Below are 116,173 nucleotides of genomic sequence, written 5' to 3'. Positions count from 1 at the left end.
TACAGCAACACCTTACCTTTAAGTCAACAACTATTTAACTCCTCTAAAAATAAGAACTCTTCCTTTAGCAAAAGACATAGCATGCTGCAATGCAGAGCCCCTCACTGCATGAGCAAAATACACAAATGAGGAAGCCCAGGGACTGGCTTTCTTACAGATGCAAAGTGATTTGGCTGCCTGCATCTTTGCTTTTCAATGTTGAGGTTTCTTTAAACTCATTATTAAAGACGACCTCCCCAGACTCCCAAAGCTTACGGATGGTTTTGGTTATTTGTTTTGCATTTTAATAACTTTCACATTCTTCTAAGGAATTCTTAAATTGCCGACTTGTACTCTAAAAGACCAACTACAAGTTATGCAAAGGCTTTGCTTCACCTTATCATTTTCATTAAAACTATATTAATATATTCTTGTCTGACTTTCATTGATGATGAAAAAATACAATGGATGAATTAAAGATATTGTTAATATATATAATAATATATTTATTATACCTTAGTAAAAAACCCCATTGTGTTCTAAAAATAGAGATCAGGAAAACCAGCGTACAAAAGTGAGAATATATGTATCTAAAGATAACAGAGAGCAGCTTTAGAAAGTTACTTACAGTAACTACCCCAGATCTTTGCTTGTACAAAATTTACGCTTTGGCAGTGCAGGTCCCTTTATCTCCACCCTTAAAAAATGATCCAAGAAAAGTTTCAGGAGTGTGTCTGGGTGGATTTTTTCCCCCTCTAGCTTGCTGGACCAACTAAGATGAGTGTGTTGGTTTTCTTTAACTGCACACGTGGTGCACTGCTTATCTACTTCCATCCATACTGACCTAGTTGAGCAGAAATATCTGAAAGTATGTTTAAAAAGCACAAATAATTGTCAGTTATGTTGGGGCAATGATGCACAACCTATTTCTCACAGTTCTATCTGTGCAGGCAATCTTAAAGCCACTTTATATCTGAAATCTTCTCTTTCATGTCTATATGCTTAAGTTTAAGCCTGTTTGTGTTATAAAAACCAAAAGCTAAATAATGGCATCAGTGGAAAGCCTGTTCTCTCCCTATTGTACTTCAGGAATTCTGACCCTGGTTTTGTTGCTATCTACGAAATTCTACAGGCTTTTTAGACCAGATGACTTGCACAGCTTCACCCTGTTCACCGGCAGCACATGATCTCTTTGGACCATAGTGCCATCTAGCTTCTCCTTTCCTGACCACAGTAATTCTGTGCGCTGAACACAGTTGTGTGATGTAGCCAAAGCAGGTCCAGGGAGCTACTGTTAATATAATTGTCAAGCTAGTCTTTAAGCTTTATCTAGACATACAGCTGAATAAGGGGAAGAAACTACTCACCAAGCTTCTCAATAAACTCTTTGGTCATCCATTCAAAAACGAGAGACAAAAGTATGCATTTTCCTTTGAAATAGGTCTTATTGCTTCCTTCCAAATGGAAAATCAAGATCCATGCTGATGCTTTAGGCAAGCTACCTATGCCTTTGCAAAAGCTCTGGTGCCATACCAGTACCAATACACACTTCACAGGACATCACAGGCAACCCAGCTAACTCCTCTCACACTGGTGAAGGCATTTGTCTCCTAAAAAAACCCCCCCGCTCTCAAAGGAGAAATATTTGAAAAGACTTGGAAGATTCCCTGAGGTACCAAGAAAGGAAAAAGGCTAGAGAAACATACTAAGATAATTCTCATTCACATGAGGGGTGGGGTGTCTCTTCCTTTAGTAACAAAGACTTTTTGATGAGAATAGCAGAGCAGACATGAAATGCTCACCACAGCTCCTTGGACAGGCTGTGTAACCCTTTTTGGGTAATGGATTTCCTTGTATACACCTGGAATCTGACACCCGCTCAAAGAAACCTGGGTTTCATTTGCTTTTGCAATATCTGCAGGACCTACCTATATGCAAGCACACACCAAATCCAGTCCCCTTAATGAAGGTGTAACCTCATAACAAAGGCTGAAGCAGAAGAGCAGATACAGTCTCTTCCACATCTGGGTCTGGCTCACATCCTCAACAGCTTCTGGTGAGCCAGGACTATACAAGATACAATCTAGTTTTCTTAATCTTTCCTTCTAATTCACTTGTGTGCTCTTTACTGGTAGGAGGGACATTTCCTGCTGTGTCTTATAAGGATGGTTCAAATCCATCAACTGGCATCGCTACATGATCTTGTCACTGTTAATGTCCAGTAGTAAACCAGCCAAGTCTTCAAACTCTCACTTCAGCCTCAATGGCAAGATAAATGGCAAGATAGGGCCTTAACCTCTAAATAATGAACAAACTAATTGACATTCCACTGCCCATATTCCTTTCCACATAAACCACTTCAAGTCATGACGATAGGAGGATAAATGTGCTACTGAGTATGTAAAGGTGGCACAAACACACAGCTGCTAGAGGGATGCAGCAGCTGTCACCTTTTGCAACTGGCTTGTCTGAGGGAGAGTAACTCACTCAGATCCCTGGCTGCCCACTGGAAAAGAGTACAAGAGTTCTTGTTCCTACAGAGCATTCAGACACAGCTCCCCTCACTGCCGACAGCATCCACTAGCATCAGGCACTCTGGTTGAATATCTACAGGCAAGCTTGTCATTACTGGATGTTTTAATGGGAATTTTTGGCAAGAGTTTGCTCAATGACTACCTGAATCGATGTATTTACATAACAGGGTCCCTATGCCAACCTAGGAATGGTTGGCACATAAACAGCTTTGCACACTTGTGCTTGGAACCAAATACTGATGTCAAATATTGCCAAAAATATATTACAACAACTCACCAACTTTGCTCCCAAAATCAATGAATAAAAAGCAGTATTTTGATATAGTACTGTGAAAGTGATGAGAATAGGAAACAAAACAACCCTGCAGTATTTCTACAGATCTCTCATTTAAAGACAAGAACTTGCATGTGCCATTCTATCCTGAGTATCCTGATCAGAACTATTTTCAAATTACAGACAAGATTAATATGTAATCAGTTATTTTATTCATGAGGTTAACATGATGTTTATAGTGTTCGATGTTACTAAATGAGAGAATGGTTACAAGGCCCTTAGTTTTACATGCAGGGGGTTTTCCTTTTGAACTATTTGCTTCTCGAGCCACATTCACACAGATTCCTCACTACGATTTCCCTACAACCTTTTTCCATTTGGGAAGAGAATTATTTCATACATTGTATACTTAGGAGACAATTTTTTTTTTCTCTAAAATTAAATGAACAATTGTCTCCCAAATCCGAAAGAAAACAGGCCAATGATAGCACTAAAATCTGAAGAAGATACCAGATAATGTCTTACATTGCTGGAGTTCTGCCCTTCTATTCTACAGAAATCACCTTGCTCTCTGAAGACACACATTTTATTCTCTGCCATCTTGCCATCCACTGCAGAAGGGTACGGGTTGGTCTACCACAAGGACACATGCTGCCAGACAAGCCTGCACGTGATTTCTTCCATCTCTGAGTAATAGCTGCATTTTTTAAACATTTTTAAATTCCCAAACTCAGACAAAGGGATGTTCAACAAGGGATAAGAAGTCCTGACGAGTTTTGTTTACCTCAAATGAAGTAAAGCCATAGCTCAAAGGCTATATACTTCTCAATTAAATACACACATATGTACATATAAGTCTATTTCCTTGAATGTTAATAAGTCAGAAACAAAACATTTTTCCCCTCAAACCTCTCAAAATGCATTCACTCATGTTTGGGCTGCTCCCAAGCATGGGGCACTACCATCTCAAAGCTCTGGTTTCTTAGCATAGTATGACTACATTGCAGAAGGGGCTATAATTATAATCTTGACATTACCATAACGACCGTGGTTGCTATCAGGTGACAGGTATAATATAGATACTCCGTAGACAGTACAAGAGCAATATTTAATGATGCATGAGATAGAAGAAAATTAATTAAGCTGAGAATTAATTCAGCTCAGAGCCACCCTTTGTTCTATTGTGTGACTCTCCTAATCCTGTTCTTACGTCCAGAACAGCTCGAACAAGCAAGGTACCTCCTGTGGAATCTGGAGAGCTTCATTTGCTCATCATATACAATGAATCACTTTCATGCTCCTATTTATCTCTTTTTGTTTTTAACATGAGAGATAGTTCTACTGTCTTAACACCACACACACACAAAAAAGCTGTTAGGTACAGCAAAACCTATGAAAAGTTCCTTTCTCTTGGAATCAAACAGAAGCAGTGGTGAGGCTGTTCTCATTTCTGCAGTCGACCAACTCTCTCATTTAATCAGCCTGAGAGAAATAATGCCACAATAATTACACCTAGAGCAAAGGCAGATGCTCTGTTGAATGGAAGAGGGACACCTGTGTTCAATGGAGGAGCTAACATCGCTGCACACCTCAAATCCTGCAGGATTTTATCACTACCTTTATCAAAACGATTGAGATTTTTTGACGGGAAAGGACACTCCTGCAATGAAGCTGTTCCTATATGTGTAGATAGCAACAGATGAAATGCAACAGAAGACAAAGGCTTAATACTCAAACGTAGATATGAAGAAGTACTACTCACACATCTTCACAAGATTCCTGGTTATTACCTCTGCTCAAACCTTGCTGCTCCTGTCTCCACAGCTACAGCACTGTACAGCCATTTCACTGAACCTTAGAATGAAATAGGGAAAGTTTATAAAGAATCACAGTAACAGTGTTTTATGCAATGACATCAAAGTCAGTGTCAGAGGCTCTAGGGTGAGAGGAAATCAGCTATCCCAGCACTGCGGTACACTGGGGCAAGGCAGAGAAAGGGGGCAGGAGAAAGCAAAGAGGGTGTTTCCCTGTGACATCTCGGTGGAACAAACATGAAGCAAAGTTTGTGCAATGCTTTGCTAAACTCTGGTACTGTTCAATTCATCACCTTGGCCTCTCAAGCTCTCTTTCATAGTTTTCTTGTGTTGCTAATGCTCACCTTGTTCCTTTCAGAGTGGCATCGCTCCTCCACCACATCATCGGCTTCGGGACAGATCAAGATGGATGCAGCTCTTGCCTAAAGCATATCTGCATTTTTAATTCTGCCTTGAGACTGTCACAGGACAGGTGGAGACTCCGGACAGCCTGAAGACATCTATGAACAAAACTCCATCTGAGATGGCAGAGTCCTGAAGCTATGAATAAAATAACAGGATATAAAAGGTATCTCCTCCAGGTACAGTAGTTGCTGCCATTTCTGCCCCCAGGACTGCACTTCTGCTTCCCTCACTCCGCTGTTCTCTGAATTCAGCTCTTTGGTCCTCGTACCTTGGTCCTTGCACCATGGGAGCTGGTTCCATCCAGCGACAATGAGAATTATTCTTTCTTCCACTGTGTTTCTTTAATGATTACAACTAAATATGTTTTCATCCACTGTCAATTCTAGAGCAGTAAGAAAAATTTGGAGCAGAGAATGATCCCAAAACAGTAAAGAAAAAAAAAAAAGGCACTGAAATAGTACTGAAAAGTTTTGTCAGACCCATTTTTGTTATTCATTATTTCAACCCATTGCCCCACAAAGGAATAGTTCAGCATGGTGAAGCCTAGGGTGCTACACAGCTCCCTGGTTTGGCTTGAGCTCGCCCTTGCACAGGCAGTTTGCTTTCCTTCTGAACACTTCTCAGAAGCTTGGCTCTATACCTATGGTGTGGGGTTGCAGGTGAGATATCCTATAGTTTGTCCTACACTCCAAATGGTTAACATTACTATGTTTCTTCAGAAACCCAAAGCTTCAGGCCAGAAAGCAGCCACAAGTGGGTTTTCTTCAGGATTATCTTGTTTCCAGTTCTTTAATTCCATGAACAATTCCATATTGGAATGTGGACTCCCTCCAGAAGGAAATGGGAGACCTGGTCACCTGGGACATGAAGAGGCCGAGGTACTGAATGACTTCTTTGCCTCAGTCTCCACCAGCAAGTGCTCCAGCCACAGCACACAAGTCACAGAAGGCAAAGGCTGGGACTGGGAGAATGAAGGACCACTCACTGTAGGAGATCAGGTTCAAGATCATTTAGTGAACCTGAAGGTGCACAAGCCCATGGGTCCTGAGGGAACTGGCAGATGAAGTGGTTAAGCTGCTATCCATCACATTTGAGAAGTTGGGGCAGGCCAGGGAAGTTCTCACTGGCTGGAAATCGGGAGATGTAACCCCCATTGTTAAAAAGGAAAGAGATGAATACCCGGGGCACCACAAGCCAGTCAGTCTCACCTTGGTGCCAGGCAAGATCATGGGACAGGTACTCCTGGAAGCTATGCTAACGCACATGGACAATAAGGAGATGATTGGTGACAGCCAACATGGCTTCGCTAAGGCCAAATCATTCCTAAGAGATTTAGTGTCCTCCTACAACAGGGTTACAGCATCGGTGGATAACGGAAGAGCAAATGACGTCTCCCTGGACTTGTGCAAAACATTGGGCACTGTCCCGCACAACATCCTTGTCTCTAAACTGGAGAGGCATGGACTTGATGGATGGACTATGTGGTGGATAAGGAATTGCCTGAGTGGTCGCACTCAACGAGTTGTGGTCAATGGCTTGATGTCCAAGTGGAGACCAAGTGACTAGTAGCGATCCTCATGGGTCAGTGTTGGGAGCAATCCTATTCAACACCTTTGTTGGCGACATGGACAGTGGGATTGAGGTGCCCTCAGCAAGTTTGTGATGGCACTGAGCTGTGTGGTGCAGTCAACACGCTGGAGGGAAGGGATGGGATCCAGAGGGACCTGGACACGCTGGAGAGGTGGCTGATGCCAACCTCATGAAGTTCAACCAAGCCAAGGGCAAGGTCCTGCCCCTGGGTAGGGGCAATCCCAGGCACAGCTACAGGTTGGGCAGAGAAGTGATTCAGAGCAGCCTGAGGAGGACTTGGGGGTGTTGGTTCTCAAGAAGCTCAATATGACCCAGCAGTGTGTGCGTGCAGCACAGAAAGTCAACTGTACCCTGGGCTGCATCACCAGCTGCGTGTGCAGCAGGTCGAGGAAGGGGATTCTGCCCCTCTACTCCACGCTGGTGAGACCCCATGTGGAGAACTGCATTCAGCTCTGGGGCCCCTAACGTTAGGAGGATGTGGACCTGTTGGAGTGAGTCCAGAAGAGGGCCATGAAGATGCTGCGAGGTCTGGAGCAGCTCTGCTCTGGAGCCAGGCTGGGAGAGCTGGGCTGGGTCAGTCTGGAGAAGAGAAGGCTCCTGAAGGGGAGACCTTAGAGCAGCTCCAGTGCCTAAAGGGGCTACAAGAAATGTGGAGAGGGGCTTTGGACAAGGGCCTGTAGGGACAGAACAAGGGGAATGGCTTTAACCTGCCAGAGGGGACATTGAGATGAGCTCTGAGGCAGAAGCTCTTCCCTGTGAGGGTGCTGAGGCGCTGGCACAGGGTGCCCAGAGAAGCTGTGGCTGCCCCATCCCTGGCAGTGTTCAAGGCCAGGTTGGACACAGGGGCTTGGAGTAACCTGCTCTAGTGGAAGGTGTCCCTGCCCACGGCAGGGGTTGGAGCTGGATGAGCTTTAAGGTCCCTTCCAACCCAAACCAGTCTGGGATTCTATGAAAAGTGCCTGGAATAGGTATAGGGCAGATGCACAGGAAGTCTTGCCATATTGAACTCAAAAATAAACAAAAGAGGTGGCCCACACGCTTATATCAGAGCTATTTTCCTTTAAAGTCATGTTTGCTAAGCCAGAAGAGATCATTAGATCACCTTTATGGTGGCAGATTGGGTCGGATACTTGCCTAAGAGCGTATATTTGGTAATGAGATCACTTTTGATAAGTTTTTTCTCCAGCCTCCAAACTACGTGTGACTTTTTTCTGTATTACCCCTGGTTTTTACACAGCCTTAATCAAATGCAAGCATCTGTGAATACAGACACAGCATTTGACCACTACTCTACACAGGGAAAAACCCACCTTGAAAACCTACTCAGTCTTAAGTAGAAATTTAAGTATGTGGGATTTGTCCCTCAGTTCTTTAGTCTCAGTTTACAATCATCTCCCCAGCCTGACACTGCTCAAGAAGTCACTCCCTGGTCAGCAGAATCAAGTACTTCTCTTTTAGTGAAGGAAATTACAGAAAATACTGAAGAAAAGGAAAAAGAAGGAAAGAAAATAGACTATTACCCTGGTACAACGATGACAGTGCATGGGAAGGATTGACATAAAAGAGCAAAAAAAAGGTAGCTTTCTTACAAGTTAAACAGTCACGAGAAAAGCTATTTTCGCTGCCATTTGGGAAAGGGACTTCTGAATTTAAAGAATACTGCAATAATCTGGTTATGTGATTTAAGATGAAATAGAAAGCTAAAGTATATGTTGTCACTTTTTTCTTTAATGAAATGCTACACTCAAACGTCTTCATTTGAAAATAATCTGTATGTGGGTTTTTTTAAAAATAGCATCAATTTGGTAGTTAGGAAAAAAGCAAGGTTCAGAGCGTGCTGCTGGCGGAGCGGGGAGGGTAGCTCAGGGGTAGCCTGCCTCCACGTCCAGCCATGCTGCTGCAACATCCACCTTTAGTCCTTTTGGATTCCAGAGGCTGAAGAAACATGCTGCTGTATGGAATGCTTTGATAAAAGAAGAACTTGAGAATACAATCACATGGGTTTGTTTATTAGGAAAAGCATAGAATTCTGTTTCCTCACATTTATAAAGAATCAAAGAATTGGGGATGGTGTATTTCATCATAATCCCAGGCCTCTTTTGGCTTTCAAACTTCTCTCTGTGTCGTTTCTCAGCATCCCACTGTCAGTGCCCCTGTCCTGCTATCTCTTTCTTGTCTGTTTCCAAGCTTCACTTTGCTGCCTGTACTTTTTTACGCACCTTTGTTAAGGCCAACGATTGCCCAGTTTTGGTGGAGGCTCATATTATTACAGCTACCTGATCCCACAAAGCAGCCCAATGGCTTTTTATGACTGTCTTAAATTAAGGTTAACTTCAAAAAGATTTAATCCAAATGATAGCTTCATGAAGCCCCTCTGCAAGCAATTCTCACAAGTAACCATATTTCTGCCTTAGGGTGTTATTCTGAGGCATCGCAATGTCACCCTTAAAAAGCAGGTCCCACACATGTTTCTGCACAGGCAAACCACAAACTGAGGGGTAGATTTACTTAGGCCATTATACACCAAATGGCTATTTTCAAGCCACATCAGTACAACTGGCCACAATTCAGCCTCTTACTAACTCCTAGCTGCTCTTGTTTCCAGAAGCCCTGAGAAAAAGGCAAAGGAATAGGCACCTATTGCACATGAACAACGTGGCTGATCTGCACCGCTGTATAATAAATCCAACACTTGAATGAGATCTAATGTATGTGAAGCCAGCTGAGCAGCCACTCTAGGCAGTGCAGCCTTAGACCGTGCCCAGACAACTCGCTTGGCACAACACCAAAGCGAAGGAGCAATTCAGTTCAAGCAAACCTCCCTGGAGTTGCTGACAGGTTTTCCCACCACCTTCATTTACACCTCTTGAAAAACTGGCTCAGGCATTTTGAAGGACAATTGGCAGCACAGCCCCTGCAGCTCTAAATCAGCTGTTTGAGCGTGACAGAAATTCATACTGAAGAAAAGTCACCATTAAACTAGCAGCGGACACATATGAGCCAGCTGTAAAAGTAAAGCACAGATGCCAAAAACTGGGTCAGATCAATTTTCTTAACCAAGAAGCAGTACCACAGAGCCAGGAGAAGTTGAGCTAAGCTGAGCTTCCATTGCAATTTACCATGGAGTATTTACAATGTGGAAATACAAAGAACATGGCTGTAGAACAAGGCATACAGGACTTTTCTGAGCAGTAATTTCTCTAAGAAACTGATCTTGAGACAATTACTCTTTTTTAATTACTTTAAAGTTCTTTTCTGCGTAATGCTATTTAGATCACCTGAGTATATTAAAACAGTCAAAGATTTACAGTCAGATGTAATTACATCAAACCTTCCAAGGGATTTCCAGCTGTTCTCTGGAATTAATGCATAGCAGAAGGATAGCTGACTTAGGTTTTTGTACATGAGAGCATTCTGTATACACGTTTGCGTTTAAAACGTAGTCTATATAAAATACAGGCATTTCACTTGCATGCTATTTTACATGGGAAGAAGCCCAGAAATTCCAGTTAGCTGATGTTTGGACACTGAATTCTGAAACAGGTTATTGCTTTAATTCCAGACTAACATGTTCCTTAGTCAAAACCAGGGGGACAACATCGTATGATTCTTTATTTTAAAGCTTGTTCTTCTGCTGCTGAGCCCAGTACTGAGCGCTGCCAAGTGTCTTCAGCTCCTTCAGACATGGTGGGAAGTGGTGATGTGCATCCTTTTGTTCCACACTGAACAAATGTTCCACAGTAGAACAGGGTCTTACCCCTTGGTGGCCCTGGGATTTGCTTTACTTCGGCAGTGATCCAGAGTATTTTCCAGAATTGGTATAGGTGTGGTTGGCACAGTTTTCCTTCTCCGTCTGCTGCACAAAGCTAGCAAAAGCACAGTCACTGAGATTAGGATGAGAGATTCCAACAAGGATATAGTGGCTCCTCCACTCTCCAAGATACGTGCACAGTGTTGATAAAAATAAACCTTGCATATCTTGTTGTTCGTGTTTTCCTGCTAGCCCTCCCCACCTTTCTGATGCTCTCACCCAGTGGCACACTGGCTCTCACGCTATCTCCAAGGTGGAGGAAGAAGCTCTCTGTAAGCCTCAGGCTCTGGGAAACAGGTCCTTGCAAGTGGCTAAAGCGATTTTCAAGATGTTGATACATTTTCAGGATGTCAAGATGACTTAATTTTCCTTTTGAGGCCTTGGTTCCTTGCCTTTGTCAAATCCTGATGTCAAGAAGAATCTTTTCTATGATGATGCCTCATGTTTTTATTTAGAAAAATAAGTTTGGGGATGGGGCTTTTAGATACAGCATTGTATCACAGTTGCCTAGCAGGTCTTAGACTTGGAAAAGAATTAAACTCTTCCCTTCCTCTTAAAGCAAACCCCATCAGGTAAGGCAAGCAAAGTGTGGAGCATTATAAAATATGGCCAGAGGGCCTTTTACGTTACACCCATCGTGCTTGTCTCTTCCTTCTTATTGTCCCATCATTCAGACACCCTCATGAGAGCTGCCAAGCTCGCATTAATACCTGTCACCCAACAAAACATATTCTTGTTGTGAAGAACCTTCCTATGTTCCCATGTGTCCATTCTTCTCAAGATAGCACAGGTCAGGTGATACTGCTTGTGGGTGCCCACGGACACAGAAAACAACTACCTTCTCCCAGTCTTTTGTGCCAAAAGGCAGAGTGCTAAGTATCACCACCAGAGAACAGGAGCAGTTGTGCTGGAGAAGAGAAAGGAGGTGGCCAAGCAACAGAGAAGGAAACACAAGGATTTTAGGTCCATTCCTGGGAGGCACAAGGCTCACCACCGCAGTCTGTTTCCCTCGCCACCTTTCCAAATGCCACGCAGAATCTGCCGGTTTACATTTAGCAGAGCCTGGGAAATCGCACTTGAGCAATAATGTATTTAACAGAAACAGAATAAGCTCTAACTGCACAGGTGACAAGGCCGGATGGACAACACTGCTCTCCATATTGCATTGTGTTTTATCAAGTGCAGAACCATAGGCAAAGAGAGGCCTTTGTCAAAAAAAGGCCTTATATAAAGAGCTTTCAAACTAAAATATCCAAAATATCACCACAAAGGTGTACGTGTTTTTAACAGTTTCCACAGACAGCGTCGTGTGGAGGTTTGCCAGGGAAAGCTGAAGGAGGGTCTTGCATGGAGCAGGGAGAGAGGTAACGGGGGAAAGGCAGCAGTTCCTGGTGGATTTATTACTTTGTGTGTGCAAAGAGACACTTGCCAGTCCTTCACAAGTGTGCTTTTTCAAATAATTACTTCAGAATCTGAACAGATTACACGGATTTTATAAAACCAAACTTGCAGCAAGTCTCAAAAAGAGCTGTCTAGGTGCCTGCCTCATATCGACATCTTTAAAGCATAACGACAGTTTAAAGCATAACAACAGTGACGTACGTTGCCATATTTACCAGTTATCCCAGCTTTCTAAATCCACCGCTTCTGGCTGGAGTCCTGGCCGGCACCCGGGAGCGGAGCTGAGGGGAGCGGGCGGGCGGGAAACCCGCACCTCAGCCCCGGAGCCTCGGGCTTCGTGCCAGCGCGGCCAAAAGGGAGAGGGGCCAGAAAGGAGCAACAGGAGAACGCACGAAGGACGGAGCGGTGCCGGGCTCCGGGCCCGGCGGGGGGCGCGGCGGGCGGCTCTCTCCCCGCCGTGAGGTGGCCGCGGGCGGGGAGCGGCCGCAGGGGACGCGGCTGTTCCCGCCCGGCGCTGCCCCTCAGCGCGGCGCGGCGCTGGCGCCGGCGCTGCCCCCCGTGCCCCGCCGCCTGGGCAGCTGCGGGCAGGGCGGTGCGGCGGCGGGGCCGGCGGCGGCCGCGGCGGGCCGCGGTGCGGCGGCGGGCCCGTCGGCGCGGGGCAGGACGGAGCGGGCCGCCCGGCGGAACTCCTCGCTGCGCCACGTGTAGAGCAGCGGGTTGAGGGCCGAGAGGGCGCAGAGCAGCAGCCAGCTGGCGGCCTGCAGCGCCGGCGGCGCCGGGCGCAGGAAGAAGCCCAGGAGGCTGACCCAGACCAGCGGCTGCGTGCCCAGCAGGAACACGCAGCACAGCAGCAGGACGGAGACGCTGCTGAGGCGGCGCTGGGCGCGGCGGGGCGGCGGCGGCGCGGCGGGGAAGGGCAGCTGGTGCAGGAGATGGAAGTTGAGGACGCTGACCCGCTTGGCGCTGCCCCGCACCCGCCGCACGATGCCGAGGTAGCAGTGCAGCAGCAGCGCGGTCTGGCCCAGCACGGCCAGGGCGAGGAGCAGCGCGGTGTAGCGGGAGCTGCCGTCCGTCTGCCGCAGCGGCGGCTGCTGGGCAGAGCCCGGCGTCCAGAGCCCGGGCAGCAGGGGGACCAGGAGCAGGGCGAGGGCCCAGGAGAGCCCGATCATGCAGCCCGTGTGCCTCCGCTGGTAGAGGGCCTGGTACACGCTGGGCAGCTTGGTGATGAGCACGTACCTGTTGAAGGCCACCAGCAGGTGAGAGGCGAGGGACACGGTGAGGCCGAGGCCCAGGAGCCCCCCTCGCAGCAGCCGGTACTCTGCGGAGCGAAGGGAGGAGGAGTTGGGCGGCAGCAGCCCCAGCACAGCCTCCTGGGGCATCCACAGGGCGCACACGCTCAGGTCTGCCGCGCAGCCGTTCACAATGAAGGCATTGCTGGTAGTCTGCAGCTTCTTGAAGGAGAACACCAAATAGATGACCATCACATTGGATAAAGTGCCTGAGATAGCCAAGACCGCGTAGAGCAGCGAGAGGAAGATGCGGGTCCCAGAGGAGTCCTCCCAGAGCAGCAGCAGAGGCGAGCTGGCACTCCAGGAAGAGGCGTTGGGCATCTCGCTGAATGCAGCTCAGTTTTGGCTTCTCCCTGTAAGTCCCATCCTGGTCTGGGTCAGAAGATCCTGCTGCAGGAGTCCCCCACCAAGCACAAGGGAGGATGTGCAGCTGAGGGACTCTTAAGGCATGTTCCAGTTGTACGAGCTGCAAGGTCCAGAAAACGCAGTTTGCAGTGAGACAGAACGGCAGTGTCCAAGGCAGGCAGTACTATGAGATCCCACACCGTGTAGGTAGCGAAGGTGGGTCCATAGGGAGCGGATGGCTGCGAGCAGACCGGAGCACGGCTGAGGATTCTGGAGCTGTGAAAATGCAAAGAGCAGCAGCACCTTGCAATCAGCAGCAGAAACGGTAGCAACTGATACAAAGCTTTGCAGTTTCTCCTGTGCCACACTACGTACACTGTATATCATTCCAGGAAGATTCAGCCCTTCCACTCTTCATGAATTATTCAGCAGATTTTCAACTTGTTAAATCAAGAAGGAAAAAAAAAAAAAAAAAGAAAAGAAAAAAACCCAAACCCTGTCATGCTCCAGAAATACTGCAACTACACAGTCTGACTCTTCTCTTTGCCTTACCAGTTTCCTGGTTCGAACCCATTTACACAACTTTCATTTGCAGCACGCTTTCAAACCAGTATCAGTCACTTCTGTCTGAAACACAATCCATTTACTGGAGAAAATCCTCTGCAAGATGCTTCCCTTAAACTGATTTTATTTCTGATCCTTTTTTAAGAGAAAGTGCACTAGGCTTCTGAAAGCTTAATTTTAGAACTGGTCTATAATAACAATATACTTTCCAAATGAAATAATTCAAACACAATAGATACACAGATCCTTGGTAAGACAGCATTCCTTATTTGAGGAAGCTGGCCCTCAGCCAAAATATTCAGTATTTCTTGATTAAACAGCCTGCTGTATCAGCCCACAGGCGATCCTGCATTGCCAGCCTGCTGGAGGTGCCGGTAAGAACACAGATAAAATGGAATCAGCACGGTGTTTGAAACAGTCTCACACCAGAACTGATTCAGAGCACAAGTTCCAGCAGAGGTGAATGGCAGGTGCTTCCATGGACTAAAAGCTGTGTGAAAAGCTGGACTTAACAGTTCTTTCCCAAATGGACAAGAGTTTGTAGCGGGATTCTCCCAGGAAGTCAACCGTGCTTTATTCAAACCGTTAACGGAATGTTAGCTGTCCTTACCCTGCACAAGACTTAGTGAGAAACCAAGTAAAAGAACTTAACATTTTCTGTCAAAAAAGCTTCCCAGAAGACGAGTGCTGCTTAATTTTGTGGTGACTGTAAGAGAAAAGCTGCTTTTACAGGTGGGTTATATGTAGGCTACAGAAATGAGCATTCCTGGCTCATAAGGTATGATCTGTACATTGACTAAAGGTATCTTTGTTAAACTCATGGTGCTAACAAATGACAACACTAAATAATATATTAGGAAATAATTATAGTTACAATATACATTCTTTAAGATACTGAAGTTAATTAGTGTGGGTTAATGGATTATTTTTTTGCAACACAGCACATCTTTCATTTGACAGAAAGGCTCATGTTTGCAATTTGACAGGACTATTGATCCAAATATGCATTTGTTACCAACAAGAATATCTATGTTCTTCTTTAATTAATTAGATTGCTCACGTACTCAAGGTTAAAGACATACCTGAGTGATTTACTTGATCAGGCCCTTAATTACCATATTTTTTGCCTGCTGCACTTTACAGTGTAGATCTAATCAAGTGTCAAACCTTTTGAGGCCTTTCATTGTTTAGCTGTCAGTAGAGAACAGTTATTATAGAAACTCAAATCCTCCTCTTTCTGCAGTACTGTAATTGAAAAATATTCTCTAAATCTGTAACAAGAAATCTCTCCCTAACCAAAAAGCTTCATAAAGCATACTTTAAAGAGATGATTAACAGTTTCATAAGGCCACGGAATCACAGGCCCAGCGAGACCTCTAGATCTATTTAACCCATCCTTGCCTGTTTATCAAACCTGTTTTAATGATCTCCTGTGCCTGCGCTCCCAGAACAAGAAGATACATTTATATATGAGGCAACAGAAATGGTAAAGGTCAAGGAGAAGTGAACAGAGGATAAACAGAGAAACAAATTCCAGGGTATTTCTTAAAAGCTACAAGGTTCTAAAGATCTCCCTGACCTTTCACTGTCCCCGGTTTTGTTGTTGTTGTTAGGAAGCCGATTACAACAGAATACTGGCTATAGTTATCTTTCATTTTTAAGGACAAAAAATATGTTGTATGTTAGCTGGCATTTATGTATTTTGTATAGGAAGTCCAGGAAAAAAGCTAGGGGAGAGGTTAATTCCTATGTACTGGAAACTTTTTATTTAGCTGCCTTCCTTTATATTTACTCTACACATCCAAACCACCATCCATTAATTTTCTGAATGTAGTGGCAGAAGCCTTTATTCTGCTTTTAGATTAGACTGTCACTAGAATTTGGGCAACTTCCAAAGCTCTGTTCTTGGCTTTGCCATTCCTTTAGAGTGGCTGTGTAACAGTTCCATACTGTCCACATCATCCACTGTGGTACAGACTTACCCGACAGGAATATTAAGTACCCTGGATAAATAATCATGCAACACACAAATGTGCTGATAATCAACAGCAGAGTTAAACGACATTAGCACCATTTGTGACTAGTTTTTAATTGAAAGGAAGGATAAGAAGCTAATGAAAGCATGATCTTTTCGGTTCTTACAGACAAAGACCCTGCTGTTCGTGAGACTAAGAAACCTGTTACATCTGCAAAAGACAAGGTATAGTACACTTTTAACAGGGGTCCTTGTCCAGGAAAAAAGAGCTTCCTCAATTCAGATACAGCTTTTAAGTTATGGTATTTTCAAATGCAACCTTTACATCATAGTATCAACACATTGATTAAATACTTGATGTTATACAAAGCAAGTACAAGGTTAGCTAGAGATGTTATAAAAGATATCCATCATACTAATGACTTTGCGCAATGTCACCTTACTTAAAAATACATTACACGCTTTAGAACGAGGAAGGTGATTTTGAAGAGCTGTTCTTCGATTAGAGATCTAATTTTATTAGTTAGCACCAAAATAGCTAACGTAAGAAAAGCCAAGAAACAAGGAGGCTGGATGATATAGGCATTTTATTATCAATTAGCTGTATGTATATATATATCTACATTTCAAAATTAAACAATATTTTATCAAGGAAAACTATTTATAACAAAGTACATGACAAAATTCTTTATAAGAGGTAGAATTACCTTACCATTAATCTATAATTAATATACAGTATATTGTATATATATGCACACACATATGCTACTTTGTGTGTGTATATGTTACATATACACAGTTGTGGAAAAAGTACAGTATTGCATGGAGATTTTATTCAGTGACTTATATAGCTGCTCTCAGTATTGCTTAGTAACACTTTCAGTACAACTTTCCATAGCAATTTGTGAGCTTATCTTTTAAATAAATAATGTGGCACTTTATCTTAACTTCAACTGTTGAGCAAATGCAGGGAATTCCTGATCTTCAGGAACAGACGGACAATTCAACCAAGTTTGATCTTTAAGTTTCCGTAGGTATCAGAAAAACTCCTAGGTAACAAAGCTGTTCTGGTTTTGTCTTCTGAACTAGTGGCAAATCAAGTCCTCACAGCTGGGTATTTTTTTTTGCTTACTGTGCACTTGTGGAGTTGTGAAAATTTCCCATGGGATCTCCAGTGCTTCACTGTGACACCGCTTCATTCCCAGCCTCCTTCCTAATAACACCTGATTAAACTAGACGTTAAAGAGCATCTTTACTACTGACAAAAACAGTCTGTGATACAGGAGCTTACATTAGCTATGTGTTTAACAGCAGTTTTCAAACTAAAAGGTTTATGAAACATCCAATTGATGTTATCCAATTGATAAGATATCCAAACTTACCCAATTGATAAGTGAAAATGTAATATACCTCCAACATCTTTGCTAATGAAAGTGTACACATACTGCCAAATGTAGGTTAAAACCATGTAAGTATGCAGCACTGCCCAACTCACTGTACATACACATTCTTACCAACTTCTGTCCGGCTTGCCTTCGTTTTTGCAGCATATATTGCATAGCAAAATGTAACATTCTACATTGAAAAGAAAGTGAAAACATTCCTTTAAGACAAATGGAAAGAAAGCGTTAATTCTAGAATTGAATCATCAGATAAATCACTTTCTCTTTGCAGCAGCAGATGTAAGTTCCATCTCAACCAAGATTTTCCCTTTATTTTTCTTTCACAGTGTTTCCTTATGAAACACTAGCAGCTGAAAGTGGGAAGAGACTGTGCATCAAGTGCTTTCAGTTGATAGTGCAGTAACTAGTCTCTCACTAGTTAGACTTCCACTAAGTTACCAGAAGACCAAGTAGTGAAAAAGTAATTACATTAGGCTCTCGGCAAGAATGGTGGACCCCTACACCAAGAAAAATTCTTGTTCATAAAAAAATTCCTATCTTTGATAAACATGTACAAATTCTTTAAAATACACATTTCTGTAGCAAAGTGGACACTAAATTAAAATATATTCTAATTTTTACATCATTTTTATATATATTGCTTACCAAAATATTCTCGAAATACATATTTTAACACTGTAAACAAGTTAATAAATGTCTTAATGAAACTCATTAGAAATATATTCAAGCTGTCTCAACATTAAAAATTTAAATCTGCATATAACACGGGGTAAGAACTTCGATAAATTTAACATCAGTGCAGCTGCAGTAGTCAGTAACAAGAAATTTCTGCCTGTTAAGAAGTCTCCTCTTCGTTAAGGGTTTAATATGTCCTGTGTATTGAAGATTCCTCCTCTGAGCAAGCAGTTTCCTTCCTGAAGTTCTTCTTCATGAAGGACTTGGATTTTAAGAGCTCAGCAGGTTTCACCAAAGCAGCAAGGCTTTAGTACTGAACATACTCAGACTGAAGGGACTGTGCAGAGAAGAAAAACTGATTAAAACTCACTGGGGAGGTTATATTGGTATATAATATGCATTTTGCACTTAAGGAGTAGAGAAAGGACAGGAAGGAGGAGTTAGAACAAGATTAGAGAAGCGTTACAAGTCCTTTCAAACAGCACCTTAAAACAATACCTTAAAAATGTGTTGGGAAAACAGATGATTGCAGTTACTCTAACTGAATTGTTTCCATTTATCCGGAATGAGAATCAAAGTGCTACTGTAAAAAATAAGCATAATTTAGACATTGATTCAGGGAATGAGAGGGAACAGACACGGTATAGCTACTTACTGAGAAAAAAACCTACAGCAGCACCGTTATGCACATGAATAAATTTATGTAGGATTACTAAAACCAGATGAAAATGAAGCACTGCAAATAGTTCATCTGGGATCAGCGAGCAGTCGTATCATGAAGAGGAGGAAAACATAAGCTGGTCTACTGTATTTATTTGCGTTTCTGGTTCTATTATAAAGTAGTTTAGAGAGCATCCAAATATTTAATTACCTCCTATACAGACGTGCTCAAGTTGTCACTGATGATTTTACAAGGGCCTGTAGGGACAGGACAAGGGGAATGGCTTTCACCTGCCAGAGGGGAGATTGAGATGGGCTCTTAGGCAGAAGCTCTTCCCTGTGAGGGTGCTGAGGCGCTGGCACAGGGTGCCCAGAGAAGCTGTGGCTGCCCCATCCCTGGCAGTGTTCAAGGCCAGGTTGGACACAGGGGCTTGGAGCAACCTGCTCTAGCGGAAGGTGTCCCTGTCCGTGGCAGGGGGCTGGAGCTGGAGGAGCTTTAAGGTCTCTTCCAACACAAACCAGCCTGGGATTCTGATGAATAAAAAAGTCTTATCTGAGAGAGCTTTTCACTGTACTAGTTATAAACAAATAGCAAATAAAAGCCCCAAATCATATCTTAAAACTGCATCAATTCATCAGAATGAGAGAGAACTACTGGAGAAGACAATGAATTCCAAGAAAGCTCAGAACCTTGGAGTCTTCCATTTTCCCACTATTCTTAACTACTCCCTATAGAAATGCTCTTTATTATACATAGTGAGAAGTGCATAACAGATATATAAACCTTTAGAGCTCTAACTAATATCACAAAACCACTTTTTTCTGTATCTTAGGTCTCGGTGTGTATTTCCAAAGTTGTCTTTTAAAGGCATTTTCACATCTTGAAGATCTGAGACCATCTGGATATTCTTTCCTAGGTTTAAAAAGTGCTGTCAGCATGTAAAGATTTGAATACCACTGACTAAAAAGGGTCTGTTTTTAGCACTGAATGGATTCAACATGAAGGGTATCATTTAGTAGAAAATACTTGACTGCAAAACTAAACAGAAATAACAAGTATTTTTTCATCATAGGCTCAGAATCACCGTGGAATCACCAAACACAATAATAGAAGCCTTTCCCCCCACTCCATTCTCTAATAATCCTTCTGGATTATTAGCTTTGGGGAGAGCACTTGTCAAGCTATTTATTATATGTGTAAGAGTGAGGCAGAAGGAACAGCCCTCAAAGCTCACTCGATTTCAGATGTGCATTTTAATCATCAGAAAGATTGCTACACTTAATCAGAGCAGCATTTGAGATGGATCCTTCAGAACTGAATTCCAAGGAAAGTTGATTAACAAACATTAAAAAATGCATGAAATTTAATTATACCCTCTCCTATGTTGTGCAGTACAGATTCATTTAAGCTTGGACAGATGAAAGATGACCAGAAAGCACTGTATGCTTCTGGTGAGCCTGGGAACAGCTAGCCATTAGTTGACAAAGAACTATGAACCCCAGGCCTTTACTTAGCAGGCAGTAGTAACCAAGAATTCTACATCAGGATTTAAGAAAACAAACAAGAAATCCATAAATTAAAGATTCTGAAGTGGAAACTTGGTTGGTTTGTTTGCTTTTGCAGTTATGTTAATTTGTGCCCTTAAATCTCTTCACATTGTCCAAAGAGATTGATGGCAATATTTCAAAGCTTGTAATTGTGATTTTTTTTCTTTTTCCTTTTTCAATCTTTTGAATTTTCTATTTTAAAACTTACATTCCTACCTCCTATTTGCAGGGACTCAAAGTATGTGTTGTGATTCTAAAAGCTTTATTCAAAACAAAAGACCCCAATCCACCTTTACAAGGCATATGCTGGTATTTAACAAAATCTCATTTAAAGCAGAGGTAAAAATAGAAGGAAAAAAACCAAAGGAAATTGCTGAACTGCAATGATGAGAGTATAAAAATCAGTTAATTGAGTAGAATTTTCAGTGTACCCCTACAGTGGTCCCATGCAATCTCAAGCTTGTCGTTTTATACCCAAGTATCAGATGTTTAAACAAAGAATTAGCTCCACTACAGTTAACCATATCTAATGAAGTTCATGCTGAAGCAACTGCTTAGATCACTACCCTTCTTCAACAGGGGGCACAGAAAGCCTCCTGGAAGAGAAAAGCCACAGATCCACCTGGGCACTAGAACCATGTTCACAAGCATTTAAGGTGAGGACCAAGTGAGCTGTGAGTCAGCTTTCAAGAGGGAACCCCTCGAGAGCATTTAGGACTATTTGTTAGCACCTGAACATGCACTTTTTCCAGAGAATTGCAGAAAGTAATGTAAGAGTTTTGAATTGAGCATCAACTCTCCTAAACCTCTGCTGCAACACTCTTGTTGCAGCAGGCAAGAACTACCCTGAATCCACAAGATCCACTAAAATAAATCTATGTTACAGAAAATGCGTAAGCACTTATAATCCTTTGTGTCTGCCAGCTTTCCAGATGAGAAAGATGCGCTGGTGTTTGTCTCTCTTTTTTGCAAAGGCTGTCCTATATTCATTAATGGGAAGCTTTTATTAAGAAAAACATATAAAGATGATGTATATAAATTTTAAAACACTGCTAACGCTTCACTTTTTTGAGCATTTTCCATCTTGCCAGTTTCCATGACAGCTATAGAAGCAAAAGGTGACTCATCCTAAAACTACCCAGTTACACTCTTCCATAAAAATACATTTTAAAGAGTGATATTTGGATTTATAACTACTGTAAGAACAAAGTCAAAGTCTTATTGTGGTACCTTAAAAGTGATTCTACTTGGTAAGAATATTTCTGCCAATTATAATTGCGAGAGATTCTGTTTGATCAAAACATCCCATTTGCAAATAAAACATTTCTTCTATTTGGCTAGAATGGCAAGTTGTCTATTCTGTGAAAATCAAGCTTTTTTTCTAGTTCATCAGCATACAACAGCAGAAGCATGATAAAAAGGAAATGGATTATGAGCTTACACTGATGAAGGACAAAAACCATTAGGAAAAAATAGATAGCTGACAACAACAGGAAGTGACAGTCATGTTTGGGATTTGTCTGTGGAACAACAGTATTCATAAATGTTTTTTAAAGATTTTCATTATAAACAGAAAAAAGAAGAGAGTATTGAATAACTTCTCCATACTGAAGAAACAAAAAAATATGTACTTGTGTTGCATAAAAATGAAGTTCCCAGTTTCCTCACTAATGAGATTGAAGAATTAGAACTGCAATTTTACTGTCCTAACCATCATAAAATGCTCGTGCACCACTTGTGCTGATAGTTAACAAACCTAGAATGATGATTTTCTAAAATCAGAGTACCTGTACAGTTACAGATGGATAGCTTGAGATCTAACTCAGTAAGGGAGATCCTGCTAGTAAAAAGAGGAGGAATAGAATTCATATCGTTCAAGAGTTCTTTGATGTGATAAATTAAATGAATAAACATCACCAGCAGTGTATGGAATAGGTTTCCGTCAGGTAGAGCATCTGATGTGCTCCAATTAGAAAGAAGTGCAATGTAATGCAAACTCTTCCAGCAACAAGACTAAGGGTTGGCTGTCAAGAGTTCCAAGTCATTTCAGCATCTAAAGCAGTCAAGTGGAAGTCACCAAATAGAAGTCTGCTTTTAACAGAGTTCTGCCAACCAGTACTGTTGGTATTAAGGCTTGATGCTATTCCATATTTTGCTCAGAGCTCAAGACCACCGATGAACATCACCAAAAGCAAAACAGCCGGATGTCAGTGCTTGCAGTGGTGAAACACAACATCGTCCGTGGCTGGTTAATGGGTCCTATTAAGAAGGGGGTGGGAGTGAGGGGGAAGATGCTGCTTTTCCACAGAGTTCCACGTAAAAAGTAAACAGGAATGCAGGACATTGGGCTAAAATACAAGTCAGTGTCTCTCATGAATTCCCAATGCATTACACAAGCTATGAATTTCTAAGCAGGACAGCACTGAGGAATAGCTTTCTAGACCTGAAAGATGAATTTAAAAGTGTTGCATCTACTTCTTGAGAAGGGATTTTCAACACCTGTAAAAGGATTTGAACACTTTCCTAAAGGATCTTTGAGCCAACTTAGCTTACTGGAAGACAATCAAGTTGAGATGACTAGCATGAAATACCTTCCTGACAAGAAAATAGTGTAATAAAGGACTATAACCGTGACACAATAAAGAGATATAAGTTTCAGACTGAAAGTGAAATGACTGTATTCGACCAGTGGGACTAATTACCAAGAAAAATGATACTGTCTTCAAAATAAACCAACATCAAGATGGATCTGTATCAGCCAGTAAGTCAGAGGCTCCCTACCAGACAGAAAGCATTCAGAGATTAAATGATCAAATAATCTACTCCTGTTGTACACACCATGACATCCCAGAAACTGCACTCAACTCAGTCGATTGTACTTAAAGCAGGTGCACTCCACTGCAATTGTGCCAGATGCACAAGGCCATGTGGTGTATTTAGCAGCACATGCAACATTCAGGACATAGTTGAAAAACATCTTCCAAGCAGGAAAGCAGTTTAACCACTGTTATTTTGAAATAAGGTTGCTTTGCAGGTAACTCAGAAACGCCCTGGTTACACACCATGTGTATTAGGTGCTTAAAGGCAGGAGACCGGCCACACTCGAAACCAGTAGCAGGTACTGGTTTTAGTACCTGCTTTAGAGTGAATGAATGAAACTTTAGAATGAAACAATTTATCAGTGATAAGGAAACAGGAGAGAAAGGTGTCATATTCTGAAGTTAACTTTATATGAAGACAGTTTAATTTCCAGGAGCTAAAATATACAACTCAGAAGTGTTGGTACTACTGAACAGAGGCTGACAGGTTCCATTAATTGTGGGCAATATATTCTATTAAAAATACAGCAGCTTATGATTAGTAGGATATCAAATCTTTTCGAACCAGATATTGTAAATTATTTGTAGATTTATAGTAGTAAATATGTTTATTTTTTCCCTAAAATACCTGAAGTTATCTCTTATTTCATAACTGAGTTACAAGTTTCTATAGTCTCTCTTTTCTGCATTTTCAAGTTGCATTAATTTCTCCACGCACCCTCTTTATACAGACTTTCACACAGAAAAAGGGCACAAAATAAGCCCAAAGCAGCACTGGCCCAGGCTGCCTAAGGAAGTGGTGAATGCCCCATCCCTGGCAGTGTTCAAGGCCAGGCTGGACAGAGCCTCGGGCAACATGGTCTAATGTGAGGTGTCCCCTGTCCATGCCGGGGGGTTGGAACTGGATGATCTTAAGGTCCTTTCCAACCCAAACCAGTCTGGGATTCTATGATTCTAAGTTGTCGAGGAATGAAAGCTAAAATAGTGAGACCATCAGAAATACCTTTCTCTAAAATACTTTTCCCATTTGGTATTAGAAAAGGACTAGGTTTCATGTCAAGTGGACTCATCTTTCACATGAACCCTATCTGTAAGAATGTTGTACTTCTAGTATGATACATACAAAGGCTTCTTTAACTCTGTTACTGCATGAAGATTAAGATACATAATAAACTTATAAACTATGTTATAGATAATTTGAAATTTAAAAAAATCTAAAGGGCAAGAAGGTCCATAAAAAAGATACCAGAAAAGGTGTTAGCTGAAGTTCGGGAGTGATTTATTTTCATGAACCTCCTTGATCTAGATGCTTGAAAGAGGTGGAAAAAAAGCAGATGAAATGAGAATTACTTTCAAAGGTAAGAGACAAAGTTGTTGTCCAGAAACATGAAAGGAAGTCAGAGAACCATGCTGGGATTGTTTTGCGACAGCTTTGCTCGCAGAAGCAAGGAAGATCAGCATTGCTCAGATGCCTGACAGTGCTGTTGTAACTATGAACTTACAGGAATTCATTGAATGTGGGATCGTGCTGGAGGAGTCGTAAGGCCCATAAAGGAAGGTTGATGCGTACTCATCTGTCACGGCGCTGGGAAAACTGGTTTGGCTGCTCAGGCTGCTGCCACTACTGCTGTTTCTGTTGTACAAGTTGTTGTTCAGTTCATGGTTATTGCTGTGAGGCAGCTGCAAGCTGCCATTGAAGTGGCTGGAGATATGGCTTACAGAAAAACCTGTCCTAGAGGACGATGATGTCAGTTTGCTCTCATCATCATCTGAAGCAGCGTACAGGTTCCCTAGAGAACTGGCTAGTCTGGAGTTTATGGAAACACTGAATAGAAAACACATACGGGGAAAAAAGAAAAATACACACAAGGTCTGTACAGATACATACAGAAAAAATAACAGACAACTCAGAAGACATTAAGTGAATAACACAGACCATTCTGAAATTATTTCCTTTCATCTTCTACCTCTCAACTAATGAAACCCAGAATTCTTTGTCAGGAGTTCCCAAACTTGGCTTATTCAAGCACTACCATGGCCAGCTTTCACCTCTGCCAAACTGTACGCCCATGAAGGAGGTTGTGTTAAAAGGTTTAGGCAGTGGCTGATCTACATGGAAGTATTTTGTGTACATGGAACAGTAAGAACTCCCCTTCTGTTTCTTGAAATCAGTAATAAAAGTCCTCAAGTAACCAAGAAGTAGTATGATAAAATTTGAGAATAAAAATAGGGTGCCCTGAAATACCTCTTTAGTTATTTTCTTCAAGTAAATATTTGTGCCCGGAAGTTACTAAAAATGCATCAATCATTCTAAATTTCACTTAACATCCATCACTACTTAGTACAACTAATAATGGGTTCATAAAATTAAAGATCACTCAGTATTCTTCTGTCATTAATAGTAAATAGACTCGTGGGAATACGTGATAAAATCCCACCAAAACTCTCATGCCAGCAGTGTAAGTTTTGGGGTTTTGTTTGTTTTTTTAAATCTGCAAGCAACTAAAGTTTGGCTGGTGGAACAGCAAATCACTCTGGAAGTAAATTTAACCCTTCTTACATCCAAGAACAGCAAGCCCTTCACAGACCGCACATGTGCTGAAAACCATTGTGTACCATTGTACCAAAATGAGAAGGAAAAAAACCCAAACCTTTTAAGGTTAGAGCCTGAGGATGTAGAAATTCTGCTTATTCTTTCAGCAGATGGTGAATTAACTGCCATCACTTTGGAGGCCTTCAGAGGAGACATGGATCCTTCTGTGCTACTCGAAGTATTGAGTCTAAAAAGAACACAGAGTTTTAGTGAGAAGCAAGGTTTTTATCATTAAAATATACATCTCAGAAACACATAGAGCCTTCTAGTATGGTATTTCAGACTGGTATTCTAAAAAGTGGGAATTCTCAGGTTTGAGTACTAAGAAGTCAACAGTGAAAACGCATCAGTTTGCCTGGTTTTAAATCTCTTTCTAATAAACTTTTCAAAGATCCCACTCACGTTTTTCCCCTGCTGTACCATATTGTGAAGCTATAGCTGGAAGTGTGGGGCACTGGACTGCTCAAAAATGTTAGCATTAGAGCTGGCCATATTCACTTACTAAAAGCTAGCAAACAAATAGCCTCACAGTAGAATGAAGTTCTCTCCATCTTTACACCAGGGGATATTACCATGATCAGCTCTTAAATGACGAAAAACCTTGGGTACAAGTCTCCAGCTACAAGCACAGAATGACGATGAGCAGAAATAGCTTTCATTCCACACCAAGAAAGGGTAAACAGACACCTCCAAGGCTGGACATCTGGAGTAATCTGTTTCCAAAATCCAGGTTGTCACAAAACTGAAGAGAACGTGTTCCTGTCAGTATTAATGCTTTCTAATGATGGATAGTTTATCTTACATGTTGTATTTTAGATGCAGTGGGGTAAAGGACACAATGAGACTCAATTCTGCCATTCCTATAACTCTTAAAAATTAAGTCAATTTTCACTCTACATTTTATTTTCTTTTGGGCAGCACGGTCAGCGCTCATTTGAGATCAGCACAGGTCATAAATGAACATTTAGAAAATGAGAAAAAACTAATGGCTTTATTGGCTCCGCAGGAAGTTCTGAGCAAAGCCTGTAGTAACGTATCCAGTGAGGACCCTGCATGAAAAGGTACTGAAACTCACTATTTATCTTCTAAAGAACAGCACTGGTTGTATCCACTAAGCAATACCTCTACTTCATCTACTAAACCACAAAGGACAAAAACTGTGGTATGCAGACAACAGGTAGCCAGTTTAAGCATTCGAGACAGGTAAGTTTACAGAGATAAAGTGGTTATGTGTTAACTGGTGGGCTGGTTTTGGCTGGGATAGAGTTAATTTTCTTCATAGCCTCTAGTATGGGGCTGTGGGTTTGGATTTGTGCTGCACACTGTTGATAACACAGGGACGTTTTAGTTTCCACTGAGCAAAGCTTACACAGAGTCGAGGCTGTTTCTGCCTCTCACCCCACCAGCGAGCAGGCTGGGGGTGCTCAAGGAGCTGGGAGGGGACACAGCTGATCCCAACGGACCAAAGGGATACTCCAGACCGTACGGAGTCATGCTTGGCATATAAAGCTGGGGGAAGGAGGAGGAAGTGGGGACGTTCAGAGTTACAGCATTTGTCTTCCCAAGTAACGTGTGATGGAGCCCTGCTGTCCTGGAGATGGCTGAAGCCTGACCATGGGAAGTGGTAAACGAATCCCTTGTTCTGCTCTGCTTGTGTGTGTGGCTTTTGCTTTCCCTGTTCAACTGCCTTTATTGCAACTCATGAGTTGTTTCCTCACTTTTACCCTTCCATCCCACTGAGAGGAGGTAAGCGGGAGGCTGTGGTGCTTAGCTGCCGCCTGGGGTTAAACCACCACTGTTACTCATCCTTCACTGCAGAACACCATCGATACTAGAAAACGTGACTGAGGAAATTACTTGTACGTGGTAATTATTTACTAAATAGAATTCAAGGTATCCCCGAAGCAGAGCTGTACCCCTCTGTCCCTTATATTCCCACAGCATTTGCAGGTGTTAAAGTCTGTTATCAGAAGTCTGAAATTGCTGATAAATTGGTGTGATAATTCAAAACATTGAAAATACAAGCCCTGAGTGGTACCCATTGAGAACTATAATGTGAAAGTTAATACCTGAAAGGTTGTGATCGTGACCTGGTGTGCAGTTTTGTGTCTTGAAGCCTAAAGAAACAAAAGCAGCAGTCTTTATCAAACCATAAAGAGCCTTTCCTCTCTCACAAAGCATACTCATGTCTCATACTGGCTTTAAAGTACAAGACTAACAAGAGTTAGGAATTATTGACAATCATTATTTTCATTTACAGTTAAACAACAGAGAAGTATTGCAGGTTTATTTTCACACTTCACATTTTTACTGGTTCTGAAAAGTTTAACATTTATATAGGGAGTACAGAAAATTATGGAAAGGTACAGAAAGTTCACTGAAGAATATTTTGTTTGAGACAAAAACTTTAAAGTAGTAGAGAGAAACCTGAAGGTTTTGAGGTATTTTTTTACTTTGTCTTTTACTGCTACATAGTAAGTAGGTAGCCTGAAAAGGGAGACAGAAAACCATCAAATCTGCAACTAACAGATATATATCTAGAAAGAGTTCCACTACAGAAGGTGGTACAACAACCAAGGCCATGTATTTGCCATAAAGATCTGATAGCACTGAGTGAATTTCAAATTGCAGCTTCCCTCAGAATTCATTAACACTTACCTCAGAGCTCCAGCTGTACTAGAACACGTCCGTCTCCGAGTCTTTAAGGCATTGAGCTTATCTCCCTGTGTCATGCCATCCTGGGCTTCCACACCTGCATTGTCTTCAAACTCATTCTGGGAAACATGAAGCATGCGAGCAAGGAAATCCATCAGATCCTTAGCAGTAGTTTCAAAGTACTGAACATCTCCTTTGCAAAGACTGTGATTTAAAAGGCTAATCCCTCTGCACGGACGGGGCACTGCTCTGGCCTTGCACAGTTCAGTAAACTCTGCCACTCACAAACACATTTCACAGAGGCTTTTTGCAGAACGTGACCTCAAAGTCAGTTCAGGATGCTTGAGTCTAGTGCCAGTATTTATTTACTTCAAAGAAGTGGGTTTTTACAGGACATCAAATTCAACTCCTTTCTCCAGGACTATTTTTAAAGTTATCATCAATGTGGAAGGGAAGCAGCAACAAACAACTTTGTGGTACACACAAGAGGAGGAAGAAATTTAGATAACGTTGTGTGTCCTGCAAGAGGAGCTAAAAATCCACTGTCCTAACCATCCTGTGTCCTGGCAACACTGTTTAAATGCCTATTTGTAATTCTGATTCAAAATAGACTTTTCTAAGACCCAGGTATTAAGCAGAGAACAGTTTCTTAAGTAGCAGAGAAATATGAAGCTACACAAAGCAAGGAGAGAACTGTAATTTTTTATTGCCAAATGAAAACAACTCATACCAGTTACGCCAGACTCACAGAACCATTAGTGTTGGAAGAGCCCCTGAAGATCACCCAGTCCAACCCGTGCCAAGGCAGGGCCACCCAGAGCAGGGCACACAGGAACGTGTCCAGGCGGGTTTGGGATGTCTCCAGAGAGGGAGACTCCACAACCCCCCTGGGCAGCCTGTGCCAGGGCTCTGATGCCCTCAGTGGACAAAAGTTCTTTCTCATGTTGAGGTGAAACTTGTTGTGTGTTAGTTTATGGCCATTATGCTTCATCTGACCTCAGACAAGTGTTTGTTTGCATTACTGCAGCTCCTATTGTGCTTAAGTGACCTTGCTGCTCTGCAGACAACAGAACAATCATGAGTGCTTTGTAAAATTTGCAATACCAATCTAGCCTGGATATAAGGCTGACGTTACAAATGACAGCAGATCCTTTGGGTTAAGCTGTATCTTCTCCTGTTTCCTTCTGCTTCTGTTCCCCTGAGTTTTTGTATTGTGGGCACACTACTTTCTATGTTAATTTGGATGAATGGACTTAGTGAGAGTAGCTGCAAGCCAGAAGAGCAAGAAGAGCAAAGATACATTCTGTTTTCATGACCAACACTCGCGACTTTACAAGGGCTGTAGTGACAGGACAAGGGGAATGGCTTTAACCTGACAGAGGGGAGACTGGGGTGAGCTCTTAGGCAGAAGCTCTTCCCTGTGAGGGTGCTGAGGCGCTGGCACAGGGTGCCCAGAGAAGCTGTGGCTGCCCCATCCCTGGCAGTGTTCAAGGCCAGGTTGGACACAGGGGCTTGGAGCAACCTGCTCTAGTGGAAGGTGTCCCTGCCCGTGGCAGGGGGCTGGAACTGGATGAGCTTTAAGGTCCCTTCCAACCAAAACCAGTCTGGGATTCTATTTAATAGTTTCTGCCATTAACCCAGAGAAAAGGTTTACAGAAGTAGTAAGACAATAAAAGTTAATCTAATCATGTGAAGGTCCAAGTGTTGCACTAATTATAGGACAACATAAACATTTTAGCTAGATTTCATTGAGGATTATCTGCTAGGCCACTGTTACCTCAATGCTGGTAAACTTTGTTTCACTGTCTTTCCCTGCCCAACAGTTACTGCATGTAGCTGTTCTGTCCTCTGATTCTGAGCCCTCATGCATTTGGGGGACTGGGAACATCAGTTTGGTTTGAGCTTCTAGAGAGCCCAGTATAATGAGGTTTTGAAAGATAATCAAATATCCAAAGAGATAAAGATGTAAGTTAAATGTTTTGAAATCTGAATATTAGGAACATTCGGAAACGTTTGAAATCTGAATATGACATCTGTAAAAAAATTAAATACATAGTACAGAGAGGTTTACAGTAGAAGAAAGTGGCACTGTGAATTTGTTTTGTGAACCTGTACATAAGCTGCTACAAAGTGTATAGGTAGCTGAGTTACCTGCAAGTAAGTTGCCTTGAATACTGGAAGCAGTATAGTTGTAGTAGTAGCTCAGATTTGAAAACATTTTTTACCCATACAGCTGTGTGCCAACTGTTTTCATTTGGTGTACAAGATCATCCCTACACAGTGTTATATTTCCAAGTTAGAAATCTAGGTATTTAACTTTCTATATCCCAAGCCACAAACTTTTTATCTTCCATAGTACCTTTACAGATGATGATAGATCATGTGACAGATGCCCAGGACATCCCTGGTCTTTTACATCAAGTTAAGGACTCTGTCAGCAATGTGAAAGCTCTTTAGTTATGGCAGAGCTAAGAGAGCATTAATCAAATGCATAGTTCCTCTAAACTGCTTCTTACAGATACTGTAGGAAACTACAATTCAAGAGTTTTCCTCACCCAGAACGCACAAGTATGATCACGTTCATTCACATCTCATGCCTGTGCTTCCAAGAAATAACTGTAAGGTCCTTACCCTAAATGTATATATCTCATCAGTAACCCATAACACTGTGATAAAGGGATGGCCATCTATATGCTCATGCATTATTAGCTAGGAATTTGGAATAAATACATTTTCAGGAAGAGAACTGATTTATTTTTTTTGCAACCAACAACTGAAACCCCTGAAAGAATGACTTGAAGTAATACAAGTTTTTTGAAGTTTGAAGAAATACCTACATTGGTTTAAACCAGAACATTTTAGTTGTGAAAAAGCAATTGAGTACTAATACAAGCCTAAAAAAATTAAACATTATCTAAAGCTAGTTATTAACAGATCAACTCCATCTCTGCTTATTTGAAATCTTCTCTACGAACTCCTACCTGCCTGTATTGATCCAAGTCTTGTACTTTAGTCAAGCTGTCACTGATTGAAATGTCCTTCAAGCCACAAAGAACTCTGTTAATGTTTCCATCAAGGACTCGCTGTTTGTGCTTTGATTGGATGACATCTCCCTCTAGCCATAACATTGCTTGCTTCCTTTGGGATACAAAACAAATCGATTCATATCAACAAAGGTGCAGACACATAAACCCAACAAGAAAGCATGCTGCTCTTACAGATTGCCAACATTTGGGTCTTCTGTACATCTTTATCTGGAAAGAAAAAAATCTGAATGTCTATCACAGAAAAAACAAAACCCCAACAAACCCAGAACATTTTCAGTGGTTAAAGATAACAACAAAACACCCCAGAATCACCAAACGAGTCTGTAGCCATCACAGAAATATTACAGGTAATGAAACTTGAACTTACAAACCCCGACTGGGTAAAGAGATGAACTAAAGAGGAATCTGCAATGGTATTTTAAAGGCTTTTAAAACACAACTTAAAGATTCATTTAAAATAATGCTTTTATGTAATGTGTAGAATGAATGATGACAGAGCACTTTCCAACTTGTTATTAGCATGAGATTTGTGTATGTAAAGACACTGTGCAGTAAAATCACAGCTGACCTGTACAGTGGAAGTGGTTACAGCCATTTAAAGTTGAATGGGACTTTAGTTCAGTTTGCAGAAAATAAAAGATCACGTCTTTCAGACATAAGGCTACAATGTGCATGGGCCAAGCAGGCTTTTGTTGATGTGACTGTGTTATTCCTGAATAAGGAATTTTGCTGGGTAGGTACCGTTCATGATAGTTCCATCCAAAAACTGAGACTCTACTACGTATTATTGCAACAAAATTAAAGTCTTACACTGAACAGAGGAAAAAAGAATAAGGAATTCAGTCAGAATATACTTGCACTGGAAACATTTTTTTGGTTGAAAGTATTACGGCAAAGCTCAAGGGCCAAGCAGTCTGAGCCAACTGCCTAAACCTGCTCAATAGCACAGGGAACGGTAAGCACTGCGAGGCAAATTTCACTACATTCCAAGAAAACAGCAAAAGAAGAGAGAAGGACGGGACAGAGGAAGAGGGAGCACCTCTTATTCCACCTAACAGAAGGAGCCTAGAAAACATGCTTGAATTTAAAGATCTTTGAAGTCTTCCAGGATTAACTGTACTCCCAGTAACAAACTGACTCAATAAATACTTGGGTGGGAGAGTCTCCACAAAAACCTTCTCAACCCCCCTGTTAAACCTCAAAGAACCTGGAGATGAAGCTCTGACATTTAGGAATGTTGGGAAATCCAAGCTACAGGATTTTCACTTTTTGTCAGATGCAATTTTGCAGCCCCAAAGGCAAGAGATTTTATATCAGAATGATGCCAACTGCTGTTGGCTCCCTCTTTCTCAATCCTATTTTGACACTATTGGTGACATTCCCTGGGTTTTGCCTGATTGCCACAACAGGTATCTATTGCCGTGAGGCCAATAGAAAACTCTTAATGAACAATACTACAGTATGAGTGAAAAAAACCTGAAGGAATTTTGCCCATCTATAAAATCAAACCAAGCATTTATATACCACTGCAGAAAAGACATGGGCCCTGCTTTTGATGTCTTTCAAGTAAACTGCACTTACTAATCACACTACCTACTATCTCTCCCAATTTTGCTCTATTATGGAAGTTATTTTTAAGAGTGCATCATCTAAGCATCAGCACAGTGTGGAGAAGTTCAATATGCCTTCAGTGAGCACTTGTGGTTTGTGAAAGCTTGTGATTCACAGTATTTTGGCAAATTGTAGGCCAAATGTCAGATAAGGGAGTGCCCATTCAGTTGCACTGGAAAAGAAATAGGAATCCTCATTCATGCTCAGTTTCTGTTATGAATTACAGTAATGCTGCTTCTCTCTGATATCTGTTGGATTTTAAGATGCTCTCTACAACTGCCTGACAGCAGGTTGCAGTGAGGCGGGGTCGGTCTCTGCTCCCAAGGGACAAGGGATGGGACAAGAGGAAACGGCCTCAAGCTGCACCAGGGGAGGTTTAGATGGAGCTGAGGAACAATTCCTTCCCCAGAGGGTGCTCAGGCATTGGAACAGGCTGCCCAGGGCAGGGCTGGAGTCACCGTCCCTGCAAGTGTTCACACCCCGTGTAGCCGAGGCCTCAGTGCCATGGGTTAGTGGTGGCCTTGGCAGTGCTGGGAATGGTTGGACTGGATGAGCTTAAAGGTCTTTTCCAACCCAGTGGATTCTCTGATTCTGTGCAGTGTATGTTTTACTGTATTTACACAGTATCTAGCAGAGCTCTTGGTTTTTTCCCAAAACGAGACAAATTGTCTTGGTTTCAGGTGTGATAATTCTCTCCCTTAGGAGCTGGTGCAGTGTTGTGGTTTGGCATTAGTCTGAGAATACCGCTGGTGGCACACTGATGTTTCAGTTGTTGCTCAGCAGCACTTACCCCAATCAAGGACTTTTCAGTCTCATGCTCTGCCAGTGAGGAGGGGCACGGGAAGCCAGGAGGGAGCAGAGACAGGACACCTGACCCAAACTAGCCAAAGGGGTATTCCATACCACAGCACGTCATGCCCAGTATAGAAACTGGGGGGACTTGGCCAGAAAGGGGCTGATCACTACTCAGGGGTGGGCTGGGCATCAGCCAGTGGGTGGTGAGCAACTGTATAGAGAAACACGTGAGTTTTGCTTTTTTGGTTTTTCTTTTTCTCAAGGGTGTAAGGGGGGAAGAGAGGTGGGTGAGGGGTGGTAGTGTTATTCCTTCCTCTCTATTTCCTTTCATCATCATCATTATTATTAATTAAAATTACATTTTACTCTTATTTCAGCTATTAAGTTGTTCTTACCTCAACCTACAGGGCTTTACCTTTTCTCTGACCCTCCTCCCCACCGCAGTGGGGAGTGGGGAGCAGTGGGTGAGCGGCTGCGTGGTGCTGAGCTGCTGCTGGGCTTAAACCACCACACTAATTTGTGGTGGATTTTTTCAAAATGTTCTTTCTCCTAACAGCGAAAATGCCTCCAACTAAATATCATCATGGTATCAAATAAAAAATACCAGCATAAGTATTGTAATAGTAAATGCACAATGTAGAAACCACCATGAAATTAAACTTAACGTCTACATCTCCGAAGCCAGTGCAATTTTGTCTTTCAGTTCCAGTCAGGATCAAACCTTGAATCACCCGTTCAAATTATCTGCACATGAAATGTTCTCAACCCAAAGTATACAGCCCATTTTGAGAAAAGCTGTATTAAAACCATACCTTTATTTTGCTAACGACCATTAGCTCCGAATCAGAAACACTTCATACATTATGCTAGGAATCTGAAAGAGGTCAGGAGCTGTCCACTACATTCTTAATCGTTAGTTACAACAAAGAAAAACCCATAGCAGTTATACTATTGTGAGATTAATTTTAAGTGTCATCATAGGCTATATATGAACACAAACATGCAGATCTCGAGACTCTCTGCCCCTTAAGGTGACAAAAGGCACAGCACCCCAGAAAAGACGACTGTTAGTAAGTTTGAGTTCAATCCCAAGTTGACTAACCTTAAATATACTGCAACAGGCAGTAACATACGATGTCAGTAGACAGAAAGCAGATCCTATAAAAAGTGCAAGATGGAGAAGGATGTAGAGAAGCAGTTCATTCTTAGTAGCAAAGAAGGTATACATACTCTTCCAAGAAGTGTTGCTGGGGTCCTATAATAGAGCCTGGTCGACATATTCTTATCCAAGCAATGGCTTCAGCATGTGTGAACTTGTAGTGTTTCATTATATAGCAGGCAATCAGTGTTCCTGTTCTCCCCAGGCCAGCTACAGAAACACAAGTATCAACATTCACAAACAAAGTCATGAGCATTTCCTAAGTATGCGATTAAAGTAGGATAGGAGAAGACTTCTTTACAATGTTATTCACCATCTTAATATTTGAAGAAAGAACTTCTGTTCAGTATCCCATTTATCACATAACTAGATTTCAATGCTGCAGATATAAGAACAAACATATCATGCTTATAAGAAGCTAAGAGGGTTCAAGAACGCGTGGAACGGTGATCACTCTTGGTATTTGCACAATTCTACTTCTAAGTTGGTTGTTTGGGTTTTTTTTAAAGGCTGATATTATAAAAAAGGCAATTACCAAGCCATTGATATATAAAATTATACACTGGTCAAAATTCTTGCTGTTTCTACAGATAGCAGTGAGCAGTTTTATAGCTTGGTTTCACAATAGAACTTATTCAAAAAGAAAAAGACACTGGCTGAGGAGGCACGTGCTGCTCTCTGCTGTGATGTGCACATGTATTTGCATGTATTTGAAGCTTGATTTGTAAAGTATGTGTGTTAGCCCTCTCAAAGGTACTTTGATTTTGGTTTTTACTGGTTTTATAAATAGGAAGTTTAGCAAGTGCATATCTAATATACTAGAATATACCTAATAATAATATATATATAGATATATATATGTAATATACTAGAAAAGTATATTATATTCCTTCAGCAACTAAGCCTGGAGAATAGCAATCTGCTCCTGCTGATCACTAGTTTGTACTCTCACTCAGTAAGCAGATGTCCAGCTTATTAATGCCAGAATTGCAGAGTTCTAGCCACAGCAACAACTTGTTAGCAAATAAACTTACTTATCTTAGATACACATGCTTATTGTTCATGGAAAAATTATGAATAGCACTGTTCTTGTTTCAGACCAGCAAGACATTTGTCTCCACAATGTCCTTACACAACTCCAAACATAAATCAAGCCAAACCCTTCAAAACCTTTGTTAATCATCGTGATTAAGCATGTTTTGTGGCTGTTTTGCTGAAATAAGCAGGTTTGAAATGCTGGCATCGCAATAACTCACATTAACTTGAAATGAGAAAGTCATGCTCCACAGAAAAATGGACAACAGTCCAAAAGCACAAAGAAAACCTTTCAGTCTTTTGCATTTCCTAACCAATGATCATAATGCTGTGAAAGCATAATGCAAAAGAGAAATCAACTCAAACTCATGCCTTCTAGTGATACTAAGAAAACCCAGGACAATGAACAACAGATTGTCAGTTACTGTAAGTAGTGGCGTAGGATGAGAGAACTTAATATGCACATGAAAATAACAAATATTTATCACATATTTAGTCAAGTATCTTAAGCAATATTATTTTCATGACTGGAAAGTGTTATTTTTAAATGTTTTATTTCTAAATAAACTCTATGGACTAATACTCATCTTGAACTTCAGTCTGAGAAATAACAGTGCGCACACCTTTACAATGTACAGCAATAGCCCCATCAGCATTCTCACAGATGTTGAGGAACCTCTGAACTATACTGTCACTTGGTGTGCTTCCATCTATGAAGAACAGGTCATAATGCTCAAACCCAGCATCAGTGAAACGTTTGGCCTCATAAATTTTTTTGTTGAGTCTTATAATTGATGTGACATTATGTTTCTTGAAATAGGGAAAGTAGGCTTCAGGTGCATGAAGAGGATAACCTATAAAAGGAAGAAGCACAAGGAGTAAGTTGAAATTCAGCAAAAATCTGATTGTAGTTTTTAAATGACTGAGTTTAGCTGAACCAAATCTCTCCTTTCCCTCTATTGATGAAGTGTCTCTTTTTTATTCCATTAGAATCATATAGGTTCTTCCCATTATGCCAAGAATCTTCAGTAGTAAAGGCAAGCTTCTTTTTAAAGTCTTTCCTTTGTTATAGTCTCCTTTGTTTTATGCAACTCGCCTTTAATTCTGCACATTTATTGTATCACGTGTCAGGTTCCAGGAGAAAAGGAAGGGACCTGAATTTCTCAGGCACTTTGTCACTGAATGGAAGCCATTGACTGTTAGAAGAATTGGAATTCTTCTAGCCAAGAAGAGTTCCAAAACCTTTGGAATGAAGCTCTATCATTGTATATAAAATGATCACTGTATGATTATTTCTGAAGATGAATATTAACCTATAAACCTCTCTTATCTTCTGCTCATTGGGTGGGGCTGTTGCACACGCTGGAAATGGGACAGCATTACAATATGCACCATACCATTTTCAAGTTTGCTTTTTGGGTGTGGTCCACTAAATGCCAAAAACTTTCCTGGAACAATCCAGTTGAAGTCACCATTTTCCACTCGCTATAAAAAATGTCAGGAGAAAAAGAGAAAAGCTTTTTAATATCTGTACAGACAAGGTTCAGAAGAATTAATCTCAAGTTTATTTTACTTTTCACTATGTTGTTGCTACCTTAAATCAAAACACTTCAAATGGAATTAGCCAGCTTATCTATATGGGACAAACTAACCAACCATAAGCTGCTTTGCAGAAATCTCTTCATAAAATGAGACACAAACCAATTTTGCTGAAGTTTTTCAAAGAAAAGCAGAAAGATCCTCTCTCTAAGGTATTTCTCTCTTAGAGGTTTCAGCAGTTTAAGATACCTACTTACAAAACTTACAAATACCAACATTCTTGTATGTTTTAATGAAAGAATATGGAAAAATGCTTCCCTTCCCTGGCTAAAAAACCCAATTCACAGAAAACAAATTAAAACCAATTAATCCTTAAAAACAATTCTAATTTCCCTTTAGAAACCGAAATCTACATCTTGGCATAAGCTCTGATAAGCCAGTAATCACAGAAGCAAAATATAAATCAAATAAAAAGACTAAATTAAGAACGTTTTCAAACTGGGAGCTTTTGCATTTCTCACCCACTTTTAAATAAAAACTTCAAAAAGGCTTTTCAAATCCTGGCAGTGCCAAAAAACTGGAAGCTTCTTTGGAAACGTGTAACTAAAGTGCAAAACTGCCTTCTTTTATCCTAACTGGAGAGCGCTCAGTCCTCAGGTAGCAATACAGTTATGCTCAGTGTGACTTTTAAGGACATGGCACTCAGTTCTGCTGCATTATTAAGCTTATGTTTTTAGTTCTCAGCTCCTCAAAACATCCTAATGAGTGAAAGGATCTGATAATGGACTTTACTGTAACCAATTCACCCACTGTTTGCTCTGCTAAGCCCATTAGGCTTGCTCCAAATGTCCTCACAGGAAGAAATCTGGAAGTGAACAAGGCTGCATAAGGAGCAGTGAACCCATCTTCCAGCCAGGTCGGGACCCCAAAAGCACCCAGATTTGTGTCACAAACTGCAATGCCAACATTGGAGCACCTCTACCCCTTCAGGCAAGAAGTCCTGTTCAGTAAGTCAAATGTATTTTTGTATCTCTATTACCAGCTTTATTTGTGAAATAAGTAGTTCTTTATAGCTATGTGGGTTATTGTGAATACTTGAAATATTAACCAATCTGAACTACAGATGTATTTGTATCTACTCAACACTACATGCAAACAACATTATTATTAACAAAAAGGAGAATGTATTTTACATCTAGTCCAACAAAAGGGGAATTAGCTGCCTTGATCATGTAGTAAGGGGAAAGAGCTACAAACATGAAATAGAATTTCCTTTAGCTGCCCCCTTTAAGTCTTATGCAACTTTTCTCCACAAAACTACACATTTGGAGACCTAACACAGCAAAAACCTGGAACATTTAAAGGTTCTGAAATGTAGCACAGGACGTATCTAAACATACAAAGCTGACCACGAGGCATAAAACCATAGAAGACCGCAGACAGCAGGCAGCTACTTTAACACCATTCACACACACGTGCTTTTCACAGACTAAACTAATGTTCAGCATCAAACAAAATAATGAGAAATTAGCCAATTGTTCTAATACTTTCTTTCAGGCAGATTAATGCCTAATCCTAAGTATTCCCAACCATCATTTGTGTTTAGATGTCAAACCTTTTCCTTTTGTACATAGAGGAAGCAAAACCCCAGCAATTTCATACTTTACATTTTAGTTACTGGTCATTGAATTTTGGTAATTCAGCAAAGACTATTCCAGTTTCTCAATCTAACCATTCTGGAACATTTCAGTGTACTGAACTCCTTCTACAAATGCTTTTAAGTTTAGTGACTAGCTATATGCTATAGCGTGCCTGCTGCAGCCAACATCTACTGTAGAGATTTGTGTTGCAAATTCAGTTTTTCCACTGTTTATTCCGCTCCTGGCTTCACCCTCTTTCTTGAGGTATGTCCTATAGCTGTATGTATGTCAGATATGCACTGAGTCACCCCTATCTTCTTGCTTTTAAAACAGTTGTTTAGGAAATGTTACAGACATTTAAGAAAAGCAGTTGTCCTTATTTGATATTAGAAATATTCAGCTTAACGGAATAAATTTTGAAATGGGTGTTTTCAGACTAAGCAAATTTATTCTGGTATTTCCATGTTTTCTGAAACTAGAGGGGCTGGGAGGGAAGAATACTGGCTACAGTAAAGTAATACAACTCTAAAAAGAGTTTAGTATATAGGCAGATGTTCAGTACACCTCTAGTTTATGTATTTGTCTCCTTAACCAGTGCAACTTCAGGAACTTAGGGGAGTGCCAAAGACAAGGGGTCCAACACAACCAAGGGAAATGGTAGACAGCTCATGGAAGTGTTCTGGGCCAGCTGTATGCACAGCTTCTGTACACAGCCCAGTTCACAGCTGCAGCATGGGCATATCTTAAAGGCTCTCTGCAGCAACAGAGCTTGAGATAACTGTTTACTATTAGCAGATAAAAGTGCGTATGTTAGATAAAACCCTAGAAGCACCTAGAGTCAACCAAAGTATCTATTCTTCAGTTGTGGGGTACTGTATATTCTAACTTATTTTAGGTATTAGCTTTCTGGGACTTCACTAGGGAAATACTTGGATGTATTTTCATTACTAGAATGCCATATAATCCAGCCTTACTACAAAAAGTTCAAAATGTGCTTCATCTGTGTAGCTATTAAAAAAACTATCATATATTTGGGACTAATGGCATCTCAGGAAGCAGCTCAACAAGTGTTGGAAAAACCCCACAGACTCTGTGGGTCAGCTGGGAGGCCTTGGATTGTATCCTGGGGGAAGGTTGGGAAAGCTTGAAAGAGATTCCAGAAGCCAGAAGAGCTATGAGAAAACAGTAGAGTTATTATGTGATGCACTGAAAGGGCATACCTTACTATGAACACTGGGTTTTACTTGAATTAAAATGCATTTCCAGTATGTTTTAAGTTGTGGGGTCCTGTATATTCTCACTTATTTTAGGAAAACCAAACACATTCAACTCATTATTAAATGTACAAACCTCATAGTGTTCATATTCATCCACATCAAATGTCTTAAAGTCAAAAAATCCATGCTGCAAGGCCTAAAAGGCAACAAGGTGTCAGTTTATACTGAAATATTATATAGAATCTAATTTTATAACACTGTTTTTAGGAATCAAAACTAAAGCACTAAATGTTTCTGCTTTTGGCTTATTGAAGCCTCTATGTTAAGACAACATGACGTTTTGCACAGATTAACAACACAGACGACAAAAACTCCAACAATGTCACTAAAGCACGTCAGGCTCTTTTTTAACCCTTCAAAGACATTACAATGGGACATAAGGTTGTTGCATATCACTTAAATCATCAAATTGATTCTCCCCATTCCACTATGTACATATGTTTTTTATTGTAAGGCAGATGACAAATTAAAACCAATTCCCTTTTTGTCATACATCCATTCAATGATTTCTGTGCTGAATACATTTTCATGCAGCTGGACACAACAAAATACAGACTGTTAAGTTTATTGATTTTCTATACTTAACATGATAACTCTGACTTTATCAGCATCATACACATGCAGAATAAAATACTGTGTATAACCTGTGTTTTGTGATTTGCTTTTAATACACATTCCACTGATAGAATGACTTTCACTAGACTACATTAGCCAGTATAGGACTGAAAGAAGTCAAGTTTTGTATTTGATTACTGAAGTATTATTAAATAAGCCCATTGTGTACCAAAGGTTGTGTATAATACCACACCAAAACCCAACTCTATGAATAAGGAATTCACAGCCCAAATTTCTTCCAAGGAATAGGTGGAAGACAGCTCTGCAGAATATATTTATACTCAATCTACTGCATTGTGAGAAGTACAGACATTACGCAACGCTCTGGGATTAAGGTGTGATAAAACCACACCACAGATCTGTGATTTAAAAACCCAATCATCATCACTCTGCCATTATTTGCTACATAGAAAGCACCTTTTTGAAGACAAAAAAGAAAGAGCTTTGTTATAGACAATGCAGGCTCAATGACTGGGGCTGTCATGAAACCTAAGGTACCAAGAGGTTTGTCTTAACAGGAAAACCTATTTCATTTTAGCATGGTTGGCTGGCTGCACTCCAGAATTTGTAGGCCCCCTGAATTACATGTATGTAATTCAAACGCCAAATTTACCCAGGTAGACTGAGATCTTTCTTTAGATTAAGGTTTTTGCTCAAAGTGTTTCCTTCCTCTGTATGTGAATTGGACAAAAATTCAGTAAGAAATTTTATGGGAACAAAGGAGGAAAAATTGATGTTCAAAGTCCTTCTGATGAGTTTGTTGCAGATAAATTACAGGGACTGCACTGACTGCTTCACAGAGCTTCAGGAGCTGTAGAATGCCACACAAATTGGAGTCTTGCTGTTAACTGACAGCTCCTTTCCCACCCCCACAGAACTAAAAATATTAAGCTGGATCTGTTTTCAATTTTGAAGAAACACTTGTTTTGCCACACTTATAAGAATTACAAATAATCTACAAAGTGTCTGTACAGAGCTGTTCACACAGCTTGCTCCCTTCATCAAGATCACTGGGAAACGATGAACAAAATCTCATCTTTACTTAGAGTATGAAGTATATAACACAAGGTTGCAAATTAAGATGTGATGTTATATTTTTAACGAAGCCATATTGGAGCTTAATCTTCTCCAGGACCAGGCCTGTTGAAAGTGACACATCAGAACACCAGTAAGATACATTGGTTTTCATTCTTTGTAAACAACTAGGAGAAGATTAGTGTCAAACACTGAACTGAGTGTTTGGGGTGCAAGTTGGGACCAAATACTTGCAAGAATAGATCAGATTAAATCACAGCATACCTAGGTGTCTGTCGCATTTGACTTTATGAACCTTTGTTGTTCCCTTTTACCACTGGTCATAAATGATCTATTGCAAATCTATAGCAGATCTAGTGCACTACCTTGCAGTGTTAAGAACAGCCAGGCCTGGGGTGTTTGCATGTTCTGATTCAGAAGGTCAAGTTCAGAAAGCTGTCAGAGACCAGGCAGGCTAGGTAAAGGTGTAATCTTCCTCCATTTCACTATTTGCAGTCCTCAGTAACTTAGGCTTCATGACAGCATACACCTCAATTCACAGCTTTTGCTTTGAAACCAGATTTTCTAATGTATTTTAACAGTATTTTCCTTCTTGTTTTAAAAGTCAATTGAAATCTGTTTTGCTAAGGAAAAGTGTCATTACCTTATTTATTCCCTGCAAACAGTCCAAGATGGTAAGATTGTATGTGCAGTTCCCAAATGAAGCATCCCTATGGATTTAATACAAATGAATTTAACATACACAGAATTATTTGAAGAACTCAGGGAAAGGTAGCACACAACAGAATATATTCAAGTTATTCAATCCTCTCTAAGAATTCTGAATTAAAGTTCAAAGAAGACATCTTGTGAGAAGCTTGTTGATGCGAAAGCACACTCCTACCGAAGATGTAGCTCCGTGTAACTGCAGTTAGATACTGCAAAACATTTTAAGTGCTATTTGATGTCAGCTAACTACATGCCCTTTACCAAATTATTTATGCTGTCCTGGAATAGGAAGCTTTGCATCCTCTCTTAATTGTGTAAGGATAGTAGTAAATAAAGCAAAACTTGCTTTAACCATTGCTCAAGTCTTCATTGAGTTACACTGTCTAACAGGAAAAGGCAAATAGACTACTAGTTTGGGTTTCATTTACAGGCTCTTGTTCTGATGTCTGATTACAGATGTGATTCAAAAATATCCAGATACAATTAAATATAAAGTTACTTAACCTCAGTTCTGCCACTATGAAAATAACAGTTTCTCTTTAAAAGATGACAGGATACCCCAAAGCAAAACATATTTAAGTGGTTAGAAACAGCAACATAAAACCAAATAACACCACCAAAAAATATCAGCAACAAATGCAGTGTGGCAAGAAGACAAAGTACTTTTCAAAGTGTGCTTCAGAGCAGTTTGCATTTTAGCAGGGTTCTCCCTAGGCAGATTATTTCCTAAGCACCCATTGAAGAAATCTTTTCTAGTTTTGCTCTAAGCCATCTTATCCAGAGTGCTAAGAACTGCAATTTAGCAGAACGGCAACATTTTAGGTTTCAGCCAGCTACAGCTTTAATCTATAATTGAGTCAAAATTGCAATCTTTCATTGAAAACTTTCCTTTTTTGATAGCCTACTTGCTCTAAGTTGTATGAAGGTTTTGTACTGATGTGCTCCTTCAATGCCAAGTACTTTAAGACTAGAATATTCTCTCCCATTCTTTAAGAACAGAGTAAGCAGCTTTGAGCAAGCAGTGTTGATAGAACATGTATTTAAGCAAATGAAAAACTCCAATTTTGCTAATGTCATATTACAGGCAGGCTGTTCTAGAAAAGCTTTCAAGTGATTAGAGTATTAAAAAATACTTTGTACAGTGTTTTAGAATCGAACTTTCAAGTGCGAATAAACCTTCAAGACCCAAATCCAACACAGTACTTTTTCAAAATGAAAAGCCAGAAAGTATTTTCATTACATTAGATAAGCAGAACATACCAAAGCTGTAAAATGTAACGTAACAGACAATGCATTTTTGACAGGAGAAAGTTAGATAACAGATCATTTTAGCACAAAAGGATTTTAGCAAACAAAAGGGTCTTCCAAGCAAAAAAATATTAAGGCCCCAATGGGAACATGTAGAACAGAAAAGCTGTAAAAGCTGTAACGGTTTTCTGAAGGGGCTGGCAGAAACAACAAAACCGAAACCAATGCAAACCACAAAATTAACTATTTAGAGAAATATAAATGGAAGACATGATTGCAGCAGATGTTCTGCAGTACGTGTTTTTTTGCTATAGCAAGAATCTAGTTTTTATTTCCTCTATAAGTACTTCTTCAGCTGATAAGGCATCTGATACTGCAGTACATAAAAATACTGGGGAAAGCCACGTAATCTCTAATCCATTAACAGCAGAGAGCAAGAGAGAGAAGGGAGAGGAGAAAGGGAGGGAAGACAGTGAACTCGACCTCGCTGTCCCAGGTAAGCCTATCACAATTCCAGGTGTGCAGTATTCATAGTTACAGTGCCCACAGACAGCTATTTCCAGTGAGGTGCACATGGATGCTGGCAGCTAACATCCACTGCTACCTCTGCCATGCCTCAAACATCTCATTTCTGTCACTGTGCACCTCACCGTTAGAGTAGGTGCACTCTGCCTGGAGAAAACAGCTCTGCTGACACACGCCATCCACACACAGTGGAATAACAGAAAGACTGAAAGCCAGCAAAATTCAAAATAGGCAAAGTTTGGGAATGAACAATTGAAAAGCTGTTTAAACCTCATCTCAAATTCCCAGAAACTCAAAGAATAGCAGTATTCTAATGTTGGGGATTTTTTTTAAAGAAACACACAGAGTTAACATCTGAAAACCTCACACACACACCCCCCCCCATTTATCTTTTGTCTAGGAATGCAATAATGGATTGAAACCATAAACAAGCACTAGACATGAATGACAGTACAGAAGGGTGGTGAGTAACACCTGGAAGCAGTGGCTTGATATCACCTCATGCTTCAAGAGGAAGCATGAATATATGTATTTTTTCTTTTCTAGTTTCCAAAAGCACAACTGGCTCATTAGAATCCATTCCAGCTGCAAACCCCTATCTGAAACTTACTGTTTTATGCTCCAGAATTTTAAGCTAAGCTCTCTACAGGTATTAAATTTTAGGTGGAAGTACAAAGAAATTCATCTGGCAGACGTTTTATGTACAATTCATGAGGACTGTGCATGCTGGATCCACCAATACAGTACAGCAATATCTGAAATACAGGTAAGTGCTTGTGGACTATTAGGAGATGAAACCCAAGTTACTTGTTTCAGAACACAAGCAAGCAACAAAATGCACTTTACAGAGCTGTTTTAAATGTTAAAACAATGTAAAAAAGTATTTATGAAGCCCAGTTGCAGTGTACTTATGAAGTGCCATTTTTTACCTTCAATCCTCCACTTAAATAGATGATTTCATATTATTCCAGAAAAGCGTTAGTATTCCTGCAGAGTTCAGTCAAAGGGCGTTTTGCAGAAGTGTTAGACAGGACAGATGCTTAATGACAATCTTACTGCCAACGACATGTCTAGAAAGGCCTAGAAATACTTAAAAAGCAAAGATTAAGAGTCTATCATGACCTGATTTCCTGAATGTTTTCAATGAACTACTTGGGTAGAATATCTTCTTGTTTAGAGGGAATTGTCTGCGGTATTTTAAATCACTTATTATTTTGGCTCTTTCTTTGTTAAAAGCAAACCTAAAACAAATCTCCCCCAACTAATCACCTCGATGACTTCCTCCAGGCTGAGGCCGAGTTATCGAGTTCCTTTTCTATCCCAGAGAAATGGGTGAGAAGTCATGTCAAATCATTAGAATCACAGATCCCAGACTGGTTTGGGGTGGAAGGGACCATAAAGCTCATCCAGCTCCAACCCCCTGCCACGGGCAGGGACACCTTCCACTAGAGCAGGTTGCTCCAAGCCCCTGAGTCCAACCCGGCCTTGAACACTGCCAGGGATGGGGCAGCCACAGCTTCTCTGGGAAAAGTCTGTGCCAGCGCCTCAGCACCCTCACAGGGAAGAGCTTCTGCCTCAGATCTAACCTGAACTTCCCCTGGTTCAGTTTGAACCCATCACCCCTTGTCCTATTGCTACAGCCCCTGATGAAGAGTCATTAAGAAGCTTTGTAAATATTTAAAAAACAAATTTCATCTTATTTTCTTTAATCCTCCTGAATTAATGCATTTACTGGAGAAAACTAAATCATTAAAAACTAACGCAGACCAGCTAGTTCCATTCCACCATTCTCTGTGTCAACCTATCTTCCTACTGATTTTGTATAAATTCACAGACCATGGATAAAAATACTGGATGCTGTCAGAACTCATATTAACCTTTACAAAAATCCTGTTAGAAATGCAGCTATTCTCATACCAGATTGAGAAGTCAATTATATAGCACTGAATCCACCAGCATGCATTTTCTTTCTATCAATGACAGACATATTTCAAAAGGGTTAGAGCAATAGTTAATAAAACTAATTTTAGCTTGCATAAAATGCAGTAGATTCTGAATGGGCCACGCTTTGTACCACAGTAACACCAAATGAAAGCGCTGTTATAAGAAAGATTTTTTATTTTATTGTAAAATAAAAATACATTTATTAACCTTGAAGAAACATATGATTTTACATGAAATTAAAATTAACTCCAGACATTCTTCCTATTTAAACTTATTCTTCTCCTTTATCTACAGTTAGCATCCTATCCTACAGAAAACTAATGTATGTGCTTATGTTTAAGGCAGTAGTAATTGGGACTACTTATTGGTATAGAAAAACATTCCAGTGTTTTTACTGGTATAAACCAAGCTATTTGCGTTTCAAATGTTAAACCTTTCTGTTCAACTTAGAATTCTGTGTTTAAAAAAGCACAGAAGAGAAAGTAAGACCTCACTTCATATCAGAATGACAGAAAGGAGCACACATAGACGTCTCTGGCACGGTTTTACAGTGCGGGTGCTCCAGTTCCTGTTGCTGCTATTTCATTGCAGTATTCTTCCAGTCTTTTATGGCCAAATGCATCACCACCTTGATTTGCAAACAGTGTTTTACCAACTGTCACCTGACAGCACTCTATTTGCTTTCAAAATGAGAAAAATGTGGCTATGAGATACAGATGTGGTATGAATCTGAGCCGGCATTCTGGAGCTGCAAATCCCACATCTGATTTCACAGTTACTGTAGCTGACCTCAATACTGCAGAACCCTTTCCCTCCACCAAACCTCTAAACACTGCCAGTAACAAAACAGTTTGTTTGCCCAGCTCTTGCCAATAAAGAAACAAAACCCAAAAGCTACAAATTAAAATCTAACTCTGAAATTCATGTGAGTCTGAACACACACTAAAATATATTGGTTTTTTTCTCTTTAATATAAAGTCAATACAGAGCAGTTTGAGGTAAAAATGTAAAGCTTAGTTTCACAGTGTGGAAACTGGTATTTATGATGATTTCAAATGGGGTTAGCACCATTTTCTTAAATGGAAGCGAGAAGTTACAGTGCAAGATCTTCAAATGACTTGAGTGTCACCGACAGCGAATCAGCCAAAAATAAGTGTCTCAAAGACAGTCTTGCCTTATCTTCCTGCTTTGTCTTTAATTTTTCTATGATAAAAACAAAATCAGAACATTTCCATGTATCTTGTAAAAGGGGTATTCTGATTTCCTTCCACCCCCGAGCAATATTTGCTGAAGCTGTCTTTAAATGAAATACCAGCTGAAGATCTAAGCCGATTAAGGCTTTTTGAGGTCACTGAGCTAGAATAAAGTAGATCAGTTTCCCAGTGATCACTTCGTGTAAGCATTCCTCAGTGCTCCATAAGGAATCTGACAATCCTGCAGGTTCCACCTATTGAAAGTTATCTATTTTGTTTCCCAAATAGAAGACATTTCAGGTATCAAAATAGCCAATCTGGCTGTAACAATTCAAACTGAGAGGACCTATACTACAGAAGTTGTAAAACATCTATGTTCCAGGCTCCAAGAATAAATTCAAGTCAGTAAGAACTGAATACCAATGATTCAACATCTCAAATTCTTTCTTTCCTAGACCTTAGAATAGGAGGGATGGGGTAAGACATTTGGCTATGGTTTTCATTATACATAAGTGATTTTAGTTCTTTTCAAGACACTAAAGATATGGAAGGACTGCAAACTTTCTCATAGCACCAACTTGTCTCTTCACAGTAGAGCTTGATGCCAAGCAGCTATAGCCCCCCTCACCTGTAACTGCTTCCAGCACAGGTGCATTTGCTGGAGCCTCAGTTATCATGCTATATTTTGCACCAGAGATGTCTTAAATGCCTTAGAGTGGACAGGGGGAGAAAAGAATCTGAAAGGCCCTGGAAAAACAGGGGAGGAGGAATCAATTCTTTCTTCCCCATTCCCAGCTAATCTAGATTGTCCCACTGCAGGCCCTCGTCAGACCCTACTTGCCCTCCTCTCAGCCCCAGTAATTCTTAAGCTCCTTATACATCTATTCTAGCTCTTCCAATGAATTCAGCTCCCAAATATCCCCTCCCTATCAGATTCCCCATTTCTTACCTAGCCTCCTATCTGGTCTGAATCCTTCAGTTTCGTTCCTCACCCCCCCTGTCTCACCTCTTGTACAGCTAGATTACACAGCTTTTCTTCCCAGCAGGACAAACTATACTGCAGGTAACAGAATCTGCTTAGGCTCTAATCCAGTGTCAAGACCTGACGTAGTCCAAAGCAGCTGCAAAAGAAACTTAAGTGCTTTCTAGTCCCACGCCATATATGAAAGAATACTCAAGAAATCCAGATGTTTAATTCTTCTATCAAAAGCTTGTAACACTACATTCCTTCTAGAAACAGCATGGCTCTGCTCAAGAAGATTGCCTCCCTCACATCCTCTAAAATACCCAAAGCGTTGTGTTAAAAACCCCCCAAACCATACCAAAATCCACAGCACAGAAAACCCACCACCAAACCCACATCCTCTCCCAAAGAACTTGAGTTTTAGCCAATCATTTCTCTCACAGCAACCCAGGGCTTGAAACACACGGACAAAGACTGCAGAGGAGTTATGTTTCAGAAGACTGCCTATCTCTCTGTTATTGCCCTCTTCTACTGAAGCTGACAAACAGAATGAAGTGGTTATACTTTTGCAATTACTTTGACAAGCCAGACTGCAAAACCTGAATAGTCTCTTTGCTGGATATTGCCTTCTTCAACATTTTCAGTTAGTGTTCTCTCCCAAACATGAAATGCTCTTTGTATATAATATAAAGATATCTTCAGAAAATCTTGCTGGGTTTTGTGATTTTTAACTCCCTCCTTTGCTGATATAACTAACTCTTTTATTTTGGAATAGAATTCTATGCATTCAAACTCATGAGGATTTGCTTTGAATAATTATTTAACATTTAAATGACATTGGTTTGTGTCATTATATTTGTGACCATGGTTCTTAGCAGCCACACAAGAAATCACAGAGGCAATTACATTCACTACTCTCTACCAGTCAAGCAGAAATAGCATTTTTTTATTAGTACTACTGTTATCATCATCATTATTATAAAGAATTGGTTGCAAGGCAAAGGTCTGTAGCCTTTGGTTTGAGGAAACAGGGTCTACAAACACACTATTCCTCCCAATTACAATTTTGGGATCTGGCAATTCAAATTGTTCACTTAGTTTTCTCCACACCTTAATCTTTGCTTTGGTGGGGGAGAAAGGAACCTAAAGACATAGCAACTTACTGGGATTCCAAAGAGTACGTTGCTGTCATTGCTGAACATGATCCAGCTATTCTCAGATAACATACATCCTCCGCTACTAAGAGTTTTGCTTTTTAAGCAAGTTGTGAATAAGCTAAGGTTAAGATTCTGAAAAATTTAAATCACTTTAGTATTAAAAGCTCTTAAAAGAAAGAAATACTCCAGCCAATTATGAACCACTAAGAATTTTATATGAAAGGGAGAATAATTATTTTTGGACTCCACCAAAACGCTACAGATGAAATTCCCAGAAGGAAATTTCACTTGTTGCTTTCCCCAAAGTAATAAGGAGATAGAATGTATTGACACAGTTTCTGTGCTCAGAATAATAGTTTGCTTCAAAGAACTTCTTGTAGCAATTCTCTAGTAGCTGAACCTTCTGTAAATAGAAAGGACCAATGTAATTATTTCAAACTGGGAGAAGATTAGGAACCAAAGAATCTAAAAGGTGGAGAAAACTATACATTATTCTTTAACTTAGATCATCACTTCTGTATTTTATTTAGAATTTGGAGATGTTAAAAACCACTGATATGTTTAAAATAACTCATTTGTTTACGCATTGTACAAAGTATTTTTATAATTAGCTAAAAAAATATGGATACCAATAGCTCAGTAAACTTCTTGGGCTTTGGAGAGCCATCAATGACCAGGTCAGTGTATAAACTCCCTGCCAATATAAGCTATCGCTGATTTTAAGATTTCATGGTCAAACTGGACTTTAAATACAAATCTACCATCTGAACAGTTTATACTTTATCTGGCTCCTGTACAAGCTATGAGGAGAGAGAATGTGATCTTCCTTTGCTGAGTGGCTGGAGAATCAGATGAATTTGATATAGACAAAGTAGGTCTACATTCACAAATGCACTGGCTGACAGTGAACACCACTTGTGACATGCTGACTGCCCCAAAAAAGAGGATTTTGACCTTCTTGTAGTTGCCTTTTATTGCCAGTGTTTGCATAAGAATAGCATGAGGTATTTTCATTCATAAAGCACAAGGGCACTTCATAAAACAAACCATGAAAAAAGTTTGGAAGTCTCCTTATTAGATAGGCATGAAAGCTAAAACTCCTCAGATTTAAGTCTCAGCAGGACCTTAGTACAGGGAATAAAGACAGATTGACAAAAATTAGGTATGATTCATTGAAAACAAATAGGCAAAGCAGCTTAATAATTTGAACACCAGTACTTGTTCTGTAAAATAGAGAAAATGTAACAGCATAAACCCCTCTTCATTCAAGTAAGTCTAGCTGCTTAGGTACTAGGGAATTTAAAAGATGGGAATGACTTCCAAGTAGTAAAACACGGAACATGATGAAGTAAGTTTTGAATTGCTCAATCACAAACATGCTAAGAACTATTTTCAAAACCTGATAGTTTGTAAGACTGGAAGTTTTACTTAACACTTAACTCAATCTCAGTGGCTTTCTTATTCCAACACAGAACAAGTAATCCCACCAGAAGTAAATGATATTTTTTCCAGGAGATCAGTCTGAAAAAATCTATATTTAGCAAATTCCAAAACACAAAAGTTAGGCCCATTTCTCATGTTCACATACCTAAATGGAAGATAAGGTGGATTAGATCCAGACAAAAGTGTTCTGTAAGCTTCTTCTGGTGTTTTCTTCAAGTATATTACCTAAAAGGGATGGGGGGAGAGGAAAAAATATCAGCCCTGAGCCTGAAAAGTCATTAACCACATGTAAGCTTCCCCAGCCCATTACACTCCTAAGCATGTATGCTATACTCCTTCATGACCAACTCCTAGGACATTTATAGGTCAGAAAAGACATACCTACACAAAGCAAAAGATTCAGAAATCAACAGAAGTCAACAGAAACTGGGAATTCTGTTCTGTGTGATCCCCCTCCTTTAAAAAGCAATGAAATAAATTAAAAAAAAAATAAAAATCACATATTGTGGCAACTGAGAGACTGTAAAACAGACTCAACATCATCCCAAGAAGAATAGGCATCTATACCAGGAGTTCTCTGCCCAACTTCAGATGAGTCCAAATATCACAGTGTCTGACAAAGAAAACTTTTCTCTAGCACACCTCAATGGAAGATTTTCCAACACAAAGATTGCTTGATTCCTAACTGTCAATATCAAACTACTAATTAAACAAAAGTATCTAATTCAACAAGCTGAACCTGTTACTGTGAGACCAACACACAGTTAATGTAACACCCTAAGCCAAGGCTCATTCTGCTATCACTGAACACCATCGGCTGCACTGGCTTGAGCAAGAAATTAAAATACAACCACATCATGTTGCGTTTCAATTCCTATTTGCGCAGTAAAACTAACCTGGAAAATACATTAAGCAAGTGCATTATTTCCAGGGGAAAAAACCAAAAAAGAGCTGTGATGCAGTTTGCAGTGGTGTATTTCATGTAGACAAGCATGTTTCTTAAACAATGCCCCACCATTTCCCTGGCCATTTCCCCTCCAACTCACAACTAGCACCTATATGGCTACATGTTCACTCTATGCACATTTAAGTCTTGAATATAAAGTATTCTAATACGGATTTTCTTAACCAAGACATAGGTTAGTTCCTTGTCTAAAAGCTTTATTCAACTTTTGACCTTAAGCACATTAGAATGTAGGTAAGTGGTGGCCACTCCCAGAATATTTGCAATTTGCCTTATGTCTAGAGTCATATCTCAAGTTAATGGGATTCTCAGTATTCTGTAAGATATCACCATGGTAGGTAGATTTTCTTGCATTTCTTCCCCAAGCATGGACAAGGCAGACAGAAAAGAGAAGGATAAAACAAAACCCAAAACCCAGTAAAACAGTCCGAAAAACTCTTGCCATGATGCAGTAAAAAGAGGGTCCAGAATCATCTCTGGTGGTTTTAAACTACCACCTATTTCGCTGCTTTGAACAACTGGTCTACTTTTGGACCAAAAGCCTCGACACAAACTGATCTGCCTTCAAAAGATCAATTCCCTGACATGGATTTTTATTTGCCCGGACTTCCACATTCCCCCCTCCTTAACCTCTGAAAGCAATGCATCCTTTCCACCACCAAACCAGACCACGATTTCTAGATGAAAACCATTCCATTCACTCTGTGTTATCAGAACAATTGTTTCTTTGTTGCTAGCTCAACTATTGCATTCTTTGTTGTTGGTGTCAAACCAGTGATTGCTAATATTGGAACAGATTAAGAGATTTACTTAATGGATATATGTATTTACCTAATTCAACAAGTAGAGGAGCCCACTTCTTTGTAGTTATAAGCTGTCATGGTCGGTCTGCAGCAATGATTGCTAACTAATGGCACCAGCATCATGCTTCCAACCCCTGCAGCACAGCAATGCTATGCTGCTTTCACAGTTCTTTGTAAAGGATTATTTCAGCCTGTGAAAGAAGTCTCGTTTGTCTTTCCCTTATAGTCCACTTCACCACAAAGGTTTTGCATTTAAGAACTAGCATCCTGTGCAACAGATTTCAATGGGGGGTGTATTTCGGAGAAAAATACCGATTTCAGCCATGTCAATGTCAATAATCATGTCAGTTACTCACCTTTAAAGCCTAAATTCACGCTTATAGTCAAAAGATCCTTAAAGGGGAGTTCAGAGGACTTGAGGGAAAGATGAGTTTCCACCTTACACAGCTCGGGAGTTAGAAATCTGAAGTGAATCTGTACTACATGAATGTTTTTCCAATGCTGCAGGTTTTAGTTCACAGAAGTTGTGGTACTTCAAAGCTGTCTCTGCTCAAAGGCATACACATACATGCCATTTTGAACCAGACAATGCTAGCTGCCTGACCACAAAGCTCCTAATAAAGATGCTGGGCTGGAAACAGGATTTTAAGAACACAAAAGGAAGGAGGAGAGGGAAAGAAACACTGAACAGAGCTCCTGAAAAAACAAGGTATTTCAGATGTCAAGAATAATGCAGTAACTGAAGAAGAATACTGAAATGGAGAAGGAAACACTACAGTACATGGCTTCAGTACTTAAAATTAGGGATATCTATTAAGAAAGTATGAGGTGTATTTTCTGACTCTATCAATGAAAAGCCAGCAGCTGAAACTTAGCTTCAGTTTTTAATCTAATATGATGAATCTTCAGAGAGCTTTCACTCTGCAATGTACACAAATAAAAAGAAACCAACACAAAGAGCCTGTTGTGAATAGTTTGTGTAAGTTGAATCTGTATCTAAGAAGTAATGTGAGTAAAAGCCGTAAAATAAACAAAGCAAGCCACTTTCCAGGCAGTGACTATTGTCTTACAAGAGTTATTTTACCAGGGACAAAGTTCTCCTCCCCTTCCCCACTGTCACTGCTCTAGCTCATATCATGTGGCTCTGCTACCTGTAAAAAACAGATTCAGCAAATACTGAAAAGTTTCAAGTATTTTTTTTCTCTGACCTTTCCATTCTTACGCCCTCAACTTCTTAAATAATGATGTTCTAGGAAGAGAAAGCCTCTCACAGCTTTGACACTGTGCGGGCACGTGGCATGTAGCAGTAGTGGCCAAGAAAATTCATACCACATGTTCTAAAAAGTTTAGAGAACAAAAAAAGGAATATTTTGCAAGTCCACCTTGACACTTACCCACAATATTTCAAATACAATTTAGATTCACCTTGTTCCCAGCCACACTTGCCATGTTCAGATGAGAAGCAGATGGAACAGATCCATTCTAGAGCTGCTAAGTTATCACCGCCATCCTGTGAAGCCAGTCTAAAGCAGTCTTGAGAAAGGTGCTTCTTGGAACACACTGCAGTAACTGAAAAGCCTTTGCACTTGCTGACCCTCCAAGGGAGCGGTTATGGATTTGAGCAGTAGTGTGATATGCTTAGATTACACCAGAACAAACCCTTAAAGCTTCAGGTAAGGCTGAGAAGTTCTAATTCATAGTTTTAAATTAAGGGGAAGCTCTCACATGTAGTAGTTTGTTATTACCTGGTCATTTGCTGTGCTAAAATTACAAACTTAAGAACTCAACAGCTTTTTTCCCTTATTGGCATTACAGAAGCCTAATACAAGTCTACCAAAACATAAAGGAACTGTGAGAAAGAAATATGACCAGCCCAGCTGCTATCTACAAGGCAAAAGAGCTCACTGGATCCTTTTCAGAGCTTGTCACAGTATGGGAGCATTGTGTTTCACCAGGACTGCTCAGAAGTCAGATACGGGTCCACTAATCAAGTTTTGATCTTTAAAGAATTTCAAGAAATAATTACTACTTGTCTTTTATAAGGGTAGAATTAAAGCTCTAGGTTTACCAGGAGGAGCAAGTGCCATACATGTATGTTCTCTCTCCCCCCTGCCCCATTGAGCAGTCACTGGTACAAACATTCCTCCTACTCTTCTCCCCCAAGGAATCCAAACCTTACTAGATAGCAGAGCACACACCAGGTGAGTGTTCCTTGGTTTCCAACCAGAAAAGAAACCTAACAAGTACCTTAATAATATGGAAAGAGGGGACCAGCCCTCAATTCATCCATGTTATCAGACAGGGAAAAATGCACTCTCCTTCTCCAAGTATGAATTCTTTGATGATAAGTGGGGAGTTCATGTAATCACCTCAGTATAATTCAATAAAACCTATCCCCTCTCACCCCTCTTCCCCTCAGAAACTACTAGGGACAAATTGAGTCAAACCAGGCTGCTTTAGTTTTGAAATGCATGAAAGTACTTGTAATGCTATTTTAAAATTATTTTTAAACACTACTTTTTTTTTCTTTTTAATTAACTATTGTGGAAAGCTAAATAAAATATTCTTTTCTTCCTAGTCTAAATAACAGAAGGAATCTTTGTGGAATTCTTAAGAGGAAGAGCAGTATTTTAGGAACTGGACATGATTAGCCCAAATGTATTGGAAATCCATTGTAAAAAATGACGTTTAGAAAGCACATCTACCAGAGATGCAGTTTACAAACAGGCAAGCTATTGCCCACAAAGTTTTAAGACTTAACTTTCCCTTAACCTTATGAGTCTCTTATTAAAATACTTTAATAGCTATAGGGTATTTCAGTGTAACATGTCTAAGCAGCTCCTCATTGGAACAATCTAAGTTGCATAATCACCAGTGGAAACCCATTCCTAGAACTTGATCCACTGTTTTCCATGTTTCATTTTACACTTAATATTTTAACACCAGTACAAATAAACCAAGCCGTCTCAGTTAACTTTCACACATCGGTAAGAGTTCACAGCTCTAAGACTTTCTGGTTTCAAAAAGCCTGTATAATCAAAGGCAAGATGTAAAATCTACAAGACCTGAAATCAAAGAGTACATATATTTCTGTCACGATTTGGATATTCCTACTGTGATAGATCACACTGCCAATGACACAGTTCTTTTACCGAAGAATATGATGAGGTTCCTTCAGGTCCTTCCTTACGCCCTATCACATAACCCAAGAGTGTACATCTACTGCATCTGACCCAATACGGTATTTGCAAGTAACACACTATGAACTGCAAATATTACTTCTTGAGAGTGAAATGAATATGTCTTGATTGTCAAAACTAAGCTTCTGCAGGTAAAAAACCAAAAATCAGATTGGTAGGTAGATCACAAATAAGTTTTTAGAATAACTAAATAGTCATTTTATGAATCTGCATTAGTATCAATCATTACAGAAGAAGGTGAATGAACTCCCATAACACTTGCAAGCTTAGGAATACACATCTATACAAATAATTCTGGGATGACATACTTTTGTAACATATTGAATACCTTTGTGCAAACTGTTTTCCAACATTACACTAAACTGAGATGAATTGGAAAGTGACCTTAAGGTGTTTTCAACAAGAGCACAAATACTTTTTTGTACTGGTAATACTGTGTCAGTAAAACCTTGTTTTTAGTACATAGCAATGTACTTTCAGTAATGAGAAGATACTTAAAACACCTATTCGTCTGACAGGACAATAACATATCAAATGTAGATCACTTGCATATAGCAAGTAAGAGCTCTAAGCAGCTTAAAACAGGCTAGGCAAGGGTTAAATGTGCATGCAGTTGCAACACACTAATTTACCTTACTGTACATTTAAGTGACCAGCTCATGTGATGTGCCACCTGATATCCACTATGGAGCACATACAGAGTCATGCCATGGTACACACACTAGTTGCTGCCCCTCTTGACTTTCTTTAGAGTGCTTTCTTCTGCCCTCTACCCCCACTGCGTGCCCTTATTCCTGGCTTTAGCTGCTGAGCAGCTCCTTCAAATAAGGACTACCAACTAAACCAGACTATTTCCATGTTTAAGTCTTAAACAGTGTAAATATAGCATAGTCTTACCTAGCTGATCATTCCTCTGGCTTGGAGTTCTGTCTCACATCTTATATGTCTCCTTACCATTCTGTTCCTACAAAGTGGCTTTGCAAGAAGTTCTCTTCATGGACAGTAGCCCTCTCTGCTTGGGTCTACCTAATACTGGTAACCCCTTACCCACAGAGAACTGCTTCTTAGTTGAGACAGCCATATAACAAGGACTGGACAAGGGGAATAAAAAGATAATTTAATCCCTTTCAAAATGCCAGTGTCCAACTCTTTCCAAGGCTTCTAAAACGTACTGGAAAGTGAAGGCAGGATCAGACAAGGGCGATCCAGTGAAGGCAATTAGATGCTGTAATCCGCATATGTGCTAGATTAGTATTCTCTAGCTATAGGCATAATTAGACCAGCTTTAAAACGTGAAGTGGATCTTTTCTAAATACAGAACTGGAAATAAAATGGTGCAAACAGAAAACAAAAAGCAGTCTGAATGGAATGACTGAAGTTTCTTTACATACTGTAGTGTGGAAATTGTAGGTGCTACAATTCAGACAGATTTTGGATCTGAAGAGACGGTAAGGTTTATAAACATATGCTATCAAATTTGGAGGCTCCTTAAACAGAATATAAACCACAGAACTGGAAACTGATTCCAGCATTATTAAATACAGCCTCGTAGAGTAAAAAACATTAACAAACTTAGAACATTCTAACTCATTTGTTCTTAATGTAATCCTTTTGTAGAGCTGTTCCATCAGGTCTACTCCCAAGGGTTAAAAAAACTTATCCTCAATGTTTTTTCCATCCTTACATTTAAATAGATCTTCTTTCTCAAGAGCATTTACACACTATCCCCATACATGTAGTAAAACATTTTCTTTAATGACAAGAATCTGCAACCTAAATTCTTTCAACATTATCACCTGCATTTATTGAGTTTTGCTTTCAGCACGACCTGAAAGAAATATACCAGCTTTCACACAGTATAAAGCCTGACTTAACAGAGACTTCCAGAACTCAGCTGGAACATGCATGTCAGCTTAGAACCAGCACCTTGTTAGTTTCAGTACTCTAACACGCTATCACAAAGACTCTTTGAGTTTTCTAGAAGTTGCTCCAGTTCTGGACAGTAGAGCAGGAAGGTGAAACTGAAGTCTGAACTACACTGGTATGAAGACACACAGATGGCTGTGAAAGTGTCAGCTTGGGGCTAGCAAAACTTGCATGGTAGCCTAATAAATTAGGCTTGTGTAACTAAGGCAGCCCTGTGTATTGCATAGTATCTGTAAGATCAGAAGGCTGAAATACCTCAGGTTTTTCATTATTCTGGGTAGATTATAAAATTTAACTAAGAAATCCATCCAATAATCAGTATGCCTCTGGTCTAGGAACTTTAAGAAAGGTGGCGAGAAAAGGCTTTCTCTTCCCCAGTAAGAATTTCAGTACTGCCATGAGCAGCAATTGAGCCTAGGCAAGTTTAGAGGTAAGTTTGTGGTTTGCATTTTGATATTCAAGAACATGGTATCCTATGGGAAGCATGCACATGATCCACCAAAGCCACTTCCTGTGTAGTAAAACAGAGTTAAGCCCCAAAAGTCACACAGCAGAATTTTCAAATTTAGAGAAGAATCAAATGACAATCTGCCTGCCCCCCTAAAGTACAATCCATTGAGATGCTATTTTCACATGTAGCAGATGTCTCTTAGGGAAGGTTAGAAGAATCCATGTGATAAATAATACTTACAGCATATGCACCTATTAGAAACGCTGCGTTTGCTCGTTTCCGCTGGTCAAAGCTGGTGTAGTACACGATCTTCTTTCTTGATAGACTGAAATACTGATAAAAAGAACCAGAAAGCATATTTACTGAGAGAATACATGCTTAAAATGCCTTCAAAAGTCACTTTTCCAAAACTGAAAAACAAGTCAGGAAAAATTCTTACAGAGTCTTACAACTGAAGGAGAAAAAAATACTGATACCATGAACCATCTTCTTGAATCGTAGATAGAAGCGCAAGGGAACAGCCACTGTGTTAGGGCAGATCTCTTAGCTGTACAAAAATAGCCTATAAAATGTGGTTGAACCACAACGTTCAAGAGTAAAAACTGGATTTTTTTTCCCAGTTTAAAGACTTGAAACAATACCCTATGAACATTACTAAAAGACACTGAAATTTTCAGACTAAAACACCCCCCTACGTGTTAAATTTCTCCAGCACGTAATTCTGTGGAGAAATAAAAACCTAAAGCAATCAGTCTTACAGGCATTTTGTTAAACTAAACACTACTCTTCCATCTATACTACCTAAAAATGGGGTGACAGACAACATCTTCCGAAAGCTTCAACAGCAAGAACTTATATTTAAGAAAAAAGACTGCAGAAGTGAAAAGCCTGAAAAAAGGCTAGGCAGAGACAAAACCAGTAACACTGGCAATTCTTTCTTTAGGAAGAAAAGAAGCCCCTGTCAGAACCCTGTGAACAAAACTCCCATTGAAAACAAGCCCAACAAGCACCAGAAAAGAACAATAATGACAAACTGCAGCAAAACTGTTTAAAGCCAGAGAGAGAAAATTGTCACTTAAAAATGGCAAGTTGAGCAGTCTACCGTGTTGTTATTTTTTGAGCTTCATGAATTGCTTCACTTTCATTGTATTCTGCAATGCTATCACGCATGTTTTTCCTGACAGGTTTTTACAGTGCTACTACAGTTCTGAGGAAGCCATCACCAGACGTTCTGGATTCTGCTTCTAAATATTAGATGTGCGTATTTCCATTGAAGTATTGCAGCAGTTATTTGAGTAGGGCCAACTGTATTTCACTTTCAGAAGTCTGTAAACGTTGACTCTCATCCTCAATCTTGTTGCAAATTTTAGAATAGCTTTAATCACAGAATCGTATTTTGAAAAGAAAAAAACCCAAACAAATAGCTGATAAACTCAGAGGAAAAATCACTGTATCATAGCGAGCTTCTTACTGCCACCTCCCACCACAAATAGCACCTTTAACAGCAGTTCTAACCGTACATTCCAGGCTGGTGTTACCCACAACTTCCATCGGTGGAAGGAGTGAGTTAATGCAGTGAGTATATCTAAACGGGACTGTAATTTCGGAGCTAGCTGGCTGCTTGTGATTGGAAGTGGTTGTATCTTGAGCCCAACTGCAACATCTCTCTCAGCACATATGCAAACACACAAAGCTCGAGTAGTTACTTAATTAGTGAAGCATTCAATTCTTATTACACCTTGACAAAATGAAGCCCAGTATTTTAAGATCCCTCCTTTCTTCCCCCTCCTCAAGTTTTTAATGAGTGTTCTCTAAGTGCAGTTCCACCCATGATATGTAGGTGGGATAAGATTACAGCAGTTATGCAACAGTGACAGAACTTCAATTAGAACTTGTTGACTGCTCCTTATTTAAAGTTCTTCGCAACAGTTTACAGTTCACCTGAAATACTATTTTAAACTGCAAAAAGCACATTCTGCTAGTTAGCCAGAAGTGCTATGAAATAAGACCCTATTTCTTGGTTTATTTTATAGATGGGTGCTTTTTATCAGATAGCTATGACATGTCATTCCAATTTTGAGATGCTTTTGTACCTGAAAAAAGTGAGAGCTCACCTTAAAAGTTCCCAGAACATCGAAATGAAAGCAATGTAGCACTTTCATCTCTTCATTTTCAAAACAGAAGGGTTTGAGCCTTATAAACCAGATCGCTACATGAAATAGTTCACTAGTTTTTGAATCTTGACGAAAGCTTTAACGCTAAACTGAAACCTGACATTAATTAATAGCTTATAGCTTAGCAACCAGAGGAAAACTGCACCAGGATTTTACTATTCAGAAGTGTATAAAACAAACCACTTTTTATTTGTACAGGTTACAGAAAACCAAGTTTTACAATGTTTGCTGAAATGCCAGTGTAATGCCTCTGTTAACACAAATTCTCACCTCACTATACTTCCATTATCAGTGCTAAGCTATATCATATATTTTTAGATAATACTGATTTTCCGACCCTGTTTAATAAGCTAAGTCCATTTCTTTGGCTAGACCCAATGGTAACAAGTGTTAAAGACTGCTCCAGAGCTCTACCTGAACAGATTAGGGCTTTACTTCCCTCAGATACTGCCCAACTCCGAAGAACCAAAAATGTTCCAATAAGGAATTCTTCAATACAGATTGTCTACAGAATAGCTCTAGTTACAGACAACATAGCTGCAAACCATCTTTTTTCTAAAACAAAACTAAGGCACACACTATGAAGCATGAAATATATTTTTGTTTAGCAGTAAGAAAATGTTAGCCGTTTCACACATCATTACAAGGCCAAATGCAACAATATAACAGCAGTATCTGTCAAGATTACATCACAGAGGAGCACACTCAAATACAATCTTTTGAACTAAAAGCAGAGGTTACATGAAAAGGTTTTGGTTTTAGGTGATAAAACTAATTCACTGGGTGTATGAGAGGGTTCCAGAAAACATTATTTTCACTGTAAGATTATTCAATAGATCAGTTCTCAAGATCTCAAGAGATACTTACTCACACAGAAATTGGTGACAGGTTTAGAAGATACTATTGTGAACAATTACTAGATCAACATCTGTTTAGAATCACCAGATTATTTGACAGTATTTTATTTCATGGATATGGTTTAGTATACTTGCATTGGTAAAGCAAGAAATTACTGCAGTGTGTTTAATAAGCCTGGATCAATGCACATACTATGCATAGATACACACACCTGTATACTTAAGATGTATGTATAAATAGGAGTGACTACAAGGCTGGCAAACTGTTCATAGAAAAGTATGTATTAGAGCGTGTACACGCAACCCTGCCTCAGAATCTAAGCTGGCCCCAACGAGATGCCTGCAATCACTATAGTTCCATGTATATGCCGAGCAGTTTATTGATGTTAACACAAAAATAAACCAAACCCTCTGTGATTCAGCAGCAATACAGTTAGCATACAAGAATTGTTAACCCCAGAGTTCATAAGCCTGCCAGAACCTTCCCTCTTCTGCCTTTGATCTTCCCTTCTGATACCATTCATCTCAGCAACCCCCCCCGATCAGCCCTGCTCCTGAATTTACTGAGGTTGTGTGAGGCTGTTCACTCATGAGAACACACCAGGCTTTTTAAAGCAGTTTTTATGAAATCAGATTTATTTAAACAGAAGAAAAACATATTTCTCAGCAAGCAGAATTATAAGCAGCAGGAAGATAGCCCAGCCAAGCATTTTCTCGTGCTGTTGACTTGGCTAGTCAAGATCATCTCCATAGCAATCAGGAATCAAAACATTACTAACACAGCAAGGTCAGAAAGGTTTTCCTGTAAAGCATAACCAGGACTTTACCTCTAACTTTCTCAGCAAACGGGTATCTGAACAAATTCTTCAGCTCTTCAGAACAGAACAATTTACTAGTTTTAAAATCAGTCAGCATAAAGTAACAACAATTTCCTTCAAAAAGGTGGCCCGCCACTAGCACATTTAAGTACCAGTAACCCTTCTCCTTCCCTACCTGTCCCCTAAGAAAGGAGAGAGGAAGGCAGGAAACTGCCTCCATGTCTAATTCCTTTCCTAGAACAGAAATAAATACAGCTGAAAGACTTGGAGGGGAAGTTTGTTTTAATGAGATCTTATACACCCATTTCTCCTGTTCCTACTCACAGAAGTTTTAAACTTAGTAAAAGTCCGAGTCTTGAACTCCTTTTGAGACACCACATCCACATAAGAACTATCATATTTTGTGAATACTTCTTTTATGCCATGCTTCTTTTAAAGACTCTTTTTGTATGAAAAGCATAGGAAGCACATCCCCAACCAGGTATATTCCAAATCATGGCAGGAATCATCAGGCTTAAGCAGTATGATTGCATCAGGGTCCCAAAAAGCAGTGCAGCATGGTAATAGCAACCATGCCACAACAGAGGCTGGATATCTGCAGTTCCTTTTACATCAGCCAACTCCTGCTGTTGTCACAGGGCATGGTTACCCTTAATGCAAGGGTATGCAAGCAGCAGGTTGCCCAACAGGCCTCTTTCTTCATGCCATTACTCCAATTGGCACTTCTCACTTCTGAAACACTGACCACAGGCTGCCTACATATCCCCCCTGGTGCCATGTGAGAATTGCCATACTCTTGTTGCTGCAGTTACTCGTTGCATCAGCGCCTTGCTGGCAATAAGTCACAGGTCATGAACTTCTGTCTTACACACAATAGTTCAGCCCCTGGGAATCCTCTCAAGGACACTTGTGAAGGTCAGACATGAGAAGATGAGAGGTAGAGGGGTAGAAACTGTGAATCCATAATAGCTAGGCCTACAGTACACATCAGATACACACTTCAGCCCTGGGATTTGGTCTTACAAGCCTACTTACCCACTGCAGATAGTATCTAAATGAGGACAGTCTGGCACATATTTTAACTATTAGAAAAACACAGCTTACATTAGCAGGTACTGGCCTACCTGAGGGGAAGTGTCCATCAGCCAGACTGGAATCTATTCATGTGCAAGGTTCTATACCACTATAGTAGTATTCCAAGCTTTAGCTGTTTTAAGTTCAGGTATTACTTTCAAGTGGTTGCACGATCGGATTACCCCTCTCTACTGTGCACTAGCAGTTTAAATCAACCTGTTGGGCATTAGCCTCTGGTGAGGTGCCAGCACAAACAGCAGCTCCTCCCAGCTTAAGCTGCAGCTGATGTGTATGAGATTTCTCTGCTCTGTTGGTGACCATTTGTACTCTTCATGTAGTACTGCAGGGGGCTTGCTTTTAAATAAAAATATAAAAGTCACATTAAAATGACATCACAGTCTGCTAAATCAATCCTGCAAATGCCAGAGTTACCACTTCAGCTTCAGTTTGGCTCCCTTGTGTATTTTTTCTATCATGATTACAAGCTATTTCAACAAACAGCTTGCCTCATTCAATACACATGGTGCTCTCATAATAAGAATGAAGATGGTAGACACATTCCTGTTTAATACTGAATCATTAAGAAACCACAAACAAGTCCCAAGGTATTTATTATTTGTGTGCTTGTTTCCTGGGTGAAATGCTTGGTACCTAGGATCCAGTTTGAAGGTGTTCTAGTTCAACTGCAAAAGTTTAAAGATATGCTTCAACAGTGTATTCAGACTGTATTCAGGTCCCAAACTGATCCCAGTCTCAGTCTGAATCTGGAAAAAGCAGAACTAATCTCTCCAGTTCTCATATGCACAGTGAAAGTCAGAATAGGAGGTTTACGGAGTAATCGCTTCACAGAGAGAGCATTCTCCACCATCTTTAATAATTCAAATACAAGGCCAGAAACAGTAGAATTAAGGTTAAAAAACCCAAATATGGATTCCTAGTGAGTGAGCATCATTGGTCATGTGTTTAACTGGGACAGTGGCTCTAGGAAATAGGCTCTTAAGATAATGTTTTTATAAGCTCTATCTAGTGTTAACACAGAAATGGCAAATCCAATACTTTCCCAATATGAACAAAGGCATTCCAAGTTAAAAATACAAGAGTTTAGTATTTTCTTTTATTTATACCAAACTTTCTGCATGAAGCAGCAATGTAAGCTTTCGCTAGAAGCACTTTATTTTTCTGCAAAAAGGTTATAACAACTCTGTATCACTCCTCAATTCGCAAACTGTCCTCTTAAGACTACCTGAGTCAGCATGCTCCTGGGAGTAGTCCATAGCATTAATCAACTTGTGTAATGGTTTCACTGGTGCAGCAAACAGTAGCCCCAAAACATAATGCCACTTTTGATACAGGAATCCTCTTAGCAGTGGCCAGTGTTATCACATCTGTTGTCCCACTTTCCCCCTTCTGCCAGTAACAGGTCTAATACATTACAGATTTTAAATCTGCAATATTTAGTGAAAGGTCTCCTTGCTATTTGCACACAAGTGGTATTTGGTAGTACTCTGGAATTAAAACATGGTTCCTTTCTTGCAGTTGATAAATCTTCTATACATGCTGTGTATCACTTTTGCAGGCATTTGGGGACCAGGTTAAATCTCCAGCTATGTGCTCGGTGTGCTGGGTCTGGCTGGGATGGAGTTCAGCTCTCTCGAGAGCAGGCTGCATGATTCTGTGGTTTAGATTTGTGACTAAAACACACCAGTGTTTCAGCTGCTGCCAGACAGTGCTTGCACAGCATCAAGGCCACTTGTTTCTCACTCTGCCCCCACAGCAAGTAGTCCGGGATGGGCAAGATGCTGGGAGGGCACAGGCCCCAACAGAGAGAGGGATATTCCATGCCATAAGAACATCAGGCTCAACAGTAAAACTGAGGAGCAGGGGTAGCTCGGAGACTGGCCAGGCACCAGTCTGCTGGTGGGAGGTGGTGACTGCCTTTGCATCACTTGCTTTGTTCCTCCCCCTGTCCCCATATCTCTCCACTTCTCCCCTAAAATCAACAAGCGTTACGTGGAAGTCAATAAGAAAGCTTATACAAATATTTTGATAGAGGGACACTTCTACAAGACAGAAGAAGGAACCATTTTTATGTATAAAAACACATTTTTATAACACTTATTAGAAGCAACATTAAATTGAATGAGATATAAAAGGTTTAACTTTTCCACTGAGTGAGACTGAGTTTAAATAGTATGCTTTCAGGGCCCATGTTTTGTTCTTTTTTACGGCTGTGGGTTTTTTTGCTTGGTTGTTACTTTAATCTGTTTTTTCATACTAGCATATATACAGCTGCAAACCTATGAAATAGCCAGAGTGGTTTGTTACTATTGCCTTGAAACTGTAAGGTTATGCAAAAAAGGTGAGCACAGCCTTCAGTGCCTCACCTGCTAAGCAATGACAGCATATTCACTTTTAACATTCTTCAGAAGGAAAAGAATTCAGAACAAAGAATAACCTTAGAGCTTACTAAGCAACCATCTAGATAATGAGCATCTAACAATCACAAACTGGATAACGCATTTCAGTTGTACTGCAAAACACAAAAATACAGGAACATAGGTTTTAAACAAAGCTTACCTTTAATTTCTTACTTAGTTTACAGCAGTATCTGTATAACATTGCCAAATTTAAAGGTCCAAAATCTCCATAGAAACTGGGAGAAAAAGAACAAAAAGATGTGTTATTTACATGAAAGAGCTAAGCAAATTTCAACATGTATGTTGTTAAAGCTGCAAATCAGTAACTTTTGGGAGTAGCCAATAAGTAGCTTATCTGTGGGAAAACAGATAAGCCTTTTATTGATTCATTTAAGAGGTTGATAGCAACAATTAATTTGAAAGCATTTGTAGTTAAAGATGCTCCAGTAACTACCTTTCCCATTATATACACACACTAACTACAGAATATTTTCTTCATCCCATGATATCCAGACTGGTTTTGGACAAAACTACAGAGTGAAGAACTTCAAAACACCATCTACTCCCCTTCAAGCCATGTTGATGTCATCTTAGATGAAGGTTCTACAACTGCTTAAGATGAGAATATATCATTAGATACTATGAAGAATAAGCTAAATTGACTTTATGGGTGGTAAAACTTATTTAAGTTCTGATCTAGTCTTGATCTGTCTGAAATTGAAGCGTATTTTTTTATCCCATCCTCCACTATTGCAGTGATTACATATACACTTAACTTTACATGTCAGTGTTTCCCTTTGTCCCCCCAACCTTCTTGTCACTAGGCAATTACATTCCAATATATTATTTGTTTCATGTCTTCTGATTGTTCTTGTTTTTCTCTTCTAGATTCTTAAACATTGACATTACTTCTGAAACAGCAACCACTGTCCTTAGAATAACAGCTAATAGCAATGGTGTGTAGAGGAAAGTTGTTGCACAATAAAGGTAAGCTCCTGGCAGGGATTTACAATGCTTTTCAGAGCTAACCCTTCATATAGGCACCTTTACAAGTAATAACAGCCTTTATGCTATACAACTTATGACACTTTCTGGAGCTTTTTCCCTTGCCTCCCATTGTGCAAAACTGCTCACAATTTCAGTTGCAAGCTTTCTCCAACAGTTCTCCTTTTTGTGTATAGTCTTCATCTTGATGTTCTATGAAAATCTGTTGATGCACACGTTACAAATTCCAGTGAGAGTAGACTAAAACTGCTTTAATCTGCAATACCTTTAGTCTTTTGATAAAGGAGACAGGACACTTCTTTCCTACTGACAAACAAAACAGGCCATCTGAATGTGTGTTACTTAGGGAATGACAAAAGAAAGAGATAACTACGTTCTACAAATTCTGGACTTTGAAGGAGTGAAAAATTCATGAAATCAGATGACAGAATAGGTGGTAGTACCATTCAAGCCTTCTTCCCCATAGCAGAAGGTTTATTTTTTCAGGAAAATTAATTATGTTCCAGTTAAATAAGGAGAAGACCTTTTCTTTGAGGGCAGTCACACATTGGAAGAGGTCCCTCAGAGAGGCTGTGGAGTCACAAACCAATTGTGCAAGGCTGAGCAACATGCTCTTGTTGAGCTTGCTTTGAGCCTGGGGGCTGGATTAGATATCTCCTCTCCAGAGGTGCTTTCCAGTTGCAGTCATTCTGCTATTCTAAGTGGTCACAAGTAGAAGTTTCTGATCTCTTAGGTGCTTATAACTTTACTAATATACTCCTTCCCACATTCTCTCATACAAAAAAGCTAAACCCTGTGCAAAGAGACAATTGCATTAGCCTGATCACTGTCTAGGATGAGTAGCCTGCCTGCCACACCAATGCTATTTCATTATCATCTGCTTTACAACAACAGAACTGTTTGTTAAGGTTCAGTTCAACCCTTCAGTACAGAATATTACGACATAATGCTTAATTAAAGAAGTCCATTAGTTGGGTCAAAGACTAAGCTGTCCAGCTATTAGGACTTTATTTGGAGGTTGCACAGATGTTAACTAACTCGAAGGAAAATTGCAGTGGCAGTAAAGCAGGGTTAAGCTCTGTGATTCCTCATCTTTTCTTAGGTAAGTCTGCTAGATATAGGCAAAAGTTATCTGTGCAGTTTTTAATAGAAATGAAAAGGATGAGATGAAACTCATACTTGTCTGAGAAGGACAAGTATGAGTTATGGTACAGAAGTTAAACTTGGGAGCTCTAACAACACTAGTGATTGTAGCTTCTAGAGAAGCTATGTAGAAGACACACTAACACCTCTTCCCATTCTGCTGCACTAACACCTTCTCTAAAGCAAAAAACCAGCTCTATCTTGTTCCATTAACTTTAGAGTATTCTTTCACTTAAATATATGATGGAAGAGTAAAATTTGAGATTTTAAGGTTACTTTGTGAAAAATACTTCCAAAAGTATTGTGAAAAAGTACAGAATAGGATAGTTACTAAAACAGGGAATACTTTTGAAACTGGTTTAAGCAAAGCAGCTCAGAGACAGAACTGAATACACAGTTCATCTAAAGCACTGAAGAACTACAGCCGTGCTTTAGGATAGTAAGTTCACTTGCCAGAAGTACATCACTACGAAGTCAGATACTCACTTCTACTTTTCCACATGATTAAACTCAAACCAAAGTGTAGGAAAAGCGCATGAAAATTAAATTACAAACTAATTTATCCACAACAGACAAATTACATACTATATTGGTGGGGATAAGGATAAAATACATTTGAGTGTATCCATGAAGTAATTTTATTTCTATAAAATAAAGCTCCTCAGATTCTCTCAGCTGCCAAGCTAAAGATATCACTACCTTAGGCTGACTTTCTCCATCACTCGTTACCATTAAGGTATGCAATGATGCTCTTAACGGGGGGAGTGGAGAGGAAGTATCAGTGTTTCTGGCTCTCGTACTGCCACTGTTTGCCTGTGCTGCAGAAACAAGATGTTTCTCAGAATCCAAACACAATGATAAAGGAAAGGGACTTTCAGTCACCGCTGCACCAGCATTATTACCCACACATAAACACTGGCAATTCCCAAGCTATTTACATAACACCATATAGGCACTATAAACCAGCCATTGACTTTATTGATGCGAGGGACAAAGGTTATTTGTTACATGTATAATTTTAACTTCCCTCACTTAATACCCCCAAATTGGAATAAGCTTGGATGTCCTTTTTTACATGGGGCTAAGTGAAACAAGTGCTTTACAAACCTCCAAATCAAGGAGTTCTCTGAAAGGTAACACAAGGCTCTGTACTGAAGTCAGTGAACTCTGAGCTACAAAACCCTTCTTAAATTTATATCCTTAGAACTAAAGTTTCTGACATGTTTCAACTCATTACTTTTAGTGTAACAGGCCATTTCTGTACTTGAATTAGAGACACTTAATCCTGACTCACACAGAGGATTTTCTTCTTAAGAACAGAATTTTGACATAGAGTTAAATGTAAGTGGAAGCTGGGAAACGGGAGCTGCAGGGAATAGGGAAGAAGTGACACACCAAGTCATCATCTGACTAGAGAATTTTATCTGGCAAAAGCTGAAGATAAAAAACATAAAAGACTAATCTTAGTGTCTGATAACAATCTACCCAATATTATTTTATTTCCATCTCTTTTACAGTTAATAACAGTTTCTTTGTATCTAGATGTTCTAATAAACATTTCAGCCAGTAAAGGGAGACAATCATTTACCACGGAGGTGGGAACCAGCTATGAGGATCAGAAGGCAAGTATGGTATTAATCTACATTTAATTATATTTTGTTTTCTTCAACAACTTAAATGATAGCTTAGATTATTCTTCACCCTCATCCCATGGAAACATGCTATCCTTATGCTTCTCAAGCTAACAAGTAGCAAACCCCCAGGATATGCTAACAGATATTTAAATACTCTACTTCAAGAATACTATCATAATGCTACCTGGAAGCAGTAGCACACATTTCTTGAATCTGTGTTCTCCTAGAACTACTCCTCCCTATGGGTTCTTACAGCATCAGATCCAAGGTATTTGCTGTGTTGTATCACAGGAATGGTCATCCACCTAGAAAGACCAGACCATAAAGAGCTCACTGGTCCACTCTGTCATGAAAGGAGTTACTATACATTCTTCCAGGGAAATTAATGGTGAAAGAAACGTAGTCCACAACTCTCCAGGACAGCAACTCGTCGTTGCCAACTGTAGTTCCACTGGATGCCACGTGAAGGTGCCATGAGTCAGTTCAAGCCTTGGGCACCTCTTTTGAATGCCAAAGACATTGCTTACTAAGCATCTGAATACCACTGACCCTGGTACAGCAGAAGAATGAAGCAGCTTTCATATCTTGAAGTATCGAATGGAGCCTGTTTATGGCCAGTGAATTAATACTATAGCCTGGCAGACTCTGAAATGAATTGCTAACCTCCATTAACATCACAGCCTACCTATGGCCAGGGTAGCAAGTTATCCTGCGAAGATAAATCACACTGCTTAGACTTTACCTCAGAAGCCTGATACCTTTTCCCTGCAGATGAATACACCAGATCAGTAGTTTTATACTGTCATTCGCATACACTTCTGTGACACAGCAAAGGAATGGATGAAAGGACAGGAGACTGCTATCTGAAAAACTATTTCAGGGTTATTCGTGACAGAGCTCAGTGTTATTGCCACACTGAACGAAGGTGTGCATGCATTCTTACCAGGCTGCAGGCATTTCCAATAGCTTAAATATGGTCCAAAGCCTAATCACCACATCAGGAGGGGGCAAGGGCAACAACTTGGGCAGATCCACCATATCAGTTCTAACAATGCAGTAATGCTTAGGGGGGATGATGTTACTTGCACAGCAGCTTACTCAGTTACTGACTTAGTAACTTGAAAACAGAGGCACAGTTTAGCAATTGCCATCATTTTCTGGAGTATGGGTACAACTACTCCTTTAGTTAGGAAGCGTGCTTTCTTGGGAACTAGCAACCATATAAATTCATTTTTCTGCCAAAACAGGAGCACCCCAAGCTTGCAAGTATTCAAACCAAAAGATTAACCACAAGAACTCCAGGAACTAGCAGAAATACAGCTTCCTAACTGCAAAACTACACTAATTTTTCAACATTTTACAAAGATCCAGAAATCAGAAAGAAAAACGTTTTCTACTCGCTTTTCTCTGCCCGTTTCCTAGACTGGGTTACTACAACATTCAGGTCACTGCACTGTAAGGCCTTTGCTGTATATGCTCTGAACTAGCCATTAAGCCATACAAGAACCAGCTACTGCAGAAGTGCCCAACTGGCTGCTCCAGATAAATGCTTCAAATCATAAGCTGAACATGTGTTCATAAAACAAAACTTCTGGATGAAAGTCAAGAGGATCAGTCCACGTATTCATTACAACCTAACTGCCAGTCAGGAAATCTTGGCTACTCAGTCTTCTTTCTCCAGCTCCTGTTTCCTAGAGAGTGTTTCTCCTTCCTGCTTCTCAAGCCCATGAAGAAAGGTGGAATGCCCACTGAAGTGTCTCTCTGCTCTAGCCCCACCAATTCCAGCAACACGTGAACTGACAGGAGTTTCTTATCTGGACTGAGACATGACCCCTAACGCTTAATACTACTTAGGGATTGCACACTTCTGAATAGACAAAGGATGATACAGCAAGTCTAAGGCTAGAAATGATACGTCACCTTACTGCTTGCATCTGAAAGTAGGAATAATGTAGAGGCTCTGGACTATGTAAAACACCAGCTACTCCATTTCCCCTTGAATGTTTCAAATCCTTAAGATTCCAACTCTTCAAAATCTAACAAGAACACAAATCCAAATTATAGATAATTAAATAGCTATTCCAGATACATGCATTTTTGATACAATGCTCCTTGATGTCAGGAACAAACTATCAGTGAAGAGGTTCTACCATAAGAAGTTTCCCTATAGAAGAATCTTCAGGTCATGTTAAAAACTACTCTCTATGAAAAAAGAGTCATCTGAACAGAGGCCAAGTTTCTCATAAGGGGTTTCTTATATCAAGCTATGCTCCCATCCAGTAACAAAACTGGAGCCTAGAAAACAGATCTTTTTTTATCCTGCTACCCTTTTACTGCAAACAGAAGAATTCTTCAATACTTTGGGTGACTGCTTTTCTTTTCCATACAAAGAAGTGAAGACAGATATGGTAAAGCAATGTGTGGATATAGAACTTATGGAACTGTTGGACTTAAAAGAACACCATAGGTGTTAAAGGATAGCACTTTTCAAGTTTCAAGCATAAAATTATGTCAGTAGTTCATGTCTGGAGGGAAAAAAAAAAATTACATTCTCAGTTCTTAGATCTTCCAATTTTCTTGTTTGCAGTGAATTTAAAATCTCTCATTTTAAGATGGAAAACAAACTAAAGCCACAGTACTATTCTTAATACTCATGTGTAAGAATTAGACATACAAAAGCTGGTATTAGCATGTGAAGTTCTTCTGCTCTGTTTTTACATTCACATCGATATAAGTTATAATTTGGAAAATTTCTTTTTTTTGGTTGACTTTAACTTACTAAGTTATCTTGTTCATCCAATAGTCACATCCAAAAAGCTACTGATGTGGACAAGGAACTCCCTGTTCTGTGTGTGAAGTGACAGCTGTTTGTTATAACAAGGCTAAGTTCAAGTTTTCTTTTTCCTTTCAAATGAAATAAGCCACAGAACAATGGAGAAGTTCAGGTTTTGTATGCAAGTACTGTTACTGGATAGCCACAGAAAAGCAGCATTTAGCCAAAGTAAAAATAAACAAGTTAACCCTTACTCCTCTCACCAGAAAGGGAAACTGCTTCTTTGCATATACACACAGTGAAGGAAACAAGTCCTACAAATCAAAGTTCAAACAGTGCTCATTTAATAGTGCTGTAGCTAAGCATTTAAGAGTCTTACTCTACTGCTGCTTGAACTCAAAGCAGCAGCTAACATTAAGACTGCTGTGAAACAGGCAAGTAACATACTATGACTTGAAAGAAAGTGTTAGTGTAAAACAGGATGTACAGAGAATATAGTATTAATTTTACAGCTGCTCACAACATGTCAGACTAGATCTGCAAAAGCTGTTTATACAAGAGATCCAAAGTCAGAACAAGTGATTGAATAAAAACAGTAGGATTTATGAAAGCTGCCATTATAATTTATCAGTAAGAGACTCCTGTTTTTCATTATCTAAATTTTAATTTTGTTTGAGGAAACTACTCAACAACAAAAAGGACATAAAAGGTTGCTTTGATAAAAACGTGAAAGCCGAGTTAACCAGTCAAGTGTAGTATTCTCAACCCAGATCTGTTTACTGAAAGGTGAAACATGAAAGAAGCTATTCTTAGAGAATAAAAAGCTGCTTACTAGTGCCTAACTCATTAATTGAGGTCTTGCCAAGGCAAGGCTTGTCTATTTGCCAAATGACAGTCTTCATCAAGTTGGATTATTTCACATTAACTCCATTTTCCTGAAATAATAGTTACCTGCACTGCATTACCCTGAAAGATTGTATTCCCATAGAAGCAGCAGTGCAGCCTTTCTCCTTCCTCAGGAGGGACCTCAGAGCCTCAGAAAGAGACTGACAAAATCTCACAGAAACAGAACAATCAAAAAAAAGAGAATTCAGAATTGGATAGATTCATTCAGGTTTCTTGTTCCCTCAACCAAGGAATTTACATACCATCAACTGAGGAATTTACATACCATTTCCCTAGCATAATAGGTTCAAGGTTAAATTGCAGCACATTTAACTACGACAGTGACAGTTCTAGTAGCGAGTTCCTAGTCACCCAGCATTTGAGATGTTCTTAAAAGCATTTAAGCCTATCTTTGTTATTTTTCAAAGTGTGACTGTTTAACTGAGACAGTTATGAATTCATGAGAACAGTTGACAACTTCAAGTGAAACTGAAGGCTAAAGTTCTCGAGCTTTTACGTAACCACACCTTGTGTACAATTTAGTGCTACACCACGTGACAAGCTGCAAGAGCACGTCAGCATTTATCAGCCCAAAGCTTCCAAGCCCATGAGACCCAGCACAGCAGCTGCTTTGTTTAATAAATGGGGTATCCTATCGATGTACGCTATTACTTCCTGATGTCTCTTCAAGAGCGAGGAAAACAAGGGAAGCGAGGCAGTGAGATTCTAAGTACTCTGTGAGCCAATAACACGCTCTGTGTAATCAGACAACCCCAAACCTACATACTCATGAGGTTTTCAGGATCACATATCACTGAAGCGAAGGCAAACTGACACCTCAGTAAAGTCAGCTAAATAACTTTCTCTAGCACTTCATACTTAAGAGTTATCACTAAGGTTAACAGAGTAACAGCCCAAAGCTGTTTACTTCCATGCACAATGAAGTATCTTTGTCTTGTCACTAGAATGATGTATAGCTAAGCAAATAAACAGTTGTATTAACAAAATTAGTTGTGTGCCTCACAGGTGCTGAGGATTGTGTCCCTGAGCAGACATCTCTTACCCTCCTCCTTGTAACAATCTGAAAAACTCATTTGATTAAAAGACAGAAGTGGTCGTGAAATTCTGACAAGCAATAATGAAGGCTCCGGAAACCACTGTTCTGAGCTATAGCACTTCAAAACTCACTTCCAAATAGTTATTTTGCTATCATGCAGCAAGTATTTCTGATCACTGTGAGAAAGAAGGCTGCATTTTTGAGAGAATAAGCAGGACATCCGATCTACTGTATTAAAGTTACACTCCACTACTACTTACAGACAACCCCTGATATCAGGCCCCTCACTTGCTGTACAGCCTGTGAAATCTAACAGGCTGACATCAAACAACAACAAACCAAAAACCAAACCAGAAGATCTGGCATGGCTTTACTGCCAAATACTGCAAACACTGATAGTGATGGGTGCTGCAATACAAATACCAGGGGAAAGTTTAACAATGTTACATAAAGGAGTTCGGTTATTACACAAAACTCACCTAGTAACTGTCACTAAATTTGTACCTCATATTATGTTGTAGAATTTTGAGAGCACAAAACAGAGTATACTATTATGGTAGCAGATAGAGGATGATGCCTTAAAAAAAGGCCAGTTAGATTAGAACCTATCCATTTAGAAAACACACTGCAAGTTACATATCCAAAATCTTTAGGTGTGCCCTGGAAGATAAAGGAAACTTTGCTTCCTCCCATTACCTTGTAATTATATCTGTTGTCAAATTAGACCTTGGTATGTGGTTAACAGGTAATTGATTGGGCTAGGAGTATACTTACTGAATTTCCTTTTCACATCTTCCCCTCTCCAAATCCCAGTTGTTTTTGTTTTGTTTTAAAAATGATAGTGTCCTCACACAAAATACCCCAGCTACAGTCCTTGGTTAGTACAATCATCTGTAACTAACAGCACAGAACTGCTCCACCTTCCCAACCCCAAGATCAAATTGCACACAAGATTCCTTCACCCTTACTTGAAGCATATTAAGAATTAGAAACAAAATACCTCAGGTCAAGCATAGCATGGAAGTCTTACAAGTGATAAGAGATCCAATTTTACTTTCATTAAAGAAAGTGGAACATATTGATGTAACGCAAATTGCTCAGGGCCTTCCCAGTTGAATTCTGCTTTTCTGCTTTTGCTATCAGGTCAGCCTTGCCTTAGGGTACTCCTGAGGTCCCTTCCAATGTGAATTAGTTAATGATCATTACAGAACCTACTCCCAACACAAGCAGGTAATTACAAAAGTCAACTTTGGGAGTGAATCATTAGGAACTCCACTAGACGACACACAGCTCAAGATAATGAAGACTGAAAACGTGTAGATAAGAAGCCCTAAAACTGTAAGCTGTGCATAGAAAGCAAGCTAGAAACCAAGACTGGTTTACACCTTCACAGAAGCAGTACTGAAGTCACTGGAGAAGGGAAGGAAGAATGGTTGATGCTCCCAAGTTCTCACAAGTTCTTCAACTCGTATGGAAAGTTCTATTTTAAAAAGACATTTTTGTTTCACTTCTGCAGCAAACCCCTTGTCAAGTGGCTAGATGCACCATCACACGTGAAACAGATGATCTGGGAACACAGTGTAGAGCAGCTACTGTTTAACCACAGCAATTACTTTATTGGTTTAGTGTATTTTATGTCCTTTAATAGTGTTCAAACTATACCCAGTTTTACTTTTGACCTTCTATGTGCTTTCATCATCTTCCAAACACGTGAAGCTTTTACTTCAGAGAAACACTTTCTCTGCTGTTCAACAAAAGCCTACAGGAAGTACTATCTCAGAACCTTCCACAGACTTCTAAATAAAAGTTGCAGATTTCTTCAAATGCACGTTTAAGTTTTGCATTCTTATGACTCTGTATAGAAGGTGAACACTTCATACTCTCTACGCAGGAAAACGCATGCAAAACAAAGTATTGTTTCATCTATTCACACCAAACAACAGTTTTCTATTTAAGACACAATTTAATAAGATGTAATTAGTCTTAAGAGATCTCCTCCACCTTACAAACAAATCTTACAAAGCTCAGAGATCCTTCCCCTAGGCACAACCACAATTTAAGCCATTTAACTGGCCTTGTAGCTGGCTTTGTGTTTTTTAACATAGTAATCTTGTTGAACTAGTTTCAGCTAGTGCCTAAATATATTAAGGATAACTTTATACTCACGCTATGTGCAAGTAGCTATACAGGGCAAAAACATTCTATAGAGTATTCAAGTGTTTTGGGAAGAATCTCAGGCAATCACTTTGAACATGCAAAACACAACAGATCGCAACACTTACTTCTCATAGACCAGTTCCTCGTCGGTGCAGAAGTAGTGGGTATTTACAGTACTTTTTGGTTTATTCCGCAAAGTAGCAAAGTACAGCCGATCTGAAAGACAGACGAGGGCAGCGTCGCACAGTAGACTAAGCAGCTCAGCACTTCCCCACGGCACCCCGCAGCCCCGTCCTGCCCCCCCCATGGAACAGGCACGGCTCAGCCTTTTCTTGCCCAGGCAGGCAAGAAGCCAACAGGATCCTGGCCTGGCTCAGCACCAGTGTGGCAGCAGGGCCAGGGCAGTGACTGTCCCCCTGTGCTGGGCACTGGTGAGGCTGCATCTTGAATCCTGTGTTCAGTTCTGGGCCACTCACTACAAGAGAGACATTGAGGTGCTGGAGCGGGGCCAGAGAAGGGCATCGGAGTTGGTGCAGGGCCTGGAGCACAAGTGTGATGAGGAACGGCTGAGGGACCTGGGGGGTTTAGTCTGGAGAAGAGAAGGCTCAGGGGGGACCTTATCACTCTCTGCAACTGCCTGACAGGAGGATGGAGCCAGGAGGGGGCTGGTCTCTGCTCCCAAGGAACAAGGGATGGGACAAGAGGAAACGGCCTCAAGCTGCACCAGGGCAGGTTTAGATGGAGCTGAGGAACAATTCCTTCCCCAGAGGGTGCTCAGGCATTGGAACAGGCTGCCCAGGGCAGTGCTGGAGTCACCGTCCCTGCAAGTGTTCACACACCGTGTAGCCGAGGCCGTCAGTGCCATGGGTTAGTGGTGGCCTTGGCAGTGCTGGGGAACGGGTGGACTTGATGATCTTAAAGGTCTTTTCCAACCTAGTGGACTCCATGATTCTATGATCCTTTTTCTCCTGCGTGAGCGGCGGCGTGAGTGCGAGCACCCGCTCCGCCCGGCCGGACACCCTCGGTGCAGGAGGGCTGAGTAGTTTTCTGACCCACAACACGACAACACACAGCAACAGGTGCCGGCCCCGCTTCTCACCGGAAAAGAGAGGAGGAAGGAACCGCTTAGGCGCGCCCCGCGGCAGCCGAGGGGCCGGCAGCTCGCGATAACCGCAAGGCGAAAGGGGCCGAAGCCGAGCCGGGCACGCAGCAAAAGCCCACGGAGCTGGGGGAGGGAGGCGAGAACGGGGAAAAAGCCAGCGCGCTTCCTTCCCGAGGGAGGCTCCGGCGAGCGGCACCCCCGCGGACAGGGGACGGGGAGTGCTCCCCGGCCCGTTCTCACCTTTCACGAACTCCGAGGCTCCCCCAAGCACTTCAGAGGCGGCTGCCACCGGCTCCATCTTAAACAGGGCGCGGAGCAGCGAGGCACGGGGCGGCTCCGAACTCATGGCGGGGCCGGGACGCGCTCTCTCGGAAGCGACCCGTTGCCCGGAGGGACCGCCCGCCTGCCGGGGGCCACGCTGCAGGAGGCGCCGCTGCCGCAGCCCGCATAGGAACGACAGCGGAGACGAGAACTAGCGCCGGGACACGACTGACGCCCGCGGGAACTCGGACTCCACCCCGCCCGCAGCGCGGAGACGCCCCCGGATAAAGAGGCAGCGGGCGGTTACCAGGCGACCGGCGGCGCGCTAGCAACCGCGCTACGAGCCTTTGTTTCGCCCGGCCCGGGGCCGAGCCGTGCGAGTGACCAGCCCCCCTCCTCCTCCTCCGTCCCGCCCTCCCTCCTTCGCTCCCCGCGTCCGCCCGGCTGCCCCGCCCTCCGCCCCACAGAACCTTACCACCGGGCGGGCGGTGGCTGTGCGTTCGGCGCAGCTCCACCCTCCGCCCCGGCCCTGCGCTCACTCGCACTTCCCGGGGCAGCACGGCCCTCAGCGCGCCCCCCGCCCGAGGCAAGCGCCCCACAGAGGCAGAGGTGCAGCTCGCAGGGCCTGAGGCGGAGCTAGTGCCTCCGGGTAGGGGCGGGCGGGCGCCGCGGGGCGCAGGGGCAGCGCGCTGTTCCCTCTTCCCTCTCTGGGACACTTGTGTGCACCACCATTTCGGTTGATTGACAGCTTGACTCGCCAATCAAAAGCCGCCTTCGTACCTCTCCAGCCAATGAGCGAGCGGTGCCTGGTGAGGTGCCCTCGAGCGAGGCTCTCCTCAGCCGAGCTCTGGCGCCCGCGGGCCATGGGCAGGCGGCTCCTTCCCGGCTGCCGCGGTTTCTGTCAGCCGCTGGGCGGTGAAGAGCTTCGTATAGCGCTTCAAAGACGCTGGTAAAACTACACAAAATTACTTTTCGCTTGATTTCCGCCCCCCCCCTCCCCCAAGTGAAAGATTGACTTTCTGGTGGTTCGCTTGCAAAAGCTGAATTAGCTTCTGGTCTGCGATTAACTTTCTGTCAAACAAATAGGAGTGTTAAAAATGTTAGAAATGCCTTTTTTCTATCAACCTCCCCTTAGAAAGAATTTCTGAGTGGCAAACAGGGCAGGCTGTCCATCTCATTGTTACAGCTAACCAACCAAAACAAAAACCACCCTTGAAACACCTTAAAAACCATTGTAATGCAAAGCAATATGCAGCCCGGAGGTTCACTTTATTATCACCATGTTTTCCAAACACTATAAATAAGCTCCTGTAATTACCAGTTAATATAATTAATTCTAAGTTGTTCGTAGATGAGGCTAAACACAAGTGTGAAACGCTTTTGACTTCTCAATTTTTACCTAGCGTCATAAGCACTAGATACTCTTTAAGGCCTTATAAATACACTGAAGTACTACAGAAAATGCTTGTCATGCAGTTGTAGTTGCTTATTTATTTTCTGTGTTTGTTCTAAGAATCTGTACCTGTGTTCTCACATGGCTCTTTTTTGCCCCCTTTTTTTATAACTCCAGGACTAATATTCCTAAGTGTGACTGTTTGGGCCTGGTCCTGCGAACTTACCTAAGAAACCTTATTCTCAGAAGTAAGTACTATTCCAGACAAGATGCTTGCAAGACTAAGACCACAGTCTTCTGTAACAGCAAATTAAATAAAGGTTGTTTGAGGCTATTTGCTCTTCATGGAAATCAATGTGTTTATCTTTTCCTATATTGCTCTAGATTGCTTACACTTACAGCTAACCCTTAATTAAATATTTCATTTTTTATTTATAAGCAATTTTCTAAGGGGTAACATATCCTCAGTAAGAAAAGAGCTATCAATGTATTTTCTCCAGAACCATTGTTTTTTGACAGCCTTTTTTAACCAAACTTTCACTACAGTTCAATGTAACATACATTTCTAAGTCTGTGCTGCACTCTACTTGAGGGGAGTTTGTATGAGTGTACTCAAATTAGCTTTAACAAAGCTATCTTGGGCAACAGAAGCAAAGATGGAACAGTGTAACAGGCTAGCTATCCAGGATCCCTAGATACACAGTTTGTGTTAAAGCTTATTATTTGTAAATCCCTCTAGCTAGGCTGGTAAATCTAGGAGGCAAAGCTGACTAGAAACTGAAGCCCCACTGCCAAACGTTATTTGTACACCACTTATGTACCTTTTGTAAAAATTACAAGTGTTGGTTTGGTTACATACCAGTTCTCATTTGTGGCAATTAGCTGGAGCCTTTGTAAGCAGAAAAGGTACTTAAAATAATCTTTCTCCCCTGTAAAAATATGTACAAAATAACCTCCATGTTTTTTCAGTTCCAGGGTTTTATCTCATAGCTTTCAGTATGACTATCTAATGCAGCTCGCCTTGCAAAATGCTAGCTTTAGGAATGTTCTCACCTCATATAATTTTGTTGATTATAATCAATTCCAATTACTATTTTTAACATTTGATGATGCCAAATACCAAGTTTACAGTGACATCTTGTGGCGTTTTTCAAACTGCAGGTAAAGAAGCAATTTTCTTGTAATCCTGTTGCATCATTTTAAGACTATATCCTGAATTTTTCAACAAAGATTTTTTAAATATACCTTTTAGATACCATTTTTAAAGCCTTGTGTTCCTAAACATTAATTTCTATAGCACATTCAGAGGTGGTGATGAATGTGTTTAGACTGTAAAACGTTTCCAAATGACATCTAGATAATCTCTCAGAAGAAATTATCACATACCTATTATTTTGTTAAAAATATAAATCCTCAGCAATATATTTCATTAAAGAATCTTAAGGCATTTTTGTAACCATCAAGGGATAAAAAGTTACCAGCCTTTAAAAAACAAACAAAACCCTTTTGGTTCCTAAGCGCAATGAATTATGGCTAGAGATGAAGTCTTATCTTCAAATTTTCTTTGCTAGCTAGGTCTAACTGCTTAAGGCTGTGGTTTTTGGTGGCTTTTCCCCCTCAGTTTATTTCCTCAATTAATTTAGGCCTTACCTAAATTAAGAGAATGTATGTGCCAACATGTTTTTTAAAAAACGAAATCTTGGTGCTGCTCATCTGTATGCAAACTGTGAGCTTACTTTAGACATCTAACACTGAAATCAATCTGGTTTACATATTTTATTTGACAATGGTACAAATCAAATTTACCAGTATTATAAAATCTTGTTCTATACAGAAGAACAAAAAGTAATCCCAACCCACCTCCTTCCCCACAGCAACAAAGCCAATAGTGAGATTTGGCTGAGTTGCCAGTTCGTTTCACATTTTAAAAGTAAGGTAAACAACACCTGTGAGTCTTCACAATTCTAGTTGATACTGCACAGAACAGAGATTACAGACCAGTGAGTAAACAAAATGCAGTAAACTGCCACGAGGAAAGCTGCATTTCCGGGAAGATCATAGACCTGCTTGATTACTACTTATCACTACAGCACAATAATTAAAATCTACTTTTCACTATTCCAATAAAATTAAGCAGACTTTGCACTGCCATGATAAGATTTTGCCCTTTAAATCTTACAAAAGTACTAGGAAGACTTTACTGAACAGAAACAAAATCCTTTAACGCTGACAGAACAAGGCAAAAGAATTCTCCATTCCCCCAAAGACTTACATCCAGAATCAGCCCAGCTGTAAAGAACTTGTCACGTTTTTCAACCACTTTCTGTTCAGCTAACTTATTACAAACCCTGAAAAAATTATACACCCATTTTGTGCAGATGCTGTTTGTGTAGTTGGTGTTAGCTGTTACCGATTGCCCATAGATACCTTTGAACTGATACTAAGAATCAATTAAAAGCTGATGCAGATTAAATTAAATCTACTTTGGATGCCAGATTTTATTCCTTTCTGTGATCCAAGAAAATCTATTTTCTTTCCTCCATACCACAAAAACAATTCTGTAACTGCAATGGAAAAGGTCTGTCCAGTCTGTGGTAACACACTGGTTGCAGAACTACAGCATCCCAATCTAACAAAAGCTGTTAATAATAGCTCTGTTTCTTGCTATAGATGAGGCCAGGGAAATCAGAGACTCGTAATAGTCCATCCCTGTCAGACATCACTGTACTTTAAAAGACCTTTTTTTTTTTTTATAACGCTTTACTCATTCATTGCACATTGTAATTCTGTTGTCGTAGCCACCAAAACCAGAGATGAAAGGAACCAAAAAGTAAATAAATACTCATTTGGATGCCGGAGAGGGACTCTTCATCAGGGACTGTAGTGGTAGGACAAGGGGTGATGGGTTCAAACTGAAGCAGGGGAAGTTCAGGTTTAGATATTAGGCAGGAGTTCTTCCCTGTGAGGGTGCTGAGGCGCTGGCACAGGGTGCCCAGAGAAGCTGTGGCTGCCCCATCCCTGGCAGTGTTCAAGGCCAGGTTGGACACAGGGGCTTGGAGCAACCTGCTCTAGTGGAAGGTGTCCCTGCCCGTGGCAGGGGGTTGGAGCTGGGTGAGCTTTAAGGTCCCTTCAACCCAAACCAGTCTGGGATTCTATGATTCTATGAAAGAGTAGTTAAAAAACCAGAAGATCTGTAGTACAACAAAATGTACACTGTCATATATGTAGAACAGCCTGCTCCTATTAGCAATGGTAAATAAGACATATTTTAAGAGTGAGGATTTTCTTGGGCATATTTTTGTAATAATGTACATGCAAAATATAAAAATAAAACTAAGAATAAAGAGAGTATTAATAAGTAATATCCCATCAATTTCTTCTGGCTACTTATAAAAGTTTCATATTTTACATATTCATGTTTCTTACATTTCCAGCTGCTAGGTTTTAGGTTTCAGCTACTTGTAGTGTTTCAGCAACTCTAGGCAAATCAATAATGGGGAAAAAAGCTACATCAGAGATCATTTTCCACTATCCCAGCAGTAGCAGATGCCAAAGGCAACTGGTTTAGGACGATCTGAGATTAAGGTGAGGTACTCTTCTCAGGCTTGCTTTCATAGCAGCTTCAGGAACATCTCAGAATACAGAATAGCTTATATACAAATTTCGTAGGGGTTTTGTACAGGAGTCTAGAAGCCTGGCCAACAGTTTACTGTAGCCCTTCTACAGTTTCACTGGGAAGCAGGAGGAGAAGGGGAAAGGCAAGGAAGCATCTCAAGATATAACTATAAAAAATACGCCTAGACCTCATTTAACTAGATTAACATTGAAATAAATATCTAAACATAAGCACTGCAAGGGTAGGAGTGCATTTTTCTCTGCATGTTTCTGAAGAACTGGCCTAATTAATCGTAATAGCTTTTCAGGTTTTAATGAAATGGGATGATTTTATCACAGCTAAACACTAGTATATATTCTCTAAGTTTTCTCAAAATTTACCTTGGAGAATTAGTACGAAAGGAAAAAAAACCCAAACTCAAAACATAAGAAGCCATATGGAAAAAGTTCAGAGGCTACAAATAAGGATGGCCAAGATGCAGTAATTAGACCTTCTTCTCTCCTTGAACTCAGTACAATTCACTGAGAATTGTTTAACTTTTAGCCCCTTAAATTCATTGGCTTACATTTTATTCTTGTGATTGGCATAATTAGGAAAACCAAACTGAGAAATCATGATATTAGAATATTTTAAAGGCATGCCATCATAAATATTAACCAATTTATTTACACAGTAAGATCTCTGTAACAAATGCTCTGCTCGGTGCCACATTCCAGAATAGCCACTGTTAGTGTCTTTTTCTAAATTCCTTATGTCAACAGGCTTCACAAACACTCCTGAAGGTTTCCCAGTATGCTTGGCTACCAGAAAATTCATGGCAATATCATCACAATTTTGAGTTTCATCTATTAAGGCATAAACTGCTTCTGGCTGTCTTTGAAAGTCTTCTAAATATCCACTATGAAAAAATGCTGCGCCGATAAGAACCATAGAATACTGATCTCCGTTTCCAAATCCAGGGCTCTGCAACTCGAAGCTGCCATAACTGTATACACCTGAAGGAGTAGAAATGTGCTTCCTAGGGACAAATCCCACTATCTGCTCTGGAAATTGCTGAAAGAAAAAAGAAATTTAAACCATTAAAGTGAACACACTGTGAAATGTGTGTTAAGAATTGTCATAAGTGAGATTTATGCTTTTTTTAAAAAATGAGAGGAGCACAAGATTATTGCCAGGAAAGAATAAAATTGTTGGCATATGGTCCCTTGATCTGCATAAATGTTGCAATTAAACAGAGTTTCACAGAACTGACACAATATGCCTCATTCAACATTATGTAGTGCCAAGAAACATCTATGCACAATTTGCAGCTGTATATTTGGCACTCAAAATAACTTTATAGCCAATTTCTCTTGGAGATGAAAAAAACCCACAAGTTTTGCTGCCTCCTATCAACTTAAATAAATTCAGCAGTCAGCAACTTCACTGTTCTTGTACAAGAAGAGTTACAATTTTGAAAGATAGATTACAGGTATAGCTAGTATTGAAGAATATTTTTGCAATTGCTACTGTTCAATGCTTCAATCCTTCTAAAATCTAGCTTTATAGCTAGAAAACCAGTGGTAAAACATGAAGATATAGTATTACTCTTAATTAAAACCATTCATCTCAATTGTAACTCTCAAATACTGCATGCCAAGGTGCAAAACATTACCTGCCAAACAGAGAAGGCGAAAGTAAGGTCATGAGCACTGACTAATGTATCATCATCCATCATTAAAACAGCTGAAAGGGGGAGGAAAGAAAACCACATTTAATTTCTCAAAAGATTAAATACCCAAGCACAATATGCAGCACAGGGTTTGACAAGTTAGCTGTGGAACTTCTACAACCATTAAACTGGATTGCAGAACTGGACTGCAACTCCTTAAAAGTAGATTGAGAAAACAGATTTCAAAGCTAAAAACAAGGTTGCAGCTTTGTGGTAGCTGAAAGCAAAGCTAAAGGTTTACATCACCTCTAATGATCACCTCTAATGCAGCTGGACAGATGTGCACAACTTGGAGTGTTGGGCAAATGGGCAAAGCAACTTAAGATCCTACTAATCTTGCATAAAAATGCAACTAAAAGAGTTAGATACCATTCTTTAGAGTATGAGATTTATAAGGGATTCTTAATATAAAATTTTACCCATCTCCTCACTACTTGCAAGTTCTAACAAAGCAAGCTTAATGAATTGCATAGGCAACATTCAATAGGATGAACTACAGAAAGAAGAATCTTTGCCTTAAATTTTGGGCAAAAGACTATCAGGAAGCAGAAAAGGAAAGATACTCTTAGATCAGAACTTCAGGTACATTGAAGCTTTTTAAGTTTACAGTCAGTGTAAATCCTATTACAGTAAATAAAACACTTGAGAAGTTGAAGTTTCTAGTGTCTTCCTAGAAGTCATGGGTTTTAAGTAGCAAGGCATGTTAGGAAGGGGGCAGTAAACAGAATTGCCTTTACTAATCATAGAATCATATAATCCCAGACTGGCATGGGCTGGAAGGGACCTTAAGATCATCCAGTTCCAACCCCCTGCCATGGACAGGGGACACTTCACACTAGCCCATGTTGCCCAAGGCTCTGTCCAACCTGGCCTTGAACACTGCCAGGGATGAAGCAGTCACAGCTTCTCTGGGCACCCTGGGCCAGCACCTCAGCACCCTCACAGGGAAGAGCTTCTGCCTTAGATCTAACCTGAACTTCCCCTGGTTCAGTTTGAACCCATCACCCCTTGTCCTCTTGCTACAGTCCCTGATGAAGAGTCCCTCTCCGGCATCCTTGTAGCTCCCTTCAGACATTGGAAGGCTGCTATGAACATATGGGGGGTTTTTTCCCACTTGAAACAAACAGGATTTATTGTTGTGCTTCTCTTGCAAATAGCTTAGGAAGAATATTTAGATGAATAGCCAAAAGACTGGGGAAAATACTCTTAAAAAGGATCCATAAGTTGAGGTGGAAAGCCAGACAGATAGGGATGGAAATTTCTCTGCAGAGCAGAGCAGCACATGGATGAGAACTCAGTCTTAAAATAAATGGATTAAATGAAGTAATTACCAGATGACTTAAGTCCAGATTAATGCAGAGACTCAACAAATACACGCACTATGAATTTTAGTTTACTCTATACAGAGGGGCTGAACTAGTTACGTTTGCCTGACAAAGGAAACGGAGAACACCTGGCAAAAAGCCTGTGAATGCATTTGACATCCCCCTTTTTTTCCTTACTCTTCACTGAAAGCCTGCTGGTAGTGGTGGTGTGCATCTGATTTCATAACGTAGCTTTCTTCCATATTAAGTGGCCCAACAGATTCATGGGTTTATTACATAGTGAAACTCAAACCATCTCCCTTTTAGCATCCAGATTTTAAGTGTGCAAATAGTATTAATAGTAGCGATATGAACTGCTGATTACCTTTTGTTTCCAGCTCAGGGAAATTCTGGAGTCTGTTCCTCATGCGATTTACAGCTTGAACTTTAAAGACAACGGGGACAGGATGAGGTCCCAAGGAATTCCACATTTCCTCCGGTATCTTCTCACCAATGTTGTTCCACACAACAATTACTTTATGTAGGTGGGGGATGGCTTGATAATGATTTAAAAGCTTTAGCAGTAAGTCTGTTCTATTATATGTCTGCATAATAAGAGTAAATGCATCCAAGGCAGACTGACTCTGGGTTTTTGGTTCCCTTCTCAAATTGGGCATTTTGTCATCTTTGATACTGGGAAGCAAAGCTGTCAAAGCACCTGCCACGAGAAGTAAAACAATGATCACCACTGAAGTGAAGCGCAGTAGGCGGATTCCCATAACTCTTCCTGGAAGTTTACAGAAGTGGAAATACCTTTAAAACAAGTAACAGGAAAGGAAAAGTCATTAATCCCACTTATACTTATTTCCCTTACTTGAGCAAAACTCCCAGAGTATTAAGTAGACTTTTGTTTAAGTAAATAAATAAGGAGGATTTTAGGATTTTTGATCTTTAAGGTCCCTTCCAACACGACCATTCTATGATTGAGCCAATTATGTTCAACTATCAAGACAGATACTTCTGGTACTCAGTTTCTATGTTTATTTGCTTTTCACCTTTTCTGATTAACTTTGAATTTCATTGTTTTGTGCAAATGAATCTGGAGTAATTATTTAGATTGCTCATTGTCTCTTATTTTCTCAGTACTGCATTTTTGATTGAACATTTACATACCTCACCACATCCATCCAGCTGAAATTAGAAAGCAAAATTGTACAGAAAGTCAGAATTGCAGGAGCTCTGCCTTAGCTGGGAAACAAAAGGCAGAGAAAGCGCCTCCTCAAGAGCTCTGGCAGAGAGAAGGAAGTAAAACAGTCTTTCTTTTTCCACCATCCACGGAAGGAACGATCTTTATCACTGCTTTGCTGGACACTTTGTCAATAGTTTGTACATGTGCTCCACATAAAATGTGGAAAATATGATTCTGATCATACTAACTGAGGCTGTAACACAGGTGGAGCAAAAGAAATATGCCAAATGGAATAACGTAGGAATGCAACATCAGTAACAGCTGCTCTGCTAAATCTAGAGCTCAGTGGAAACTGAAAATGCCAGATGCTAGGACCCATGTATCAGCTAAGTGGCGGAGGAGCTGTAGCATAAGGCAGGAGTTTCTGCATCCTCCTGATTTTGGAACTGAACAGGAGCTCTTAAAAGGCAGCTCCTACAAAGGTAGCCCCAACATTCATGCCTCTTAGGTAGCACTCCTAGTTCTCCAGGCATCTATACTGTAAACTTGTCAGGATCCAACAGCTACTGCATTCCACAGTTTGCTCCTCAAATGTGTCATCCACATGTGTTCTTCCTTCTTTCTTGCAAGATGAGTATGCACTGAATACAAGAGTAATGTTCTAAGCTTAATACTAAAGAGTAACTCATCTGTACATATTATCCATATAATATGTATATTATATCCACTAGTAATGTCATAGAATCACAGGCTGGTTTGTGTTGAAGGGACCTTAAAGCTCTTCCAGTTCCAACCCCTGCCACGGGCAGGGACACCTTCCACTAGAGCAGGTTGCTCCAAGCCCCTGTGTCCAACCTGGCCTTGAACACTGCCAGGGATGGGGCAGCCACAGCTTCTCTGGGCACCCTGTGCCAGCGCCTCAGCATCCTCACAGGGAAGAACTTCTGCCTAATGTCTAATATAAATCTCCCCTCTTTCAGCTAAAAGCCATTCACCCTCGTGGTGTCACTGCATGCCTTTCTAAAAAGCCCCTCTGGAAGCTGGCACTGGAGCTGCTCTAAGGTCTCCCCTTCAGGAGCCTTCTCTTCTCCAGGCTGGCCCAGCCCAGCTCTCTCAGCCTGGCTCCAGGGCAGAGCTGCTCCAGCCCTCGCACCGTCTCTGAGGCCTCCTCTGGACTCGCCCCAGCAGCTCCGCATCCTTTTTAGGTTGAGTGCCCCAGAGCTGAATTTCTAAGCTTTCAGCAGGGAATTCTGATCAAATTAAGTGATCCAGGACATCAGTTACAGTTTTTGAGAAAGTATCTGTGTTTTAGCATAGGAATTTTGATAATTTGTTTTCCGAGGTGCATATACCATGCTTGAAATGCAAGTGATTTTAGTCTAAATGTAAATCATTTTAGTCTAAAAAACCTTTGAACTTACCTCATTATTGCCAAGTGGTTTCCCCAGCTTGTTTTTACAGGAGAGTTGTTTGTGATCTTTGAATCTGTTGGAAATTAAAGGGACTCTATAACTGAAGAGCACCAGTTACCCACCTGGTAGGCAGCATTCTTTTACAAGTACACATTCCTCTCTATTAGCAACTGATGTACACATTCTTGGCAAATTCTCCAATCCTCTTTCCTATTGCTCAGTTCAATAATTGTCTCTGCCTTTCCATGAACACTCCAGAAAGAAGTTATTACACCAGCTGGTTAGAAAGAAAAGCACAGCCCATTTTTCTGCTTGTAAAATTGTTGCTATGTGCCAATGCAACGTCTGTGTGCTTCATCCTTAGGGTCAACTATGGAGATACAATTAGGATTCCAGAACCTCACAGTCTGTATGTATTTAGCTACCAGTCAGGTGAGCAGTCCCAATAAAATTATTTTCTGTCTCATCCCTTTCATGCTGTCACAGAATCACAGAATCAACCAGGTTGGAAAAGACCTTTAAGATGATCCAGTCCAACCATTCCCCAGCACTGCCAAGGCTGTCACTGAGGGCCGTGTCACTGAGGGCCTCGGCTACACGGTGTGTGAACACTTGCAGGGACGGTGACTCCAGCACTGCCCTGGGCAGCCTCCTTCCACTAAGCTTACCAGTCGTGTTAGAGGTTTAAGACACAGCATTTTGTTCTTCCCACGTGGTTTGGCAGCTTGGCAGAAGGGAAAGCAAATATGAATGTAAGCACAAGCAGGAAGAATGTACGAGATGCGGGACAGCAACTTAAGAAACCTGTGTCTGTCAAGGCTCCTAGGCTGTCAGAGGGATTTTTGTTCTTTTAATCCTAGTTGAACAAAGATAGGGAGATTTTATTTTTCATTTAGGACTGGTACTATGAAAGCTTAGAGAACAAAGATTTGCTGAGCTTTTAAAATAATTTAACTATGTGAAATTTCAGGAGAGTGGTTTGTTTAGGTTATATCGACTTGTTTCTTAAATGTACAGAACTGCCAATTTGTATCTACACCAACCTGAGTACATCTACACATACAGGTCATCCCAAATTTGGGTTTGAGTTTTACCACTGGCTTATTTGATGTGCAGGTGGAAAGGTCACAGAAACTATTTCCTGAAGCTCATCACTTGTTTGGGTGCTTCATTTTATAGGTGTAGACAATCGTACCCGGCTCATACAAACTCACACTGGCGCTTGGCCATACGTGCTTTCAAAGCGGTGAACCTTAGGTTCTCTTTCCCCAGGTGCCACCTACTTGCAGCCATACTGACCAATGCTACTGTCACAATTAACTAGTTAAAGATTTTAAAACATGTGAAAATATAAATGTTTGCTGTGGAAATGAGACTTCCTGGCTTGCCATACATTCTTGTGTTTACTCAGTTGCACACAATCAGCTGTAATGGTGGCAAGGATGTTATTATTATGCATTCTTTAGTTAAAATAAACGCCTATACAAAACCTTTAGAATTAGCATTCACTGCACTTTCCAGCAGGGAAATGCCAACTAGTTTTGCCAATTAAATTATGAAATTGCAGTGCAAGACTGACCTCTTGAAAAAATTCTTACAATACCCTCTGTAGAGAACAAAACCAAAACTAGAACTGAGGGAAATCAAGACCTGTATCAAAATACAGTATTTTTAATACAAGAAAAACACTTCCCGAGCGGGTCCCCCCCTCTCCATGGGCAGCATTTCATATCGATCCCCCGCAGCCGAAGCGGACACGTCCCCCCGGCCCGGCTCCCCCCGTGCACGGGTTCGCTCACGTTCGGGAGGCCACCCGAGCCCTCCTGAGACGCTGCAGCAGCCGGGCCGTGCTCCCGAAGCGTCCCCGCCGCCGGCCCGTGCACAAGACACAAGAGACGGCACCGCCCCGGCACCCCCCGGCTCCGCCCGGCCGCGCAGCCGCTCCGCTGGCTCAGGGGCGGTGCCGCCGGGCCCCGCCTCCTGCGGGGCGTTCCTCTGCTTCCTCCCGGCAGGCCGCGGGCTGTAGTCCGGGTGCTGCCGTGGGCAAGGTGTTTCGGCCGCGCTGGCTTTCCCTCGGCGTCCGGCAGCGCGGCCATACGCCGCAGCTTGGGTCCGGTCGCCCCGGCAGGATGTTGCCCCTCTCCATCAAGGACGATGAGTACAAGCCGCCCAAGCTCAACCTGCTCAGGAAGGTGTCGGGCTGGTTCAGGTGAGAGGCCCGGGCCGGGCGCAGCGGGGGCCGCGGCCGCGGCCGAGCCCCCGCGGAGGGGCTGGGGAAGGCTGATGCGGGGGGCGCCTGGGCCTCGCTGTGCCGGCGGCGGGTGACCCGCTGTGTGCTCCGTGCGCAGGTCCATCCTGAAGGACAAGACCTCCCGCAACCTCTTCTTCTTCCTCTGCCTCAACCTCTCCTTCGCCTTCGTGGAGCTGCTCTATGGCATCTGGAGTAACAGGTACCAGGGCGGCGCGGGGCGGGAGCGGCTCCCAGCGCGCAGGAAGCGGCGCCTCCCGCCGCGGACACTGCCACGTCTCCCTGTCGGCGGGGCCGGGCCGGGCCGCGGCCGTGCCGCCGAGCCGGGGCCGCTCGGCAGAGCGCTGGGGCTGCCGGAGAGCTTCCCCCGGCCCCTTAGCCGGAGCCCGCGTTGTGCGAGAGTCAGTCTGGAGCTGGTGTCCCGCCGGCTCGGCTCTTGGCTGAGGGGGAAGCCTGGTCTGGAGCGTGAGTTACAGGAGCCAGGAGTGGCTGTAACCGTTCCGGGCCTCCCGCTTGCCATAGATATCCTTTGTCTGGCAATGTGGCTTCATGTGGAAGTTGGTAGCTGGGTGGCAACAAACAGCACTGCAGCAAACATCCCTGTCTCTGCGTGAGAAGCAGGAATTCATTGAATTGTAGAATGGTGTGGGTTGGAAGGGACCTTCAGAGCTCATCTAGTCCAAGCCCCTGCAGTGAGCAGGGACATCATCAACTAGATCAGGTTGCCCAGAACCGCAGTCTGGCATTGAATGTCTCCAGGGATGGGGCATCTACCACCTTTGGGCAACCTGTGCCAGTGTTTTACCACCGTCTTTGTAAAGAATTTTTCCTTGCATCCAGCCTGAATCTCCACTCTTCCAGTTTAAAACCATCACCCTTTGTCCTGTTGCCACAGGCCCTGCTGAAAAGTCTCTCTCCATCTTAATTAAGAATAAGAGTCTTCTCAACTCAGGCTGAGAACATTGGGGCTGTTCAGCCTGGAGAAGAGAAGCTGCGTGGAGACCTCAGAGCAGCTTCCAGTGTCTGAAGGGGGCTACAAGGATGCTGGTGAGGGGCTCTTCATCAGGGACTGTAGTGACAGGACAAGGGGTGATGGGTTCAAACTGAACCAGGGGAAGTTCAGGTTAGATTTAAGGCAGAAGTTCTTCCCTGTGAGGGTGCTGAGGCGCTGGCACAGACTTTTCCCAGAGAAGCTGTGGCTGCCCCATCCCTGGCAGTGTTCAAGGCCAGGTTGGACACAGGGGCTTGGAGCAACCTGCTCTAGCGTGAGGTGTCCCTGCCCATGGCAGGGGGTTGGAACTGGATCTTAAGGTCCCTTCCAACAAAACCAGTCTGGGATTCTATAATTTAAAAAAAAAGCCTCAGATCTTCCTGTCATCTGTGCAGTTGAATCACTTAGAACTGTACCTGTACTACAGAGCATGTTTATGCCGTGTGGTGAATTGTGCTGCAGTCTGTGTTGACCTCTGTTGATAAATGCACGTGCCTCTGGCTACTGGGACATGTTAGCTTAGCTCATGAAAGCAATACAGCTGTGTTGGCGTTGTGCCTACAGGAGGTCTTTCTTTTGGGACTGGCAGTTGTGAGCACAGTGCCATCATCACTTGCTGTATGATTTCTGGTTCAGAGGTAGTGTAGGATTTTGTTTCAGTAACAGGCATCAAAGAAATTTTTGGCCAATTTCCCCTGTGTATGAAAACTCTTCCAAAGTATCAAGTTTGAAAATAGGTTTGAGAATATTGCTTTTGTAAATGTTTAGTGCCATCACTGGTGGCATTGGAAGTCTTCAGCAGAACAGTTTTAGTGTTACTGTACTAGTTAACCTATGTATACGTTGTGTATAATAGATGCTCAAAAGCAGTATCTTTAAACCCAATTTGCTTTTGTAACTGGATGTGAAATACTTCTATGCACTTATGTGGGGTCAGTATTTAAATGCAGCTTGTGTGTATATTCTTTTCTAGCCAATTTTGCTCATGTGATCAAACTATAAATTGGAAGAGAAGAACAAATACCTGCTACTAGAATTATGTTGGTGAGAAGGTGCAGCTGTGGGTGTATCTGCTGCACGGTCTGTCATTTGTGTTAGTGGAAACCACCCTCTGCTACCACCAGAATCATATGCTAGCAGGATTTTTTGCCAAGCACTCTTCCAAAGTGTCTTCCCAAAGCCAACAAAAGCAGTTGTCGCCATATTTGTGTTGGTGGATAGTGTGGATTTCTCCTCTGTGCTAAGAAAACCATGCCTGAAGCTTAGACACACAGTGTGTTCTGTTAGTGTGTAAAAGACTAAATGCTGGGTTTTTCATACTAAACATGTGACATATGGAACGTAACTTTTCGCTGTTTGTTTTTTTTGTTTGTTTGTTTTGTTTTTTCCAGTTTAGGTCTAATATCAGATTCTTTTCATATGTTTTTTGACTGTACTGCTCTATTGGCTGGATTAGCAGCTTCAGTTATTTCAAAATGGAGGTCAAATGATGCTTTCTCCTATGGGTAAGAAACTTCAGGCTGTTACCTTAATGTACTTTAGTAAATGTCTAGTAGTAATTTTTCACTGTATGAACAAAACCTCTTTTCACAGAACATTGAGAAATACGTTCAAAGTGTGGGTTTTTAACATGACATGTCAACTTTTAAGTTAATAACCCCCTCACCCCATGCTGCCTTCACGGATATAGCTGCTCCACCTGATTCTGTTCCAAGGGCACTTGCTTCCATTGCACATTGCAGTTGTGCCCTATGAAACAATACTGGTGATACGATGTTATTAAATTGGTGATATGATTAATTAACAGCAATGAGCTGTAACAGGGGTTGCTGCATTCCCTATAGCATTGCTGATCTGAACGTCAGCATTTACTTTCCGCTGTGTTGCCTGAGCATGGATTGTGTACTCTGAAACTTAAAGCACTGTTTAATTAAGGTGGAAACTCCAGTGTGCCTAGAAATCAATTTAGGAAGAATTGATTGTGCCATGAACTAATTGCAGGTTCTGTATTAATTACTGCTCTGCATTTAAACAGCTGGTGTTCCATTTATTAGAGAACAGCCACGATTTGTTAAGTCTGATGTTTGCTACACTGGGTTTACATGTTATTCTAACTTGACTGCTTTGTATTGGAAAAACTTTGTATCTGAAATAGTTAATTTCTACTTAAAACTTTTGCTAAAAATCCCCCTGCTAGAGGTGGGGGGGGCAAATTAATGTATGGCTGTTTGAAGAACTTTACATCAGCAGACTTCAGTTACATCTCACATGCTTATCTTACTTTGTGGCTTCCAAATATACACTTAAACTATATTTGCCATTAGAGAGCATCTTAAATGGGAAGGTTTTGACATATCGAAAGCTTGCTTTCATCTAGATCAGATAATTTCTGTCATAATACAGCCTAGTGAATTTCTTACTGTATATACTTACTGTAGTTCATTTACTGCATCTTCCATTTAGCAAATCCCTGTGTAATACAACTGAGAACTAGAAGATTATACTCCAAGTCTCATAAGTTCCACTTCTAATTTTCAGCATTATAATGGAGGTATTAATATCTGCTCTTGTTTTTTTTGTTTCTTGCAGGTATGTTCGAGCAGAAGTACTTGCTGGTTTTGTAAATGGTTTATTCCTCATCTTTACAGCATTCTTCATTTTTTCCGAAGGTGTTGAGGTATGTTATGGAGTCCTTTGCACTATCAATGGTCACATTGCTGTTCGTAGAACAAATTCAATGGGGATAAAATCAGTGAAATTGAATTGAAAAAATTAAACTATGTTCGTATTAGTTAAAAACTTCTGAGATTTGAACAGAGAATAAGGCCATCTAAAATTGCTGGTTTGTGACACAGAAACCAGCTTTTTCAGCGTATCAGTGCTAGCTTCTTAAATAGTGTATTCTGACTATGTGTGAAGGTTCTGTGAGATTTACCCTGTCCTTTTTCAGGCAGTTAAGCATGTCATAGGAAGATCTTTATTTGTCATTGCTAACGGACAAATGAGGCCAATAAAGAAAGGTAAAAACTAGTTATTCGGAGGAGAGCTGTTAGTCATAAGCCACTGTGAAGAAGTTGGTCTAACTTGTTAAAGAAAAAGCATTATCTGCCATATCTTGGTCTGACGTAATTGGCAAGTAGTAATAGCTTTAACATTTACAAGGGCACTTGATTTTTATTTTGTTTTGTTTTTACAAGATGGTTCAGGTGATAATTTCAAGATTTAGATGTTGACATCAAGCATGTCTGCACTGAAGTGAGGTAGGATTAAGAGTAAAACTGATAACTGATTCTGACCAGTTTATATTAAAGCTTTTACTTTTTAATGGGAGATGCACTCTAAGTTTGCTTAGACTTCTAGTTCAGAATACATTCTAGTGGTTTTCTTTTTACGTGAGAACTGGGAAGAGTTCTCGGGAACGTATCCTGTACGTAAATAAGCCTGTAAATATTTCAAAATCGGTACAAACTGGATTGAAATTGCTAAAAACTTGAAAACTTCACTCCAAATCTAGAAACAGCAACAGAAGTTGCTAGAAATACAAAAAAACTCTACTGGAAGGGTCTAGGTTAATGTTGAAACATCACTGTTTTTCTGCTGGTCTTAGCTCCCATGGTAAGTATTAGCTTTGCTTGTGTTGGTGACTCCTTTTCTCTCTGTTGCTTTAAAATGTTACATCTACTGTAAGTTTCATTGTCTTGCTATTCCCTATACCTTTCATACCTGGGGGCAGATGGTGAATGTTTCTCTCCCCCATCAACAGTAATTTACACTCTTCAACACTTAGCTTCAAGATGCAAATTGTGTTAGGCCTATAATGTCTCACTGAAGAAAAACTTCCAAAGGAAGTAGGGTAAAAAAGAATTTAAAAAAAAAAAAAAAATCAATTTAGATTTTAGAAGTTTTAAGAAAATGCTACAATTTGTTCTCAGTCTTCATTTCATTCTCCTCATCCTCTCCTCTTTCTTAGCAGAAAGGAAGAAATGGCATTCTAGACTCTTGGAAGTTTTTGGATGATTTGATCAGTCCACATCCTACAACAAACTTGAATGTTTTCATACGGTGTTGAGTCACATCCCACAGCATATTGAAATCTTGCAATAAAAGTTAGCTAGACTATCAGAATATTCTGCTATACTTTCACAGCTTTAATAATAAACAACTTCAACTTCAGACAGTAAGAATTGTCCATGTACCTTCCCAAAACCTGAAAGTCCCGAGTGATTTCTAGGTTTTTCAGTGTCTTAATGATGTAAAGAGATTGTAAAACTCTGCATTTGCTTCTTGGTTTGTGATTTTGGGTTTGTTGGTTTTGTTTTGGTGTTTGGGTTTTTTTTGTTTTTGGTTTTTTTTTGTTTTGTTTTTTAGAGAGCACTTGAGCCTCCTGATGTGCATCATGAGAGACTTCTTCCTGTTTCTATACTAGGATTCATTGTAAATCTTATAGGAATATTTGTTTTTCAACATGGAGGTCATGGGCATTCACATGGCTCTGGTAGGATGTCTATAATTTTCAGTATTGTTTCCTTCCTTGGCACCCTGAGAACCCCAGGATTAAATTGTAATGTCAGTTTAGTGGCAATCCTAGGCAAATGTATATGTGACTTGTTGCAGTATTGACTCTTAGGTTTTATAACTAGCCCTGGTATGTCACTTCCTGTGTTAATACCCATTAACTAGATGACCTAGAACTCCAGAATGTGCTTTCTGGAACATGCTCTCTTCTGTGCCTTATTGGGAGAGATTTGCAGAGTGTTATTTGGACAAAATTAAGCTGGAGTTAAGCAGGTTTTGGCTGGAAAATTTACAAAGCAGTGTCTGAACCAAATTTTAAGCGTGGGATGATTCAGTTTCAGATGCTTCTCAACTTAAATTCTGCATTTAAATTCAAAATACAGTATTCGCCTAAATATATATGTGGTAAATAGGGTTTTTTTTTCTGCAAAGCTAGTCGGTATGTCCTTCAGCTTACCACATAAGCTGATATAGACTGGTGGAAGAAAATAGGCTTTGGTCTTTAAGCAGTGATTCAGCTTGATTTTTTTATTTTTTTTTCTAAATGTCTGAGTGATAGGCAATTTCTGGTTTCCTAAAACAGCTGTTTTTAATATGCTTGTATTATATGTACATCTTCACAATTGTACTAAAAGCATAGCACAACTTATCTCAGAAGTGGGAATGTATAAAAGCATTTGACTTCTCAAATCAGGTATATTTTTATACAGTTGCCAAGTATAGATTTAGATGTCAAAGGGCTTGTGTTAATTTTCTGAACTTCTTTAAAGTTGTACATTAAGATGACCTAAAAGATGAATAGGTTTTAAGTAGCTTAGAAACAAATGTAAGCATGCTTTGGTTCAACACTTTAAATTTATACTCTGATGGTGCCATTTGTTTATAGGGCATGAACACAGCCATTCTCTGTTTAATGGTGGTCTCAGCCACGGACACAGTCACGGAAGTCATGGGCACAGCCATGAACATAAACACGGCCATGGGCACACTCATGATCATGGCCATAGCCATGGACACTCTCATGGCCAGGATTACTGTCATGGTAAGTACTTAGTTCATGTCATAGGCCATCTTGACTCAACTTATATGGTACTTAGTTTGGGATCTGAAGTATAAGATTTTCCCCATCTTGTGTAGTTTTAATCCGTTTTAAAGCTGGTTATGAAAAAGGAACTTGGTATCTTTTCTGTGCTTGAATCTTTTCTATAAAGGCAAACAATTTGTGAGGAGACATCCGTGGGGAATATTATCAGTAGCCTTCACTATGGGAGAAGAGACAGTGTGGTTACCACCTATTTGAAACAATGCAAAGGAAAGCCTTATTGTAATGCAGCCATGCTAATCCTTCCTGCCTAAGCCATAAACTAGGATCTGATGTGACTCCAGATGGGCACGTTCAGAGCAGGGAATAGTGTGGTAACTTGCAGGCAGGAGGTGACAGTATAAAAATGTTTACTTGTCCCTTCTCTGCTATCTTGGTAGAAAATTGGTGCTTGCTTTGCAAGTGCTCTCCCAGAGTTTGTTTGGAAAGCAGGAGCTCCTTCCTCCTGCCTGTTCCTTGCTCTCCCCATGTTCCCCACCCCAGTGGAACAGCGAAGGTAGTTTTGTGCAATTTGATACTCAAATCAACTTTCACATAAATTATGGTACATTTTCACTAGAAGTCATTTACTAGCCTTTAACAAGTTTTTCTTAAAATATCTTTCTGACATAGAATCCCAGAGTGGTTTGGCTTGAAAAGGACCTTAAGATCATCCAGTTCCAACCGCCTGCCATGGGCAGGGACACCTCATGCTAGACCATGTTGCCCAAGGCTCGGTCGAACCTGGCCTTGAACACTGCCAGGGGTGGACATGTTCCACAGAGGCATTAATTTGCTTGGTCGAGAGGATTTTTTGACTTAGTTCTACCTTTTCCCGTCCTTGTTGGTTTACATTAGGCATAAATGCTTGCTTAAGTGAAATATTTCTGGTTAGCAAATTTATTTGACCTTGCTCTTGCTTGTATGTATGGCTTGTATTCTTGAGGGGGTCTTATATTGCTAAGTACTAGAAAGGTCCTATTTCTCAGTTTGTTTTCATTAAAAAACCTGTTGATCTTTATGCATACATAAAATCTATTGTGTAAAGTGGTATTTTTTTTAATAATGTGTTTTAAGACTTTAAAACAAATAGCTGGAGTAAAAGCTGGTAATTGTGAGCAGCTTGTGTGTTCCAGACATTTCAGAAGGGAAAACCGTAACAGAATATACCACTAGAGAGAGTCTTTGTGTAGGATGTTAACCTACCAATAATTAATCTTCCCAGGTGACCATTCGCTTGAAGGGATGGCTGGATCCAGCAAACAGATTTTACAAGGTATGCTGAGGAAAAAGTGTTGTGGTTTTATTAGTTTTATCATGGTCTGCCTGCTTATGACTGACTGTCACACATCTGGTTTAGAGGGTGCCTCTGGGTGAATGCTCTGTTCGTCTTAGAGGACCTATTATATGAAGTCCCCTTCTACATTCACTGAAGTTGAAACATCAGTTTAAAAGGGAGATCCCAAAAGCTGGTATTTGGCTTCTGTTACTGATGCTGAAAACATCAAATAATAAAACTCTAGGAAAGAATGGTTAATGCAGAAACCTAAGGAGCCTAATTGCAGTGCATGAAAACCAGTATTATTAAGATAGAATGTATTTGAAAAATGCATATTGGTATAATTGTTAAAGGGTGCCTGAGCTTAAAACTTGTATTTCAGCAAGCTGTTATGGTTTTTTGGACAAGGTGATAATTCAGTCTAAATTGCTTGAAGCAGTATTGGAGTCCATGATCTCCTGAGCATTAGTGTAAATAAATTACTGATAACTTAGATGTCAGGTTTGAGCTTTGATTAATTTAAGTGCTCAAAAGTTGGGGGAGAAAACTGAGTAATGTAGGAGGTAGTAATTATTTGGCATATCCAAATGTACAACAGTATCACTCTGTTGGGGCCAGCTTTTCTGGCCATGTGCCTTCGCAGCATCTTGCCCATCCCAGACTACTTGCTGTGTATTCCAAAAGCTGTTTCTGAATGACTGTTCCCATCACTGCCAGCAGAGAGCTCCAGAGGCTAAATTTTAGTTAGCTGCAAAGTCCTTGTTTCTTTGTCTTCTAAGGTAGTGTGCTGTTCTGCAAAGTAAGCTGTTTATGTCTGCAGTATTGGTTAATTCTCAAAGTCATTTGTCTTGGGTTTTTTTGACAAATAACTTGTACAAGGTGTTGTCAGTGAAACATAAGCATCTTTCAGAGCTTTACGGAGCTGTTTCTGTTAACAGTCTTTCCATCTTATACAGTACTTGTATGTAGGCATCAGGGAATATGAGTTTCATTACTGCAATATGGGTGGGTATTGAAATACCTATTGCTGCTAAGTGCAGAAAATAATGTCAATTCTTCACATGCTCTGTATTCTACGAGTACGTTGAAATCCTGTGATCATTTTCTGCGTGCTTGACCTAAAATTGAGCATGAGGTTAACAAGCATAAATAATGTTATCTAGTTCTTGCAACTCTTCCCTGTAAACTGGCTTTGAAAGGCTCCATTAGCTTTAAGAATATGAAGTTGTAATGATATCAATTCATCTCTTACAGGTGTATTTCTACACATTGTTGCAGACACGCTGGGAAGTATCGGTGTGATCATATCTGCTATATTGATGCAGAACTATGGTCTAATGATAGCAGATCCTATTTGTTCAATGCTGATAGCACTACTTATAGGTGTAAGGTAAGTGTTGCTATCACTGATAGTTGGCAGTATTTTTGATATAAGTTACAGCACACATTACAGCTTGGAAGAAAAGGTTTGTCTGCCATACTAATGACTTGCAATGTTTGCTTTTCTTTCAAGAATGGTACCTTGCCTCTGTTCAGTACAGCTTTCCTGCTGTGCTCTTACAGGAATCGTCTTTCTTTCCCTTTTCTACAGCTACAGCTTTTGCTCTTAAATCTGCCTCTTTTAGCCCTGTTTGCATGATTATACAAAAATGTCTTTCAGGTTCAAGCTGTAGAAAGCTTCCTCTCTGTATTTAGTACATGCTTATATAAACCAGTGTGCTCCAGTAAATGGAGCAGAATGGCTTCAGGGCAGCAGAGCTGAGCCTGCTGGCACAGGATGTGCCCTTGTCCTTGACAAATCAAATCTGGTAGTTTTTGTATGGTTTTTTTCCCTGGCGAGAGCTGTCTTTTCCTTTTGGATTTGTATTCTGAGGCATCTTTATTCCTTTGCAGATCTGGTGGAAATGCTTCAAGTAGTTCTGGGCTTTCCCTGTTGTTGCTTACCGAGCTCACTGTACATGTGAAGCTATGTGGATCAGACTGGACAAGCAAACACTTTGTTCAGTGCTGCTGCTGCTGGGGCTTTTCTGGCAGAGGTTTCACTGGTGCCACAGGGCAGAGTGCCACAACTCCAGTTATAACCTCATAACTGAGCACCTCTGTCTCCTCTGCAGTGGTGAAAGTCATTTGATTAACAGCAGCTACTTCTGCTTCTACCACATATGGCCTGTTTATACCATGTGCATGGCAGCATTCACAGAATTATTGACGTGAATCTCCCAAATCAGAGTAGGGCACTAAATGCCCACAGATGTCTGTGTGCTAGAGATCACTGTTGAAGTACCATTTTAATAGAAACTTATTATTTTTACCTAAACCTCCTGTAATTTCATAAAGGACAAATTATTACAAACTACTTCTTTTACTGAAATACCAAAAAATGGGAGATAAATGTGCAGGTTACCGGTGGGGAGGAAACTATTGCTGAGGTAATATCTGAGTAAAGCACTAGTTTCCATATACTTTGAATTTTAAAGGTCTAGCTGTGTGTACAGAAAAGCACATGTGGAGTGCTGATCAGAAAGTATTTTTCTTCCATGCATACAGAGGTTGAAGAAGACTACTTTCCATGATAGACATTTCATAATAAAGCTGTTTATAGGTAGGTCTTGTAGCACAGTTAGGAGGAGCATCTGAGGTTCATGTTCTACGCTGTAGGTGCTGGAGAACCTTAGTTTGGTGTGTCTTTTGACCTGATCCCAGACCTCGGCCTGTAACATTTTGTTGGTCCATGGTGCTATAATGATGTGTAAAATCATGATGCTGAGTGCAGTCAGCTGCATCACAGTCAGTAGAAGCAAGCCCGCATATCTTGCGGGCTGACACATCCCAGCGCAGCAGGAGCAAACAGTAATTGAAAGTTTGAGTTGGGTTTGGTTTGTTTTGGTTGGTTGGGTTTTTAATTTTTAAGTAGTCCAACAGACTTAACTATTGATGGCTTTGCTTGAAATGCACTTAAACAAGATCATAAACAAGATGACTGGCAGTTTCAGGTGGATATTCCATGAGAGCTTGAGTCCCCTTTTGTGTTGTTTGACTTTAGTAATTTTCATGTGTGCTTCTGGACATAAAAGCATTGTTTATTCTGCCTTCATCATCCATGGTGATAAGATGGTTCATAGAGGAAGAAGAACAGTCCTTGTATTACATTACTGTTCAGATATAGAGAGGCAAAGGCATGAAGTCAGGTACTTTCCACTTTACAAATTCCGTTATGCTTTCCCTTCCTGTAGAAAGTTGTGTTTTCCCTATTTATGTATTTATCTGTTGAGTCTTGACAAGCAGAGGTCTTGGCAGTTTGTGGATTCTCAACGGGAAGACTGTATCCTGTGATCTTTTCCAATCTCTGCATCATAAATCTATGGCCCATTCTGAAGGGTTGGTTTGGGTGGGGGGTTGTAGCTGTTGCGTTCCTGGATGCTACCACTAATATCTGATGAATCCTTCTTTGATTACTTTCTGATTACGATCTCATGCAAGTTGTCCATTGAATTATAAAGCATAAATAGGACACGGTTAAAATAGAGAAGCCTGTTTTACTAGAATTTTGTTTGAAGTACTTATAATTTCTCTTATAAAAGCTTGGCTATTTCATAGCTGTTCAGGTTGACACTCTTCAAGTTTTTCCCAAGGTGTTTTCAAGACTCTAAACTGCTTTTAATGTTCAAAACTAAATGTTTGTTTGTTTTTTTTAACATTAGTATTCGAAGCCTTATTCTGAAATGTTGAAGGAATTTTAGTGTCTCAATGTGAAATAGTCATCAGCAAAAGCCACAACTCCAGTACAAAGCAAGAAGTTTGTCTGAAACCACTGTTAGTCCCACATGTTTCTAGAAAGGCACTGTAGGCTAAATATGATACTGGATTGGACAGAGCATGCACACCACATAGTAAATGGTTGAGGAAATGATGCAGTTCAGTCATTTAGTGGAGTTGTTTCCATGACTTACATCATCTAGAGCTGCTTGAACATGATATCACATGGAAGAGCTTTGAGTGAACACATGCCTGTAACATTTAGGGTATATGCCTATAATGTTTGGGGCATAACAGTATAAAAAGTTGCTTTTTTCAATGAAGTGCTCATTTGCTAAGATTCAGAAGGAATATTCTTAGCAAAACTCCCCTGAACAAGCATTCTTGATGGTGGCGTTCTGAGCCATCACTGCTAAATGGCCTACACTGCCTTTGTTTACAGGCTCATGGTACCTGCAGGCCTTGCTTGGGAATCAAAGCGCTGCATCATGGTGAGAACAGCCAATTGAGAATTGGGAAAGTGAGCATTAAACCTGTGATCCTTGTCTTGACCAAAGCCTGCAGGCTGATTAAAACTGCCACTGCCTGATGGAAAACTGTTGTCAAAGTTCTGAAACAGGGTGACAGTCTCGGCACTGCCTATGTGGGTGGTGGCTGGAGGGAAAAGGAAGAGGTCCTGAAACCTGGCTGTAGTTTTTCAGCTATGGGATTTGAAGAACCATAGCTGATCTTGAATCTTAGCAGTGTTTGCCTTCCACAAAATCTGTCACAAGTATTTTCTATAGCACTGAAAGCACTAAATGCATTTCCTGCTGTGCTCTGACTGCAGTGGCTGTGTAAAGGGTTTTCAGCCTTGCTGTCCAAGATTGTGGCAATGCCAGCGTCTTGCTGGCTGTGCCTACCAAACACTGCAACTGGAATGGGTATGAACATTACCTGAATGTGATGCACATTGATGAAGAGTCTGATGCTTTCACTCTTGGTTGCTATTCAAGCCATGTGTAGTAGTGGCAAGCTGGACTTATCAATAGCTTTTACCTGCTTGAACACCTTTGGCTCCCTCTGCAACAGCACAAGTGTGATGTGCTGCCAACTCACTTTGCACACATGAACTGCTTTTGCTATTAGGACTTTTGTAGAGGATCTGCTTATGTCCCAAGTCTTGCTGTGGGTTAGTGCTTCTTTCAAATTCCGTTGTCTTGTAAAAGAGAAGCTGTGTGGAAACCTCAGAGCAGCTTCCAGTGTCTGAAGGGGGCACCGAGAGGGAGAGGGACTGGAAAGGGACTCTGCATCAGGGACTGTAGTGATAGGACAAGGGGTGATGGGTTCAAACTGAACCAGGGGAAGTTCAGGTTAGATCTAAGGCAGAAGCTCTTCCCTGTGAGGGTGCTGAGGTGCTGGCACAGGGTGCCCAGAGAAGCTGTGGCTGCCCCATCCCTGGCAGTGTTCAAGGCCAGGTTGGACACAGGGGCTTGGAGCAACTTGCTCTAGTGGAAGGTGTCCCTGCCTGTGGCAGGGGTTGGAGCTGGATGATCTTAAGGTCTTTTCCAACCCAAACCAGTCTGGGATTCTGAGTGTGATATTTTAGATTCAAGGCTTGGTAATTGGAGACCACGGGAAGATTGTGTCTGTCCAGACTGCTGCTGCATGACAAAACTCTGCTGGGTGAGAATTCAGCAGTATTTGTGTTTTCTCAGTAATATTTTTGTAAATAAAAAGCAAAAGGGAGGGGAAGTACCAGTGCAATAGCTGCTACAGAGACAGCCACGTGTATCTTGCACTAATGACTAATCCAAGAAAAGGAAAGCTTGGTCAGATTCTCTAACCACACTTTTCAGCCTGCTTGCTCATCTTTCCTAGTGTTTTCTTCAGTCACATGAGATGGAACTAATATTTCTAGTGCCTCCTGGTGATTAAGTAATACTCTTTTTTAGTTAGTATTTGAGAAAAGGGCATACTGTGTGGAGTTTTGTGTTTTAATTAAAGGTTTTGTATGTATGGAACAGTGGAAAACCTGAAAGACCAGAAACTTCAATTCTGTATTTTGTCATGTTAGTTGGGCTTACAGTAAAAGATCAGACACCTTGTAAGATAGTGTCTCTTTGGACGCAGAAATGCGTGCATGGGCTTCTGCTCTAACAGCAGTTGGGAGGACAGATCCCATCGCTGCAGCTGGCGTTTGGCCTTTCCAGCTTTGCAAAAGAGAAGCTTGTAACTGAACAAGCTGTGTCTTGAGTTAGAGGAGGGAGGTGTGACTTGGGGTACACTTCAGCTTTCACCTGCAGTTTCAAGCCCCACATCCTGATTTACCTTTACTCTTGGACTTTTAAGTTGTTGCTGTTTCACACCATGGCTTTAGTGCTTTTGTGAGGTCTGGATAAAAGTGTAACTTGTGCAGCATTATTGCAAAAAACTTGCACAGGAGGCTTCTCAAAGCTTTAGTGTGGAGCTGTTACAATACCATGAATAGGGGAAATCTTGCCAGCAGGGAGACCGTCTTTTAAGCTGTCTCACCTGTATGAGGAGTAGAGTTTTTCTCACTCCCGTTTTGTATATTAGTTAACCCTAATCATAGAATCCACCAGGCTGGAAAAGACCTTTAAGCTCATCCAGTCCAACCATTCCCAGCACTGCCAAGGCCACCACTAACCCATGGCACTGAGGCCTCGGCTACACGGTGTGTGAACACTTGCAGGGACGGTGACTCCAGCCCTGCCCTGGGCAGCCTGTTCCAAGGCCTGAGCACCCTCTGGGGAAGGAATTGTTCCTCAGCTCCATCTAAACCTCCCCTGGTGCAGCTTGAGGCCGTTTCCTCTTGTCCCATCCCTTGTTCCTTGGGAGCAGAGACCAGCCCCCTCCTGGCTCCGTCCTCCTGTCAGGCAGTTGCAGAGAGCGAGAAGGTCCCCCCTGAGCCTTCTCTTCTCCAGGTTAAACCCTGCCCAGTTCCTTCATGCTCAATGGTGCTGCTGCGCAAGGGGACACAGTCTTTGGTGCCTATGCACACCTTGCTGACAGATAGACTTAACCTTGGAAGATCAGTTTCTTAGGCACAGGGCTTTCAGAATGAAGCAGATGTTAATTTTCAAAGCTTGTTCAGCTGAAGAGCTTCTGACAGGGTTTTCACTTCCTCTCTGCAGTGTGCATTCTGTTCAGACTGAATCAACTGATTTCACTGACCAGATCCTTTTTTGGAATGGGTTAACATGCCCAACCTGCCAGTCTTACATTTCTGTAGGCTGTCTCTCTAAATCTCCTACTTGCCAGTTCATTTCCATTCCCTCAGATAATGTACATGAGATGTATAAAGTAATATAAATAAGTTGTGCAAATCAGACATTTCTTGATTATATTTCTTTGGTGTTTTTTTCCCCCCACTCTTAGTGGTATGTCCCAGTAGAAATGCAAGCTCCTGTGGTCTCCATTTCTTTAGTCTTTTCCCTTGGGGAAAAAAATGCAGCTTGTATGTGTGTGTGTGTTTTGAAGCTTTTGGAAGCCTCATCCATATGTTAAAGGGGCCTTGTTAAACTTATGGGGCTGGAGTCAGTGTTCAAAGATCTTACATTCCATTTGCATCCTGAACTTGTGTATTGGTCTTTCAAGGTTATTACGAATAAGCAAACCTGCATTTTAAATAGTGAGTTAATCTGAAATCAATTCGGCAAGAGAGTATTTTGGCAGCCACAGCTCCCTTTGATGTAATGCTTGTGACATGGACATTATTTAGTGAGATGGGTCCATTGATAAGAGAACCTTTTTCCCTAAACTTCTGTAATCCACTGTCTGTAGAATGTGACACTCCAATTAGGCTTCCTTTAGACAGTTGGGCAGTTACTGCCTTGCTGAATGTTTAATTGTCTGTGTGACAGGTCCAGTTTAGGCAACTCCTGCCTGCTTCTAATTGCTTCTTCCTACGTCTCAACCAGTTCCCCCTCAGCAGCGGTGGAACTGTGTGAGGCCATATGGTGAAGTGCATCAGGCACTGAATTTGGCTGGAATAACCAGTGTGCCTGCAAGGAGGCTTAATTTTAGGGTGGCTGTTTTTCCAGGGGTTCATTAGACAAGAGTCATGTACCCTCTAGCCCCCTCCCAGCCCTGCCTAAGGGTTAGCCAGGAAGGTTAACCCTTCGACTGCTCAGCTCGCAGCCAGTACTGCTTCCACATACGAATGGAACCAGCCCTTCAGAAATGGAAAGGAATGGTTGGGTCATGCTGTTCATCATCTGCAGATACATGCCTGGTCTGTGCAGTGTGTTCTGCATCACTTCATGAGGTTTCAAACAAAGTTTCAGTGGTTTCCTTTAACAGACAGCCCAATTCATCTCTTAGAAATGTTTTCTGGATGTTTGTTATCCCATTACGCCATGTGTTCCAGCTGTGATGCCAGTGCTGAACGCTGAAATTCAGCTTACAGCTTCTGAAATACATTATCACTTGTGGTCTAGAGTGGTGGGTTGACTTAACATGCTCTTGAAATTAAGATTGCTATTCCAGTGTTAGTATTGGGCTGTAGATACTTGTCATCCTCTTGAAAATGTTAGGATGCTCTCTTGAGCCAGACAGGGTACACTGCTCCTAAACAACAACTCACCATTCTGCATCTGTGATACAAGTGTGAATTCTTAGTGGTAGCTTCAGCAGATGGGCTTACTGGCAAACTGGTTCTATTAAAAAAATAAAGGAAAGTACCAATAATAAAAAGGGCAGTAAGAGTTCTCTTGGTTTGCTGATTAAACAAGACCATTTGGCCAGGAGGGAACCTCTAATTGCTTCCAAATGTTTAATCCTTGAGCTTGGCTGAGCCCCTCAGCTTAGTTCACTTCAAGAATATGCTACATTGCCTGTTTCTGACAAAATAACCTTGTTAGAGCTGGACTGGTCCACACTAATTTTGTTTTATGATCTCCCCGTTATTATCAGCGTTCATAAGAAAAATATGCCTGAAGCCAAGGACAAAAGCAAACCCCATTTCAGTTGCCTATTTTATGGTTGGTTTTGAGTGATTGCCATTGAAGTAGGTCTGGGTTTTGAGCTGTACTTATCAGCTGCTTTGTCATATAACTTTGAAAAGACTAAGAAAGCTCATCTCAAATACCATGATTAAACTACTAATCTTTTGTGAGCGTCCACCAGTTGTCTCTGTGGAAAACCTGGGGTGGGGGGGGAGAAGTAATCTTGTCTTTAGTAAGACACCACAGCAATTCTGTCAGTCCTTTTCTGTACCAGGTTTTCAGAGCAACTTTCTTAGCTTCTGGTGAAACAACTGAAGAAAAATGCTTCAAGAGCATTAAGGAATGTTATGTTGCTCTGCATCTTTAGATAATGTAATAGCAGCTAACTTGCTTTTTTCTTTCCAGTATTGTTCCACTTTTAAAAGAATCCATTGGAATTCTGATGCAGCGAACTCCTCCTTCCCTGGAAAACGCTCTGCCCCAGTGCTACCAGAGGGTGAGCTCTCAGCCTGTTTTCCCTTCAAGCTGCTGGCTGAATAAGCCACAACTGGGTGTATAAGGATATTTTGTGATGCTTTCCCAGTACTGCCTGTGAAAGGTTCCTTAGATTGTACAAATGGAGGTACCAGTCTGCTTTTGATCTTTCTGCTGTCCTAAATTGTCTGTATCTTCAGCTTGGTTTGTGTTTTAAAACGTGCTAGGTTGGTTTAGAAAAACAGGTCCTGAAGCTTTTCCTCTCAAAGTACAAAGTGGATAATGTTTTTCTGTTTTGCTCAGTTTTTGTCTCCCTCAAAGTCTTGTAGTAAGTAACATTGGAAATGTATTTATAAGAATACGTAGATTACTCTAGATTTGGCACCTCCTGGTACTCCACTATAACTTATCTACTACTGTGTTATGACTGAACATTGAGGTGCCTTTGCAAAGTGAACACAAAGCACTTGTAGGAGTGCCAGCTCCAGGATTGTAACATCATGTGGAAGGTTTGCTGAAAGTGGACAGAGGCAAAAGAAGGGTTTGGACAGGACAAACGTAACCCCTCACAAGAGATTTACAGACATGTTAATAGATTTCTGTTAATGGTGTGAATCTCTCTCCAGTTCTTTAAGGGGGAAATTCCTGCATTTGCAAAAACTGCTGTTTTAATGGAATGCTCTCTCAGATTCCGTAACTGTGACTCTTCTCTTGGACAGCACTGTTTTCAGAAATGGTTTTAGTAAAATATATGTAGAATGTCAATGCAGCAACATACCAAATCATGATGGGTACCTACGATCTGCATGGCTTCTCCTTCATTACAGTTTCTGAAATAGTAATAAGGAATTGAAGTATCACAAATTGCACACTGGACTAGAAGTAAAAGAAATACCATTTATAATATTTTCTGTAAAAAAACATAGTACAGACATTTTCTGAAGTATGTATTTTAAAATGTGCCTCTATTTTTAGGTGCAGCAGCTGCAAGGAGTTTACAGTTTACATGAGCCCCATTTCTGGACCCTCTGTACTGATGTTTACATAGGGACTTTGAAATTACTGGTAGCTCCTGATGCTGATGGAAGGTGGATTCTAAGCCAGACTCACAATATTTTTACTCAGGTATGTCTCATGAACAGAAATCACATCTCAAAGTGTAAAGTGCCTGAAATTTGATGTGACATTGTAGTTCTTATCAAGAAAAACTAAATGTTTCTGGTTTTGGTGTTGGTGTGTTTTGAAGAGCTGCTCTGCTCCAGCTGTATAGAGCAATTTCACAATACTCAGTAGTGTAGATGAAACTGCTGTTACCTCTGTGTTGGTTTTTGATGCTGCTTAAGTAACAACTGTAGCTGTCTGAGGTGTATCAAATTAAGTTGAAAATCTGTACTGACTTATGGGGAACCAAGAAAATAGATGAGGCTTCCCTCAAGACAGGGCTTCCGACCACAGGCTGGGACCTATGTAAGTTTTTCACTGTGCTGATGCTGCATTTGTCATTCATTTCTATCCTCCTGAGAATGTATTTGTCATTCATGTCTCTCCCTCCCAAGAATCCATGGTCCATAGTGTCCTTTGTCTGCTTTTGAGTGATGGAGAGTTCTATAGCTGAAAAGGAGACAAATATTCTTATTTATAAGCAATGTTTTAGGTAACAAAATATTGTCAGCTAAAGGGTAGTATTTTGGAGAAAATGTAAATTATTGTCAGCTTTAGTAAAAATCCCAGACTGGATTTTGTGTTTTTGAATGCGTTTTGCATACTCAGTTTCTGGTCTTTTGGGAGAAGCACCACTGAAACCACCCCTCCAATGCGCTGCCTCAATGCATGAATTCTCCTTAAAGGAATTTGAAGTAGTCAGTCATGGGGAAGCCAGTAAATATAAACACACATACCTGGTTTTATGTTAGAGACTTAGGGAAGTATGCGTTGTTGTTAAAAATATTCTAAAATCAAATTTTAGTCCTAAAGTTTGGTCCTTTTTGAGATGTTCCATCACATGCAGCTCTAGACTATTGAGTAGGTAGAAATCAGCCTGCATGGCTTATTCTGCAGATTGTGTAGTTTGAAACTAAGGGATATTTTTTGGCAAGGTATTTGCAGAACATTCTATTGCATTAAAATGAATTTTACATCCAAAGGATTGCATTTCCCAAGTGGGTCATTAGCTCTTCAGCTGCTGTGCAGGTATCCAGAGCCATGTGTCCAGGAAGGGAATTGGGAGAACAAGGTCTTACCATTTTTCTTATGTGACCTATGGTAGTAAGTGGAGGAGCAGTTGGAGCAAATAGAGATTTTTCTCCTCAGTAATATTGCGCCTTATTAATCTTAATCTGATAGTTGCTTTGCCACTTGACTGAGCTGAACTCAAGTTGGTGATAGTTGAAGACAATCTGATCTTCAGCAGTGTTCAGCCTAATGCTTCAAGATCACTGTGTAACCAGTGACCATCACAGTCAATTTCTTTTAATGCTGCTTTATACTGAATTGTAAAACTAAGCAAGTCCATTTAAGTTTAACAAGGTTTCTGAGGAGAGAAATGTTTTTGTACAATTCACATACCTTTACCAAAAGTTCTTTTAGTGTGTCATGCTGTCATGTAAAGTCACTGTAAGTCATCTTAGTTTCTTGCTGAAATCGTAGTGTAGAGCTGGTTCAAACAAAAAATGCCATGTTACACTCCTGTGCTTGGCTCCATTCTTACCCTGACAGCTCTCCAAGCAGCTTGCTTTCAGGAAGTTAAACTTGGACAAAAGAAAGTGAGAATTGCTTTTGTGCAGCTTCATGTGTGGCAATTATTCAGGATGAAGCAGAAAAGGTGATGTAGCAAAGCTATAGTTAATATATAATTAATATATAGCTAACATATAATGCTAATATATAATTAGTCAAGTGTGTTCACTCGACTATGTGAAGAGCTAGGTATTCATAGAGTGCTCTCAGCGTTCGGGGTTTCCAAATTGCCAGCATCTCAGTGAATGGTGAGCTGGATGTGGAAGATAAACAAGAAGATGAAAAAGAAGATCCTGAGGTTCTTTGCTAGGTAACTTTCTGGTGTGGACTGTGTTCAGGATAGCTAAATTGCTTTGGCTTTGCAAGTTTGGGGTTTTTAACTCTTCTTCTCTTTTCCATAGGCAGGAGTAAGACAGCTTTACATACAGATCGATGTTGCAGCCATGTAGTGAGTTCCTGAACTTGTGCTGTTGGACCAAAGTTTTCTGTACTGTACTGGTAGAACAACACACTTCTCGAGACAGAGCCTGCCTCCACCACTGCTCTGGAATGGACTGAATGGATTTCTGCCCTTGGGCTATGGATGGACTCCCACCTCTAAGGAGTAAATATTGAATGAATGTTATGGACTTTGGGTCTTGATTTATTTTGTGGCCCCTAAACTTCTAAGTTTTTGAGAGTTTTTTTACTTCCTAAGATTATGGTACTGGAAACCCTGTCATGTCGTCAGTGAAGCTGCTGAAACCACTGCTCATTCCCATAAGACCAGTGTTCTCAACCATTGGAAACTTTTTTTGTAGATAATGTCACAGTGGCTGACATGCTTCGATATAATCGTATGTTTGTACAATTGTTTGTACTTTGCAAACTTAATGAACCAAACCATATTGGGTTTTCAAAGTGCCTTTTATATCAGGATAGGTATTTGCCAGCATAAATCAGGAGCATCAAAGGGTTTTGTTACTTTTACAAATATCTTGTATGCAGTCTGATTATTTACTAGTGACATATGTGGAGGTTTGTGTTACTCGCATAACTGTAGATGTTAGACTTCCCTTGCACTTCCATCTTACCAGGCAGCAGAATTCCAATGTAAAAGGCAAAGAGACTTGCTTCCAAAACAAGCTGGATATCTTGTTGCACACCGTGTGGAAATTATTTTAGTCAGAATATTAGATTTACTTCCAATTCTTGGTCTCCTCATACAGCTGAGGGTTATGAGACATTGCATGATGCTACTCGTGTTCATAGTCCCTGCAACAACAGGCAGCTGCGGGAAGGTGCTGGTGATGGAAGCAATGCTTGAAGTGTTTTATCTTCTGAATTACATGGTGGGAAAAATTGAAGCTTTCACTAAACCATTTAAGGATTTAATCTCCTTGATTTTAATAGGTTGTAATGACTTTTATTAAAGTGATTGGTGAGAGAACTTTTGCCTTTCCAAATACTGCAGACAGTTGTTCCTGTTGGTTACGCCTACAATGGAAATAAGGACCATGGTTCATGCTCTTTAAGATTAGGCTTTTCCCTGGTTGACAAGTCTGGTGTTTTTTACTGTCTCACTGCAGCCTCGTGTGTTTTCATGGAAAAAGAAATTCTCCATGCAGTACGCTTTGATCCAAGTGTTGTTGCAAGACAATCTGCTATAGTTGGTATTACAGGTGATAATTCCACTATGCTGTACTAGTTAACTTAGCCATGGAAGACTCCAAGAGGATGTTTTACACACAGAGCATTGTGGAGTCAAAAACAAGATGGGCATTTTTCTGATAAATCATAGCCAGTACTGACTGGGATGGACTTCTGGTGCTGGGATGTTCTGGTACCTGATACATGGCAACACTGAAATCGAGGCCCTCTGAGGCTGACAGTGTCTTTGTAGTAAGTACCGGGCACTGTGAAAGTACCTGAGATTCATTGTGGAAATGGTTTGCCACTGGTGTTGATGAATTCACCTCGAAGGTGAAGTTTCTTGCATTCCTTCTGTCATTCCTATAGAGCACCTGAATTTTTATCTTTAATGTGAAAACATGATGGTTGCCAAATTGATAGGTTGTTCCTGAATTTTCCAGGTGAGATATTGAAACTCGAATGTTGATTTTGTGCAAAGCTTGGGGATATACTCCTGTGCTTGAATTGAAAACCGGGCGTGAAGAAAAACAGCAGTAGAAAGCCACATACATATTGCTTTTAAGCTTTACAGCCTCCTCCAGTCTTCACATCCTTCTTTTTCCCTATTGCTGGTACCTGATGCTGTTCGGTTCGCCTGGGGATGCCGGCAGCACTGTTCCACATCTCTCCTGGCCTCCTGCTTGCACCCGGCTGGCTCCCTCCCTGTCTGCCCTTTGTAGGTGCTCTGCCAGGCCTGCAGTTCCTGACTGGAGGATGGGATCAGACAGCTCCACAGCACGGGGCAGGGGGCCAGAATCTGCTGAGCAGGTCCGAGTGCTGCAGTTTAAGATACCACTTGCATGTATGTTCACAAACAAGGTAACTAAAATCTGGTTCTGATTACAGGGCAGAGATCCCTCATTGCTGCTTTGTATGTTGCTTCTTGCTGATTGACAGCATGATGTCTTGCTTCTTATTTTTTGTTCTAGTTATTACTCTTTGAGGCTAGAGAAGATCAACTGGTATCACTTTCAAGACGAGCACCAGACAAGTTCATTGCAATTGCGTCATGATCCAAGAGCCAGGCTCTGGTTTAAATCACTCTTACACCAGTGTGTTTCAGGACTGGTGAAACACACACGGACCTGGTGAAGCACTGTGGTGCTGCCGGAGCTGCTGAGCACGGCCACTGATTTAGTTTTCCTAACGAAAAGACAACAGTTACAGTTTGTTTCCAAGTGCGAATCTGCCTGAATGGCAATTGGGTTTCCTTGGTGGTGGTTCTCTTTTAGATGTACATCTACAAACTCTTTATAAAATGTCTGGGAAATGGAGTGAAAAAGCCCTTCAGCTGGTTATAATCACCCAGTACAGACTGGAATGATTTTTGACATCTTTTTGTTGCTTATTATGACTTGTCCATATGCTAGCAACAGGTAAGTCAGTTTTCTAACTGAGATAGCACTTTCTTCATTATTTTTGAGGACAAATTGATGTTTCATAGTAAGAAATGGATCGTTTGTTTGTTAAACATAATCAAGGCTGGTGTAGGGAAGTCAGATTCCAAGGAGACTTTAAGCCTTTTTAGGCTTGCTGAAAACCAAGCATCACAAAACTCTCCAAAAGACAGTAGATGATGACATGTCCAATAGGCAACAACCACCACATCTGGTATGTCAGTAACCAAAGTGACAGCGGAGTTCTTACTTACCTACTAAGGGGATGCTTGCTCGGGTTTTAGGAGAGGACAGATCATGCAATTCAAAGTGCAGCTTCTCTTCTCATGACTGTCAAAGTGCTGTTATTTCCTGGTTTGCTAATTCCTAACACTTGGCTGCTTTTAGAACATTCTGCTTTTAATGCTTGCTGGCAGACACACCATTTCAGCAAGGATTCGTGTGAAGGACTGACAACCAGACAGAGATGGGTCAGTGTCTGCAGATCATCTGCTAAAACTCAGCCTCCTGCTATGCAGCACTGAGTTTTGAAGCAGGGTTTCAGAGTGTGCTTTTCTCATGTTTCCATGTAGCTGAAGCTTACTGTGGGGTTACTGGTCTATCTCGGGAAGGGGAGAGGGGGAATAATGTTCTGGTCCTCTGTAGGCTCATCCTGTAAGTCTCTGCGTGTGGATAAACTTGTTCCTCACATCAGTAGCCCCTACAGAGAGCTTCATTTCTGGTGTGATTTGCTGAGCCAAGGCAAAAAGTGCTGGTCCAAATAACTGACTCTGCTCTTTATGTAATAGTGCTTACTCAAGCGAGAGTTTAATTGCATCATTAGAGCCGCTGACACAGTATTTACATAAAAGTGGAAACTGCTGCTGCTAATAAAATGGACCGTCATGACTCTTAACATTCTTGATGTTTATTCTGAAGAAGTGAAGCTGGGTTCCAAACTGAAGGAAGGAAAGGGTTTCTCTTTAAAGTGAACCTGGTTGGGGAATGAAAACAAAGGTACAGGAGGGGAGAGAAGCAGCTGCTGAGCTGCAGTTTTCCACCCATTCCACCCCCTGCACGGGTGAACTGTGAAGTTCATGGCCTGTCTCTCAGTGCAGATTGCAGCTGCAGGAAGAATCTTCATGCTTCCATAAAATGCAAATCCTAATCATTGCTCATGTAACAAGATCTTTAAATATTGGTTCAGAGCAACAGCTTTAGTTACTAATTTGAGCCCTGTCCTGTTTTCCCCAGCAGCCATCAGACTGCTGCTTGCTGGGATTCTTGATTATCCCACCCCTTGTAAGCGTGTTTGGGAATAAGTGTAAAGGGATTTTCTCTTTTTTTCAATAATCCATTTCTCTGATCCCTAATCCTGGCTCCGTGGTTAATTCCTCCTTTACTCTCTTATGAAAATCCCTATCAGCAACTTGCTGAGGTTCCCTTTTGGATTCCTCCCCTGTTCTGGCTTTGTTGCAGCGACCATCCCTTTTGGGACTTCACTGGCCAGAGACTGCTCTGATGTGAAAAGATGCCAGTTGGGCTTCTGCTGCGCCTGGCATGTGGCACGTCCCACTGTGTGCAAATCCTGGCTCATCTGCTTGTCTGTCTCACCCACAAAAGCTTCCAGCCTTGTAGTAATTTGGTAGAAATCATGTGTAAAAGGAGTTGTGGATTTCACTTCCATGTGTGTTGAAGTCTTCCATGTGTATGCTGGGATCTTGTGCCAGAGTTAAATGATTCGCTGCAGTATTCTGGCTGAAGTGTGGAATATTGTGAATGAGGAAATGGCCAAAATCATGCCTGGTAGCATTCAGCATAGCGCTTGCCTTTAAATGACAGGAATTACTCTTAGCAGTGAGCTTAAGTTGACTAGTACAGTGTATCCAAACATCTGTTAAGAAACCTTAACGACAACACAAGGCAGCTCACTACAATTCTGAGGACTTACGTATGGTTTTCTTCTGGGATGCTCATGTTAGCTTGGCCATGACTTGTCCCAGGTGCAGTATTAGCAATTTGTAATGTAATCTTTTGTACTTGAGTCCAGTCTAGATAAAATGTTCAATATCCTACATTGACAAAGAGCTCTGGAATCCAATTTCTTTCCAATAAACCTTCAGTTTAAAAAGAAAAATACTCATAGAGGTCTGCTTTGTTCTGTACATATTGTGAAGAGCAGCTGAAAGGGCAACCAACAGCAGGCTGGTTTGAAAAAGTTCTTGCAGTCTGTTTTCTGACTGTGTGAGTCCAGAACTTCACAAATGGTACCATGAACAGGGGAAGAAATTCACTTCTATTTTAAATTGCAGCTTTCTGAAGTAAATTCTGTGCAGCTTCTCCCTGTTTCACCAACGTCCAAAGGGTGAGTTCTGGTTTTTCTTGGTTTAGACATGAAGAACATTCTCACCTGCCTCTATTCCCTCTCCCAAGTGTAAAGGTGAGCACAGCCCTAACAGGTTTTGCACACTAATGGTTTCTGTTGGTGGGAGAACTACTGAG

General features: G+C 40.8%; 4 protein-coding genes across 12 annotated transcripts; 1 reads left to right on the top strand and 3 right to left on the bottom strand.

Moving 5' to 3' along the window:
- Window positions 1-12,329: 12,329 nt before the first annotated feature.
- GPR88 (G protein-coupled receptor 88) lies at window positions 12,330-14,652 on the bottom strand. The gene has a single exon (XM_030494859.1). The coding sequence runs from the start codon at window positions 13,416-13,418 to the stop codon at window positions 12,330-12,332; it is 1,089 nt and encodes a 362-aa protein (XP_030350719.1). The 5' UTR covers window positions 13,419-14,652.
- Window positions 14,653-16,551: 1,899 nt separating this feature from the next.
- On the bottom strand, window positions 16,552-89,102 carry CDC14A (cell division cycle 14A). 8 transcript variants are annotated; one of them, XM_030495616.2, is made up of 16 exons: window positions 77,950-78,437; window positions 76,733-76,823; window positions 66,114-66,189; window positions 58,854-58,946; window positions 51,415-51,494; window positions 42,731-42,797; window positions 40,511-40,573; window positions 37,379-37,466; window positions 36,605-36,835; window positions 35,018-35,156; window positions 31,316-31,472; window positions 28,338-28,453; window positions 27,749-27,796; window positions 25,738-25,866; window positions 24,589-24,911; window positions 16,552-18,396 (listed from the first exon to the last, which is right to left on the bottom strand). In XM_030495616.2, exons 1-16 carry the CDS (start codon window positions 78,053-78,055, stop codon window positions 18,383-18,385), a joined length of 1,821 nt encoding a protein of 606 aa, XP_030351476.1. In that variant the 5' UTR covers window positions 78,056-78,437; the 3' UTR covers window positions 16,552-18,382. The 8 variants fall into 8 exon arrangements, with proteins under 8 accessions (XP_030351476.1, XP_030351483.1, XP_030351481.1 ...); XM_030495623.2 differs by lacking the exon at window positions 24,589-24,911; XM_030495621.1 differs by lacking the exons at window positions 16,552-18,396; window positions 77,950-78,437 and adding an exon at window positions 88,605-89,102 and having other exon boundaries at window positions 24,308-24,911.
- On the bottom strand, window positions 79,152-90,532 carry EXTL2 (exostosin like glycosyltransferase 2). Its single transcript, XM_030495649.1, has 5 exons — window positions 90,395-90,532; window positions 88,605-88,668; window positions 86,380-86,807; window positions 84,634-84,704; window positions 79,152-84,032 (listed from the first exon to the last, which is right to left on the bottom strand). Exons 2-5 carry the CDS (start codon window positions 88,607-88,609, stop codon window positions 83,541-83,543), a joined length of 996 nt encoding a protein of 331 aa, XP_030351509.1. The 5' UTR covers window positions 88,610-88,668; window positions 90,395-90,532; the 3' UTR covers window positions 79,152-83,540.
- Window positions 90,533-90,582: 50 nt separating this feature from the next.
- On the top strand, window positions 90,583-114,589 carry SLC30A7 (solute carrier family 30 member 7). 2 transcript variants are annotated; one of them, XM_030495645.1, is made up of 11 exons: window positions 90,583-90,804; window positions 90,944-91,045; window positions 93,226-93,339; window positions 94,424-94,511; window positions 96,203-96,329; window positions 97,236-97,391; window positions 98,656-98,706; window positions 99,964-100,099; window positions 107,820-107,910; window positions 108,864-109,013; window positions 111,026-112,053. In XM_030495645.1, the coding sequence occupies exons 1-11, from the start codon at window positions 90,725-90,727 to the stop codon at window positions 111,071-111,073; spliced, it is 1,143 nt and encodes a 380-aa protein (XP_030351505.1). In that variant the 5' UTR covers window positions 90,583-90,724; the 3' UTR covers window positions 111,074-112,053. The 2 variants fall into 2 exon arrangements, with proteins under 2 accessions (XP_030351505.1, XP_030351506.1); XM_030495646.1 differs by having other exon boundaries at window positions 90,604-90,804; window positions 93,231-93,339; window positions 111,026-114,589.
- The last annotated feature ends 1,584 nt before the right edge of the window (window positions 114,590-116,173 follow it).

This window comes from Strigops habroptila, chromosome 8 (genome assembly GCF_004027225.2).
Source record: "Strigops habroptila isolate Jane chromosome 8, bStrHab1.2.pri, whole genome shotgun sequence".
Classification (NCBI taxonomy): Eukaryota; Metazoa; Chordata; class Aves; order Psittaciformes; family Psittacidae; genus Strigops; species Strigops habroptila.
Note: the sequence above shows the minus strand (reverse complement) of the source record. Positions and strands in the feature narration are given on the sequence as shown.

Excerpts from the sequence above, each read along its gene's own strand:
- GPR88 (XM_030494859.1), bottom strand. The coding sequence starts at position 13,418 with ATGCCCAACGCCTCTTCCTGGAGTGCCAGCTCGCCTCTGCTGCTGCTC.
- CDC14A (XM_030495616.2), bottom strand. The coding sequence starts at position 78,055 with ATGAGTTCGGAGCCGCCCCGTGCCTCGCTGCTCCGCGCCCTGTTTAAG. Across the intron at positions 37,467-40,510 it reads ATGAATATGAACACTATGAG|CGAGTGGAAAATGGTGACTT; the intron begins GTTTGTACATTT and ends CATTTTTTATAG. Across the intron at positions 24,912-25,737 it reads TCAGGCTCTAACCTTAAAAG|TGTTTCCATAAACTCCAGAC; the intron begins GTTTGGGTTTTT and ends TTTTCTATTCAG.
- EXTL2 (XM_030495649.1), bottom strand. Across the intron at positions 84,705-86,379 it reads CCCTGAGCTGGAAACAAAAG|CTGTTTTAATGATGGATGAT; the intron begins GTAATCAGCAGT and ends TCCCCCTTTCAG. Across the intron at positions 84,033-84,633 it reads TCGCCTTCTCTGTTTGGCAG|CAATTTCCAGAGCAGATAGT; the intron begins GTAATGTTTTGC and ends TTTTTCTTTCAG.
- SLC30A7 (XM_030495645.1), top strand. The coding sequence starts at position 90,725 with ATGTTGCCCCTCTCCATCAAGGACGATGAGTACAAGCCGCCCAAGCTC. Across the intron at positions 91,046-93,225 it reads TATGGCATCTGGAGTAACAG|TTTAGGTCTAATATCAGATT; the intron begins GTACCAGGGCGG and ends TGTTTTTTCCAG. Across the intron at positions 109,014-111,025 it reads CTCACAATATTTTTACTCAG|GCAGGAGTAAGACAGCTTTA; the intron begins GTATGTCTCATG and ends TCTTTTCCATAG.